Source organism: Poecilia mexicana, unplaced genomic scaffold, assembly GCF_051168715.1.
Source record: "Poecilia mexicana isolate PSO_F unplaced genomic scaffold, ASM5116871v1 scaffold_2, whole genome shotgun sequence".
Lineage (NCBI taxonomy): Eukaryota > Metazoa > Chordata > Actinopteri > Cyprinodontiformes > Poeciliidae > Poecilia > Poecilia mexicana.
This window is the reverse complement of record NW_028263371.1, coordinates 12,921,403-13,048,790: the sequence shown is the minus strand read 5'-3', so window position 1 is coordinate 13,048,790 and position 127,388 is coordinate 12,921,403. Positions and strand designations below refer to the sequence as shown.

At 40.9% G+C, this 127,388-nt stretch overlaps 3 protein-coding genes and 2 long non-coding RNA genes across 10 annotated transcripts; 3 read left to right on the top strand and 2 right to left on the bottom strand.

Annotated features, from left to right (window-relative positions):
* Window positions 1–10,206: 10,206 nt before the first annotated feature.
* LOC106926661 (mitogen-activated protein kinase kinase kinase kinase 4-like) lies at window positions 10,207–102,949 on the bottom strand. 6 transcript variants are annotated; one of them, XM_015001718.2, is made up of 32 exons: window positions 102,279–102,949; window positions 101,978–102,043; window positions 57,002–57,058; window positions 49,171–49,296; window positions 44,910–45,020; window positions 44,627–44,717; window positions 43,459–43,589; window positions 43,242–43,296; window positions 42,268–42,346; window positions 41,985–42,160; window positions 41,819–41,891; window positions 40,981–41,191; window positions 40,036–40,197; window positions 39,619–39,705; window positions 38,392–38,724; window positions 35,913–36,068; window positions 31,882–32,178; window positions 29,998–30,104; window positions 29,140–29,288; window positions 28,869–28,966; window positions 28,101–28,279; window positions 27,909–28,026; window positions 26,520–26,879; window positions 24,913–25,027; window positions 22,215–22,382; window positions 21,052–21,195; window positions 18,374–18,508; window positions 16,850–16,950; window positions 16,618–16,767; window positions 16,318–16,477; window positions 15,329–15,468; window positions 10,207–14,072 (listed from the first exon to the last, which is right to left on the bottom strand). In XM_015001718.2, the coding sequence occupies exons 1-32, from the start codon at window positions 102,333–102,335 to the stop codon at window positions 13,989–13,991; spliced, it is 4,476 nt and encodes a 1,491-aa protein (XP_014857204.2). In that variant the 5' UTR covers window positions 102,336–102,949; the 3' UTR covers window positions 10,207–13,988. The 6 variants fall into 6 exon arrangements, with proteins under 6 accessions (XP_014857204.2, XP_087867099.1, XP_014857207.2 ...); XM_088010973.1 differs by having other exon boundaries at window positions 38,401–38,724; XM_015001721.2 differs by lacking the exon at window positions 26,520–26,879.
* Window positions 102,950–104,479: 1,530 nt separating this feature from the next.
* Window positions 104,480–126,322, bottom strand: lonrf2 (LON peptidase N-terminal domain and ring finger 2). Its single transcript, XM_088010991.1, has 13 exons — window positions 124,766–126,322; window positions 120,112–120,230; window positions 119,432–119,554; window positions 119,185–119,340; window positions 118,813–119,038; window positions 118,214–118,313; window positions 117,966–118,080; window positions 117,247–117,368; window positions 116,636–116,822; window positions 116,389–116,523; window positions 116,023–116,172; window positions 114,247–115,896; window positions 104,480–105,758 (listed from the first exon to the last, which is right to left on the bottom strand). Exons 1-12 carry the CDS (start codon window positions 125,493–125,495, stop codon window positions 115,738–115,740), a joined length of 2,322 nt encoding a protein of 773 aa, XP_087867117.1. The 5' UTR covers window positions 125,496–126,322; the 3' UTR covers window positions 104,480–105,758; window positions 114,247–115,737.
* LOC148160446 (uncharacterized) lies at window positions 105,929–106,670 on the top strand. Its single transcript, XR_015764889.1, has 2 exons — window positions 105,929–106,182; window positions 106,350–106,670. It is a non-coding gene; the product is annotated as an uncharacterized LOC148160446 (long non-coding RNA).
* On the top strand, window positions 107,276–112,602 carry LOC148160445 (uncharacterized). The gene is made up of 5 exons (XM_088003852.1): window positions 107,276–107,928; window positions 108,795–108,887; window positions 111,165–111,301; window positions 112,235–112,346; window positions 112,438–112,602. The coding sequence occupies exons 1-5, from the start codon at window positions 107,323–107,325 to the stop codon at window positions 112,600–112,602; spliced, it is 1,113 nt and encodes a 370-aa protein (XP_087859978.1). The 5' UTR covers window positions 107,276–107,322.
* LOC148160444 (uncharacterized) lies at window positions 113,381–114,122 on the top strand. Its single transcript, XR_015764888.1, has 2 exons — window positions 113,381–113,634; window positions 113,802–114,122. It is a non-coding gene; the product is annotated as an uncharacterized LOC148160444 (long non-coding RNA).
* Window positions 126,323–127,388: the final 1,066 nt, after the last annotated feature.

Below are 127,388 nucleotides of genomic sequence, written 5' to 3'. Positions count from 1 at the left end.
CATGCATTTAAAATCATAAAGCTGATTCTTTTTTTTTTTTACAGCTTGGAAAGGCAAAAAAAAAAAATCTTTGGAATGACAGAAAAAAATGTTTTCAGGATATCCTATTATATTTAGTGGGCTAAAAGTTTAAAAACTAACAAGAAATTGACTCCTGACTAGAACGGATCAGTCAAATGCTTGATAGAAATCGATTGGAAAGTGAAAATCTTTTCTTTTTAAAGATTTTATAGTAGCGTTTATTTGTCAGCAGCTTGACAGGAAGACAAACTGAGACTGGGGTGAGGTGTACCAAATTGCTCAGTGTTGGAAATCCAACTCTGAAAAGCTGTGAAACACTGTCGGCCGTCTTTCACACAGTGTGACATCACCTCTGGTAATAACATAAAAAAATCAGCGGTCAACTGTGGGAAAAAGACTGCTTCGCATGACTGCATGAATTGAACAGTTTGACATACAGCAATAAATCTGTCCTTTTCCACTCAGTTATAAAGTTAGATAATTAAAAACAAAAGGTTTTCCAGGAGAAAGAAACACTAATTATGATATGCCTCACTTCGACATTTTAGTAGTGGATATAAAGGATTTTCAGGGACGCAGAGTGAGAGTGCTGCAATTTTGAGCGGATTTTCAGAAATAATTGATAATTTAATGCCACTTTTGGATCAATAAAGTATTTTTTAATTGTAACATAAAATATTGTGGTTAAGATCATTTTATTTTATTTATTCCACAGTGATGACATGTTTGCATTACTTACAAATCCTAAGGAAAAATCCTAGCTGGTTTTTACCTGACGCCAAAAGTTTTGCAAAATAGGCGACTGGAAATCGGCCACCACGTTTCAGACAAGCGCACCTCTAACAGTTACCTTTGATCTTTTACTTCATGAGGCCAATCATACGTCATGAAGTCTTAAAACAGCCCTGATGACTCGGGATTTTGCTTTAGTACTCCCAGCTGACTCATTTCAAGCAGGAATCTGAGGATTTGTTATGGTAAACCTGAACAATTGGCACAGCTCTGGCAGCCCCCGCTGATTTGTTGTGACTAACGCACAACAAATCAGCCAGGCTGTCATAAACTTTGACACTCCCCGTTTGCTTTGTTTTTTTTCCCTCTCTCTCTCTGCGTGCGTTGTTACACCTACACAAGGACAGGTATCTATCAGCCAGTCAGTCGCAGACGCTAAAAGCGTTGTAGTATGAAGTTTTTGGACATTTTGAACCGTCTTTTGTTGTGCAATGCTCACAGTGTTGTCAGTTTGTTGTTAAAGCTTTCCATGCCAACAGAGTTTTTTTTTTTTTTTATTTCAAACTGGGGTGATGATAGAAAGGAAATCTAATCCCAAATAAAAGCTTACTCACAATTTTTGTATACAAACCGGTGTATACAAACATCCATTGAACAGCATGACTCACTGCTCTGTCATCTCCCTGCAGAGCAAAAACGGTTTCCACCAAAATGCTCTGTGGTGTGCTTGTGTCTTGGAGTTACATAGGAAGTCCTGACTGGACATTCTCCTGTGTGGACATTCTCATGTTTGACACATTGGTGAAGCAAGCTGTGGGCTGCCATTATTGCTGTTTGAACAACTCTGTCTCGGCGCAGGGCTACATCTAAAGCAAGTTACGTGTGGTAATGTGACCTCGGTTTTCCTTTTTTTTGGAGTTCTATTTATGTTTTCTTTTATATTTGTTTTGATTGCTTATATTTTGAAGTTATGTATTTTCTTAGGTTTAGTTGAGTTAAACTTTTGAGTTATTGTTTTGCATGTTTTTCTGATTGGTTGTTTTTGAGGTCACGTGCCCGGATACCCAGAGAGGCCCACTGCACCGGCGCAGGTGTTATACATCTGCTTAATTAGCGTGGAGATTGTCATGACAATTAAAAAGGACACAAGCAGAGAGGACGCACGGAAAAGGAACGGAGGAGAAGACGGAGCGGCGGCGATTGCGTGGCAGGAGCGGGGAGGCGGTGTATCCAGACAGGCGGATTGTACGGAAAGACTGGTCGCCGTCGAGGAGCGGCGGCTGGGTCGCTGACGGGGTTCGCCAGGAACGGGAGGGCTGGATGTGGTGGAGGACCGCGCCCTTCCTTTGCTCAGATAAGGACAAACTATAGACTGGCTTATGGATTGATTGTCATGGACTGTCCGCACCTCCTTCGCTTCTGACATTGTTTTAAAATAAATGATTGTCATTTTTACGGATTTTGTTTCATAACTGTTCACAACTCCTGCAGTTATTTAGTTGGTACACCACTCGGGTGCCACAGAATCTGGCGTTGTTGGCAGGATAGAGCAGGATTGTGAGCAGTGTTTTAATAGATTTTCTTTTTCTTTTTTTTTTTTAGAAAAACGGGATTTTTAAATCTTTTTAAAAATGATGATGCCTATTTATCCTGGTGCCCCATGGATCCCTAAATTTGAAGGGCAAAATGACGATGCCAAGTATAGTGAATGGAAGGAGCAGATACAAGGTCTTTTAGATGCAAATGATTTGGCTGAATCGCACAAAGTAAAGATTTTGATTGGTGCCTTGTCTGGTTTACCCAGACGCCAAATTAATGTGCTCAGTGATGATGAACGTGATAGGGTGACAAAAATATTTTCCATCCTCGATGACTTGTATACAAAGAAGGTTCCTGTGTCTGTTTTACGGTCACAATTTTTTGGTTGTGTGCAGAAACCAGGCGAGTCTGTCCAGGCGTATGGGCTCCGGTTGAGAGAGCTGTACCAAAAATTACAAAAACATGATGAAACAGAAGCACCCACTGATACTCACCTTAGGGACCAATTCCTGCTTGGCCTGGAGGATGGTGCCATACTTCAGATGTTAAAGCGAGTTGTGCGCCTAGACCCTGACACAACCTTTAGAGCTGTGCAACAGGAGGCTCTTCTGTTGGAAGAAGAACAAAGTCCCAGACGGCCTGAAGTAACATGTGCTGCGGTAAGGAACCCTAATACTGTTCAATCTCACCAACAGAGTGACGTGTGGAAACAGGAGCTGAAAAGGGAACTCATGGAGGAGGTGAAGGCTCAGATGAAGGACCTTGCCTGTGAACTAATCAAAGACAAGAGATCGATGGGCCCCATGCGAACCTCAACACGCCCCAGGACCACCGCTCCACATCCCCAGGTGAAACCACACCAGAACCGCCACACCAGTTACCAATGGGATGAAGACGGTAGGCCCATTTGTAGGGTGTGCAAACAACTGGGTCATATCGCCCGATTTTGTACAGCGTCCTCAGTAAACCAGCCAGCTTTAAACTAGTGCACCCTACTGTAGAGGCCCATGCAGTGGGGTTAGGTCAACAAGACCAGAGGGCCACTACTAATTTAGTGGGGAACTGCCCCTATGTGGATGTGTTCGTGGGAGGAATTAAGTTAGAGGGACTTTTGGATACTGGCTCACAAGTGACTCTTATGCAACAGAGCCTTTTTCTCAAACACTTCCCTGACTGTCATGTTAATAATGCTCCTACTTACATCCAGCTTAAGGCAGCGAATGGCCTGAAGATCCCCTGCATAGGCTACGCCCTAATGGACTTTAAGATTGAGGGTGTTGATATTAACCAAAAAGGTGTTTTTGTCGTGACTGATGAATGCTCCACCAGTCCCCTCATCATCGGCATGAATATAATCAGACCATGTTGGCATGTGGTTTTTAATAACCCGGGGAAGCCTTTGTCCTTTTGCTGTCAGAGCCCGCGGTCCCAGCGGGTGTGGCGAGAAGCTTTTTCCCTTTGTCAGAGGACAGCTGTCACCATGGAGGATGAGTTTAAGGGATATGTCTGGCCAGCTCAGCGACGAGGGGTCAAGATCCCCGCAAGAAGTGAGGTGGTGATCTGGGGACGAGCTCGAGCAGGACCAGCAGGGACAAACTACTGCGGCCTGGTGGAAGCCCTGGAGGAGCTCAACACTGTCACAGTGGCCCGCACCCTTGCTATCGTCAGAAATGGTAGGCTCCCTGTTCGTCTAAAAAATTGTAATAATTTTCCAGTTACTCTAGGGCGCTACCAGAAGATTGGCCGCCTCTACCAAGTCGACGACGTGGATGTCCATGGAGGTCGAGATGTGGACCTGGCTGTTGATGACAGTGGCGTATTGCAGGTCGGCCTGGTGGAAGCTGTGGACACCTCAGGGGAGGGCAACGGCTTCAGCCTAGAAAGACTAGTGGAACGACCAGGTTTAACACCTGCTGAAGCTGGTAAGCTGACCACCTTACTGCAAAAATGGGGGAAAGTGTTTTCCAAGCACGACGAGGACTTTGGTCGGACGGATGCCGTCAAGCACACCATTCCAACGGGAGATGCATGCCCTACAAGGGAGAGATTCAGACCACTGCCGCCACTCTTGTATAAAGAAATGAGGTCCCTATTAGCGGATATGTTGGACAAAGGTGTGATAACTGAAAGTTCCAGCCCCTGGGCTGCACCCATTGTTATGGTCAAGAAAAAAGATGGGAGCTGGAGGTTCTGTGTCGATTACAGAAAACTGAACTCTGTTACTCACAAAGATGCTTTCCCTCTCCCTAGGATTGAAGAGACTCTAACCTCCCTTTCCAAGGCAGAGTGGTTTTCCACTTTGGACCTGGCCAGTGGATATTGGCAAGTTGAAGTGGATCCTAAGGATAGAGAAAAGACTGCCTTCACTACACCTTTGGGCCTTTTTGAATTCCAGCGCATGCCGTTTGGTCTTTGCAATGCACCTGCAACGTTTCAGAGACTAATGCAACAATGTCTGAGTGGTCATATTGCTGAGTCCCTGCTGGTATATTTGGATGACATAATTGTCTATTCACCTGATTTTGATACCCACCTGCAGCATCTGGAAGAAGTCTTCATGTGTCTGTGGAAGCATGGCCTGAAGCTGAGGCCCGACAAGTGCAACCTGTTCCAGAGAGAGGTGAGATTTCTGGGTCATGTGGTCAACCAGAGGGGAGTTATGCCTGATCCAGACAAGGTGGCTGCAGTTACAGAGTGGGCTGCTCCAAAGTGCATTAAAGAAGTGAGGGCATTCCTGGGCTTGGCAGGCTATTACAGACGTTTCATACAGGGGTTCTCCAAAATTGCACGGCCACTTAATTCTCTTTTAACAGGCATCCCTACTGACAAGAAGCATGGTGCCAAATTAATTGACTGGACATCAGACTGTCAAGCTGCATTTGACAAACTAAAGGAGGCATTAACTCAAGCGCCGATACTAGCTTATGCAGACTATACTCAGCCTTTCAGTCTGTACACTGATGCCAGTTATCATGGATTGGGTGCAGTCCTGGCTCAAAATCAAGAGGGAGAAGAGCGGGTAATCGCTTACGCCAGTCGCAGTCTACACCCTGCAGAGCGAAATGATGCAAACTACAGCTCATTTAAATTGGAGCTCTTGGCACTGAAATGGGCAATCACTGAAAAATTTAAGGATTATTTAACTGGCGCTAAGTTTACAGTGTTTACTGACAATAATCCAGTTGCCCATCTACAGACTGCTAAACTTGGGGCTGTGGAACAAAGGTGGGTTGCACAGTTGGCCTCATTTGATTTTGAGGTGAAGTATCGAGCTGGAAAAGAAAATGTGAATGCAGATGCATTGTCCAGATTCCCCAAGGTTACGACCAATATTGGCTGCGCTGTGGCAGCTGTAATGGATGCAGATGCAGAAGACACAGCTTCACTCGAACTGGGGGAGGACTGGCAGGCCCTACAGGGGGCAGATCCAGACGTACATCAAATACGAGTGTATGTGGAAAAGGGGAAAGCCCCGACTAAGACTGAGCAGGCAGCTCTAAGTGAACCAGCCAAAAAGCTGCTGAAACATTGGAAAAGACTCTGTATACACAAAGGGATTCTCTGCAGACATGTGTTTGATTCCTATGTATGTGAGCCCCGTTTCCAGATTGTGTGCCCAGATTCTAAGCGTCAGGAGGTCTGGAGGAAATGTTATGAAGCTACAGCCCACGCAGGAGTGGAGAGGACCCTCACTCACCTGAGGCGCCATTTCTTCTGGCCAGGCATGGAAAAGGGGGTACAGTGTTTTCAGAATGGGTGTGTTTGTAGTCTACAAAAAAATCGTGTAGAACAACGAGCACCTCTTAAGCCGATAGTGGTGTCTTACCCGTTAGAGGTAGTAGCCCTTGATTTTCTCTCGTTGCGCCGACCGAGTGACACTTATCAAAGTATTTTAGTAATGACTGATATGTTCACCCGTTACTCGTGGGCTGTCCCTACACGTGACCAAACTGCTCAAACTACGGTTCGTGCAATTTGGTCTCATGTCATCCAACCGTTTGGCTGCCCAGCGCGTTTCCATTCGGATCAGGGACCAAATTTTGAATCAGAACTTATGAAAGAGCTGTGCAGTTTGTATGGCGTCTCTAAAAGTCGTACCACCCCATATCACCCGGCAGGTAATGGGAGAGTAGAAAGGATGAATCAGACACTGTTAAACATGCTTCGTTCACTCGAAGTTGAAAAGCAGAGTAGGTGGCCAGAGCACTTACCAGAGTTGTTGCATGCTTATAACAATGTTGTACACAGTGCTACTGGTTTCGCTCCGTCTTACCTCATGTTTGGTCGTCATCTTAGACTCCCGGTTGATTTGAGTTTGGGTGTGTTGGATACACAACCCCGCAGGGACTTACAAGGATGGGTCTTGGAACACCATCAGAAGTTGTCTCATGCTTATGAGGTAGCCCGGAATAAGATGACTAGTGCAGCAAACAATGAAAAACAGTGTTATGACAAGAAAGCCAAAGCCAGTGCGCTTCTCCCTGGGGAACGCGTGTGGGTCCGTGACCGGAACAGACAGGGACAGGGTAAACTACACAGTTGGTGGGACCCAGAGCCATTTGTAGTTGTAGGTGTTGTTGGGGACACAGGTTTGGTCTACCGTGTTAGGCCAGAGAAGGGTGGGAAGGAACGAACGTTACACAGAAATGCTCTAAGGATCTGTATTGCTCCTTCCACAGAAGTGTTGAGAGAACAACCTCCTGTTGAAACACATGAACCGCCTTTAATGCTCTATTACCCTGTAATTAACCAAGAACCAGAACAAGTACTGCGCCGCTCTACACGCACTACGAGAGGACAATGTCCTTCTCGCTATAGAGAGTAAATATCGGCCGGGACTGGCCTTGTTAAAGTGTGGGGGGGTGTGGTAATGTGACCTCGGTTTTCCTTTTTTTTGGAGTTCTATTTATGTTTTCTTTTATATTTGTTTTGATTGCTTATATTTTGAAGTTATGTATTTTCTTAGGTTTAGTTGAGTTAAACTTTTGAGTTATTGTTTTGCATGTTTTTCTGATTGGTTGTTTTTGAGGTCACGTGCCCGGATACCCAGAGAGGCCCACTGCACCGGCGCAGGTGTTATACATCTGCTTAATTAGCGTGGAGATTGTCATGACAATTAAAAAGGACACAAGCAGAGAGGACGCACGGAAAAGGAACGGAGGAGAAGACGGAGCGGCGGCGATTGCGTGGCAGGAGCGGGGAGGCGGTGTATCCAGACAGGCGGATTGTACGGAAAGACTGGTCGCCGTCGAGGAGCGGCGGCTGGGTCGCTGACGGGGTTCGCCAGGAACGGGAGGGCTGGATGTGGTGGAGGACCGCGCCCTTCCTTTGCTCAGATAAGGACAAACTATAGACTGGCTTATGGATTGATTGTCATGGACTGTCCGCACCTCCTTCGCTTCTGACATTGTTTTAAAATAAATGATTGTCATTTTTACGGATTTTGTTTCATAACTGTTCACAACTCCTGCAGTTATTTAGTTGGTACACCACTCGGGTGCCACATACGTCTGTAGCTTCAATCTGATTTAATCTTAAAGCTTTCTACAGGATATCTGAATGTGAACATCTTAACTCAAAACAGTCTTTTTTTTTAAAAATTAGGTTAGATTAGGTTCTGGAGAGAATCTGGTAGCAACACTGTGATCTATACTGAAGATTTTAAGTAAATCATGTACCAACAGAATATTTTACAATAAGGTATATTTTTTAACAATTTGTTAGATAGGACAATGATGCAATTTTGTTATTGGTCTACTGAGCCAGACTTCATGACACCAAAACCTACAGCTGGACTTATTCAGGGCCTAAAGTATGATAACATCTACTTATATGTCATAAGTGATAAAAACATGTATGAAATGTATATTTTTGCTATATTTGGTCAGTTAGAAAAGGACCAGAGCCAGAAGTCTGTACACAGACCTTTGGTGCTCTGCAGAAGAGCAACAAAGAGCTTTAGCAGACGGCACGAAAGCTAGCTCGCTTTGTAATATTGTTTTTCTTTTTTTGTTACTTTGACCATCTATCTGCCATGGAGAATAACGCTTTAGGAAATGTTGGCAACCAGCTGGAAAACTGTACCACGCAGTAAGTTTATTTAAAATCTAGAAAATACACAGACTAATGTTACAGTTAGCCATGCTAGCTATGCTAACTGCTAAGAAAAAACGGATTAAACCACTTTAAGAGGTGACACCGGCACTAATTGAAATGAAACAATAGACTTACAAAGTTTTGTTGTTTGGTGGGACATTTCTCAGTCTCTCAAGGTTTTTTTTTTTTTTTCATTGAAATATTAGTACCTCACTGATAGCCTTAGTTCTCTGTCTCTTGTAAAGTAGTTAGCAGATCTGGTTTCTGCTTAAGCACCAGGTTTTTCTCAGTGTTTATAGGACATTATTTGTGCTGCATATTATTATATATAGCATATTATATATTATGTTATATATGGTATCCAGTTTAAAACTTGAGATGTGTAAAAAATGTCTGTGGTTCAGATTTTACAAATTTAAAACTGACAAGAATTTAAAGATAAACAATAATGCTGCTCATCCCAACTCATGTAATTATTGTTTTCTAAGTCTATGTGTAATTTCAGATGTGTACAATGACGGACCAGTATCACTGTCTGTATGTGCTGAGTTTAATCATAATAGGTTTTAGGACGTGGCCCAAAACAACACAAAACGCTTAAGTAAAACCCTTCTGGATTTAAAAAAAAGTGTTACTGGTAGATTAAATTAAATTCAGATATTGAAATTCCAATACCTGACGGATGCTGACCTTTAAAAAAAAACAAAAACATGTCATTTAACTAACATGTTTTTATGAGGATGCCAAAACACAAGGAAAAACTCAATGTCTCATTTGCAGCAGTAAACAAACGTTGCAACTTCTCTCTTTTTTTATATACATTTTTAACTTTTTCTTTTGTGGACACAGATTTGTTAATATTTTGTTTAAGTTAAATTTTCACTTGGAGGATTGAAAAATATAATTATTATCTTTCAAAGCTCTACAGACTGGGCCATACCACCTAAACTAGTGAAGGTACATCTGGAAATAAACAAGCTCATAGCAGGCCTTCCACAAGAACAAAGCGCCTGTATTGTTAGCACAGAGGTTAAAAGATCAGCACGTTCTTTCAACTCACGACCGGCCGTTGAGAAATCAGAAGATGTTGCATGTTTTGGGAATTATTCCAAGCACCTCTGCATCTGATGCCCTGATACTCGACAGCACAGGTCAGATGACTACAGAGTTTGACAAACCTGTTTTGTTTTTCCCCCCGCAAAGGAATTCATCCAAACAGTACAAACTAGATTTAACTTTTAACCTCCTTCCCTGTTGAGTCATTGTGTTGAAACCTTAAAACGAATCTTAATCCAAAGAATAAGATGAATTTATTGAAATATTTGTTTTTGTATTTCCCTTTGGAGATTAGGCCTTCCACATATTCCATTTCTTCTTTTTATTTTTGTTTCACCTTGGGAACCTTACATTTTAAAATTGCCCAGACCTATTTATATACCTTTGCACAAGATGCCTTTGAAAACTTTAATTTGCAAATACTTCTCCTTTTTAGTCGAGTCGAGACACACAGTCAACCTGAAATCAGACACAGTGGCACCGCACGCGACTTCTCCCAGAAGTTATCATTTACGATACGGTCGAGGTGTTTTTGGTTTTAAATCCGAGCAGCGTGCGTTGTGCAGGAAGTTGTTGTTATTGTTGTACTAAACTGTGTTGCAAGGGAATCTGTGTTGAGTCGTTAAGTCACTGATTTGAAAATGGTAGAACAAAGTGGGTCAAGTTGGCCAACATGTGACGCAAAATCTCTTGTTCTTCTCGTTTGTTTTTGGGGAACAAACAAGCAGCAAACCACCACCGACGGATGATACACTCTGAAAATTACTTTTAAAGTTTATTCAAAGAAAACAAAAAACAAAACAAAAATAATCAGGAAACTACACGACTTCCTGTCATACACAGAGAGGACATAAGTTAGAGAAGCATGGCAGAAACAGAGGAAAATACATTGCCTCACATCCAAGCCTGCAGGGAACGTTACTGCAAAGTTACCGCGGTCAAGTAGCGTTACGCGAATACCTGAAAAGAACAGCAATGTGTTCGTTATTGTTTCCGTTGTAGGTGGTTGAGTGGAGAGATGGTAGAAAACAATAAATATCCAATTAGAAAGAAAGAAAGAAAAAAAAAAACAGGCTCAAAAAGCAGAACCAAAGTGTAAGGAACCAAGATGCGTTAAACATAAATACCGTGATGCACACATTAGTGTAACGAAACATTGCCTCTGTAAACATTTTTTTCCACCTAAGGTGAGTGTAATAATATTCAACCACCGCAGTCGCATATTTACGTGTACATAGACTTACAGAAACAACAAAAAACTAGTAAGTTTCTTAACTACCTCTAAAACTTAGGAATACACAATGCTTCAAGTGAGTTTTTTTTTTGTGTGTTTGTTTTAATTTTTAAAAAGAATATCCAAGAAGTGGTTTTTAATAACAATAGTTTCACACGCTTTAAATGCTGCCCTCTTGGCACTTGTTCCAACTTTAACCCGCGAGCGGATCACTTTTTCTCACATCATTCTCCTTTTATTTAACCCATTATTAATAGTCATAATAATCACATTATTTTTCACAAAGTCAGCCACTCTCCGATGGCCTTTAATGCAGTAAAGCAAACATGGCGGATACTACTCTCCGTTAACTTTTGGAGCGAAGGGTTTGGGACATGAGCTACGTGACTGATAAGAGCCTGGAGGTGTGTGTGTGTGCGTGTGTGCGATTGTTGTCAGGAGGGGAGCGGGAAAACACACACAAGAGAACCTTGTTTGCATCCTGATAAAAACATGTTTGGACATGAAGTCTAAGCACAAATGGGATTCTCTTCTGTCCTCCCCTCTTTTTTTAAACAGAAATGTGCAACTTTTTAAAAAAAAATATGTCTGGAAATGGAGGAAAATCCAGCTGGACCGGATGAAGGAGATCAACGCTGCAGCTCGTTGAATGTACAGACGTCTGTAATCTAAGCAGGTTTAGGGTGAAAGAAAACAGGAGCATCTCTACGGATCAGAATATTTCCGGAAAAAATCATTTATTTCGATATTTACAGTGAATAGAGCAAAGTTTGTGTTGATTAAATCAGATTCATTCAGTAATTTTGATGGTGGCGCCTTGCAGCCAATGAAAACCCAGAATTCAGCCTCTCAGTAAAAGGTTCTCAACAAAAGGTTAAAGAAGATTTATCCAAGAATAACAACGGATTGAAAATGTGTGGTAGAAAGCAAAATGGACAAGAAGCATGAATAGAGGTTGGTGAACCAAAGCCCTTCAAGAGTTTGGGGCAGATTAAGGAGGAGAAGACTTGGATGTCATTTCAGAACCAGAGTCTTACCCGGATTAATGAGAAAAAGGACTGGACTGACAAAGTCTGCTTTTCAGATGAAATTAAGTTGTCCATTTCAAAAGAATCTGGTGGAGGAATGGAAAGGCACAGAATCTAATCTGCTTGAGGCCTAGTGAGACGTTTCCATGTTCAGTAGCTGCATTTCCGTTACAAATGTGCGCAAAACTTTGTTCATATCCCACAAAAGTCGAATAAAGACAATTTTGCAATTGCTGTGTTTTTATTGAATAAGAAGTGCAATTAAAATCACAAGTGTGTTAGTTTGTCAACACCATGAGTCAGCAAAAAACATCATCCTCCAACTACTTCCTGTCGGCTTCTTCGTGTTTTCCGTCAGAAGTAACATCCAGTTGTTGGATCACGAGATCCAACAACTGGATTGAAAAAAAAATGTGTAGGCATTACACTTTTCCAAAATACACTAATTTCAATACAGCGGGGGAAAAACCCCCGACCTGATCCTAATGCAAAAACTTTTTCAGCTAATTTATCTTCATACTGCCAATTTGTGCCATTTTAAGGTCATTGGAAACGTTTGGGGAGCCGTAATCAGCTGGCTGGTTTTAGGTTTTCATTTGCAGCAATGGTCCAAAATTAAAGAAATAAACACCTTAAAACATTACACTGCTGTATTATGAAAACGAATGAAAATTTGGATGATATCCTGATTCGTTGAGATACGAATGCATCGTCTGTTTTTGTCGAAATGAGGAGGGAAAAGAAGAAGCTCTGCTCCGTGTTGCCAGGTTGGGGATGGGAACACTTCATCACGATAATATTGAAGTCCAAAGTGTTAGTTTTAGAACGACAAAGTTTCAGTCCTCACGTTAAAGCAAGCAGGGCTCTCCGGACGCCAGAAGACGCTCCTTGACTCTGAAACACCGGGATGGGGGTGAAGGGGCGTTGCCATGGTTTCGGAAAACAAAAGCATCTCCACACCTGACGCAGAGGCTCTGCTGCAGCAGCTTTTATTCACTTAAAACTTGAAATTGAAACACCTAGAATCGACCACTTGTGACAAAGATACGAAGCGAAACATCATCTCATGCCTTGGACCACCACACAGTAAGAAGTCTCTCTACATTCTGGACACTTAGTGCATTGAGTACATACAAATAATAATAATAATCGATGGAAGGTGAAACGAGCCGAAAGAAGGGGGGGAAATGGAAGACAGAAGTCCGCCTCCCGCACCTGAAAAAACCTGCTGAATTATGCGTTCGCCTCTCTGCCGCGGGAATTCAACTCGCCGACAACACCGAACTCTCCGACCACACACACTTACACACACATGCTGAACGTTCTTCTAACATCATCAGTTCATAAACACCCCACATTTTTTCTTTCTTTTTTTAAAGTTACTCATGGAATAGCTATTCACAGCAGTTCAAGTTTCTCAAGTGGAGTTCAGACTGTCGGTTTCTATCGCCTTCTTCTCGCGGCTGAATGCGCATGAATGGAAAATAAAAGCTTAAAGACGCGTTTAACTCCACTCTGTTACACCTCTCTAGAAGAATTCATAAAATACTAATTTGAAACCCACCTGCCTGACTGGTCCTTTCTCTCTCCGTCATCCTCTGATTTTTTTTTTTCTTTCTTTAAAGCAACATCATCACACGCGCGCGCCCCCCGTTAAAAACACCTGGTCTCACCCGCGTGCTTGTCTGACTCAAAACCTGCTTCTAAAAACACACCGCCGTCGCGTAAATAAGACGAAATCCCTTCCAAGAGGCAGACCTTCAGAAAGTAGTAGCAGGAGAAGAAGAGAGTGGCGTTTGCTGAACTCCTAGTTTAAAAGACATCGATGTTACTGGACCGACTCGAGAGCACGGAAACGAAGCGGAAGTTCAACATCGATCCCATCGTAACATGACAAGCACCAAGACAGGCTGAGAGGAAAAACACACAACGTCGTCTGTCCTCTTTTATTAAATTCACATTTGTTTTAATTTCTACCTCCTTTAACATGTAAGCTATTGGTTTTACTTCTGTAAGATAGTCGTCACTTCCGGTATTTCCGAGGAAAGCGGCGGTCGTCGCCGCATCGCCAGGTTGAGGCCCCTCCCCGGAAGCACGGGGGAAGAAAACGGGGTGAGGTTGACGCCGTGGACCGCGCTGATGGGTCTCAAGCCGGCTGTTTTCGTTGTCCGAGGATTGACAGAAACATCAGAAGTGGGTTCTGAGATCCAGTGTTAGCGAGGTGTGAGGGGGGGACGATGCGAAGGATGAGGAGAAAAGACAGGAGGGCAGGGCGTGGACCTCTACCAGCTGAGAAGGTTGCTTCGGCCCAGAGTCATGAAGTAGACCTGGCTGGAGCCTCCGGGCCGAACGGAGGCGAAGAACACCTAGACAGGAAACAGGACGTGGGTGGGAATTTTATCTGGGGCTTTTGTTTGACAAATTACTGACATGCTTCCTGAAAGAAATAATTCCCCTAAGTTCAAGCCTGTCAAAACTTGGGGTGCACAAAGAGGGAGAAAAAAAAAATCCACCGACCAAAAACAAATCCAAGGTCTAATTTTCATTAGGCTTTTTTCTCTGGACCAACGGGAAGTAAATTCAGAAAAGAGAGAAGAGAAACTTGGGCAATTTGGACGCAGCTGAGCCAACAACACTGAAAATGTAGAAAATCATTTCAGTTTCACAGCTTGCACGTGTGATCCTCCGCAGAATGGATTCAATATTAGTATTTGTGTGTGACTTCTTGATTTATGATTTTTATACAGCAGGTTGAAATATGGAGCCAATTTCAGCAGCAGAAAGTTCCATTGAACAAATTTCGGTGCAACTCTGGAATGTCCTGCAGTCATGTCAGCACAGCCATGCAGCCAGAGCAAGGAAATGTGGTGTAATGTGGAGTTGGACCTATTCGCACCCCCCATTCAAACCTCATTAACTTTCTTACATTTGGTCACTTCACAACCACAAATTTCAAATGTACTAAATTGGGATTTTATTTGATAGATCAACACAAAGTAGTGCATAATTGTGAAATAGAGGGCAGATAATTCATGCTTTTGAATGTCTTTTACTCTGATGCCTCCTAAATAAAATTCACTCGTGTGTAATTTAATCCCAGTCTGATTTAGGCAATTAAATTAAAATGAGCTTGATCATTTCCATTCTGATGATTAATATTGTTTGAAGGGCAATTTTGTTTACAGAGACTTTTATTCATGGTTTTGGCTGTATGTGTTTTTATTGTTTTTGATTACTGTGTTTTATTTTGGATTGAATTATCTTCCAATTCCAGTGTTAAGCATGTGCAAAATTAAAGTTTTTTTGTCTTTTAGAGGGCAATCTTGAATTATTATGCCATATATTACTTTAAAATGATATTGCAGTAATTACTGGGACAATCTATCGCCTACTGTGACTGAGCTTGATATATTTTGCAAATGGAGGCTTAGCAATGAGCTTTACAATCTGTATTTGTAAAACATGAGTGAAGCATTTTCTTTCAAATTTCCAATCAACTTCAACTTTGTTTCAGTTTATCACATAAAATCTCAACATGGTGTGTTCAAGTTTGTGGTTGTAACAAAACAAAAGGTTTTGTAGCATATGAAGTTTTTGCTTTTTTTCCATCATTCGTTCTCACCTTATCGTTTCTTTCACAGAGGAACTTGAGTCTCTGGGCTCTCTTATGCATAAAGACTCCATCAAGGTGACCAGTTTCCACTGAGCGGATCTCTATGGCCTTCTCGCCCCAGCCCATGATCTGGTTGGAGCGAATGTAGGCTGAGGAGAGATTTACAAGTTAATACACTAAAGTTACTAGAAGTATAGGGTTAAAGTGAACACATACTTAGTAGATAAAAATGTAGAAGGGTGCAGATAAATGTACATACATGCTTGTTTGCTGTGTAGCAGTAGTGGGCAATGCTAACTAAAAAAAGTTAGCTGCGCTAACCCTGAAGCATTAGTAAACATTAGTTCTGCCAGCGATAAAGAGTTATACAAACATGGTACTTAGCAGAAGCTAATGCTAAGGTGCTAAATACAACCATGTGTCAATGACACAACATGTGTTACAACACACGTTGCAGGTTCAAATTTAGTATGGTTATGCGTCAGTAAGTCATACTTTTATAGCTTAATATAGTTTAATAGTTGTTGAGATTTGCTAACTCTGTTGCTGGTTTTGCCAAACTGACCACAACAGGGGTTTGGTCAGAAAGCACAAGGACATCAGTAGACTTTTAAACTGTTTACTCAAGGACAGACTGTAGTTCTACGTGTGAGTGAATAGAGTGACGTATTCTGGGTACAAAACAATAATAATAAACATCATTTATTGCACCACGTCATGGGTAGAGGGTCAGTCTTCATCCACTTCAAAATAAGAGTATAAATTCAAACGTCTAGCTACTTGAAGCATTCTCATCAGTCGATAACCAAGACTTCAACACAGACGTCAAACTTTATTCAACTGAAATTTTACAAAACAGCCAAATAAATTAGTGCTTTGAGAAGTTAATTCAGGGGAAACTAAATGTTAAAGCGCTGAATGAGAAGCTAGCTCAGTTGTTAGCGCCTAAGCGGAGGTGTGCCCACCACTGTTGTGGAGTCATTGCCGCAGCGACTCACCCACGGAGGTGGGCATCTCCCCCCACTGCAGCACCACGTCCTTGGTGATGCGCCCGTAGGTGTTGACGTAAACCCCCTCGTCCTCGTAGCACACCAGCAGCTCGATGCCGTCGGTGTTGGGGAGGATGATGATGGCGTGAGACTGTATGTTGTTCTGGATCTGAAGGCGCAGAAATCAGAAGATGTGCGTTTGACCACCGGTCTTGGCAACTTCATCATCCAGCATTAAGCAAAGAAGTGAGAAACAGCTGCTCTACAGCATGGTGGCTATGCCGTTCACCATGTCGGGAAGTTTCTTACGTGGGTTGGCAGGTAGATGTCATAGACCGCACCGGAGTCGACGTCGACGGCGTGGAAGCCTGAACAGGAGCCGTAGATGACCTTTAACCTTTGCCCTTCCTCCACAGTGAGGTCGACCAGCAGGGGCTTGTGCACCAGGTCACCGAAAGACTGTTGAAGACAGTAAACTGAGTTCAGACAAACAAGCTAGCGGCTCAGCTGTTAGCTATAGCTATCCCAGTCATTTCTGTACCTTGAAGGCCATGAACTTGTGGTAGGGTTTGGGTGCCCAGGCGTAGACCTCCACCGAGTTCTTCAGAGCCAGAACCAAGAACTTGATCCTCTCGTATTTTACTGTAAAAATAAATATTTAAATGAACCATCAGCATGACGCAAAGAGAGAAAAGGAGAATTAATTGGTCCAGTCATGTTGGTTGGATAAAGCTTACCTCCTCAGAAGATTCATAATCTTGTAAAACTAACAGACTTACAGGTCACCATTTTTAATGCATTGTTCCTTTTTTTTCTTGAATGCAATCAACTGAAAGTTTACAAAACTGTCTAGTAAAATAGTGCTTTAGTACTCAACATTTTGAAGCTAATTGAAGGTTTTCAAAGTTAGCTCATGCTCTTAAGTGCTAAGCAGCAAATTCTCGACAGTATTTGTTTTGTAAGATGTGTGCAAACCTAGTTTGCATGTCTTCCTAGCTCTTGACGCAAAAGTAAATCTGCTCCTGCCAAATCTCTGAGCAAATGCACTGATGCAGCCTGTGCAATGAGATTTAATAAAAGTGTTTATGGGAAAGTTTACACTCCATCCAGAGCAGGAGAAACACAGCATTCGTAAGACCAGACGTGTTTGAGTTTTGTAGACTGCATCCAAAACAAAGGTGTCTGCTGAATATATATTTTTTTGCAAATGAAAGATTTCTACCTTTTAGCAATTCAACAACACAACATATTGAAGCTAACAATCATCATTTTTGATCTGACCATCAAATCTTTAGTAAACTATGTAGGAGAAATGAAAAATAATTTGCGTGTTGTGAAATATCCAATAAATAGTCCCCTTCTTTCCACATGTGTTAATTCAAGAAATGTATAAACTGACATCAACTCGAGATCTTTGATGGGAAACATATTTGTCGACAGCTCCAGTAGAGAGAGTGGAGTTTCCAACAGGAAGTGCTCAGTGGCACTAAAATCACCAAGGACATTCTGCGTTTTAGACAGGACTTAGTGGCTGCATGCCCTCTCGGTTGCCACTGAAATAAAATTTCCTAATCGAGGTTTTTCCTCCTGTTATTTATCCGTGACATGCCTGTCTCGGACACACAAACCCGCTCTGTATCATAGGGTGAGTTTATAAAGCTGGAGTCTCCCATTTGAATCCACTGGTGGTCAGATCAACGTCAGATAATGAGACAGTATTTCATAAGGTAGGAGTGAGGATGAAACGTTACTAATATTTTGTCAGTGTCTTAGATCACTGTGTATATCTGGAAAAATGTGTTGGTGACACGGCGGCAAGTCGCACAGTTTAGGAATCTTAACCAAGTCGTGTGCATCACGAGCTTTAACCAAGGACTGAGTGAGTGTGTGTGCCTTAAAAGACTAAAACAGTGAACTTAATGCAACCTGTGAAGCATCTGAAATGAGCTTTGGCTGAAACTAAGCCACAGAGGGAAAACCATATAATCCCTGTTTAGAAGATAAGATTTATGGACACTCCTCCTAGAGATGAAACTCCTAACATTCCTTGTATAATCTTACGTACCAACTTTGTAGTGGACACAGCCCTCCAGATCCCCCACGGTGGTCCAGCCCTGTTTCTTCTCCACCTCAGGGTCGTTGTGAAGGATCTTGTTCCTCAGCCAGGATAGGTAGTAGACCCGGAGCTTGTTCTTTTTACCTGGCATGGTGCAAGAATGGAGGAAAAGATTTGTAATTTAAGGTAGCATTTACATGAGTATCAATGTGTGTAAAATCAGTACAGCAAAGAAATTGGTTGAGACAAACCGATCAAAGACTGTGTGGATAAAATCAACTGTTTCCCCCCTGATCATTCAATTCCGTAAAATGTCAGAGTCTAAGAAATATTTCTTTCTGTACATAAAACATATCAACAGTGTAAACATATCCACAGACAACACTTTGTGTTTTCACGTTAGCTAAAAATCAGACAAAGGTTGCTTCAATTACAAACTTAATCAAGATAATTAAGCTTTTAATTGCTTCAATTTCCATGGGATTTTAACGGTGTGTGACTCGTGGGATGCAAAAAAAACCAAACAAAACAAAACCAAGCATTTTCATTGCAGTTCAGCAAAATACACTAATTCTGATTCACCCAAACAGCCACCTCATCCTGTTCAAAAATGAGTTTTTAAAGAAAATTGGCTCGTTTCCATTAAGCAAATTTATTCTCGAAACATCAAACTGCACAGTTATATGGTCAATGGGAATAAAGCCACAGATGCAGTGGGTATTCAGGCAGTTTGCCAGTTTTATATCCTTGGATGAGATTGTTTAGGGTAGCAAACATTGTTCAAAAGAAGCACAAACAGTTGCAAAACTTTATTGCCATCACAGCTGCAAAACATAGTGAATCACATTTGTCATCACAAAGTGAATATATGCAAAACTGAAACCGCAAAGGACAAGTCTGATGCAATATTTGCTAGGCTGTGAATTCCATTGTCATGCATTAAAATTCTGCTTTCCAAAAATTTATTTGGCAACTTTAGCAGTTCACAGAAGTTGTTAGGATCTTCATCACCATGGAGCTGAAACTCAGAGAAAGTTGATGACACGAGGCATTTCCTGGCTTGCAGGTTGGATGGTCAAAGCATTTTATTGTGTGACTTCCTGGTATGACATTATATCTAAATGACTAACTGAAAAGAGAAATCAAAATGGATGCAAAATGCATAAAAATATGTGAAATGTACATAGCTTCTCTGTTTCGCTGTGTCTTTTGGACTCTCTAAAGACGTCATATGCCTCTCTTTTACTTTAAGAATGTTCTGGTGACGTTGCAGAATTACAGAATATCTGATTTTCGTGATCAGAAACATCCGAGTTGCATTAAATCATGTTCACTTAAATTGTATGGCCTTTATTTACGTTGTCTCCTGGCAATCTTCTTACATCAGTCTGTCAGGATGTGGTCTAACTCGCAGAAGTTCTTTCATACGTCCCGACGAGCTGAGAGGCGTCCATGACGTGTAGATTATTTTTACATGTCGGAAATGCAAACGAGTTTCACAGAAGAACATGGACGTGTGTGTCGTTTCCTTCCATCATGGAAAAGCTCGGCTGTATGTCAGAATCACAAAGCGTATACGCACACAACGTGCTCCTCACGCAACATCCGCTGAGCTCAAAATGTATGTTGTGACACCGCGTGTGGGCTATTGAGAAAGAGGAGAAGTAGGGATGCACAAGTAGTAGCTTGCACAAAGAGGAGAAGTGGGAATGCGGATGCACTTTCAGTCTGAGAAAATTGGGCTTTAATTGGTCCGAAACTTGCAGGCGTCTGTTTCATTTGCGAACGCTTTTGTCATGAAGGAGTACAGAATGCTGCACGTTTTGCTTGCACTTGCAGGATTGTGTGTTAAGGTGTGTGACAATAGTTCAAAGAGGGAAGCAGACTGGACAAAAGGAGACAGAAAAGGAAGTGAAACTAGTTTTATGTCTCAAAGTCAATTATAGCTTCTCGGTATTTTCAGTTTCCAAGCATCAGTCTGTGTCATTGTCCTGGTCTTCAACTTAACCCAGGGTTCCTGCGAGTTTCACATACTCAAATTTAAGATTCTTAAAACCCCTCTGAATTGGATGGAAGACCTGTATCTCGACAGAAATGTATAAAGTTCATCCAGTGCACTGCCGATAAATTTGCACTGACAAATGACAGACACAAACAAGCCAACTAGCTAGCTATCTAGCAAGGGTATATTAGCAACTCAGGCTTTCTGCAAGTTTCACCTACGCAAATTTAAGACTTTTAAGAACCTCTAAGAATGGAATTGAAGACCTACTATTACAGAAATGTACAAAGTTCATTCAGTCAACTGCACATAAATTTGCACTGACAAATAGACTCAAAAAAGCTAGCCTGCTAGCTAGCAAGGGGAAAACTAGCAGCTATTTGACAGTAGCCTCAACCATCTCAAGGCAATGAAGGAGTCTGAGTGACACAAACTTTCACCTGCCAGAAAAGACCCAGGAGAAACAGAAATAAAAAAAAACTGAATACATGATATTGAATAGTCTTAAATTTTGTCTTACGATATTACAGAGCAACTTCCTTTTTAAAACGAATATGAGACATTTTTAAGGCTTTAATTTTACACACTTCTTAAGTATGCATGGACACTCTGTACCTGCAAAGACTTTGCCGCCTAAAATGCAAAACCTTTGCGTTTTTTTGTACCTTCTGTGAAGGATGCTCACCTGATATAGTGACGAGGACGTTGAGTCCCTCAAGGACGTCCATCTGCTGGAAGCGCCGCCGGTTGATCAGAGGGTAAACCTTCCCCTGACCGCTGCGATCCAGCAGCATCAGGCCGCTCTCTGTTCCCACCAACAAGTTCACGCCTTGAGCACACAGACAGAAATGCATATCAAGGAGAACATCCCACCTGGTAATCCCAAATTGAATCACAGCATGTCGTCTGTGGCGTTGTTCCAATCTTTAATGCGGGTTTTGTGAATTTGCAGGCTTCGCTGCAGGGACGCAATACAAAACAATCTGCTTCTGAGCAAAAAATCTGCTATTCTTTATTCAACTTAAAGGCGACTTTTCCACATCGTCTTTTTATTTTAAATAAAATCTGAAATGCATGGATTGCATCTATTCACTTTAGTGATACATCTCTACCGGCCGGGTTTTAGGAAAATAAATCAGTATTTTGGTCTTGGTATAAATTCTGAATTGGATTACGATCAGGTGAGATAAAGCATCCACACAGCATGATGCTGCCACCACCATGTTTCACAGCCACAGCGGTGTGTCCAGGGTGGTGTGCAGAGGTAGATGTGGGCAAAAAGGTTACGCGCCTTTCACATTTTTACTGCGTCACCAATGACTTTATTTCTTCTCACCTGTCAGATGGGTGACATGTATAACTATTAGTTGTCTAAAATGGACAAGACACCTTTTAGAATGTTTTTATAATTAGATCTGAATAACATACATTATTTTTCTTCCAAATCTTAATAAAATACATTTAAGTTTGTTGGTAATGGGACCAAATTAATAAAAGTTCAAGGCATATGGATATTCTTGCAAAGTACAGAACATTTTTGTTATTTTATTCTTCCAAAATTCGAAATAATCCAAAATGACCTTACTGTTAGGGTGGAAAGTTATTGTTTTTTTTATCTTTAATGACAGTGAATTGTTTCCAAGCAACACATTGTCATGCAGCAGCAGTGATTACTGGACTGTCCATGTGGGAAACACAGCAGCTCTTCCCATCAGGGCATTGCTGACCCCCTGTGGTGAAGATGTAAACATGATCTCTGCATTTTTCCCTCACAACTCCCTCTGTTTCCTCTCTTCTGCAGAACTAACAGGAAACTCATCACCCCCATCCGAAACAGACGACCTTTACCCCAAAGTGCGGCACACAGGATCTCGGAGTTGAACCTCTTCTTGTACTTGCGGATCTCCGGCGTGTCGCTCTGAGGGCGGGTGTTGACCGGGTTGACGTTGACCACGGAGCCTTTCCGGGACGGGTCGGCCCTCAGCGCCTCCGCCAGCCGGGCGTCGTTCGCGTAGCCTAAAAGGTCAAAGGGAAGGGCTCAGGTGGGACGGTGAAGGAGTTTACCAGACGGGGTGAGGATCGCTTAGAAAAGCGTTTTCTTCAAGTGGAAAGTAATTGAGGACCACAAAATGTTGATCTTTTAAATTTTTTTTTGCTATTTTTGTTTAAAATAAAGTATTTTTATTTTTTCCTTTTCACCTGGACAATTGTACACAAAACCAATTTTTCTAATAAAACAAAGAAGTCTGATTTCTGTAGAAAAGGCTGCTGCAAATCGATGTACATCTGAAACATAAATCTCAAGAACACCAGTTGTTTTCTGTTTTCTGTGTGCATTCTCAGCAGATTTTCACCAACTCAAATTAAAGACTTTTAAAGACCACTGTGAACGCAACTTAAGACTTTTATCGCGACAGAAATCTTCAAAGGGAAATTGCAAATGAATTAATTGCAAGGGTTAAAATAAGAAATGAGCCATGACAAAGATGAAGATCATCTAGTCAACAGAAAGGCACTGACATACTTTGCAAGATTATTTCTCTTTTAAAACTCCGACCTTGAGCTGGAAAACCTAGTTTGTGCATTTCTCTTTGTGGTTAAGGATTGCACAAAATCATTTTAGGGTCGCAAATGTTCACAAATGGACGCCCTCGCTATATGGTGAACTAACGGCAGAAAATGTTTTCTTAAAACAGCATCTGGAAAACTGATATGATCAGAGGATCATCAGTTCGATATAGAAAATGTTTTCAGTGGTTACAGACGAGATCAACCATTGGGAGTGAGCGGCTCTCATCTGTTCCACCGCTGCTTTCTAGAAATGTTTAGAGATCACTGGCGGGTCACCAGGCGCATTAGAGGAGGCAGGGACTCGGCATACCGGTCCATAACAGTTGGCCTTGATTACAGCAGCATAATGGCGAAGGAAACATGAGGGCCGCTGCGATAAGAGTGTTTTGTTTGTAAACTGGATTTTAAACTCTATGAGTCCAAATTACCAAGGCAAGTCTGTACGGATTTTTTCTGGAAAGGCTTCACAAGCTCAGCTTCCAACCTCCAGAGCTCAAAGCGTCTGGTTCTGATTTTGGTTCCCAACCGGACATCATACGTGCAACTGGATGGAGCGAGTAACTCAGGAGAGGCTGACTGGTCAGAAACTAAATTAAGGAGGATCTGTTTGATCAAAGAACAGAGGAAACTCTCTGTTTGACCTCAGATAAAACTAAAGCAGAGGGACGGACCTCAGGGATCATAACGAGATCAAATTCTTCCCCGACGCTCATCAGTTCTCTCTTAGTTATGTAGCATCTTACTGAACATTATTATGGAAAACAAAAACACATTTTTTGAAGTAGCGTGCAGTGTATGTGTACATATTGCTTTAAGTTTATTTTATAAGGCACGTTTCTCTTTGGATACAATAGCAGAGCAAAATAAAGGTTTCCCCAGCAGAACTCTTAATAAATGTTCATATTAGCATATAATGTTTTAAAACCTGGTATCTGCAGGTTTCAGCATGTTTAAAGACCTTTTTAATGCCACCTTGAATGAAATTTAAGACAAAAAACTATAAATATCCAGAGATTGTTGGGGGAACTTTCTGCCTTACTATCAAGCATAATAAAAACTGTTAATCCGGCTTTATGTTTCTCCTCCATAGTACCAAGCATTATTATTATTTTTTTTTTTTTTTGCTCCTAGCCTCATACGGCAACAGAAGTGAGTAAAAATGAACACCGTCTGGCCATGACAGAAGTAAAAGAGCTAGCCAGCTAACTAGCAAGGGCATTTTAGCAGCTAGTTACTGGTTAGCCTCAACCGCCTTTAGTCAAAAAACACAATGAAGATGTTTCCATGCAACTCAAACTTTTGTCTGACAGAAAAGTCCCGCAGAGAAAAAAATCCTTAAGTACTCCTGGGATGACAAAATTTTAAATTTGTAGTTAATGCATTTAAGGCCACCTTAAATGAATTTAAGACATTTTAAGGCCTTATCTTAGACATGAGAATAAGACTTTTTAAAGTTGTGCAGACACCCTGTTAAACAGAGGTGGGTTGTGTCAGTCTGTAGGAGACCGTATCCATGGTCACAAAATCTTACCAAGTATTTTTGGTCTACTTTCTAGTGCAAATATCTTGGTACACTTGAAATCAGACAAATTAACTTAAAAGAAACTTTATAGCTAGATATAGAGGCTTGTTTTAAGTAAATAATTCCTTAATATTGACAAAAAGTCCTAGTTCCATCGGCAGATTATTTCACTTGTAACATGGGAAAAATATCTTGTTATATCTGCCGATGGAACTAGGACTTTTTGTCAATATTAAGGAATTATTTACTTAAAACAAGCCTCTATATCCTCCTGAAAAGTTACATCTGAGTTTGTTTTGTCTTATTTGCACTAGGAAGTCAACCAAAAGTACTTGGTAAGATTTTGTGTTTAAATAATTACCTCCTGAAGTGATCACTAAGCGATAGAGGAAACTGGTTTATTTAAATCAGTTTTTAATCAGCATGCCACGTGAAAATGATCCGGACACCTACCGACGTTGTTGAGGGCACTGCCAGTCGATGGAGACACTTGGAGGAGGCGAGGGTCAATGAACGGCGTGAAAGATGAAGAGGACTTGTGTTTCTGCATGTTGTTACTTGACTGGCTCTATTCGGGGAAAAGGAGGAGGTATCAATGACGATCAATCACTGATTAATCATGGATGGTTGAAGTTTTTTAAGGACCAACAGTAACAGTGCATTCATGAAGACTAGCTGACATGACACGTGTTTCTGTATGTTTCATGCAAACATAATGGGCAATGCAATCCAGGGGTACAAAAATAACACAATAAAAGGTTAAAAAAAAAAGAAGAAAGAAAACCATACAGATGTGGTTGACTAAGTGGAAAACACAAAAGGGAAACAAATGTAGATTTTTTCCGTGGATTGAACGCATACTTGCCGTTGTACTGTTTACTGGCCTGTGTGCTATGAGCTACTTGCTGAAAATAGGCAACATTAAGATAGATGATGAGACACACAGTAGAAGTTCCTTTTCATCAAAAGTACACACACTGTCTCAGGAGGAACTGTAATCAATAATCTATTGATGATAGATCTTTTCACCTGAATTAATAAAAAAAAAAAAAAAAAAACACAGCCTTCAATCATATTTCCAAATTTCCTCCAGAGGAGTGGTCCAGTAGTGTCCAGTAGAGGGCACTGTTCTGATAAACACGCTGTAATTAGTTTTTCTTGCTCTACTTGCAATCTAAAGTCCAAACATGTTGGCCTCCCGGCAAATATGTGTGAAAATGAATCCATCTTTTATTGCAGCAGCAAGAATCCAAACTTTAATCTCTGTCTTATTTGGTGGGAAAGAATGTAAACATTTGTTACAAAAAATTTAGCAAACGCATTGATGAGTGACACTTATTGGAAAACAATCAATATAATAATAATAATAATAATAATAATAATAATCTAGAACAAAAATAAATAAAAATCTAAGACTGAGACTCAGCAGCAAACACTCCAGGTGGATTTGGCATAAAATAACATGTATGACAGACAGCCACTTGTTAGGCACGGTGGAGGATCTGTGATGCTGCTGTGATTTTAAAAGCTTACTATATTTTGAAATAAGTCAAGATTTTAAAAAGAAATCAAGTTTATTTGTGTAGCATATTTCAGCAACAAAGCGGTTAAAAGTGCATTACATCAGGCAGGAAGTGCCAGAAAACGCAAAATGTTGTCACTGAGTCTTTCAACGGGATAATGATTAAAGAAATATGGTGCAATCAAGACAGAAATTGTTCATTTGTCCTGTCTCTGTGCTCCAACATTGTGAAGAGTGCACTAAGTGCTGTTGTATCAGTAAAGACAACGGTTGTACAAGGCTTTGACAGCAGGAGTATCAATAAATGTGCCAATAATTATTGCTTAATAGCATCTTTTTTTTTTTTTTCCACAAATGAGTTAATGTACTGACATTTAAGTTTGTTTTTTTCTAAATTTGTCTGTCAGATTATGCAGCTGCAATAAAAGCCAAATTTATCTGAAGGCTCTTCACACATCTTCACCAGGGGCCCCAACAAGCCGTTCATGTCTGGACTACGCCGCTGTCTGTCCGGCTCTGCTGGCGCTGGGTGACGTACCTCTGCCAGAATGCCGAGCTTCTCCAGCGGGCTCTGGGGGGACATGGTGGAGGGACTGGCAAGGCTGGAAGAAGAAGGGGAGCTGGATGCAGAGGAGGAAGGGGAGGAGTGGTGGCTCTGCTGGATCAGATCTGGGAGGTGATGGATGCGGCCGGCAAAACCGTTGCGGTCAGGGTGCTGCGTGGGGTGATGGTGGTGGTGGTGATGGTGGTGGTGGTGTTGGTGTGGGGGGCTGGGGGTGTGGAGGATGAGTCCCTGCGCCGGCGCCGAGCCGGGGCTCGGAGGGAAGCCCGCGAGCAGGCTAAGGGTCTGCGTTTGGCCCGACGCGGGGGCCGCGCGCTTTCTGTTGTCACCTGCGCTCTGGAAGTAGAAAGAGGGGTAGACAACTGTGGGTCTATGTGTGTTCCTGAGGAGCTCAGGGGACGGGAACGTGTTAGCTGGAGCGAAGGGCAAGCTACAGCGGCTAATCTACAGGTGAAAAGAAAAACTCTGGTTAGTAGCTGGTTATTGGGTCAGACTCTGAAGTTACTCTGCTCATCCTTGGAACCATTTGAAACTACAGCAGTCGACTTTTGTCGACCGACTGACATTTACGGTGCGTGAAAATGGTAAGTTGAACTTTTCCACATGTTGTCATGTTACAACCACAGACCTTAGAAGCTGCATTTCCATTACAAATGTGCGTAAATCTTTGTCTACACTCTGCTGATGTCGAAAAAAGACAATTTCACAATTGCAGTGTTTCCATTTAATGAGAAATTAAATTAAAAATCACGCATGAATACAGCTACTGACGAGACTCCAGACAATATGGTAGCTTAAATCAAAGCATGCTCATGCTAGAATAGTCCAGTTAAAGTCCAGACCACAGCCCACTTGAGAATTTGTGGCAAAACTTGAAGTTCTTATTTCTGACTTGCATTTTTAAAAAAGGGCAAAGAAAAAAAGTCTCTAGCTGGTTAAAACAGCATAGTTTTGACCTGAAACTGAATACAAATGAATCCCACAGTTTTAATTTGATTATTTAAGAAAAAAACAACAAAAACTACAATTTGTGGTTGTAACATGAAGAAATGTGAAAAATGTTTAAGGGATGTTTGCATCCCTTGAAAAGGTAATGTTAGCTAAATTACATAAAGAATTTATTACAAGATTTCCTGTTAGTTTCATTTGAAATAATAATAAAATCTGTAATTGGCTTTAAATGTTAGGCTTTTACTGTCCTCACAACTGCAATGTATGCAGGAACAGAAAATAATCAACAACATACAAACAAAATGAAAGAACACGGGGATATAAATAAAAAACAACAACAGCATGATGGTAAAAACAGAAGGCATGCAGTGAATAAATGTTTGTTTTTTCTTTCCCTCCTCTCTCGGTCGGTACCTGTCTGACAACCAGCGTACTGTCTTTGCATCGAGTCGTTCCTGCTTCGTTCTCGCCCTCGTCATGGACTATCATGGTTTTCACCGACTCCGTCTCGCCGTTGCTCAGCTTGGAGGAGCTGCGGGAGAGAAGGCAGCTGAAAAACCCCTTTCTGAGCAGATGTACACCTCGTCTGCCCTGCTAGCTACGTACACAGCTTTGGAGTCCTCCGGGCCAGACGTCGACTCTTCGCCTGCCTCCTGGTCCACCTCTTCGTCGTCATCTTCGTCAGTGGTGTCCGAGTCTTCGCTGGAGGACGAATAATCCGTCACCTTGTTCTGGGGACGAACATCGTCCACTGCACGCAGCTCCTTGGCCAGAGCGGTCAGGTCCTACAAGATCAGGAAGGTGGAAAAGTTCTTCATTTCAACATGTTTTCCTTTTGCTTATGCGAGTTTTGCCCCATTCTGACGCCGGTTGTTAGCAGAGATGACAGCATGTTGTATTACTGATTGTCTTTAAGTGAAGCAGGAAACAGAAAGCTGCTGGAGAGGAAGTAGTTACAGAGGTAAAACCAGCCAATGAGAAGCCAAACAGATGCGAGGAGAGAAATGATTGTACAGCTGATGCTCTCCGAGCTGCGGGAGGGAAGGTTAGTGGATTAATTTGAATGATTAAACCATAAAAAGAGCTGCAAAGATGGAAAAAGTGAATCTCTTTATCAATGTTACAGAAAGCGTGGGTTAAAATGGCAGCCAAGAGAGTCCGGCGGGGAAAGGGGTCAAACAAGAAGTGGAGCAAGGCAGCTCAGTCCAACAGCTAACATCAGATTGGATCGCTCAAGGATGGAGAGCAGGAAGAGTGGGAACAAAAACCCCAGAAACTACTCACACACACTTCAGATTTCAAGCAAACCCACAAAGCCCAAGGTTCTAGATCTAAGGCAGCTAGAGCGCCACACGGTTCTGGCTCTGCTCTCACCGCTGGTTTGTTCGGCCTGACCAAGTCCCTCCTCTCCTCCGGCTTTTTCCCAGCATTCTCTGGTCGCTGGAGGGGCGAGCCCTCCGATTTGGAGGAAGCTGAAGAGGGCGGAGGAGGCGGTAATGTCAGAATGAAAAAATAAATAAATGTATCTACAACTTTAAAATGTGCCTGTGCGGTTCTGGCGTAGCTTCTTCGGTAAAGCGGGATTATCTACGGCTTCTGCTCGGGCCTGCCGTGAATCTGGTGTTGAAGGTGCGTGGGAACTCACAGCGGGCCCTGAACCTCTCTCCAGAGTCGCACTGAGAGCTGGAGTTACTGGAGCTGCTGGAGGAACTGGAGCCTCCGCTGCCGCTACTACCGCTGGTTTTGGGAACCAGTTTCTCCACGCGTTCCCACAGGAGCCGCGGTTCTGCCGAACTGCAGAGGCAAGAGAGGCAGCGTGAAACGACCACACGGAGAGGAAGAGCCTTGAGCTGGGGAGACACTGTGGCTTGATGCTGAAAACTAAAAAAATTATAATTCTGTTTTTTTTTATGCACCTTTAAGTCTCTAATTACAAGAATTAGTCATAAAAGTAAGGCTCTTTAAGTGACATATTGCTTTATTTCTTGATGCAGAAAAGTATAAAATCTGCAGATAATCACTTTGAAATGATCAATAATGAGAAAAAATAATAATTAATTGGAGGGAATTTAGATTCCTGACATTAAAAAGTTAGTATTTGTATTTTTTTTTTCAGTTTCAATAAATAATTAATCCTTTTTAAAGGAACTTTTTAACTGCATTGCCAGAAAGAGAATCCTGCTGAACAACATCTAAACTCATTTCCTGGAAACGTTTCACAGGGAAACATCTTTAAAATCTCATTTTGTTTGCTTAATTCTACTAACGGGTATATTTTTTGCAAGTACTGATACTCCTGGTAAAGATGTGAAAAAAGAACGCCTTGAAATAAATGTTAAAGAGGAAAAAAAAAACACACCACTTCATTTTCCTGAAGTGCTACAGAGTAAGAAAAGGTGAGGGAATAAGAACAACACAAAAGCTAAAAAAAAATAAAAAACATTCCCACAGTGCTGAAAAACAAAACAAAAACAAACCCAGTCCTCCACCTCTCAGTGTTTACCTGCCAGCATTTCGGGGCACGTCCCTGCTCTGCGGGGCGTTGCTATGGTGATGAGGCGAGTCTCGCCTCGACAACACCGGAGACCTTGACGTTGTCCTGACAGGAACCTTTCGTGATAAAAACAGTGACCGGCTTACATATCAGCGCGTCATTCATTAGCATAACACAGTCTGTGGAGATCCTCGGGCGTGTGAATTTAAGATCTGGAGTCCTGATCACTGTCAGAGTTTATAAAAAAGAATATAGATCTGTCATCGGTAAACTACACACACCGGTTCTCATCACACAATCTGAGCCGTTCTTCACACTTCACACAAAAGCATGATCAGTGGGAAACAACAGCAGACATATGAGAGATGCTGATGTGCTTACGTCATTATGAAAAGAAAAATAAAACTTTGTAAACACAAGGATGAGTTTTTGATCCTCATCAAAAGTAGAGCTCACCGAACTGCTGCTAGATATTAAAATACCTAAGCTGACCTGAGAGGAGAAACACTGAGGAGTGATATTAAAAGCCAAAAGGCTGAAATGACTGAACTCTGCTAACTACAGGAACATGGCAGGGCGATGATTTTGTCTATGACAGGTTTTTATATCTGCGGGTGAAGAACTAACTTTGGCTCCGCAGGCTGGATTTAGGTCTTTGTGGGCTGAGCAGTAAGTGTTCTGCCTATTCTTAGCAGTCTGGGGTCACTGGTGGAGAAACGGGAACATTTTTCTACAGCGTAGCAAGGTAGGCGTCGATGTACAGATTGTATGTGCAGCTTTACCATGTCTTTGTGGTCAGGCAGCTAAGTATAGTCAGAAAGAAAGCGGTGAGACGGGCTGTCCAAACTTGTCTTGTGGTATTAACCGTTTTTAGGAGTCAACAGATTGTTATGGTTGACACTGCTAGCAAGTAGAGATGGATCAAGAAACACTTCCAGGCCACGCTGACCACAACAGTTTTTGGAGAGAAAGTTGTTACTGAAGGTAGAGAACACCACTTTGGCTAGCTTTAGGATCAGCAGCATATTGAAAGGCGACGTTAAAAGAAAAACAAACGTGAGAGGCTCCTGAAAAAGGACAGAATTTCCTACAGAGAGATGTCATCTGTTCGAACTGGTTAAAAAGAAAATTAAACTTTGGTTGATTCGGTTATTTCACCTTTGACTTTGAACTAAGAAGTTAGTGGTGCTAGTGAGTGAGATAGCATGACTAGCTAGTCAGCTAGCATGACCTGGTAAAAACAGGAGGTAAAAGAAGGAGCTGCCTGTCACAAAGCATCGATTCTTAAGAGCCGACTTTAGCTGATAACAAGAAGGCTGAACATATTCCAGCAAATTTGCTCTGTTAGGATTTGAAGCTGTCAACCTGTGTCAGTCGTGGAACATGATAGATTTAGAAATATTTGAAGCAGTTAAGAGATCTGAGAAGGACACATTGTCCAGGGAAGTCAGACAAAATCAACCTTTTCCAGTTAGCAATGCTAATAAGCTGTTTGCTAATATAAAAGCATCTGATAAAAGCATTTTAGACTGGAAACCATTTCAAATGTCAACTTTGTAATTAGACAAATTCAAATCTATCTGTTGGCAGCAACTCAAAGATAAAAACATCACATATCTCTGTCAGTAAACTAGCTTTCTTTAAGCTAATGCTAACTCAGATATAGTCTCCCTCTCGCCAAGAATATTTACATAAATAGGGGGAATGAAATTCCTCACATCTACTGAGGACATAGAAAAAGTCAAAAAAATTTTTTTTTCAATAAATAAGATGATGAAATAATGTTTGAGACCAGAACTGCCATCTCATTGGATCAAAAAAAAAACAAAACATAAAAGTTACAATCAAGTCCCCCAGCGACTCTCCTCCACGCTGCACGGGGGCTGGTCTTACCCTCGGCGGGCCGTCTTCTGACGGGACCTTTTCGTGGGGCATTGGTCTGGACTGGGGATGGGTTTGTGGCTCAGTGCGTGCAGGCGTTGATGATAAGAATGACGGTGATGACGAGGAGGATGCAGGATGATGGTGTTGGTGGGGTTCATGGCTTTTGTGCGGGTGGTGGTTTTCAAAGCTAGGTGTTAGCGGCTCGGTGAAGGAGTGCGACCGGGACATGACGGGTGGGGTTGAAGCAGATGAGTTTGGCGAGGTCACACTGATGCTGCTCTTGAGAGCAGCCAGATGGGAACGAACCTTTTAGACGACAAGACAGAACACAGCGGGGAGCACGGATCAGTCTGCATGCAGATAACTCAAACAAGGAAGGTTTATTCATTCATTCTACGGGGCCTGTAAGGTTGGAGCATCTTGTAGCCGAGGAGCTATGACATGAACCGCAAGTATAGTTCACAGGAAAAGCATCATTACCCTAATAGACACACACTAAATGGTTCCTAATCGTGAAAATAAAATATCTAAAAGCAAGGCACACATTGGTATTTGGACTTTCCTAGGTCCATCTGTCTCTCTTATCCATATTCTGACCAGCTTTCTCGTCTTTCCTGAAGAAAATCATCGCCACCACATGATGGTGTGTTTACAGTAATGGGGTAGTGTTCGATTTCTGAGACGCATAGCGTCACTGACTGCCCCTTGTTTGCCATGTCCCTACATAGATCCCTAACGGTGACTTATTCTGGACTTTTCTTTTTTCGTCCATAAAGACTGTGCTACGTCTTTGCTCAGTGCACGAAGGCCTGAGGTCTTCGAATTTTACTTAGGGTTACTAGAGTAAAGGGGCTAACCTAAAGGCATGGCACACTCATTGTGATTTGTAAATTAAATAATCATTTTCCTCCCATTTCACAATTATGTACTTCTTCTCAAGGTTTAATCTATTAGCTAAAATTTCCCAAAAATAAATTGTAGTTTTAAAATGATTTACTTCATGATTTACAGCCTCAGCACAGCAGAGAGGGACGCTTGTTTACCTTCAGCTTCCTGTCAAGGCTTTTCTGCCTCTTACAACACAGTTGCTATGGTTTCACTCTGACGCTATGAAAATGGTAGCAATAATAAAGAAGGATGTTGTGTAATTAATATTTAAATGAGCGTATAAAAGACATTACACTGGAGCTGTGATATTAGCTGCAATGCTTCATCTGACAGGCCTCACTTTATATTCATAAACTCCTTTGCAGCTGGTGAGGATTAAAATCTGATAGTATAATTAAATGACATAATGCAGAGGAAAAAGGAAAGCAGTGTAGTTAACCTTCTCACACACTGATTAAATCCAGGAAGGGCTACAAGGATGCTACATCGGACACTTTGAGCTGGGGTCAAATCTTCTTCTTCTTGTTAATCTTATCAGTGCGTCAGAAACCTTTTAAAACCAAAGAGTAAGCTGATGCAACTGGCAGTCTCACTTCCTAAACGTACGGGTGAAGATTAAGAATAACTGATGTTTCCCAGGGATCTGCTATATTTATAAAACGGAGTGAATATCTGTTGCAGACGTGTGTTATGTAACATTAACACCCAAAGATATAAATATGTTTTAGCACAGCGGTGACTAACAAAGCGCCCAACCTTCACAGAGCCCCTTCAACATGGAGAAGAAAAAATAAACTGGCAACAGATTTACATGCAAGACAAGTTTTGAGAGATGACCAGGAAAAATACTGAAGTTTAGAACCTCCAATCCCAGCCCACTATCTCTTGAGTACTACCTCAAACTTTCAGATTTGATTGCCAAAAAAAAACCTCCTCTAATGCCATCATTTCTTTCTTTGATCGACAGTGGAATTATAAAAATTAAAATTTAACCACATTATTAGACTCTTGCACATGACACAAAGTGTTGAAATATTGTCATGTGTGCAGTTTTGCAAACAGCTGAATAAAAAAAAAGTCTTCAAACTCCTGCTTGCTGCCGTCAGTAGCCACTCCTGCATCAACACTGCTGTGCAGAGCTACCAGAATGTGTTTTTAATCAATTTCTGTCGTGACTCTCGACACACGTTGACAGAAACGCTGCTTCACTTTGATAAACAGATAATTAGGCTTGCAGCTGTAATAAAGCTGAAGCTTCAGCTAAAGGACACTAATAGTATAGGAGCTCTCTCCACGGCTAATGTAAAAAAAAAAAAGAAAAAAGAAAAAAGATGAAGTTGTACTATTAAAAAAATAACACAGGCTGGCATGCAAACATGCATTTAAAGACAAACACTTTGCATGCACACAAACACTCCACAGGGCAGCAAAATCTCTAAAACCAACCTCTTGTTGCAAAGTTTGAATCCCATCTCTCACATAAATTGTGAGTTAAAACTACCGCCTCCATTTTCTAGTAACGTTATAAATGGGGGAAGTGAGGAAAAAAGTTTTAAAAAGGTTTTCTAATCAGATTAGATAAAAAAAAATTATTTCAATCAATTATCTTAAATATTTATATGAATGAAACGAGAGGCGATGATAACCACTGATAACCATCTAAGAGGAGAAAGCCGATTGCTCTGCTTTACATTGAAAATGAAAGTCTAATAACACGCCCGTGATTTATATAATTACCCTGATTTCACAAGGCGACGGCACCGCTTTCTCCGTTTTATTTAATCTGTGTGGCACGTTCATGCCGATCAACTTTAATGAGCCGCAGTTATTCATGCAAAGCTGCTTGAGTCCCTCGCTGGGAAGACACCGTTACAGCCTGATGCAAAATCTGGAGGCCTGTAAATTATAGATGCTGTTGAATACCAGCAGCGCGATGACGAGAAGCAGAACATGGAGCGGAGATGCCAAATACAGCGCCGAGATGTAAATGTTACAGATGACTTTACCCTGAAGCCTTCCACTCCCAGGACTTGTTCACAGCACAACCAGGACATTTCCGATAAAATGAAACTCTGATGTGAGTTTTTTCATTAAAAAGAAAAACACATGTATATATATATATATATATATATATATATATATATATATATCTTTTAATGAATCAGTTTAACAAGTTTAAATTCAATCGGGGGAAAAGAATTACAGTAAATATTCTTCTTTCATTGTTACAAAACCCGCTCTACCGTCATCTTCGCTAACAGTTCCCGGCACTGCTGGGTCATAAAACTCCCCGTCTGCAAATGAATAAATCATTAGTTTGGAGATTTAAAGACTTTCCTCGGTGCACTGCAGTCATTTTGAAGGGAAAACTGAAACGGAGGTGATGACAACGGGACTCAAAATGGAGACAAAAGAAAAGCTTTATATCAGTGGATCCAGATGAAGCAACCAAGACGTGGTTAGCTAAAACCCCCGATCAGCAAAGAGTAAATACTGAAGAAAAAAAGCGCTGTTAGTCAAAATGTTATTGAGAAATGTTTTACAGTGACAGGCAAACAATTGAAATCACCTGAAAAGGAGTGAAAAAAAAGGTTTCAAAGGTCAAATATAGTCATATTTTACAGGCAGAAAACCTAAAAATCTGTCAAGTGAGAAACACAAATAGGTGAACATTAGCATTTTAAAACTTTTCAAAGCATAAAGGTAAAATGTCTTATGAGTAGACTGACTGTCATGACTGGACTGATAATGTGCAAAAAAGTGAGACTTTTAGCTACCTCCATTCACTACTGTTATGTTTTACAAAACTAATAGAAAGTATTTTAGTGAATTTTGAAAACAGCTTTTAAATTACAGATTTTGTCAGAAAAGGTTTATCTTTAGAATGAACAATTACAGGCAGACTGAAATTACCACAGAGGGGTTTAAAATCCCCGGCAACGCTGCCGATAACTGACGAAATATAAGAGTATGTTCCAATGTACCGAATTATATGCAGATCAGATCCAGGAAACGTGCGATGCAAAATGTTAATATGCACAGAGTAAAATAAAAATAAACACTTTGGACTTTGCAGATGTTCACATTACAGGCAAACAATTATCTCTGCGCCTTTATGACCGTTTAAGCTGAGCGGGAGACGTTGTCGTTACCTGCGGCTCCACAGGCCGGTGCATCGCGGGCGCCTCCGATGCGGCGTTCCCGTTAGCGTGCGAAGACTCGGAGCGCGGCGGCACCGGGGGCTGCTGGGGTTTGGTCTGAGCCGACTGCGGGGAACCCTGAATGTTCTTCCTGTAGCGCTCGTCGGCCTGCGGAGCGACACACAAGAGGCTTCAGAAAACCCGCCGTCTGGACGAGACGGCGCTGCGACGAGGACGGAAGTCATCAGACGGCGTGGTTGGTTAGTTTATTTCCCACAGAGGAAAAAGGGTTATTCGTACGAGCAGTAGTCCAAGCACATCGGAAAACAAAAGACTCTCTACTAGTTGTTACCGTCGCTGCATTATTCCCACAAGTCAGCGATGAGGACGAGAGCAACATGCCCAGTAAAAGTGACATGCCGTTTTCTCAAAGGAAGACAGGAGAAGTTAAGACACGAACATCAGGCTCTAAAATCCCAGAAGTAGTAACAGAGATGAGTTATGAAAATATCAGAGCTGCTTTTCAGTGGCCAGAAGTTTAAGGCGAGATTTATTCTTTAAATGGAGAAACATAATCTTTACTCATCTGAGTCTTGATTTTTAAGCAAGTTCCTGTTTACAGTGCATAACATGTGGAGTGATTTAATTGTTTGGAACGATGACCGGCAATAGCAAAAGAGATCCCTTTAAGTTCGAGCTGAATACTTTTCAGAGCGGATTTTATTTAAAAAATGAAAACGGACATGTTTGTCATATAGCAATATTTTTAAATCAAATGCAAGAATCGGAGAATAAGCATTCAGGCTTGAATACACCAAGTTGATGATTGCTCCTTGTAAAAAAATAAAATACAATTCAAACACGGTTCTTTAAAAATTCAGTTTATTGTCTATCGTTTACCAGACTTTTGGACACTTTTGGATTAGATTTTAACGTCTGCACATTTTTTAAAGATGTCATCATGACAAAAAAGACATTCAGTTCTCCTGACCTTCCACACCTGATATGTAAAGAAGTTCCTCATTAGAGGAAGCTCAAACTGACTGCTTTCTTGCACACAGTGTGACATCACCCGTGTCTAACTTTATGACTGGAAAATGCTGAATGGTAATAAACATAGTTGTTAAAGATTTCGTTTTTTAAACTCATTTTACTTTTCTTTATTATAAGAGTTGACTAGTTGAATGTAATAAATGTTTTCCTAGTGTGTCAAAATAAACTGGTTTCAGCCTCCCAAAGATCTACCTATTTACAAGTCATTTTAAATGTCTGTCCTCTTATTACACAATGACCTTACAGTGAGTCTGAGGCAGTAATAGTCAGTGATTAAACTCCAAGTCCATTACCAATAGAGACAAATTATTGGAAGATGAATGGAAGGCGTTCAGATTACAGGCCTCCATAAACAGAGTATGACAATAACAAGCACTTCTGTGTCTGTAGTACCTATAAAGCACAATAACTTTAATTTTAACACCAAGTCATGACTGGGAATTAAACTAGACATTCAGGCGTTATCCTGGGATTGCTTTGGTTATGTAAACTGTTTGACTAAATCATTCAAGTCATGATCAGAAAACAAAATTATTTGTTTTCCGTTGACAGGGTTTCTGCAGGTTTCACCAACTCAAACTTTAGACCTTTCTAAGACCATTTTTAATTAAATTTAAGATGTGTATCGAGAGAAATGTGCAAAAAATAATAAATTTAAAAAATGCATGTTTTGTATTGAAGCAGTGCACAAAATGCAAAGTCGTCGCATGTGTTGGCAGCAGAAGTGAGCTGGTGGCGTCGATGAACCGTCGTCCAGCTAGCTGGCGATAAATCTACACTTTCCCACGATAGTTGCACAAAATGCGAAAGAACAGATTGAAAACGTGAACGTACAACTCAAAAGAAACATGAACTACGTAGAATATATGAGATAAAATTGTAAAACTGTCCCGACACGACAAAATGTAAGACCTGTGAGAAACGAATTAAAGCCAACTTACATTTTTTAAGCAAATTTAAGACAATTTAAGGCTTTAATATTACTTGGATGAATTCAAGACATTTTAAGGACGCGCAGACACCATGACTGAGGATCATCATTGATCCTGTCAATGATTCCATTGAGAATTGGAAATATTATTTATTTTGATTATTTAAGAACTGATACTTGAAATAAGCTGAGTACATTAGTCATTTCGCTAAAGGTGTTTACGTTTGGATTGAACCAAAAGGAAAGTCGACAGAGACGCTCGTGAACATAATGGTTGTCTTTTGTTGGTTCAGCTTCGCCGTTATTAAGTGTGTGAGAACCTAGTTTCATTGTGAGGGTTGTGAGTTGTAGGAAAGGACAACATCTACCAGGCACCCACCCACCATTCAGCAGCAGGAGTCAGCCACCACAGAGGAAGACACAACAGACCCAAAGCGGTAAGTTCACACAAGCAAAGCCGATATTTTTGCTGCAGTCGAAGGGAAGGTGTTCAGTTACGACGGTCACCTCTCTGACCGGCTCAGAGTCAGGTGCAGGGCCTTGTCGCTCAGCCGCAGGAAGCTTGGGTTCTGTCGTTTTCTCCGGGCCGGGCGGCGTCTTCTCATTGCTAACGCCCTGCGGTTGTTTGGCTGCATCCGGGTCGGGCGTCTGCGGGGGCTTTCCCCTGTCTGCTTCGAGGCTCTTCAGGGGTTTGGCGCTCTGCTGCTGGCTTGTTTTGCTACTGTCCGGGTTCTGGTTCTGGTTCTGCTGTAGTGACAGCAGGTAGGCCTGCTCCTGCTGCAGCTGCCTCTGGAGCTTCTGAGCCTGCCGCTGCTCCTCAAGCTCCCGCCATTTATACTCCTGAGTACAGGGAGGCCGGAGTTCAATTTAAAAAACAAATAAAAAACAAAAGAACAGTCACTGGAAGAGGCTGGGCGAACGGGCTTCACCGACTATTCTGCTGACTTTATAGATGACAATAAAACGCCTTTTACTTCCTCTGGGACCCCAAACATTCACCAACAATTTATGACTTGGGTTTATTAGCAAGTTATTCTTCTGAGCACCAACTCAGTCTCTCAATTTGAAAACCAAGGGAGGCTAAAATGCTAACTAGCATCCACCGTTTTGTGCCATTTTTAGTAATTCAAAAATATTTGACCTGTTAGAATAAGCTTATGAGGAAGCTTATTTTCATAATGGGCTCATAAACTGACTCTTAAGGAAGTGTTGGCCGCAGACAATGATGTAGAGGTGGTGACCGTCACATCCTTGCATTAAATGAGTATTTACTGTCAAACCCAAAGGGACTAAACCCTTAAAAGACAAAGCAAGACGACGAAGGGGGGCAGAGCGAGGGGGAAACCCTCTCTTCCTGCTGGATGACTGGTTTCCTGGTGACGGCATCTCCATCACTGAGGGCCCTGTAAACATCCCGACTTCCCCTTTCGATCCCTGAGAAAACTCATTATGTTTTGACCTCAGCTTTTAACGGCTCCCCGTGGATCTCTGAAACCCGGAAAACTAAAAAAAAAGATAAACTAAACATCGGCATTCAGTTGGCCGGGGAGGTAAATGGAAACAGAAACCATGTGCACAGATGGACTCCTGCCGTCCAACTTACCGGCCTAATGAAATGGAGGATTACACTCGGGATGCAAAAACACACGGAAGAGTGTGACTAATAAGACAACAGAGCAAATAAACAGTGGAGCCAGGAGGAGAAGGTGGCGCCACGATACGGCTGAAACTCACAAGAAGCATGGCCTGTTCGTGGAGCAGCTGCTGCTGCAGGATCTCCAGGTGCCTCTGCTCCTCCTCTAGCTGGCGCCGGATGTACTCCTGTCAATCAAACGCAACAGTTACACACCTGAGAAACTACAACACCACAGAAGAAGACATGCAGAGGTTCCTATGAGAGGTAAAGTTAGCTTAGGTTACTCATTGAGGCGGGTAGTAAGTAGGAGGTTGAAGTTTGTTCCTTCATTTGAAAGGAACGTAATGCTGCTAATGCTAACAGTTTAGAGCACAGTGAGTCTGTCGGGATTCATTTTCATTTTCCGATACATTTTTAAAGAGCTACTCACAACTGGTAAGTACAAGCCAGACTGAAACGTCATGTTCATACTTCTCGTTTAGAGGCTAAATATCTCTTAGCCTCTGTTCTGTTACCTGCTCTCGGTCGGCCCTCCTCTTCTCCTCCTCCACCCTCCTTCGCTCCTCCTCCTCCTTGCGACGGCGCTCCATCTCCTCGATGCGCCTCTTCTCCTCCTGCTCCCGTCGGCGCTGCTCGCGCTCCTGCTGCCTCCTCATCTCGCGCTCGCGCCGCTGTTGCTGTGGGGGAACACGACATAAAGCATGCAGGATTTCTAATCTATACGATCCACCGAGTCTTAAAACTTTCTTCTGGGACACAATCCTTGACACTCAGGCGGTGTGGGTTAACTCAGGTGATACTGTAAGTCTTCTTTTCGGATTAGGTTGCTTTTTCCCCCCCACTCTTTATTGCTCCAAAATGTTTTAATCAAACTATTTTCTTCCACTGCGTCACCTGGCTAGTTTTTCTTTGCCTATTTTGCAAAGACAAATCTGCAAACATTCAGTCTCTGGAGGTTTAAAGCTGATAGAAACAACATTTTTCTGAATTAAATAATAAAAACATACATTCTGTTTCAATATGATCTGCCCTTTGGTTTTCCTTGTGAAAATTCTTGGAAATCTATATATTTTACTAACTAGTTTGCATGTTTTGGGGAAATAGTTTTGAAGAACGTCACCGTAAAGGTTTACTGTGACATTTTCGTTAATCTTGAAGAAAACTCCTCATAATTATGTTTCGTTTGAAATGGATTTATGCAAATTTAAAGATCACCAAGAATCCGACATGTCAGCCAAGAGCAAACTTCACTTGCTGATTGAAAACTTTCTGCTGGTTTGACTTCTGTACAGTAAAATGTCTAAATGGAGCCTTTCTTGGATTTATTCCTCAATTTTTGTGACACTTACTGTTAAAGAAGAAGACTGGATGAACTGGGAGACAGAGAGCATTTGAACGTCTCCTTCCCAGTCTTAGTTTGCCTAAAGCACAATAAGACGTTTGGGTTTTTGACTCGTCACCTCCTCCAGCCGCCTGCGCTGCTCCTTCTGCTGTTCGATTCGCTTCTGCCTCTCGGCCAGCAGCTGGCGCTTGTACTCCTCCTGCTCGCGGAGCTGCTGCTCCTGGAGGAGCTGCTGGCGGCGCAGGGCCTCGGAGCGCTCCTTGTTCTCCTGCTGCAGCCGGATGAAGTCGCGGCGCAACGTCGACTCGCCCGGAACGTTGACTATGGAGCTGCACGGCAGCAGAAACGACGGGAAGAACAAGCGTTTAACACGGAAACAAATAGGACTGCTGTCTGAGAATGATGCACAGGACATGAACCCATGTTCTCCTACGACGGTGGGATACGGTGTGTGATGTTTAGCTCCCTACACCAAATATTAAAGCTTCAGTGAAAGTTCCTTCACATTTTCTTTTGGGATTTAGCAACTTGTGCCATCCTGGTGCTACATCAACCACTGAAATATCTAAAAATGACACTTTTTACTTCGGGACAGGACATCTATGTTTTATATTTTTAAAAGTGTGTCACTTGAATTGAACTAATGATGAACAGAGGAGGCTTTAAACCATTCAAACACATTAAACATTTGAAATTTAACCAGTCCCTCACACTTCCAGCTAGAAACACCAGTCAAATGTTAAACAGGTCACAGGATGTAGGGAAATTAACAAACTTCTCAGCTTTTCGTTACGTTTCATTGTTGTTGATGTAAACGTGATGTAAGCACACAATGTGTGTATGCAGTTTTGCACATTTTCTGTTCTTCGGGCCATAATTATTTAAGCACAAAAAGAGTATGAATTTACTACTTTTAACTTTTCATATCCTACTAAATCTTTTAGCATTTAGTTTACCTTGGCTCTCCTTCTTGCTCAGAAGCTTCTTCCTCCTCTTCTTCACTCCCACTGTATTCATACTCTGTCTCATCTGTGAATTGGAAAAAAAAAACCCCAAAACAAATGGTAAGGATCTAAAATTTTATCTCAGATCAGCTGCAAATGATAAAACTACTCGACTGACCTTTCTCGCCCCTCTTCTTCTTGGTTCTGTCGATGTGGTCCTTGAGCTGGATGCGGACCTGCCTCTCGTTGGGCTGGTCCCGGATGAAGGGGTGCTTCAGCAGCTGCTCAGTGGGGGGCCGCTGGGTGTAGTTCTTCACCAGGCAGCCCTCGATGAAGCTGAAGAACTTCTTCGACCTGCAACGCCGTTTAAACGTCAGAGTTTGGAATATTTTTATCTCCACGTATTTGTGAGAGAAATCGGTTGCGTCGACTGAGGAGGAAGGCGGAAGAAGTTAGCGCACCATTTTTTGGACTTCAGTCGAGGAGGGGGGTTCCTGGGGATGAGGAAGAGGGCCCTCATCGGATGCATGTCACACAGAGCTGCAGCGGAGGACACCGAAAAACACAGACGTTGTAAACAAAACCAGGTGTTACGATTAAAAAAAAAAGACGGAGAAAGTGTTTACTTTGACACCAATTGCTAGCCGCTTATTAGCATGACTGAACTGTCAGCAGCAGATAAATAAATCGAACATTTCAAAGTATTTTCACCAGGTCATCAGAAACAGACGAGTAGAAACTCACCAAATGTGTTTTAGCTGTGCGTTTTTCTTTTAATATAAATAAAATGATTACAATTTTTAACTGAATTAATTGCAGGGTCTGTAACTGATTAATCAAAACTAATCAAACCATAAACATTTTAAATTCAATAACCCTCTTTAATGCTAAATTATTGAATAAATAAACATATGAGCTCAACAACAAATATATTGATTGCTTCCAATTTGTTGATTAGGTTACTTAAGCATCAGCTTGGAGCAGAGTGACACTACACCAAGTATTTCAGGAACCTGATCATTCACAAAGCCTCCTTTAAAGATGTGGGAGCCAATATTAGCATTGGAGACGTATTGATTCGCATTGAGAGGCTAATTTAGCTTTGAACAGGCTAACTTCTATTAGCACAACGAGAGTCTTTTCCTGCAGCTCATCAGATCAAACTAAAATTAACTCCAAGTGGGCCTGGAGAAGCAGCTTGGTTTACAGAAACAGCTTGTGCAGCAGATTTACGGCCGTACCAGAAACACGCAACAAAGGTTCCATCTGGAGGCTTTATATGTAAAACAAAAAAATAAAAATAAATGCGATTATTTGCAAGAATACTTTTAAACACGTTAAGATTTATGTAGCTAATTAATGCATTAAAGTGCCACACCTTTAAAAAAAAAAAGAAACCCTGAATAAATCCCTGGCAAAACGTAGGTGTACTTACGGGGCGCTCCCTCCGCCATCTCTATGGCTGTGATGCCACAGGACCAAAGGTCGCTCTGGAAGACAGGGTCAGGGTCAGTGAGGCATTTCTACACACACGTTTTCTTTATAATAATAAAAGAAGATGTTGTTTCCTAAAGTCTGGATAATGCCACGTGTTGTAAATAGAAATAATGCACACAGGACCGTTATCTTCCGGCTCTTCTGCTCGTCCTTACCCTGTAGTCGTAGGTGGCGTCGGGGTTTTCGTCGCAGGCGATGACCTCCGGAGCCATCCAGTAGGGCGTCCCGATGAAGGTGTTCCTCCGGCCCACCGTCCGGTCCAGCTGAGCGCTCACACCAAAATCCACTGTGGAGAAAAAAACAACACACACAGATACAGTTGTAATCCATCATATTCCAGCCAAATGCTTTATCCTTCACACTGTGTGCTGACCTCAGATGCATTTATAAAAGGGCCATCATGGGTGGCAGTTTTCTTTTCTTTTTTTTGTGGGCTTCGACAAAGAAATGCTGTTCTTCTGAAAATCGACTTCGTAGTGCTTTCAAAAAAGAAAGACGTATTCTTAAAGGGAATAATGTTTTCTACTGACATTTCAGACTTATTTCACTTTCTCAAAACAGGTGAGAATTAAACACGTGGGAAAAAATCATGTAAGATCACTTAATTTTTTAATGATCACTTTTTTTTACTTTATTTCATAAAAAATAGGAATAAACAAGTTTATCCTCACAGTTTGGCTCAAAATGTCTAGGTGCTGAACTGTGAAAATAAAATAATTCAGTTTTAATGTGCAAACTGCACATAAAATTAGATTACAGTTACACTCAACACACAGCTGGAGTTTTATCTCTGTTTATGTCTATAAGACAAATACTGGATTCTTTATAACTTATATTTACGAAATCTTCTAAAAGTAGGCCAAAATGTGGAAGAGATCACAGAAATTATGGGTTTTTTTAACGCACAATGATTATTTTGAGGTTTGCTTTTCCCCTCATTTTAGTTTTGCTAAAGTCCAGTGTTGATGTTGCTCTCTCAAAATCTCCATGGTACCATTTCAAGATAAATCCCAGAGTGTTTCATCTGCGGCTGCAGTGGAAACACGTGGCCTCCACTTTGTGTCACAGGACAGCAATCAGAGAGTTCACAGAGAGTACCTCTGATCACAAACTGTAATCTTATTGAAAACAATTAGACAAATAAAGATAAGATGGACTGCTGGAAGATTTCCAACAATGTTAAAATAGCAAAGTAGGGTTCTTTTTTTTTTTTTTTAAATGAAATTTAACAAAGTCTAACAAAACCGATGAGCCAAAAACCATCATTTAGTGCCAGGTAAGATGCACACCGTCTTCCTGAGTCTGAAGGTTAAAGCTCTTTACCCAGTTTGACTTCAGCGTTTTCAGTCAGCAGCACGTTTTGTCCCTTGATGTCACGGTGGATCACATGATGAGCGTGTAAGTGAGCTAGTCCCTGCACAAACACAGAATTTACATGACAAAACATCAGCGAATCTCAAAGAACATTTTCCAATGGGTACTCACTATTTGTTCAAATGCAAATCTAGTTAAAAATCACAAAAGGAGATATATTTTTTGTTGTTTTTATGCAAATGATGATGTGCCAGAGTTTGAGAACAATGCAGTGAAAGTGTTGGTAACACACCCTGAGGATCTCTCTGGAGATGTAGGCGATCCAGTCCTCCTTCAGTGAGTTGCCTTTGGTGTTTTTCACCAGATCGGTGATTGAGCCGGCGCCACAGAACTCCATGACAAGCTGAAGGGCAGATAACAAGTTAGAGGTAATCCCTCATTATCTGACACTTCTCAAATGGCTTAACTCCAAATGTTGATTTTTTCCCCCCCCAAAACTTATACAAGCACGTCAAGAAATAAGACAAAACCACCCAACTTATTTGCCTTTCACAAAACAAATAACATAACCTAGTTCAGCTGAAAAACAACACAAATCTATAAATAAGTGCACTCGTTTCTCCACCTTTGGTGCATTTGACAACCTTCTGCTGCCACATAAAAATGTTGCATTTAAATAGAAACCAGCAGGTTTTAAAAAGCAAGCAAGCTGATTGAGGTGTGTGTTACCAGTAGCTGAGGTGCACCAAACGAGATTACTGTTTAAATGATGTCAACTGTACAAACCGCTAATTGATGCTAGCTAAAAACGTGAACTCCTTAAAATCATTTGTACGGTTAGGTGCTAGCCATGCTAACAGTACAAACTGCTAATAGAAGATGCTAAAGTTAACTAAAAAGGTGAACTCCTTAAAATCATTTGTACGGTTAGGTGCTAGCCATGCTAACCGTACAAACTGCTAATAGAGGATGCTAAAGTTAGCTAAAAACGTGAACTCCTTAAAATCATTTGTACGGTTAGGTGCTAGCCATGCTAACAGTACAAACTGCTAATAGAAGATGCTAAAGTTAACTAAAAAGGTGAACTCCTTAAAATCATTTGTACGGTTAGGTGCTAGCCATGCTAACCGTACAAACTGCTAATAGAAGATGCTAAAGTTAGCTAAAAACGTGAACTCCTTAAAATCATTTGTACGGTTAGGTGCTAGCCATGCTAACAGTACAAACTGCTAATAGAAGATGCTAAAGTTAACTAAAAAGGTGAACTCCTTAAAATCATTTGTACGGTTAGGTGCTAGCCATGCTAACAGTACAAACTGCTAATAGAAGATGCTAAAGTTAACTAAAAAGGTGAACTCCTTAAAATCATTTGTATGGTTAGGTGCTAGCCATGCTAACCGTACAAACTGCTAATAGAGGATGCTAAAGTTAGCTAAAAACGTGAACTTGATGATGATGTTGCCTCTGCTCCTAATCCCAGTTGGCCAAAATCTGAATCTTAAGGCCAAAGTTAGCAAAATTCACACTGGAGCACTTGTACTAATAAGAAAGCTAGCATGAAAGAAGGAGAAACAAATTTATCATTCTGCCACCCTGTTGAGTCTTAGAACAGAATATTTTATAGGGATTCCAGAAATGCCATGTTTATGTTTTGTTAGTATCTACAACTTTCCTAGAATTTGTCGACAGCCTAACACAGTCGCCTCAAATTGTTTTCTTCAAGCGCCGGTGTCCTGCAACCTTTAGATTTCTCTCCGCTTCAGCACACCTGGCTCCAATACTAGCTCATTAGCAGAGCTCTGTAGAGCCTGACTGGATGCTAGTGAGGCAGTTTAGTCATTTAATTCAAGTGTGTAGGATGAGATGAGATAAGACACATCTCCTCAAGTACTGGACTTTGAGACCACTGGTCTATAAAGATCCAACACTTTAAGGTTATTCTCTTCTTCTGATTCAGTTTTCTGGCAACAAGTCAAGGAGTCATTTTAATGTTTTTTCAAGATAGAGTTGATTTTTTTTGTAGCAGAGGAATAAAGCATGAAATACACAAATTAATAAAGAACAGCCAAACCTTCAGGTTTGAACCAGTCATGAGGTTTTACCCTCTCAGAACTGTTGTCACCTATAAACTGTAAAATACTAAAGAAACGCTGACGTTCCAGATGGTAACCTTTCTTATCTGGAGCACTCCGTTATGAATCCTAGCACAGTTCTCTTTTAATTGTCTCCTTTGTAAAATCTGGAGGTCAGCGTGTTAGACATTATGTAAACGCAGCAGCTCATTTTCCGGGTCGTTTACTGGAGTTGTTTGTCCTGGTGAGAGTTGCTGCTTCATACTTTTTAAATTTTTTTTTTAGTTTTCCTGCTGACCGGGATGCTGCCTTACACCCCTCAACCCTGGGGTTACTTTCAGATGCTTAGAGATTCACTTTACTCCTTGCTTTGTTTTTATCCTGCAACCTTCACACAATCACATTTCTAGCTGTGAGAGAACAAATCCAGCAAAAATGATATATTTCTGTTGAACATTTACGTTTGCAATCAGCTCACACGTACAGATGAAAAATGAGGAACTCGTCTTACTTGGATCTTTAAATATGACTGAAATACTTCTATTTGTTTTGTACTGTTTCCTGTTTCAGTTACTTCTTCTATATTTTTGCAGATAGACCCAAAGTTATGTGCGACTTAAAAGCCTGAGGTGCTTTCTGCATCCACACATGTCGACCTGATGATGCACACGATGCCTTTCAAGCACGCTAAGTGCTTCCACTCAGAAGAGGAAGCCGCATCTTCAGAGATGGTCATTTAAGAACATAATCATCATAAAACTCGGGCCTTTGTGCTTCCTATGCACACACAGTGGACAGCGTGATGATGTACGAGTGGAAACCGTTAAAAGAGGTTAAAGAAGCAGCTGTGAAAACAAACACATGGCTGTGCTGTGGGGTAACGGAAATATTTCCTCCACTGGTCGTAAAACAAATGACTCTGTTAATCGGTTTCCCTCGTTAGTATTCACACATGAGGGACACTAACTGATCTTAAATTCAGAAATGATCAAACCCAACGTCAGACCTGGATATTTAGCTGCTGTCACGGTTTGCTAACATATCAAAAAACACAACATGTGATTCACAAAAAGCGAAGGAGAATTTGCAGAGTGTTAAGTTGTGTCACGTCTTTTAAGTGTGCGTACTGTGTGTGTTTTTTTTTAAATATGCTCACTCTGAATAGAGCCTGTGCACAGGGATGGAGCATGTAAATTATGACACAGTGGCATTTTTGCTCTGTTTTCATAATGGTGCATTAGGGTTCCCAATCAGTCAGATAATTATTAGCCTAATTAGTATCGCATTATCAGTAACAAGTCCGCCGAAAACATGAACGACTAAGTTGGGACGACACTGTAAAGTATCAAGAATCTGTCTTGATTTATAAATTACTTCATGGCTGTGCTCCCTCTCTATTACAACAGTTTAATTTATATTAAAACCCTTTTTTTTAATAATCAAATCAGTTTTTTGGGGATTATTACTGTCATATAAACTGAGCTAACATTGTTTGGTTGCTGTCTGGTTTAACTGATTAGCTCATTAAAACTAGACATGAATGCAACCCTTTTTCCAGACGGGGGATTTCATCATTTCATTTTTAAAGGCTCCACCGATCTGTTCAAGCAACACTATTCAACTATTGAGCCATTGCTCATCTATTTCTCATTATTGTGAGGCTAATCTATCACTAGGGTTCAAACGACAACAGCTCTCTACATTACGACTAACAAAACACAGCATAAGTGAATAAAAGCAGCTGAAAACATCCCAACTGAGCATTTTGATGCTCATTATTCTTATTCAGCTGCTCCATAGAGCTCAGAAACTGTGCCACAATAACTATTTCAGTTCCTTTAGAGAAGCAGTTCTTTTCATAACAGCCTATTGTTTTACTGCAGTTATTCATTTCACCAGGTTCCCGTCAAATAGAGCATGCTGCTTTGTGCTAAAATGCAACTTCCTGAAAGATGCAGTGAACATGTTTTTAGGTAACTCAGGTGTTGTTGACTCACACCCTGCAAATAAATGACCCAGTAATGTTGTCACTGCTCATAAACTAAGAAAGGGGAAGAGTGATCTGACAACAGGGTGGTGTCATTTATTCACCTGGTTATGCAGCCTGAATTTACTGAACACCTGATCCGAAACCAGATTATCCAGAAACTGCCGCCTGTGTTTGCCAGCTCACATCGACTCCACCAGTTCCTACTTGTGGGCCCTCATAAAAAAATTTGATGTTTATGATAAACTTGGGCTTAACATGCATGATTTCCTTGTTACAGAGAATCTTCTCTCTATTTTCTCCTTTTTTTGCTCAACAGCGCAGACAGAGCGTCTGGACAGCACAGCATGAGATTTAATTATTTTATTACAGCATCAATGCTACAACATTTCTGGAGTATGCATGCAAATAAGCGTGACCCAGTACATGGCAGACATGGTGATATATGTGCTTATGGTACAGAAGTTTTAGTATTAATAACGAGATCAACTCACCCAGAGTTGGTCATCGTGGCCCGGTGGACTTTTCTTGATGAAAGCTCCATAGTATGTGGCTATATTTCTGTGGTGTGAATACTTCTTCAGCATGTTGATTTCCAGCTTAATTTCCTCCTCTTCATCCTATGGAGGAATAACAGATGCAGTCATGTCACGTTGAAAGTGCATCACTATAATTCCCTGTATCACGGGTCAATCTTATAAGTTATTTCCATTCTTGTGGTTAAAGTAACAAACTTTCTATGGGTACCAAAAAAAACCTAAAAACTGAACTGGGTGACATTTTTAACAATTGTTTCATTTGTCTTGTCTTTTGTCTGAAAATCTAATTTAACATTGTCTTGAGATTTGTCTTTTTCCAATTTTGGGGTAACAAAAAGGCATCAAACACTCCTTTTTACTCTGTCTCAGCTGGTTTTCTATCTTTAAAATAAATAAATGATAAATAAATGGTTATGTTATCCTTTACTGAAGCACACAAAGCCCAAATTTGAGAAAAAAGATTTTTTTTTTCTCTCAAATTCAGGCTTGTTCGTCATCGATCTGCAAAAAACCGTCATTTATACAGAAAAAGGTCTTCCTCCTCTTTACTGAAAGCTTGAAAAAAAAGAAAGTAAATTTTTTTCCCATAACTTGTTTTCCAGTGTGTTTATGGAAAACCGGTCCACGCAGGGAACCAAACTATGTCCTGCCATTCCAAACAAACAGCTGAAAATCATAACAGACCCAAACAGAACCACCGTCTCTCCCAGTCTCAGCCTCCGGGTTTTACATACAACATAATGAGATCAAGTGGTTATTTCTCCATCGCTCCCTCGTCACTGAAGCCCGGCGACAGCTCTCGGTGCTTCCCTGCGGCCGAGCTTGATCAACCGAACTGACAAACAAGACTTGACATTTTTACCGTGGCAACCGCAGGTCGATTTTCAGGAGCACTAGAAACATCAGTGCGTCCATCAGTACGTGCTTCAACATCCCGTGTCCACAAACCAAAAACTCAGAGGAGTTGAAAAAAAGAAAACATTTGTATTTTCACACCATGGCTTGGGACTTTTTGGCATTTATCCTGACTGATGTTCCTTCTCTACACCTCTCTGTTGAACTTGCAGGTTATTCAATACAAAGCAACTTTTCCCTATACAAGCAACAGCATAGTCAGCTCTGGACAGACCGCTAATCTGACCCCCATTAAACTGAAGAAACAATCACTTGAATTATTTGTACTGCATTATTTGATCAAGACATGGCAACATGGTAGACATAATCCAGCTATAACTAAAAAAAAAAGGTAGCATCGGTTTTAAGTTTTAAAATTGTTTGTTTTTCAAACTGATAGTAGGAAAAACTAATTTGCTAATTTCAGGAGCTATAATATCCTGTGCAAAAAGCACCTGAAAACTAACACTAAATTTAGAGGGTTCTTACTCTACATTTTGGATTAACTCTGTGTATCAATATCAAAATAATATATGAGCAACACATTAAAATATGCAAAAAGCAAGTAATCCAACTAATTTTTTGAATAAGAAAATAAAAATTTTATGGGCAGTATGTTGTATTTTTCACTCCAAGTAGTCTTTTTGTTTGACCCTGTATACTCCAGTTAACAAATAATCAATTACTAAATTAGTTGACGATTATTTCAAAAAAATCGATTAATCACAGCTAATCCGATTAATCAGGTGAATCCGATTAATTGTTTCATCCCCAGGATGTTGTAATTTAGCAAAATGATCGGTTGAAGCATTTTAGTCTTAAATGAATGCAGTTCGATCATTTCATATATTGTGATTTCAAACTATAGGTCTAAACACTGAGACTGGTATTTTTATAACAACTATAATAATTCATATGGTCATTTATTTCTGCAGTTTAATTTTCTGTTCATTAAAATTCGCTATATGTAAATTCTGTATACCAATAACATCTTCGTAAACACAAAGAACTTAAAATGGTAGATCTCACAAGGATTGACGAAGGGAAAGAGACAGTCAGGAAAATTACAGTAATTTGTAACCAGCATCATCACTGCAGTAGTTTTTACTCAAGCTTTCAATACCACGAGAATCCCATTCTTGCCATTGTGTATTAATTACCCAATCTCTGGCCTCTCTGTGTTGTTTGTGCCATGCAAAGATGCAGGAAGGAACCAAAGAAGAAGCACAAGCAGAGCTCTGTGTTAAATTAAGTAACATCAACACGTGCTTTGAGGTGTTTTTTTTTTTTTTTCAGAAACAAAGACTCCGTATCATCCAATGTGACTGAAAACTATTGCATAAGGTTGTTAACAACAACCTACTGTGGAGTCAAAACAACAACAACAAAACTGTTATCTGGCTGCTGAGTTACATTGGAGTAGTTTCTACCTGAAGGGGGTTAGGCTAGCCGCTGCATGCAAGTAAAGTTGGGTAATTTCTCCTGCAGGTTGCCATCTGTTGTAGGATGTGTGACGTTTTCTTTCCTTAGCAGGATTTTTATTGAAAAAAGCTGCGATGCCATTTCAGTACAAGGCCTACAGGCTAAAGGGCAATGCTGCCAAACTCCAGCGTTTAAAAAAAGAAAGTTTTCATATCTCTAAAATAAAGAGCATCCAGTAAACCTTATGCCAAGTCATCTGAAAGCTGTTTTTTTATATATCCTGGCTGTCATTTGCAGAGCATTGCTGCTTAAGTCTTCTTGTTTTATCAAACCACTCCCTATTTTTATACATCTTAAGCTGCTAATATGTTAAGCTGATCTAAAAATGCCATATTTCCAGCTCAGTTTTTGCAGCTAAAAATGAATCTAAGTTTACTGTTTCCCTGGATTTAAAAGTTCAACCACCTAAACAGCTTTCGGTGGATTTATTCTATAAATATTATTTTTATTAAGCCGCTGGCTGTGATAAGCAGACACTACAACATGTAAGCTTTTTGTTGTTGCTTTAACAGTCTGGAGAGAGTCAACTGTGACTCTCATAAAGATGACAGCGTCAGTCAGTCAGTTAGCCAATCCCTCGAGTCACTGTCAGGCAGCTGGTTCCTGCTTCAGAAATCCAACAGGCAGCCAGATATTTCAGTTGTCAACCAATCAGTCAGGGATCCAGCGGGACAGTCCTGCAGCCAGCTATTTCATCTGTTAATCCGCTCATCAGCAGCAGACCACCGGGAGTTATCCACCCGGCCGCCATCAGTCAACTGACTCATCAGATATGGGAAGATGAAAACAGTGGAGGACCCGGTAAAAAAAACAACTATCGTAGAAGCAAAAGACATAAATACAGTGAACAGACGTGGTTCACGGAGCATCCCAACGCCCTCAGAATAATTACAGCTGCTGCGGCCACAGCAATGGAGCATAAAAACAAACAAAACACAAGCTATGAATACCAAAAGACAGGGAATAATAAACAGTAACCAGTGCTAAAACAGAGGTTCCACTTGGTTCTCCTCTTAAAACATGATGCATATCAGGTAGGAACTAAAGATGAAACATGATTGACGCTTTACCCCAAACACGCTGAAAAAAAAAGAAAAAGAAATTACCAGTCACAACAGACAGCGGACTTAGCAGCCAGTCTGTGAGTGTTGTTTGTGAGCATAAAGTTACTCAGGTAAGAAAATTTGTTTTTTCAGTGTGCTTTATTATTTTTAGAGATCTTTTGTTGGATATCTATTGGAGTCCACAAATCGTCTCATTAAACTAAATAAGAAATCACCATGTTTAAGCAGGATAATGTAAACTAACTTCAACAGTGACTGATAAATATATTTTTTCACTGTCTGAGGTAAATACCTAATATATCACCGTAACATTAGCTTGTCATTTGGTTTTCATGGGTTCAGATGACATGTTAAACTGATCTGGATGGTGTCACAGACTTTGACCTCAGAATAACAATTTCAGACATATGTCACTGTAAAAAACATTGGGACTTTTTGCTACTTCCATTCACTTCTGTTATGCTTTAGAGAACAATAAAACAGATCCCCTAATATGAATGACCCTGCTAACACAGTTGGTAAGAGAAAATACCAGTAATAATGCTGGTCAGAAAAAGAGCATTTTCTACATTTTTTAACTGAAGACTGTCAAAATTTTGAAGTTTTTTGACACAGTTTTTGTTATTCACCAAGTACATTATGGTCATGATAGAGCTCCTTCAATTTCCTCGGCAGGGACAACATTTCCACTAACAGGGTAACTTAGAAACCAGAATCCGACTGAAACAGAAAAATTGGAAAGATTTTACCAGAACAATCGCAGTTATTGCAATATCAGCGTATACAATGCACAGCTTGGAATCATTGTAAATTACTTTGATATTTAATACTTATACTATGTTTCTCAATGGCAGACAAAGAAGATAGAAAAGCTTAAGCTTGATGAACAGTCAGACAGTAACCTGTGTGTCAGGATTTAACTGCTCTCTTTCATACGCCCTCTCTCTGAGTCTCTTCCTCATCTGCTTATTTGGAGCCTGCACCTTTATTTTGGGCATTCGTCTCTGTCCTTCTTGTCCTTGCAGCATCACTTTCCATTATTGCCTCCTATAATGACTTTAGTGCCACATGCATTTATTGAATCATTACAACGTATGCGCTTCCCTTTTCTCCTTCGGCATCCTCTTCCCCTCACTTTCCCTCAAGTGAAGTCATCCGTTCAAAACGAAGCGCCCTGAGGCCACTCATTATCATTCCTGGGTATGACAGATGCGGGGAGACTCGGTGGCGGCCATATTGTTGCTATAGTATTACAGCACACAATGGGAGCCGAGCTAACAGAACCACGACACCAGGGGAGCGGACGGCCGCAAAGCGGAAATATGATGGAGAGATCAAGGTTTTGGCCTCGAGGGACCAACAGGCGTTGACATGTCCAACAAACACCAAGTCGTCCTGAAGGAGTCGGCCAATCTTTTTAAATCCCAGTCCGTCTTCTTCATTTCTAAAAAAAAAAAAAAAAAAAAAAAAAAAGGACATGTGTGTTTGAAGACCCCTCCTTGTTGCTCAGCAACGCAAGGAACCGACAGCAGGAGGTTTGATCTGAACACGACGCACACAGGTATTCAGTCTTATTTGCTTTAGCAGAAAGTGTGTGGATACATGTAGATTTCGCTAACCGTCATTTTTACCCCCAAACATCTGTTGGTCTAAAATAGTCCAAGGCACAAAATTATACAATGATTGTCAGTTGTATGGATGAGAATGCCTGCTTGATGTCGGAGGTCAGAGATCATCAGAGGTGTATGTGTAGACTGTCTGGTGATCATAGAAAAGCAACAGAAGCTCAGATAACCAGGTAATAGCATCTTTGAACTTTGACATCTCTGCGCTACAGCAGCAGAGGACCGCACCAAGTGCCACGACATTTCCCACTTCAGGCTCATCAAAACTGGACAATATCAGCTTGCAAAAAAAAAGTTGCCTGGTATGATGAGTCGTGACATCAGCTGCAATATTCAGAATTAGCAATACAATCAGCTTTATTGACCGATTTCTTCCCGTCTATCATGGATAGCTAGCGAGCTATCTTTGGGAACAGGCTCCCTCAAACATTGGTTTTTGTTTCACCCTTCTGAAGCAAGTGGTGGGAAGTGGTGGGAGGTGACAGAGTGTCTGTTTCATCCTATGAGAAATATACTCCCAGAGAGACAAAAAGGTAAAGGAGAAAAAAAAACGTGAAGAAAAGCAGACAAATCGCCCAGAGGAGCTGAGAGAAATTCATCTTTTCTCACTAATCAAGATCAATGTCTTTCCACCTGAACCCTGGTTGTGAATTACATCAAGCCACCAGCTGTAGCTTGAGACGCAGCACACAGATGCTGCAGTCACATCTGTCTGCTGTCCTCCCGTGTTATTTCTACCACGTTCTCTCTCTCGTGAGCCCAACAAAGATGGCGGCTTGTAACAGAAATAACAAGCGGGGTTCAGGGCAAAAAGAGCAGAGAAGCACAAGATAAACTGTAATAATAATCACAAAAACCTTGAATGAATGGCCTTGACAGGGTGGAAGATAGTACAGAGATGTAAGCAGGAGAGCAGAGGAAAAAAATAAAAAATCAGGCAGGCAGCAGCAGTCGCCCCTCCTGCTATCCTAGTGCACTTCAGATGAACCTTCTTAGTGGAGCAAAGTGGAGGGGAAACTCGCCGATTTCTTCTCCTTATCTAGATCTCAGACTCTTTCTTACCATGATTTCTCTCACTCTGTTCCCTCCCTTCAATTTTGTCCTCTTACAACCCCTCAGCACTCACTGATTGGGAAAACATCCATTTAGACAAACTCCTGCTTTGGAGGAGCAATCACTTTGAAACAAAATGCATGATATTCAGAACATGCATGTGATGGGCTGGGCAGCTTTGAGGCAGTAGAGAGTTAGTAGTGCGTCTGAGTAATTTTCCAGCCACTTAAAACCTTGTGAAGATCAGAACATTCATATGTTACAAACCCACAACTTACAGAGTCTGTTTACCACGACTGCAAATATTTTATAAAACATAAACCGTGGGAACCTCATTTTAGTCTACATCCTCTCTCCTCTCCTAGCTGGTGATCTTTTGTCCAGCCCTGCTTCCTTCTGCTAAGCGATATGTAGAACAGGAAGCCGTATGTGGGTCAGACCACTTATGTATAATATACACAGGGAGTTGAAGGTGGAAACCTACGCTGCAGAAGAAATAAGTCATGGGATTTTGTGCATCCTTGACATTTGAACGCTCCTTTCTTTACATCCATAGAAATGTGGAACAGAAGTGCTTAGTGTCTCGGCAGAAGCGCCAATTCAAATCCGTCCCAGTGCCACCAACTTCCTCCGTCCAGCTGTCGTTCTTGGCGGGCGTCCAGAGTGGAACTGTACATTTATTTTAGATAACAGCTGGAGCGCGAGGAAAAGAGACTAATCCAAACATTCGACTGGAATAGAGTTAAAAAGGTCCTGCCAATCCTGGTTTCCCAACACTTGCATTTCTCCTCGCCGAAGCGGCTCGCATGAATGCAGAAACACATTCCCATCGCTGATCTATCCCCCTGCTTGCCGCTCTTTGATCTCAATAGTTGGAAATGCAGATTTGTTCGCTGAAGGCCACAGCGAGACTCTCGCTCCAAATGTCATGGCGGGATTTGGAAACATTTTCCCAGCAAGTGGATGTCTCGGCACGGCTTCAACAAATCTGCCGAGTAACTTTTCAGATTGGTCAAAGAAGCGGATTTTGGCCGACAGGAATGAATGGGAAGGAGACCCCGGACTGAAGCGGACCGCTCTATCCGGACAGACTGACTGGGGAAACTTCATCCTTTATTTCCATCTTGCATTTTGTTACGTCTTCAACTTTAAACAAAACCTATTTGTTTCATGTTGAGCTGAAGGCTGCTGTGTCAGATCTCTCTCTGGTGGTGTGTCAGGCTGCAGCTCGAGGAAAACCATGAAGGGTGTAAGGAAAATAATTAAAAAAAAAGCTCCAGAAGAAGCAAATATTCATGCTTTAATGATTAAAATTCTGCAGAGGAACACAAAACTGTAATATTTTTGCAATCTACAAGGAAAAAACCAGCCTACTGTACTCAGCTTTAGCAGATTATTCCAGTTTTTAAGAGCTCCACCTGGTCAAAAACTCAAAGTAAAAGCCAAGTTTTAACTTCATTAAGGACATCTGTTTATTTCGTTTATTAAAATAAATTGTTAAATTTTAATTTTACAGCTTTCAGTTGGAAAACTGTAAAATTAACGATGCAAATCTGCATAAATTATTTCACTCCCACCACCAGTATCCACCAGTATGGTTTGTATGCCAACTTGTTGAAATTTACAAACCCAACTGACGACAATAAGAGATGAGGCGACCTTACTGACCTCTGTGACGTCCATGACCTTGATGGCCGCCAGCTGTCCCGTCTTAACATGTCGACCCTGGAAAACAAACGGAAAGAGATGAGAAAACCGCAAACCAGTGATTCTGGGTAATTACTCAATATATGTGCCTATTTGTCGTGCGAACAGTTCTGCTGTAAGCCAATCCGTCGCACAAAGAGACAATGATGACGATCTGACTTCCTCCATTTTGTTTACAAAAGCACGAAAATGACCAATTTCCTCTGTGGACCAGCTTTGCAAAGTGATGCTAGGAATCAAAAAAGCCTCCGAAATGACAGTTTTATAGGCTGCGAAAGCATTTGGGGTGATTCATTCGGTCGTAAAACCAAAAACCGCATTGGAAGCCTGTCATTTTCCGCCACAATAGCACAGAGAATCACAGACGAACATCCAAACATTCAGCATTCTTTAACAGACTTAACTCAGTGTTTTCAGTGTGCATTCATGCAAGGAGAAAAAAAAACACAACCCTACACCAACAGAGCACAAACATACTCTTGTTATACCCAGTACAGTACAGACAGAAACACACTATGAGAGTTTTCACTGGACAGAAAGAGCCTCCAGTAAACGGAGAGTAAGAAAACCCCTTAAAAGACAGAAATGACGGACGCAACAACGGTTTACGACAACCAACCGTCACCACAGCTGGGAAAAACGGGGGAGAAATGCTGTTGGACCTCGTCATTTCACACACGTCTGCACTGCCACATGATCCCACTTTCTTTTTTGTGGGAAAACGGGAGCTTTGACACCCAAAACCTTCGGCCCTGCGGGGGCCGAAACGAACGGGTGAAGTCCGCAATCCCGACGACGAGAGATTAACCCATTTGAGCTCAGCCACTGGAGATGTGTGAGAGTGTGTGTAAGATATGCGTGAGGGCAGGGTTAGTGAAAAAAGGTCAGGGCTGGTTGAGAGTGACATGAGAACAAATGTGAGCTGGTGTTAACCCGAAAACGCCGCAGCGCCAGAGACACGTTGGCAACTTAACAAACACAAAGAAAGAGTCCTCTATGAAATGTTCACCGAGTCTTCTTGAAATATAAATATCAAACTTTCATTCATAATGCTGATCTTTCAGAATTTCATAGAAAAGTGGACAAAACTAAATATTTTTCTGACTAAAGCCAAAGCAAGTGGCATTGGAGAAAAGCATACAACAGGACAGTGAAATATTAAACCCCCAACTATGAAGAAAATTTAGTCGAAACTAACAGGGAGCCTCGTAACAAAAATCCCTTTTTCCAAGACGGCAACTTGTCTGTAACACAACCTTTGACGTTATAGAAGATCGTTGTAATTGCGAGACAATAATAAAATGACTAACTACTAAATGTGTTTAATGAATTCATGGTGTCTGAGTTGTGTCCCTCAGACATCAGTTTTATAACAAACCTAAAAAAATGTTGCGATTATTATCTATTAAACAATCCGATCAGCAACATGTGCTACACATACGGCAGAGTCAACGAATCTTTCTTTATGCACTTAAGGTGACAAAGAGGTGTTGAAGGTTTCCACTGACATCTATGCTGATGTTTTGATTGTTAAAAATACAACAAACTGGAAAAATGTTCAGCTTAATATTTGAAGAGTTTTTTTGTGATCATCTATGTACAAACTTAATTGTACATAGAGTATTAAGTATTGGAATGAACTGCGCAAGTCCGTACAGTGGAGCTCCGCCTTTCGCAGTTCAGTATTCGCGGATTTACCTATTTGTAGCTTTTTTTCTAGAACATATCTATAAAAATTGAAAAGAAAATGGAGTCAAATCCCCACCCGCCGCCATCCTCTTCTGTAAATGAAGCTAAAATACCGCCACTATTTGACATGCTACTTAATGGCGTTTGCAAAAAGGCAATCGAGGGCTGCCATTTTTTATCCTATTAGCAGTGATTAGCTGTACCTCCAAGAGCAGAAATAAGGAAGATTGTACACATTAGCTTCTGCAGCAGTGTTAAGATGGCTTCCACTGTGTGTTTTAATGCATATATCTGGAATTCAACTTTGAAAATAGGCACTTTTTTGCATTTTAAGAGTCTCAAGTATTCTCAGATTCACAGGTGATTGTTGTTCCTAACATTAGAAAAAATTAGGAGCTCTTTGGTATCGGGAACAAAAACGTAAATGTGTTCTATGAAGAAAGATCAAATTTGATTTTGGCTCCTAAATTCCAATCCTCGATTAACTCTTGCGTTCATCTCTTGGTTGTATCATCTCTTCCCAAATGACGACACACAGACACACTTCAATTCAAATCTCAACCAATCTTTTGTCCCCGTTTCGACAGACCAGCTGAATAGATCAGACTTTGTTCCAAGTCTCCACAAACTGCTCAGACCTCATTGGAAGCACCGCATGAAGAACATCACATGTGACCCCCGACGATCTGAGCACACTTTCACTCGCTGACAAACGAGCTCAGGTGGACACACACACACCACACATCAACACACACACCACACATCAACACACACACCACACATCAACACACACACCACACATCAACACACACACCACACATCAACACACACACCACACATCAACACACACACCACACATCAACACACACACCACACATCAACACACACTCCAGACAGACTCGTGAAGCAGCTGGTATCATGCAGATTACATCATGACAGACACTAATGAAGAAACGTGACTTTTTCCTTCCTGGGGTTGAGTTTCACCGAGTCTCTCAAGTGAAGAACTCCCCCCCCCCCCATATTTATAACTCCCCGCTGTTCACACACACACTGTGTGTGTGTCTGTGTGGGAAAATGTGATGCATCACTGAACTAATCACCCAAAAGATGTTGCTTCAACTGCTAACATGTTTCTGTGGCTGAGCCGTTCCTTTGTGTTTGAGAAAGGTGACCTCAGTACGGAGTCCCCCTCCCCACCCGCCGCCATCCCCTTCTGTAGTCCCGACGCACAAAACCAGACCCACAACGGCTAGAAGATGACATCACCCTCTCTGGTTCCTTTGTTCGACACCGAGACGCAGACCCACGCACACACCTGGCCAGCCCAGAGAGAGAAATCCCATCTGTCTGCCATTAAAACGGCTCTCAATCTGCTGATGACAGACGTAGACCTAATCAGATTTCTACAGAAACTTGGTGTCAGTGTAACGCTAAAAGAGAAATTGGCTCTCTGTCGTGTTACATCTGCGAAGGCGCTCACACGCAGATTTATTTCTAGGTCGGCTTTAGTCACGAACAGATATAGATGTTTCCTCAAAGGACGATTACTTGTCAGTTACAAATGAAAAGTAAAATAAAGAAATGAGGTAAGTGTTTTGATTGGGAGAGCTGAGGGAAAGGAAACCTGTTTCACCCGGAACCAATTAGGAAACAAAAATTGCTAAATTAAAAAAAAAAAAGAAAAAAAGGAGGGAGAGTTGGACCAGACGCAACTGGAGCCGGTTGTGGCTTCCTGATTAACAAAAATGAGTAGCAGACCTCATGAAGCAGACTACGACCATTTGTTTTGTTGCACTTAGCAAATGGAGACGTGGAGAACCAGAAATGATTGCCAAATAAATGTAATCACCTTCACATGACGCTTTCTTGTTAAAATGTTTATAGCCATCTGAAGCAAAGGGTTCAGTTCCTTGCTTCCTATTCTCGCTATGCTCATTTCCTGTCTGTACAGCGTCAAGCAGGAAGTTCAGATCATCTCTCCCAATGACCGTAAAAGGCAAAGATTACATCCCCTACTCCAACATCTCTCTGCTTGGCTTTCTAACCGTACGGCGAGAGAAGAGATTTAAAGAGGAGCAGTAGGGTGCTGTGGTGGCGCGGGGGCAAAGCACAACCCATGTATTGAGGCCTTAGTCCTCATGCTGGTGGTTGCAGGTTCAATTCCCGGTCTGGTGACATTTGCCACATGTCTTCCCCGTCTCTCACAACCCTCTTTCCTGTCAAACTACTTTCAAATAAAAGCCACTGGAGCCAACAAAATCTGAAAAAAAAGAGGACCAGTAAAAGCATTTGCAGCAAATTATGTCATCATCCAGGAGATGTTACTGTGAAATATCATCTTCACAGCCCAATAGCTGAGCAGGTGTCATGACTGTAATGATTCTGTCAGTCAGAAGCCTCTTCAGATTTCCTGAGATTCCATTACAAATGTGCGCAAAACTGTCAATATTCCAGCAATGCAAAAAAAGACACAATTTCACAGTTGCTGCATTTTCATTAAATTGGAAACAAAATCAAACGTGAATATACTTGTTAACGCAATAAGTCTTTAAAAATCATGCTGCACCATTGTCCTCCTACCACTTCCTGTCGTCTTTTTCGTCTTTTCCGCCAGTAGTAACATCCGATTGTTGATCACATGACTTGCAGTCATCGCAGTTTTTTTTTTTAATACACCAATTTCAATTCAGCTGAGAAACCATGTCAAATTAGCACAAAAACATTCAGTGAAAATTACGACTTTTTTTTCCAAATTGCTGCGTTTCCTTTAAGCAAATTTATTTTTGTAATTCCAACTTGCGTAAATTTACGGTCAATGGAAACTGCATCCACACAGTGGATAGACAGTCAGAACCAAGAAGGTCCAAAATAAAATGTACATCACTGAAAACAAAAGCCAAGCGACGTGGAAAGATGCAGACTGTGAAAGGAGGAGTAAAAGAATCTAAAGACATTTTGGCCAACTCTTTCATTTGACTTTGTTTGAGCTTTCGTAAGACAGCACATTAAAGATAAAGCACTCATTGAAGCTTCCCGTTAACACCTCCCAGCTGACTCCACGCTCCTTTCCAGTATGACATAATCCTCTGGTCATCTGCTCTCCCATGACTACAACCTTTATCGCCGTTCTTCCACAGTTCTCAGACGTCTGGATCACAGCTTCATCTTTCATGGAAAAATCCCGCAGGGCTCGGGGAAGTGAGAGGAAATCCCTGTTTGGATCCAGTTACTGAGATTTTCAAATAAATGGTGTGTCTTGTATTATTTTTTTTAAATAAAAAGAGAAAAGAGTTCGTAGGCATCTTTTTTACAAAGATGAAGTCATGGAGACGGTAACAGGTTGGCTTTGCTCAGGTGTAATAACTCAGAAGGTAGAAAGTAGGAGCTCGTTGGATCAGGTTGGCTCACGACGGTGAGTTCATGACCAGCAGCCTGTCTGTAGATGATTTCTTTTTTTGCATCCATTCTACATCGACTCACATCTACCATGTTGCAGATAGTTGACTTAAATATTGCTGATGTTCAACATTAATCTGCAGGCAAAGTTTAAGTTCTTGATGGCTCAAGCTAAAGAACTTATGTGTCAGTATTTCGCTTCAAGTCTGTTTTTCTACACCAGAACGGCAGTAAACTATGGGTCTACAACGTTCAACCATTAACTATTCACACCGAGTGCAAAGCAGCTGCTGTAAAGCGATGCCTCGTAGTAGAAATGCACTCGTAATGTACAATATGACGTAAGAAAATGTGTTTATACTTCTAGTATTCCCATAAGTATTCTATCAGCATAGCATTTTGGTTTGTTTGCTTTGTTCTGAATATTATTAGTATATTAGTAGGAGAAAGCAAGCGAAAACAGTTTGATGAAGTGACATTATTTAAAGCAGACTTTCTATTAAACTAACAAATGACAAAAACTATGAGGCATCACGGAGTTATTTTTCTAAACAACGAGGCATTTTATGGACAAAATGTCTATAAAATGTCTAAATTTTCTTGAAAGCAAACTCAATTATTTTTTATTTAAGACTTCTTTGAGAAATCTTTTAACATTAATTTCTCATGAAGTGCAACATGAACTGTCGTCTGTGATCATATGGTGTATTGATCTAATATACATCTCTTCATCTTCAAAAAAAAATCAAAGCCAAAATGCTTACAGAAACCTTTTTGATGCTTATACTTGGAAAAACAAACTTTAAATCTATTTCTATGCCTTTTTAGACTTTTTAAACAACCACAAGGACTTGGAAGAGAGGGAAGATTCACGTGTGAAGAGGAAGAAAGGAGGGGGTGGTGGTAAAGTGTCACACGGTTTAATAGAGGAAAAACAAAGAAGAAGAAGCTGGGATGGCAATGAGTTTGTGTGCGAGTGTGAATCAAGACCTTGAATCATTCCACACCAAAACGTACACACTTCAGGATAACTTGTCGTCTGTTTAGATGAAACCGGATCATACATCCGACTTTGCTGAGGCTCAACTCGTCCTGTTTTCAGTTTTTGAGGACAACGACCTCTTTATTTCATCTCTCGGTGCTCCGGGAGATGAGACGAGAAGGCCAGGTGCAAGCTTTGCAGCAGACACACAAACACTTTTACAAAAACATGCAGGAAAATCACACACTCACACACACACTTTTAATTTGTGCAGCTCAGCAAATGCGAAAGCCAACAAGTTCTTATTGATCAAACCACCGGTGCGTGTAGTGAGCTAAATGCTCGTCATCATTTTTAGATATTTCCAATAAGCGAGAAGTCAGAATAGTCCTTTTTCTTTCGTGAATGGTTCCACACAGCAGCTGCCGAAGGATTTCCAGTCTTTCATCTACAATGCTGTGATGATAATTATTTAAAAAAGTGTTTTAGCAGAGTAGAATGAAACTGCTTGGATCAAGGTAAAGTCAAGGCTCCTGGTTTTCTGTCTAGCTGCAGTTTTCACCAAGTTTCCTCAACTGGAGGTGTTAAAAACAAACTTCCAACACAAGATTTCAATTGAGATTCACTGTATTTTTTTATTGGATAGCTTTTAGGGAAAATGAGAGTGAATAAAAAGAGTGAAATACTTTTATGTGTAGTGGTCATATGATGAAACCTAAATATAGACAACAATAAGATGTGCCAAAGACAAACTAAAAGAATTCAGTGAATAAACAAAAGAATCAGACCTTTTACCTCGACTTTTCTCATTCTAATCAGGGAGTCTAACTCCAGCAGATAACAGGAAGGCTCAAAGTGGTACAGTGAAGTTGATCTGTTTTACCCTTTTGAACTGTGAACTGGTGTCTGGCTTTGGAAATGCTGGCAGCATTTTGAATTTGAATTTATTTCATTTAAATGGGACAAAGCATATGAACGTAGGTTACGTTCATATGCTTTTATACGCTGGAAGTTTTCTGCAGGTGAAAACGTCATGAAACCAGATACTGGAAATCAACAAACACTCCAGAAAATGCCTCTTTTGACCACCAACAACTACAAACAGTAATGTTTTTCAAATTTCATTTACATTTAAGGCCAGTTTATAAGAAGCTTATATTATGCTCTTACTGGAACTGATCATCCAGTGTTTGGATAAAGTTTATTTGAGTATATTCTGGATTTAATTAGATTTATTTCAGTCATGTAGACTCACAACGACAGAAGAGCCAGACAGGCTGGTCCCTTATAAGTTGTTTTACAGCAGACCTTTCACGGTTCAGTTTTTGAATTTACACCTAGTCATAGATTTTTTTTTCCTTTTGGAACATAAATCAAAAATATTAGTGGAAAATTTGCCTACTTTATATATATATATATATATATATATATATATATATATATATATATATATATATATATATATATATATATATATATATATATATATATATATACATACAGGGGTGAAAGTAGGGGGGTACGGTCGGGTACTGCGTACCCCTAAACGATTCAGCGAGGGTACGCAGTACCTACAAGAGAGAGGAGAGGCTGTCTGCTGTAAAGAATCATTGGGTTCACTGTGCAGCAGTGAGTGATTAGTTTTTCAAGAACAATCCAAAACATGACTTAATCAGTTAATAAATAACTTTTTTCTCATTTCATATTGTTTCTGAACTCTGCGTGCTTTACTAGAGCAGGGGTCCAATAATACGTCGATCGCGGAAGGTTTTGAGTCGATCTCGGCATTAGGTGACAAACTGAACGCCGCCAAGACGCTGAGACCACCACGTCCTCCTCTGACTCGCTTAAAACGTTTGTAACTTTATTAAATAACAACAAAAAAATTCAACAAAACGTGTTCAAATTAATGACCCAACAAAAATAATAATCTCAGTGATTGTTTCAACAAGGTGTTGCGCAATTCTGTGCGTTTCGGTTCCATTACCAAAATAACGAGCAGAGCAGGAGTTTAAAATTAACTAATCAATCACCGCTGTGTCCAGGGAGGCTTATTAATGATCGCAAAATAAATATCAAGCCTGAAAACCTGATATTGCAACGGACTGAATGTTTTAAACGTAATCTGTACTCGGCTCGAGGAGCACAGGTGGTTGCCACGGCAACGGGTGTGCTTAAATGACAGAGAGACGGAGAATAAAAAGGTGACAGTGGTTTAGACTTGATCACCTGTTCAGGTTAATTTACCTTCGTCTTGGCTCATCACAGCTGCTGTAGTTTCTGAACGTTCAATAAACGACAAACTTGGACTAATTACCTCGTTCTTTATGAGTATACGTCATTTACAACAAACATCAAACACGGTAAATATGTTTCATTAAGTATTCAACAAACCAATGAATTCTACCGTGATAATTATGTGAAATTAAATTGTCTAATTCAAAAATAATAGTTTTATTGCTCTGTGGCATCTCTCTTTGAGCTGAGAGTCTGAGATATTTTTCCTCTATCAAAAATGTTTTGCTTCTTATTTAGTGGAAATATTGATGTTGATGAGACTTAATGATAACCTTTCTCAACCTTTATAGCTCCATTGTTGAAAATGAGGCTCTAATATTCACAAATGGCACTGAAATAAAATCCAGAGGTGATTCCTCTGGAACCTGTTGGAGGAAAAATATCCCAACTTCAGAAGATGAGCTTTTAACCTAACAGAGCTCTGTGGTTCCTCCTATCAGTAGGAGAGTCAGGATGAGGAGGCGCCATGTTAGGAAGATGAAGTGGAAGCTGCAGGATCTTCAGAACAAACAGGTCATGATGCTGGGCTACTGATTATCTCTCTGTCTAGACACAGGATCAATAGAACCAGTTTAAAAGCTAAAATGAATGGTTATGTGCCAGACATGGAAAACTGGGATGACTCCATGCCAAGATGTTCAGAGTTTAGATCTCATGGCATCTCAAGGTGTCAACATTGCAGCCAGTGGGCTGAGGGAAATACAGCTTTATTTTGTAGCAATTCAAGAGCTACCCAGCTTTTATTGCTTCGCAAAAAAATTTATCAGCACAGATATATATATTGGAGTTGATTGGTCGCAACCCCCAGGATTGTAAGGAAAATCGTGGATAGTACCAGGTGATTTTCTCTGTGCATATTAATGTGTGTTTGACGTTTTAGTTATTTACATAGGCAAGTATGATCAATTTCAGAGGATCTAAATCCTACAAATTTTGGAGGACCACAGTAGTGAATCTTCTCATGGTTTAATGCTGGATAGAGTGATTTGTTTCTCACATTTATGATAATTACCGATGAAAACCTCATTCAGTTACTTTCTTGTGTTCTAATTCGCTCGATGTATTTACTCACTCCCACAGGAATGAGGACATAAAATTCAAGATATTTTTTCAGTTACCGATAGAGTTGATACGCTTGGACAGGATTTGACTTCTTGTTAAGGACGTCGAAGATGACTTCAGCGTCTAAAGAGTTTAAGTTTTCGTTGATCATTTAGTTCAGGTTCTGGAGCTGCTTTGCTGGATCTCAGTGTTCAAACAGGCAGTCCTGTTTAAGTAGGCCAAGAAAACAGTGTCTCTCTGGGGAACAGCCCAGAGCAGACAGAAAGAAAGAGGCTGGTCAGTTGGAAATCTCTACTGAAGGCTGCGGTGCAGATTAAAAAAAAAAAAAACTAGACTGACTCTTTGTTCCAAGAAAACCTTCAAGTGCCTGTATACAGCCGAGTTTACTTGAAAGTGTATTTTTCAGGGGAAATTTTGGGTTACATACAGTACAAACTGAAACTCAAACACACAAAGTGACACAGCAGATAAGTTCAGAGAGAAAGGAAGCAATAGAGAAGCATGTAGCACTAGACATAATTGGATCTCATTGTAGTAAAGTGGGTTAAATTCTGGGCACGGGGACAAATTTCCATAACGTAATGAGCGATCACCCCATTTTTAGACACACATGCAAGACCGACGTGTCATAGAAATGGATACGGCTCGTAACCAAGCCAGCAAACCGCAGCCTGAGGGCTTTTCCAGAGCTGAACATGGAAAGCTGGGAAAAAAAACAAAAAACAAACGCCGAGTCCAGCGATCCACTTAAAGTGAGTTCACACTGTAATTTACACCAAAACGCCAACACAGTGACTGAGATCAAAAAGAGCTTTGACTGTTTCTGATTATTGAGAAATTTTAACTTAATCACCAAAAACACCACAAGTAAGCTATGTTAAAACGATAACGGTTAATTGGACCTTCACTCGAGAGATTCATAAACATTTTTTTAAGGCAGCAGCAGGCCTCTTGTTAGTCACACAAGACTAAAGAAACTTCAGCAAAGTTAGCAGATAAAAGTTTAGGTTGATAGTAAAGTTAGTTTAGCTCACAGTTTCTACTAAATATACTTATTTTTTTAATCTGCCCTTTTCTAACCTGTAAAAACTTCAGTTGGAGACAAAGAGACCCTGCAGAGGCTAGTGAGGGGACATGAAGGGGCCACTGAAGTGACCCTAACTCCTCTGTGTCCTTGACCCTTTCCATGACCTTCCTGTACTGCTGCCTTGAGCCAAATGATACAACATCAAAAGCAGAAACCAATAACCCTTTAACCCAGGGGTCCCCAAACTATGGCCCGCGGGCCGGATCCGGCCCGCCTCCTCATTTGGTCCGGCCCCCTGAACAATACCAGAGAGCATTCAGTGTTTTTTTTCATATATATGTGGATTTTTCTTCAACCACCAGGGGGGCTCTTGAGCAGATATGAAACTTAGTTTCCCTCAATGGAATATATACTAGTCAGTACCAGTCACCGTTTCGCTCACGGTTTTTTTCCATTTGCATTCTGGGTAAAAATCTATCTACAAACGCTAATATGTCGTCGGCAGTAATCCAGCACCCCCCGGATAGTCGGTTAGACTATCATCTGTTTTTAAAGGAAGGATGGAGATATTCTGCAAGTTGTTTGAGCTGCGCTACATTGTAAGATCCTGTTCTCACACATCCTTTTTCATTATTTGTGGATTTTCAGTCAAGCAGATTGAGCTCAGCAACTTCCTGAATTGATTTATTTTACAATAAACATAAGTTATTCAGGACAGATCAATTTTCAGTGAATTCAGAAAGTAGAAATTTGTAGAACTTGAAGTTAAAATTGGAATCGTCAAATCAGAGCGACACAAAATCAGAACGATATTTCTGATTGGTGCATCTCTAGAGACTAAATCATTTTACCACTACTTTTTAAATATTCCTTGTCATTTAGAGACAAAATCACTGTTTTGTTTGAAGTTTTAAAAATAAGGAACATCAAGAGGAGGTGCTGCTGTACCGCTCTTGTAAAGTGAAGTGAAAAAAGAAAAAAACAAAGCGTCCTCCCACTGTTCCATTCATCATGACATTCCTCCATCACCCATCTGAGCCCGGAGGATCAGCAGAGAAAACACATCAATACGGCAGACAAAGGCAGGGAGAGAGGCGTGAAGGACAGGAGAGAGGCGGATTTGGAAAGAAAACATGGAAGACGGAAGAGATGAGTGGTTTAAAGCAGAATCCATGTGAAATTATTTTTTCAGGCTGTTTGCATGAAGGCAAAAAGAGAAAAGGAAAAAAACAACACCGAAACACGGAGTGATTACAAAAAAATGACTATATTTCAAAGTGCAAATTCAACCAAATAAAAAAGTTTATTGTGTTATACAGTGAAAAACCCCACATGTGTGCGCGTATCTGTAAAAATACAATCCTGGAGATTCCTCAGAAGAATAACTAAACGTGTTAGCCTCACTAAAAACTTCATCATCCAAGTCAAAATGCGATAGTACGAGTCCGGTTAAAGTGACTGAGTGCACTGGAGGAATTATCTCGCTGTCCGACGCTATTACCTCTGTTATTACTGAGACACGGCGTTGACTCCGCCCCAGCTCCCCGTTAGTTCAAAGAGAGCACAATGGACCAGAGAGCTCATTAGTGTTGATCTCGGCTGACTAGGGGTTGCACAGATATGAAAAGGGGAAATCGCACAAATCCGTTTATAGAGGCCCGGTGGCAGATTCAGGATCAGGTTTAATAAACTGACAAAACAATGCTGCTGAGGACGGAAGATAATCCGTCTTCCTGCTGGAAGGTAATTGAATTCTGCCTCGAGTCGGCCTTGCTGTGGGGTTTGGCTGAGCAACACGTTAGCAGTTTGGCTTCGATGCGTCCACTGCAGCAACGCAACCATTGACGCTCATCCCACAGAGGCCACATCCAAACATGCACGATGAACATCTTGAGGTTACACAATCAGCAGGAAAACAAGGCGGATAACACACCTGAACGCAGCTCTGCAGCATTCAAACAACAACAAACTGCTGTCATGATGCTGCCTCCATGACAATCTCACAAATCACTTTTTGTGATGCTGTTACTTGAATCTTCAAATTGGAAAAACCTTCAGAATGTGCTACTTTTGATCCTCTTATGTAATTCCTATGAGGAGGCAATCAGGCCGCGAGCTTTCTGCTAGTACTTAGCATGCAGGTTTCTCATTCCTGCAAATCCCATTTGTCCAAAGACAATATTACCGTTTTCACATCTGGACTAAGAGATTGCAAAATTTACGTAATTTACGTACGTCGGCGGTTTCTGCGACTCCACTGTCAGTTTCGATCTTGCTGTCCAGAAAGAAGGACCGTCAGGATGTGTTCTGCTTACCTGCAGCGTGGAATGATGCATTTCAACCTGGCATAGCACCTCAGATAAGGTACGCGTACCAAACATCTAAAATCTGTTTCCCCTGATGACGGCAACCTTTAAAAATGTTACTTTTTTGTTTTATAAATTAGTCATAAACCCTATGAGGACTCAACGTTTCTTACTATTCCAGGACTTTACTTTGAAAGCATTGCAACTACATTTTGCATTCAAACTGAGCAACCAGTCAATGTGCAATTTGGAGGTGTGTGCGCTTCTTCATACACATTCATCGGAAGTGCAAGGAATATACTCTTTTTTTGTTTTTTGTGCAAGACACCTGATATTTTATTGTACTTATTGGCTTGAGAATCGCAGACTATTCATTTGGTTTACAGCCACAGTTGTGGTGTCTTCCAGATGACCTCTGACCTCTAGAGACTATTGATGCTCTGCATGATTTTTAAATAATTGAGGAAAAAGAGAATAAAAGACTCTACCACATACTGAACATTTAAAAAAACAAAGCTAGACAAAACTACAAACTATTCATTGTTGGTGAGCGTTACTCCAGAGCCCTTACTCGTAAGTCGATCTTTTGTAGTAAGGAAAACAATAATCAGGGAAACTGGATCCATGCAACCAGGTTCATTAGTCTTTAAATATTAATTTCTGCATTTAGGAGTTTTTAATCCCCCTGTGTTCACCATCTACTCCCAGATTAATTTTTGAGAGCAAAAATGCAAAACGATCTGAGTTAAAAAAAAAAAATAAAAAAAAAGTAGCACTGAAGCATGAAGAAAAATAAGTCGACCGTGTTAAAGAGAGGCCAACTAATCCATGGGGGCCAGAAGCTGCTTAATTTCAACCAGGAAACCAGTGAGGAGCTTAATCAGAGCGGGGCCAAGCCAGACTAAAATGTTAACTTCATTTGCCTGATAGTCAAAGAACAGCGTGTTTTTAGCCCCTCTGACTGAAGAGGTGGCGGTAATGACATTGTTTAAATTTAGCTTTTTAACTCAAAATGTCATAAACAGGACACGTTACATTCTCTATCTGAACATGTCTAAAACAACAAGAACATCACAGCAAAGCAACAGGAACGACGATATCTGAAGAAACCTCATTCTTGTTAATTCGTTCTCCATGTGGAAACACACACACACATGCACGCACACGCATACACACACGCACACACATACACACAAAGGGAAAAAAAGTAAGCATTTGTGCAGAGCGGCACTCTCTGACTGTGCCTAAATCACGCAGCATGTGCCTGCTCACTCAGCCGGCTCCATCCGCTGGGGGAGGAAAAGAGTGCAAGTGGCAGTGCGGCGTGCGCGCGCGATCGGCCATGTCAGCCCAGGCTCGTTTGATGATGACACGCGTACAGTGCCGCGGTGATCAGCTGTGTCCCTGTTTGTCTGCGCCGGTGGCCTACTTCCAATCCAGTCCTGCATCACCATGGATACGCACCCAAAGAGTGGCTTTGACGAGGCCTGGCGCAATAAACACTAAAGCATTTAATCGCATGATAAATTAAAACAAGTTCAATCATTTCCACATGCTCGATTTATCGTTTTTCTCATTTCTCTCTCTCTTTCTACCAGCCTTTCTCAGCCTCTTTTTTTTTGAAGGGCAGTTTTGTTTATGAAGACTTCATAATTTGTTTATTTATTTTGAATATGTTCAATGCCTTCCAGTTCAAGTATGAAATGTTCATTAGCATTTAAAGTTATTGATATTTGAGAATGTGTCCTTGCATTATCATGTCATTACCTTTATGTTGCATGAAAATGGTCTCAAAACGATAATTTTCCTATTAACTTCTGGGACAATTTATCGCCCAGCAAAATGTGTAATTGTTTTTTTTTTTTTTTTTGTTAAATGAACTGCCTGGTTTCTTGTGAGGACTAAAAAATATTAACCTGGATATAAAATGATATGTTGGGTACTTTAGTGATTGATTCTTGAAGAACAGGAGGAAATCATGAGTCTTTCTCTGAAACCTGTTTGTGTTAATTAGAAAAAATGCTTCACGTCATTTTTAACACATCTGTTAAACTGTATATATGTATATATACACATATACTTGTGTGTTTTTGTGTGTGTATAAGTGTTTACTCATTCCCATGATGCATTACCGCCTCCAGCAAGCACAGTGTGGTGCATCACCATGGAAACAGAGCGACGTGTGAAAGCGAAGAGGGAAGAAAGTGATTTAAACAGATTTTGACCAATCCCTCCTTTTGTTGTTGTTGTTTGTTTATTAGCCTTTATCAGATTAATTTTTTGTTAAACTTTTTTTTTTTATCCATCAGAGAATATGCTGTTGGCTTGTGTGCTTAAAGACTAAAAAGTGGGAGTTCTGTGTTTTGGATGCATTCAAAGAACAAAAATAAAACCAGATGAAAGCAAATTTAACTGATTCTTGTCTCTGGCCAGTTGACTGGTGAATCTCCAGTAAGTGGATCTGGTTCAGGTCTCCTGCCAGACCAAACTGAGAAGGACACAATCTGGACCACCAGGCGAGATTACCAGCTTATCAGCCTGTGATAAGATCAGTAAAGATTCTTGCATGAATTGCAGCCCTTCTTTGTTAAATTGGATCCAAGCAGTGACCGACATGTCAAATGAAGAAAAATCTGTTTCCTTTATGTGTTAATTAAATGCACCAAAACTGAAAACTCCATATTTTGGGGGCTTGTAGACACATTCACAAGCATGCTTTTTGATTCGTTTCATACAGGACACGAGCATTTCAGCTGTAATATTTGAGTTTCTTAATTTTTTGTGTTTGTTTTAAAAAAAATAAAGAAGCTGTTATAGTCCTTAACTGAAGTCTATAATACCCAGTAAAAATTGATCGATGCTTTTCTCATATGTCAAGATCTCAAATAAATGACAAATATATATATATCTACCAGTAACCTAAATGTCAATTCAATGTTGACGTTCTATTCATGAAATACAGTCCAAGATGGATATTTTAATTGTAGTTTTATTTTCCTTTTTAATGCTGATGAACAAGCTGATTACCAGTTAAGCTAATAACAAATTTTTCTCATTTTACACTCGGCCTCCAATATGTTTTCCTGGGACTTTATGTAATACATCAATATGTTTTCCATCCACACAATAATTTATAGCACAATCAAGGGACTATGTTACCTAAAGTATGAAATTGGGCCTCTGTCTCTTTAAGAAACTCCTGCCCTTTCTGAAACTCCGTCTTCAGGAAGTCATCACTACATGTCTCCTCTATTAGACCTTTAACAACGTTTTACCAGCTCTGCGATGAAAAGTAGCTCCTATAATGAGCTCAACAGATGCTCAGCTCCACCAGGTGTTTGCTAATTGCTGCTGGCTAGTCTGAAGGAGCTGATGGGGGCTCCTCTGTGAGGCAGAAGCCTGGAAACTGCAGCTCTGAGGAGGAGCTGTGTCTCGAAGGCGGGGCTAGGTCCAACCAGGCGTTTTGCACTGCTGAATGGTTACCATGGAGATTCCAGGATTTCTCCAGCATGCACTGAAGAATCAAATGTAAAACTCTTGGTATGTTTTTGAAAAAGAAATAACATTATAACATGATGTAAAGCTCAAAAAAGTACATTTTACATGACACTTCCCCTTTAAAGTTTTAAAGTACAGCGGAAGGAAAAACACACATGGTTTCTATATTTTTTTAGCAAATAAAAACTCAGACAAATGAGCTGTGCTTTGTACTCAACCCCCTGAGTCAGCACTTTGTCGTTACAGCTTCATCATACCACAGCATGATTCTGCCACCTCCGTATTTCACAGTGGGTTTGGTGTCTAACGCAGTGCTAGGTAGATCAAAAGGCTCTATTTTGGTCTAATGTGCTGTCTTATACATGCTGGTTGCGTCCCCTATGCAGTTGGAGCTACTAATAACTTCTTTTAAACTTTGACTTCCTATGTAATTATTTCTATCTATATTACTTGAACTTTAACAAGCTAAATTTCTGCTCTAAACATTCAATTAGAATGGAGAGAGACTCAAAGACGGGTTAAGGACAGAAAGGCTGGGCTAAACCCCTGCAGTGGGAATTATATATAGATTCTTCTGACTGAGCAAAATTAAAGAGGAAAAAAAAACAGTCCCGTCCCAGTTTCCAGCCAAACCCGGAGCTCTCTTAATGATTCGGTCCTTTGATAGATGGTGCATTGGGCACTGCAGCGTGCTGGGAAACCTGGCAGACAAACAAAATCCTCCAAACGTACAAGCGGAAGGAAGGAAGAAAAAGAAAGGAGGCAGCGCGTCTTCAAAGGGCCGGACTCCGAGCCAAGAGTTTCAGAGAAGGGCCGAGGAAACTGATCGCTTTTCTTCATGAAGTCTCTTACTTCTCCTCCATCATTAAAAGTCAGGATCTGGACCGTGTGTCCCCCATCCCCCCAACCGCCCCGTTATGCAGCTTTCCAGCAGTGGCATGTTTGGCTTAGACAGGAAGCTGCTGCCAGATGAAGAGACACAAAAAAACAAGAAAAAAAAATCACAGGAAGGCAGCGGTTTGGTGTCTGATGCCGGCATGACAGGAATTTTCTTGTCCGCAGAGCAGAGATGTGGCGGGTCTTGAGATTATTTAGTCGAGATCACAGCCAATGATGTCTCAGGCACAGGGGCAGGGTGATATCCAAACCACTGGAACTATTTAAACTGGCATTTTTATCACCTCTTCAAAGGCCTGGGAGGGTAATGAAGGGGTTTCATTTGGGGGGTTTGGTTGGGGGTGGGCTCTTGCTCTGGTTTGGGTAAATATAGAAAGCTGCAACGGCGAGCGGCGAGGCCCGAAAAGAAGTAGGTTTCATATTCACAGAAGGCCGTGATAAAAGACGGTGACTCCTTTTTTTTCTAGCACGGCAAAGGGTGAGGCGCATTTAATTCAGACAGAGATGTTTTAAAGCGCCATCGAAAACATGCAGCGTTGGGAAAAAAAAATAGAAAAAAGAAAGAAAAGACAGGCTGGGTGTCGCGCGGCGTGGCTTGAAAAGGAAACTTTATACCTTGGGTTAGCTAACACTGGCTCTCTGTTACAGGACGGAGATGTTCCCTCCCTGATCGACGGCTATTCAGAATGAGACAAAATGCACAAAAACATAAAAAAGGGTTTGAAGAAGCAGCTCATTTTCCTCCCACGGCAGAAAAAGAGAAATTCGTCTGAAGACAGATAACAGCTATATACTTTTAAAAACAGTATTGTAGCAATTGTCAAGCAATATTTTTTTAGTGATAATTACAACAGTAAGAGAAAAAATAAAAACAGCTGGCAGGATATATTTTATGACATTTCTGAAAACAGAAAACACACACCAGTTTATTAGCATCAAGTCAGAGACAGATGCTGAAACTTTTTGGATTTTTTTTTGGAATCCTGCTTCGTTCAAAAGAGTCGATGCTTAAAACGAAGACCGTAGAGTGGATCCCGGTTCACTGTTTCCAGATTCACCAGACTTTTCTGTGGAACAGACTCCAAATTATTGAGAGAAAACCTGCCTGTTTTAATGTGAGACAAATGTTGATTAAAGTTGTTAGAAGAAAACGGAACTGGCTAAAACCAGTTCCGTTTTGGTCAGGGATCAGACTCTCAACATCATTTCAAACTGATTTAAACATTACTTTTCATCATCCGACTATGGCAACTTGCTTGAATTAAAAACAAATCACAATTCAAAACTGTACAAAGCAAGCTGTTCGGGGCTACAATAAAGTTAAGTACTCAGATTTGTGGGTAAAAAAACCCAAAAAAACCCCAACCTTCCTTTATATCACTATAGATGTGCGGAGAGAAGCGGGATAAAGAGCAATTCAGCCAAAGTCTAAAGTCAACAGTAAGTTTCCGAGCGCTGCCTGGCTCCTGGGTGATTTGTGAAGCTGACAGAGGGAAGTGGATTTGACTCAGACGAGGTGCTGGCATCGGACTCACGTAGGACCCAACATGTCAAAAACAACTGCCATACTTGGAGAGCGGCGGCACGTGCTGAAGACGACATGCAATCAGAAAACAGCCTCAGTCTACGTGAAATCAAAGTGGATGACGCTGGTAGAGTTGCTATAGAAACACAAGAGTCTGGACGCTGCAAAATGTACAGGACAGCCCATGTTTTCATGACTAAAACGTACCGGTTGGCTCTGCTAATATTACCACGTAGCCCTGCTGATCTCCACCCAATAATTTCCCTCTGACAGAACAAAACAGGCCAATGTTGACGGGGGGAAGTGAGTTACTGTTTAAATAGATTATAAAGCAAAAATGTTGAGACGCAAAGTCATGAGAAACACTTCAGGGCTGATTTTATTTCGTCTTTGAAGATGTTGAAGAATAAAGAAGACATTATTTTGATTCTCGGTCGTCTGAAGCTGTTAAAACGCCAGTATATATAATTTGGGGTTTTCAAAAACACTGATAAAAATCTGAATGCATTTTCATTGAACCCCTTTTATTCCAGTAAAACAAAATAAAACACAGTGTGACCAATTGCCTTGGGAAGTGACCTAATTAACAACCTAAACAGTAAATCTCTAGCTCATAATGTTGGTTTAATAAGAGCATCAAAAAATTGGAAAATCCGACTAAGGCAGTTACTTTGTGCATTATGAAGATAAAAAGCCTTTTCCTTGACGTAACTAGTTTTTGGAAGTAGCACATTTTCCAAACACTTATGATTTCTAAGAGCAGTGGTGCAGTCAGCTAAATCAAACTAAAAAAAATACAGCAAAGAAAAAATAATTTTATGTTTGTCGCAATAAACATCTCAACCTTTTGTGATATAATTTTAAGTGAAAATGTCAAAATGGTGTCAAAATGCTTTATGGACCTAAATTAAATTCAGAATCTGTGGACTTAAATAGATTTTATAGCTTATTTATTTTATTGTTTATTTGATAAGGAATTAAAACCAAAACATAGCTCTAATGCCTGAATCCCAGTGATTTAGTCGTAGCTAAAATTCACTACACCCGACTCTAGAACGACCTTTATCAGTTGAATGAAATGAAAAGATCAACAAATTATGAAAAGGAGATATAAATCAACATCAAACTACCGAATCAAAATAATTACAATATTTAAAATATTTAAAAGTAAAATGCTTTTTAATCAGTATTATAGATTGAGATGTTTAGCAAACAATGGGCAAAATGTCAAGAGTTTCTAGAGGCATAACGTTGATAGAAAAATACCCCAAAAGGCCTCAAGCTGTAATTACAGCGTTCAAAGAATTATTTATAGAGGCGGGTCGAATACAAATGCACGCCGCACGTTTCAGATTTTGTCAGTATCCTTTTCCTGCCACTTCCTGCACTATTTTGAGTTGGTCTGTCCCATAAAATTCCAATAAAAAGACATTGAAGTTTGTAGCTGTAACATGAAAAGGGGTGAACAGTTTTGAAAAATCACTGTATGTTTTTTTGTTTTGTTTTGTTTATTTTTTTCCTTTGGCATGTTTTTGAGCGTGATTTGATGTTTTTGCACGCCAGGGAAACGGGGCCCTTCCTCCCTCTCAACACACTGACCTACAATCCAGCTTCGCCGCCGCTCTCTAAAAATAGAGCGGGATTTAACCTACAGCGAGCCGAGGAGGGAGGGAGAGAATGAAGAGGTGCGATGGCAGACGAACACGGGCAGAGATTTTGTTCCTGTTGCTGATGTAACTCACTGCTGACAATTATATGAGGTGTAATGTTTTTTTTGTTGTTTTTTTTTAGCTTCTGAAATGTAGAGAAGTGCTGAAAAAACAAAGTGATTTATAAACTAAATATTACCACGAACTGAGGAGCAGCTTACACTCTAGATGGTGTCCATGAGCATTCAAGGACAGTTGTGGTAAGAGCAGCCAGGTTTAGGGGTAACATCGCATCCAGCCAGTGATGATCAGAACCCGTCCTTGGTTCTGCTCCGACAGATAATCCCCCCCTCAGCCTCGCTCCTTTCCTCTCCCAAGGCAAACCCGGCGCCACTCTGAAACTTCAAATGATTTGCACAAAAAGGTGAGAGTGGAGTTCAGGATTATGGCAAAAAGCGCCTGAATCCTCTGCTGAACAAGAAAAAAAAATTAAAATAATAATAATAATTTTCCTTCAGGTGTTTTCCTAGGAAGAGCTTGCTGCGGGGTTGCATCATCTTTTTTTTTGTTTCTGCCTCTGGTTTATTTTTAAATCTGAAAGTGTGAAGTCACAGGATTCAAACACGCTGCTGCTGCCGCGGCATCTGAGATGTTCGGCAAACGTGGTGAGTGTAAGAGCGCGTTCACATCAGCCCTGCTTAGTCCCACTTTAATCAAACTCCAGTACGTTTGTCTAGAAAGTATGGTTAGTCTAGGGAGGTGAACTCTGGTCCGAATGCAAGCAGACTGGAGACCGCTCCAGGAAGCAGACAAGAGCGCTGGGCATTGTGGGTAAACGCAACCAAAACAAGCATGTGAGTCTGGCGCTAGCGGGAGAAATGACTCGCTGTCAAAAGAGGAATCCTACAACTGCTAGAATCTGATGCCGCTCCATCTTTTGTTTACGTTTTGTGAAGAAGGAAGAGGAGCTCATGTCTTCTTCAGAGGTTTTCGTGCCGGTGCTTTTCAGTGCAGCGCCACAGACGAGGAGGGCAACAGGTTTTTCTAAGAGTTTGTTTTGATTGACAAACCGCACAAGAAGAAATGTAGCAAACGTTGAAATTTTGACCCCCAATCTAGCCGAGTCTACCGGCCTGTTATGTCAGAAACACCCTAAAATACCGGTTTAGTGGTTACGTCATAAAATTAAGGTTAAATTCCTGATCCGATCCTCACTGGAAGAGACATTACATTAGTAAAACGGCAGAAATTTGAACACAAAGAGAAATTAATCAAACGTTGCAGAGCCAAAAAAAAAAAAACTGAAACATCAAACAATTCAAGTTTTACAGACCCAAAGGTCAAGCGGTAAAGTGGAAGTTCATAACATGTGCCATGGTTTACACCCACTGACCCACAGCGTCGCTGCGCGTTCTTTCATCACCTCCAAAGTGTGGGCACTTCCTGTGTGAGGGGCCTGCGCAGCTCATCAGCTGAGGGGCCAAAAATAACCGTCAATCCCAGCCCGCCTCACAAGTTGCCATGGGATCAAACAATATGGGAGGCGGTGGGACACCGAGGGTTTTTTTAATCACCGGGTGGAGAACGCGGAGGAGGAGACATGACAAGCGACGGCAGGGGGAACAGAGCACGGTCGGGCGATTACAGAGCGGTTTCGCTGCAGAGCAAATGGCATGATGGGAAAAGATAAACAATGAGCCTTTCACTTGGCTTAAGAGAGACATATATCTTGTGAGAGATTTTTCTAATTAACCATGTCTACTATTTTTCGTCCTTTTTATATTTATACAAAGCAAGTCTCACTCCTGATGCAAGAAATACCGTCGCTCCACATGCAGGAAGCTGCCGCCTTAGCACCGGCAGATTGTTTCAGGCAGCGTTTATCTACCTTTTTATGTGTTAATGATCCCTGTAGTATGTGACAGAATCAGGTCAAGTAACACGGAGCAGCAGACTGCATGCGGCAGAGCCCATGACAGCAATCAGCACTTTGCACCAATGCCACTCTCCCCTGAGAGGGAGCTACAAGTGTGTGACACGGAGAGGAGAGGGGGGAAGAACATGGTGTGAGAAAGCAGAGGAAATGAATGGCTTGATGTGCTAATTATATCTCCGGCTGAAAGGGAAACCATGAGAGATTTAGTAGACAAAAGCTCAATGATATTACGGTGTGCTTAGTAATTACTATTTACAGTTTTTCCTCTTGATTTAACTTGAGGCAATTTTTAAGCATACGTTTCTGACGATCTCCTGTGTTGATTTAATGCAGTTTAGTTTTATAAGGCAATCCACACACCAGGGTTTTCCCCAGAAGAGCGGTGGTAGGGGCGCATGGGCAGTCGTTTGGCGGCTTACAGTGTTTTTGAGTTTAAAACAAAAGTTTCAAGTTGACAAGACATTTGAAAATATGTTAATGGAAGACATTATAAGCCTACACACCAACTACAAAGGGAAGGCAAGCATAAAACAAATACAATTGAAATAAATATAGATTTTTGTGTCCAAAATTTTCTGATCCTTTATCTGAGACTTGTCACTTTATTCGCTTAAGTTCTTAGTCTTAGTTGTTGGCAACTGATCTCCATCTCAGGTCCCAATACTATATTGCCATTGTTCTTCCAACCGTTTCACCAAAGAAACGCTTTAGCCCATCTTTGATATCGCTGTTACTGTTGTATAAAAAACCATATAATAAATGGAAAAACAACGCTTTGCTTCACCTGGTAGGGACGCAAGTAAAGTCTGGTGGCCCGCCAGGCTTATAATACACTGGGGGAAATACCCTGACGCACTATTTGCATGTGTTTGTTCGTAAATACAGCAACAACCGTGACAGTTGGTTTACGCTTTACTGTCTGTTTTTGCGAACCTCTACGAGAAGGAGCTCTTCCTCGTCCGCCACGTTTTTCTGCAATGATTTTTCCGCATAGTTACAAAATTTTAGAGCGCGTGATGCAGAAAATTTGGTCCACATTGACGCCGGTGCAGAAATTATGTAATTTGACCAAATTTTACGAACCGCAAACTTCTGAAATTTTGTAGCTACGCAAACTGTTTCATGCAGAAAAAACATGGCGGACGAGCAAGAGCTTCTCCTGGTGGAGGTTCGCAATGACAGACATCTTTATTAAATTCCACCCACAAAGACTACGAAACTCACAAGTGTCGTCACATTGCTACTACAAACTGTTCTTTTTTTTTTTCTTCACTTCTAAGCATGCTGTGTGGTACGGTTAACATAGGTGCTCTACACTGCCCCCTAGAGTCTAGCAGAAAATGGGCTACAATGCCAAACCATCTGCTCTTGAAGTTGCATATTCATGCACGTTGCTCTACTCTTTAGTAGAGGTAATATATAGGAGGTTATTTTAATAAAAAGGGATAAGCTAAATCTTTCACTCCAAAGTATAAATGCAGAGTGGACAGAAAACTATCACAACCCACCCACATTCACACACTCAGGTGTAGCAGCCAGAGTCGTCCACCGACATGTCCAGACTTGTTCCCAGGGGTAGGCAATAAGCCAGCGATGTTTAAAGAGACAGAAAATAGTTAGTAGTGGATCATGTGTAAGAATCTGAGGCCAATCCTGCACAGTTCACTGAACATCCAACACACACCTGCGGCTACACGGGTGATGGGAAAAAAAACAAAAAACAACAGCGTTCCCTGTCCCACTCAGGATCTTTGGAAGTAGTATCTGACAATGGATCATTGCAAGACACAACGGTACTTTCCTGCAGATAAGATCCTCTTTTTAACTCCGTGAATAGTAACAGGAAATACGAACTCCGTTTGCATTTTTACTCAGCACGTCCCTGCTGACATTGATATTTTGCAGATCTTTTCTTTGATTTATTTTTTTTTCTTGAAATCTGAGAATTTGGTGAAAGAACTTTCTATTTATTTAAAATAAAAAACACACATTTCACAAGCTTGTTGAATTGTTTTCAGCTGGATTCTTGTGGTCAACCAATGGCAAAACAATAAAGTCACAACCTTCTCATGTGGATCTGAACAAGATAAAAGGCTGAGAAGGCATACAAAAGGATGTCAAAAAGATAAAATCAGGTAAAACATTTATTATTCTGGATGAATTTCTAGTGGTGATTTGTCAGTTGTAAACGACCTAGTTCTAGGAGCCATTTGCAGCCCCTTAGCAACCGTCCAAAACGATGCTAGAAATGGCAAAAAAGATCATATCAAACCAGTGTTTTATGTTTCTCTGCTTCAGCACACCTAATCGCAGCTTATGGCTGATTAACATGACTTTGCTGACCAGCATTCATCTGAATCAGGTGTTTTAAAGCAGGGAAACATCTAAAACATTCGTCTCTCTCTCTCGGCATAAATCCTGTCGCTTAGCAACTGTGATGGAATTAAACAGTTGGTTCAAAATGGAGCTCAAAATTTTGCTGATTTTTTTATTTTATTTTATTTTTTTTATTTAATTTAAACTGAACTCATCCACTCTGGAACCTGGTTTCTAAAATTAGCATTTCTAGTTTCTCCAGGACTCCGAATTCGTGTGGACGCGCAGCCTGAACAGCAAAGAACCTTTAGCGAATACACCTAAAACCGTCACAAACATTTTTATTCTTCTACAATGAACGTAGTTTTCTTTCTTGTCTGCCATCTACTGGATTGGCATGGGTACTTCAAGCAACAGCAAAAGAATACTTTAAGAGTAGCGTAGTTTGGTTTGATACACTCCTTTAGCGTTAGATGCTAAATTACTACCACATGTATACTGTCATAAAAACATGCACATCCAGGATAACACACACCGGTAAAAATCAAGCTTTACAACATAAAACCCTTATTACTGCTTAATTGTATCCCCTTAAAACATTAGGGACTCCTACCTACTGCATCACCCACAGACTACACTTATTTTGAAGCTAAGCTTCTGCTTGCTAAGCACTTTCCAAATCAGACTCCACAGCAACCTGCTAAAGCCTGGGGAGAAGTGGCGGGGGTGGGGGGTCTGACCCTGCAGTGACCTGTCTACCAGCTGCTGTCAGCATGATCAGGACACAGCCAAACACATTCAAAAGCCACACGCACACACACATCCACAACCCAGAAATGTTTCTCCAAAGGTAAATCTGAACTAGAAGGTAACAGACACAAACACAGTTAGCTAGGATCTTCGTGATACTTACTTCATAGCAGTAAATAGCACTTTTAATCAAATAATTGCTTTCTAGACCCAAATACACATTTCCTGAGATTTGCAAAAGTATTTATTTGACATTTCTAACAAGACAACGCCACAGCTCCCCGTTTTATTAGTCGTGATGGTGTCAGGATGACTGATTTTTATTAGGCGCTGAAACAGCAGTATGTGCCCCTGCAAGCGCGGTGGGTGGGTCTCTCTGCTTCCTGCTCCTCTCATACGTTTTTCTCATGTCAAGACACGGCTGCAAAGCTCAAACGCTCTCATAACTGTGGTCCCACAAAACCAAATATAGATGTAATCATGGGGGAAAAATGTTAAAAACTTGACAGCTCCGAAGACAACTAATCATGGAAAAACAATACTTCACAGAGACGGTACTTACATGGAAATGTAACTTTCAACCGGTTACAGTGAGGCCTATCATCAACGAGCTGTCAGAAGAAGAATCATCAATAAGCATCTTTTTTTTTTTTTTTTTTTTAGCAAATATGAAGTCTATTTCAGAGTAATGAGTAGTGTTAGTTTTCTACCACGTATAGAATTTCAGTCTGGTCTCATTTGACCAGAAAACCTTCCTCCATGTTTGTTGCATCTCTTATATCACTTGTGCCAAACAGCAGTACTTTTTCAGCAAGTAATTTTCTTGGCTATTTAACATAAATGCCAGATTCTCCTGCCAGCAGGTGGTTTCACCTGAGCTGCGTCTCCTCTCCTGAGTTACCATAGATTAACATCTTTTTCTTTTTTATCCATTTTACCCCACAAGCTACACAAACAATATTTGAATGAAGCAAAGTAGTCAAAGAATTTTGCATCACAAATGCCATTCTTGAGTTGTGGTCAAGGGCCTCGCAAAATCCTTCCGAGGGCCACAAACAGCAACTGCGCCACACACTGGATATCCCTGGTCAAGGCTGATGGTCATATCTTGTTAAGTTTGTAGTCATGCCATACTCTTTTCATATTTATGACTGACTGAACAGAGCTTTTGACTAATTTTATTTAGTAGGGTTGTATCAGCCTGTCTGATGAAAAGGGAACTTAATGCAAATGCATTCCGCACTTGTTTTATTTTGAAAAAAAGAAAAAACATGAGTTGTATTCTGTCCACCTTCCACATAAAAATATCCACATTTATGAATGTGATTTGTAAAATGTGGAAAACTTTGAGAGCTACGAATACATTTGGCTGTGCATCCATGAGCTAGATAGATAATCACTAAAGAAAACAAAAATAAACTGATCAGATGCATTGCTGGAAGGTAAATAGAATCTAATATTTATTTCAAAAGGTGAAACTGATTCTTCAACTCCTTAAATTATTCTACATATCATCCTTTGTCCTTTAAATTTGCTGGATTAAAAAAAACAGTCACAACAACATCTGCTTCATTTATCCCATTATTGTTTTTTGTTTGTTTTTTTTCTACCCAGATTTAATGACAGTGAGGAGCAAAGTTAAGAATTTGCGGTATGTTTCAGAAAACCTCCTCTGTCATATAAAGAGTCCCTTCAACTAAACGACAACACCGATTAAGACATTATTTTCGACACACAATCACAAACGCAGATTGGTTCAACCTGTTCATGATTTTTTTAAAGTGTTTTTTGCCTGACAGAAATGGACCCTTATGTTTCTCCCACTGGGCTACAGTCTGCTTTTATAACAAAAACAGATGATTCCTGCGCAAAAATGCACTTCAGGCCACAACTCTCTCTATCTCTCTCTCACGATTTCATCCTATGCATGAGTGTGTGTGTGTGTGCGTGTGCGTGTTTCCAAACCCTCCTCGGTCCTCATGGGAGTGTGCGCAGTCTGCCCGGCTACAGGAGGAAGTGCTTTGAGGAACTCCCAGCCAATCGCAGCCGACGCTCGCGGTCAGCTGACTCAGCCGTCCAATCGAACGGCTAGGATTGCAGTCAGGTGACGGGCTCAGACCGGCTCAGTGTTTTTGAAGCAGATGAAAACAAAAAGCTAATGAGGCCGTCAGTTGGACCCGCCAGCTGCCTTCACCGCATGCAGGGCTGAACGAAGCCGCGGAGCTCCAGGACAACAAAATAGGATTTATTATGACCACGGCAACAAGTGTGTGTGTGGGGGGGGGGTAGAGAAAGAGACAGAGGACAGTCAGAAGGGGATGAAAGGAGACGCCATGACTGCTCTTTATGCCCTGAAAGGTGATCCCCGAGTGTGGAAAAATCTATTCATTCCCAAACAGTTAAAAAGGAAATTAAGGGAGTTTAAGGCGGCAGCTGGAAAGGCGCAGGTTTCAGACCATTAACACCGTGTGCTGACACACAAACAGAGACAATAATCCAACTAGATGGTCTCGTTTCACCTTAGCACCCATCAAATGCAGACCTCAGATGGTTGGTTTTGTTTTTTGTTTTTTTCTAACTTTAAACAAATTAAAGCGAATCCGAACCGAACTCCTGTCCCGAAAACAAAGATGCCGTCCAACCGTGACTTCTGCCTCAGCTGTCTGCTCCCTAAGACTTCCCTTAAGCTTGCACTCAGCACAAACAGACCCCCTCCCACCCCTTCTCCTCTCCAGATGGCCACCCATACAGTAACCCGCCCCACGAAGCAACTTCTCACACACTCACAGCAATCGTCCACCGTGTCCAGCCAACCCACAGGAGCTCAGACAGGCTGACAACCGTCATTAAGAGTCTTGGCCAGACACTCTGCAATAAGCCAAAACTTTGGACACCAGTCAGGCTTTTATCTTGTACAACACTTTTTTCTTTTAATCCAAGGCACAGAGGGGCCACCTTCAAACAAGAGCCACAAATGTAAAATTCAATTAGCTGCTCTTAAATTGAAAATAGAGAAAACATCCCTAACACCATGATGACACACTTAGTTTATAGTTAACTGCTTTAAATCACTGAAGTTTAAATGTGACCAAGCTCTTCATGGCAGTTTGTTTTTTAAAGTTCAAGAGATGACTCATCAATGGTAACTGCACTGAAGTCGCTTCATTATACGTTTATGGTGGAGAAGTACAGTAAAACTTAAAAATAGTATTGCACTAAGAAACCTAACCTAATCTATATCAGGTGGTGCCAACAGCAACACTCTTTGGTGTGGATCCCATTACTGAGAAAAGAAAACACAAGGCTAGCTATTTTCAAGCATCAGTGGGGCATTTTTTTAAATGAAGCCAGAGGAAGCTAAGCTGCCTGCTAATGGTTAAATAAAGAACAGGAAAGTTGCTCTTTCAAATTCTGTGTCTTTAAAGGTTGGAGGCCTTTTGTCTTTTGACACTCAATTGCCTACGTTCTCTCAGGAATACACAGACAGGCTGCATTTTTAGTAATGATGGCTACGCTAACTGTGCTAACCGGTAATAAGATACGCTAACCACAGGTTAAATGACCTTCTTAGGCCCCGCCTTTTTCTAAAATGTCTTTATCTGTTTAAAAAAAAATAAAAAATTGAGGGGATGGTGGAGGTAGCCTGAAAACCTATTTATAAACCCTTTTTTACAGTGACTCATCTCCTTTACACAGATTGATGTAGCCTCTGCCTCTCTCTCATAATATAAATATTTAATCATGAGAGAAAAGCCAAGAAAAACACTCTTGAATATTCCTCTTACAGTTCTGAAAGCAAGGTTGGTATCAAAGCTTTACAAAAACGCAGATCACCACCAAACTTCAGATCTTTGCATCTGTACTCACAAACCAACATTGAAAGGAACACGACGTTTTCAAAGTGATAAAATTCAATTTGCTTTCACTCAAAAAAGGGTAAGGAAATATTATGACTCAGCCATTATATAAGCTTCCAGTCTATAGAAATCCTTAAAATATGTTTTAGGCCATGTTGCATACACTACCCTTCAGCAAACCTCAAAGCTTTGGAGCATATTGGTATAGAGTAAGAGGATATTGTACAAATACTGTTATATAGTCTATTCATATAAAATATACAAGGCAGATAGAGTACATAAGCAAGTTTTTCAGTGAAAAAAACCTTCTGACTGCCACCCAGCCAAAGTGGCGGCCATGTTGGATCTAAACAGAGAGGCTTTTAGTTAGTTTATCAGGCAGCAGGAGGTCACAGATAAGAGCATGAAGAGGCTTTTATACGAGATGTGAGCGGCTGCTGTGGAAAATCAATACATGATGAGCGCTGGGAAGAAGCAGAAAGAGAGGCTTGAAACCCATCTAGAGCTGCTGGAAACACGTGACCGATAATCCAACCCTGGGAATACGAGTGTTAGCAAGAGTCTTCAGCAGTTATGCACATCCACACGGAAAAAGAAATTACAAGATTGCTGTGTTCATAAAAAAAATGACTGTTTTGAAAGTGCCCTGAAAAGAAACACTGACTCCGCAAAAAAAAAAAAAAAAGGCTCGGTAATGTTGTTAAGTGACATTGGGAGATTTAAATAATTCCTACTAGGGATGTAATGAGATTATGTGGCATGAGAGCTTGCAATATTAAATTGCCACGATATCTCTTGTCAAAGTGAAGCATGACTCAGTTGCTGTCAACACGAGTAAGATTAAAGAAGCCCAAGATATCAAGATGAATAATTTAACCATAGCTCTATAAATCTATTGCTTCACTGTAGTGGTCAAAGAAGTCAGATTTTGAATCTGGAAATGAAATTGGCCTTCAAATTTCATGACATTTTACACATGCAACAACGTTATTGCATCTGAAATTGGGGTTGGAGGAGCCTCCGACATTGCTATTCACAATTCTGACCTTAGGGGGCGCTGTGTTTCACGTGGCCAACTTAAAATTCAGACATTCCACTCGCCCAATGTAAAAAGAAATGGACAGAGATTATTATGTTGATGTAATACAGGAAGATGTTCTTGGGTCAGCTAATACGGAGCAACAACGTTTTCCCGCTAGCATCGGAGAAGCCACCACTATTAAACAGTTTAAATTGACTCATTTTGACGACTTAGTCAAGGAAAAAACAATTATAAAGACAGAAGAGATTCAAATTACTTGCAAACACGGATCAACTAAATTTAGTATTTAGGTATGACACTAAAACAAAGGGCTTTAGACAGTTTTTTAGCAAAGTCTGGCCTTCATTCGATCACCTGTAGTCACCTCAATATCTCCAGTCTATGTTTGTTATGATTGCGAAGGAGAAATAGATTAATACTTTTAAATTAAATGTGTATTGAAGTCAGACCATTGTTACAACATCTGTGTATATTTAGTGAAAGCGAGTATTTACTAGTCCATGCATGAAAAACAAAGTATGTGGATTAGTGAAATTGGACTGGAAGATTCTACACTGATTGCACTTTAAAAACATAAAATAAGGTTGTTGATTTGTGAAACATTTATTTGTGAAAAAACAAGGTTTTTACAGTTGTGCCAGAAATATTGTAAAAACTATATCTTGTCCTCATTCTAGTAAACAAATGATTATGCTTTTGGTTAACTATTCACACACAAATGTTGACATGGCGACATTTCCGCCGCTTCTGCTAAAGTTAATAGCTTTCAGGCAGAAAACAAGAAACATTTCTGATAATGCCACCCTGTACATCCGGTTTTCTGTTGACAGTAAGCAGAAGGAAGATGACAAATGATAGTAAAAAAGAACTAAGAAATCACTTGTTTAGCAGAGTGGTACATCAAACTGAAACTTAAAGCTAAACTGATTGCTGTGTGGGGGGAAAAAAAGAGGATATTGATAAAAGTTGATTCAGAATAGCTCAAGCAGTCATTGCTGCTTCGTCCACATTTTGTGAACCCTACCTAAATTCGTCTGCGTTCGTTCTGTGGCCATCCACTCTGCCTCGACTCACAGAGACGAAGCTAATACGCTCAACAAGCCATCTGGTCACACTGTCTGCAAGCGTCCATCCCTTCACCACGTTACCATTGCAGCACACTGTATTATATAACCATCTCTACACAGCCAGCAGGCACGAAACGAAAAGGAGCGACAGGTTTATGAACCGAGAGGCATGGATTCATATTCACATGTCAGCGGGGACAAAGACCGTCTTACATCTTACATCTGAAGCGTTTAACTGAAAATCTACAAACTTTAGCATGCGAGCGTTTCTGGAAAGACAGCGCGAACTCTTCAGATTGTTAGCATTAATAAAACATACAGCATACGTGTACTTTAAGTCCCTTTCAGATTAGATGTAATGTAGTTCTCCCTTAGATAGAAGCCTGATGTAAGATTTATAACTACAACTTAAAGAGAGTACTGACTGATTATTCCTAGCAGGTCCATTCATTAGTAAAAACCAATTATATAACCCCAACAACTAGCCCTACGTTGCTCATGTTTAAGAAGTCAATTTTTCAGCAAAACATAAACTTTAGGGAGATGTTTTAAAGATTAATGAGCTAAACATTTTGATGTGCAAACCTCGTAGAAAACCAGACCGAATCAGACTGGCTTCTTTTTTGAAAAATAAAAGGGAAAAAATAGAGTTGGGTTCTGCATTTCTTTTATTTCAATTATTGATTTTAAATACAAAAAAGCAAATCCTCACAAATCAGAACATGGAACTAGAAAAGCTTTTACACTGCCACTAATAAATGCTACTTTAGGCATTACTTCAGTATTAACGCTTCATTTAACTGCTTCCTCTTAAAAACTTTCATAAATAACTAATTGGCTTGAATACACAGATAAAATAAAAGATTTTGTTTGTAATATAAATAATAGTTGTGTAACAAGAGCCGGTAATAAAAGATGTTTGTTGCGATATTAAAACTTCACAATGTTTAAGAAGTCCGTTGAGATGACTGCTCTCTCGCGAGCGCTAGCTAGTGGCAGTTAGCATGGCTTCACGGTGTTGGAACAGAAGATGGCCGAACTACTTCTAAATGACTTGTGTGGCAACATTTTGGGTTTCCAGAAGGAATTGTAAAAGTTGACAAAGTGACAAAAAAGACTCAAATAATGTGGAAGCACTACAAGATGAGGCTGAAGGAGGCAGAAATCACAACCGATAGCTGGATGTCTAGGGGTACGCTAAGCTAATCACAGCGCACGGTATCAATGGCAACTAGGAAATTAAAGATCTTGTGCTGCTGACCTTAAATGGTATGAAGAAATTTGAGAAATCAGAAAAAAGACAACCATTTGTTGAGTTTGTGGGAAAATGAATAAAAATGTAGAATAGGGGCCTTTTTGCATCTTAAGTTTGATCTTTCAAGTTTTCTTAAAAGTAACATTAAAATGTCCCATTTTGTCCTTGTGAGCTCTGTGTTCTGTCTCATCTAGTGAGTTTTAGGTATCGCTACAAAAAAGAGCGTAAGCTAAAATAACTAGCATCTAGGGCTGCACAGTATATCGCAATTTTATTGTTGTCAAAGCATCGCTGCACATAATACGCATACTGTGAAGAAATGCCTTATTAAACACTGATTGCAGTCCATTTAAATGTTTTACAAGAGTAAGAAAAAAAACAGGCAACTTTTCAATAAAAATGTGAAACAAAAGTAATAATTTTTTTTTCTAGAAACTGGATAGACTACCCCATGTCTGGTATTTATGAACCCAAACCAGGAACGAAGCAACACTTTTCAGCTGTGTTGAAAAGCTTGGTGAAAGTCGTAATCGTGACTTTCACCAATATTATTTATTATAGCATGTTGTCCTTCCTGTTGTGCACCTCCATCAGCATCACTTCAGAGTTTAAAACTACTCCCACGCTAGCAACAATTCTTCACAAAGCCGCACACATGCAGATCAAAAAGTGAGAACACTCATTAACACGTAAAAAGAAAAATTGGTCACAGAAGTTCAGTCTTTTTTTTTTAACGTTTTTCTCTTGAACTGGATCCATCCTAACCCTAATTCCCTCCTTCTGCTTACAGAAAGTGCCATCTCATTCTGAAGGATTACAGTCACCATGGTGGACTGGCTTCCATCACAGCACTCCCTCCGACTTTCACCCTCCGTCCCTTTATCCTTATCCCAGCAACACACGACCAGGGCTGAGAGGGAAGGATGCTCCGACTCTAATGACCTTCCTCTGCGCTTCTCCTCTAATTCCTCCTCAACCCACCCCTAGTTTCAATTTCATCTTCCAGCCGTTGTTTAGTTCTGACATCTGTCTACTCGTAAATGCAGTCCTCTTGGCTATGAACCACTAATGGCTGAAAGTTTTCTTTTTTTTTGTTGCTTGAAGATTTAAAAGAAAAACATTTGCTCTTTTGCTCTTCAGCAAAACTTTTGTCGGACTAATCTTCTGCAGCTGAACAAGCTAAGCCCGTGTGACGTAAAATTTGTCATCTGTCGAGATGAGGGTCTCAGCAGATTCTTGAGATGATGTTGGCGGAACAACAAAGTCGATGTTTAGGATCGGCCGTCACACACGCAACAGCAGTTCAGGAGGAATGGGACGTTTTTACAGCAAACCGTTGTGAGGAGTTTCCTGGAAGGTTGGTTTAGTTTAAAAGGTAATTTCACCAAATACTAGATAGGCAGATGTGGGTAAACTTCTGACTCTAAAGACTGTTTCAAAGAATAAAACAATTGTTGTGATATTAAACAAATTAGGCCTGTTGTAATAAATCAATTAAAACAAGATCAATAATTTCCATTTGTGTGATTTATACTTTTTCTCTTTTCTCTCTCTTTATACCAAAAAGAAAAGTCTTCAGTCTGGTGCTTTGCTCTCAACAAGCCCCTGTTTCCAGAGGATAACTTTATTTACAGAGATTTCATAATTCAATATATTTGTCGTTTTGTTTATTTATTCTGAATATTTAAAAAGTCTTCCAGTTAAAGTTTTATTGATCTTTGAGAATGTGTTCTTCCATTATTATGCCATTACCATTATATTACTTGAAAATGGTCTCAAAACAACAATATTGTCATTTATCGCAATAACTTCTGGGACAATATGTTACCATGTCAGGCCTAAAGCAAATGGAAATAATTTTGATAATCCTGAAATGGAAAAATGTGATTTCCTGTCAGACAATGAGAGGAATAAAAGTACATTTTTGCAATACAGTGAATGTAAATATTTGGTTTCATCTGTATTTTCTTCCATTCATGAAGCTTGTTATATTTTGAAACAATTTTTGATATGAATCTTATTTATCTCCTTATATGGGGTTTTGTACATGAACTATTACAAACTGCAGTAATTGTGACATAACGTAGTTTTTCATTTCTGTAAATTCTGTCTCCATGTAGATAAGCTAACAGCTACGTGTGGCTAAACTGAGATTTTATAAAGCAACAGCTCAAACGCTTCATCTTTTATTATCCTAATAAGCAGTTTGACACTTCAAACAATGTGTACAACAATTACACATTGTTGTAATATGTGTAAAATCTTCAGCAATAACTTCCATATTAGCATTAAATTATATTTATTTGATAATGATGTCAATTATGACTTGAGTTAATAAGCAAGTTGCACAGCAATTCTTCTCAATTTTCAACAGATATCTCCTCTTTTTGACCGTTTATAACTGACCATAAACGCCTCCTGCATCTTATGAATCAAATAAAAAAATTTAAATAATGTGCTTAGAAAAGAACAAAAAAAAACAGCTTCCATGAAATACCATCTGTGAAGAAAACAAGAGAAAAAAATTGCAGAAGTCTTCCAGCTGATGTGCAAATACTTCCAGAGAGCAGCAGCAGCAGTCCATGCAGTGAGCATTATAGAACGTGACCCAGATAATGTCAGAGGCTCGCTCTTATTTTTAGATGAACTATAGCCAGCAGGCAGAATTGGTCATTCCAAATAAACTCATTAACAACAGTACAAAGATTTACCTTGTTAGAAAAAGAAAGAAAATCATGCAGTAGATCGCACTAAAATAAAAAAAATTGTCAATTTTAACAAAAGACAAGCGAGAGTCCAACTTTACACCAAATTCTGAATCAGCTCATAAACAACCTTCCAGTCACAAATCAATGCAGAGTTGACTTCCTGTAGCCGCTATCAGCTGCAGAGCTTCCTCTTCCTCCGTTTGGAAAGGTCACGGTAATAACTCCATGTCGGACCGTAAAGAAAAGTTTGGAGTGGTGACGCCGCTCACTTTACTGCTGCTGCTGTCACGGTCGGCCGTGGCCGTGCTTCACTTCCTGCGCCGCAAAAGGTCACGACAGGCAAGGCTAACATTCCAGTTTGAATAGCCGGAAGGCCGGTGAGCCAGCTTTGCATGAGTCCATTCCTCCTGACAAGTTTGTAGTTCCTCCGCGTTACGGAGCCGCGGCCACACTATTAATAGCCTCCGACTTAAAACTCAGAGAAAGAAAACGTGTTTCCGATAAGATTTCTCTTTTGTGCAACTAATTGACAACTGTGTAATTTTTTTTTTTTTTGCAAATTTACTTGATTAAATATTTTTTTTTAAAACTGACACAGCTGTAACAAGGTCAAACTGCTTCTATAGACAATGTTTCAGCTACTGTTACAAAAAAAAACAAACATTCTGAATACTTTGAACAAATGTTTACCAGAGATTAGTAGCAGGATATTTTAATCCATAATGAAAGATTTTTGCTGCTGAGGGAATTCCCAGTGATATTGTCTAATCTCTTCGAGTTTTGGCTAAGAATATCAAGCCATCCGATAAAAACCTAGATTTCAACTTTTACAGTCAAATTAAATATGAAGAACAATTTACAGCTGTCAGTTCTGTCTGGATACTTTCACTAAAAAAAAAACAAAAAAAAACAGCAAAACCATCTTCCGCTATCTTTTGAGGAGCTGGAAACTGGAGCAAACACGCCTTTGTTTTGACCTGCCTCCGTTTATTTCTGCCTAAGCCGTGGCTCAGCGTCCTGCCTACGACAGGTCCAGAACTCAGCTGTGAGACCGCTTTCCAAGACCCCATTTCCTGCTTACATTTCCCCGGTTCTCATGGACCTTCACCATCTTCCACTTAAAATCCAGACTCAGAGCTGTTTAACTGAACTAGGTGTAAGGGTTTGTTTCTCTCTTTTTATATCTATGTTGGTATATTTTATGTGATGTTCTTATTATCGCTGTATTTTGTCTTGGTTTTATTGCGGATTTTATGAAAACCATTCATTACAAAAGCAGGCATAATATAGATTAAAAAAAGAAGCATTAGCTGCCTGAGCAGATAGCCCAGCTAGCTGGCCATGCTGAAACTGGGTTCCTATACCTGTTTCCAAATGAAAAGCGGAAAATTTAAAATCTTTCACAAAAACCACCTAAAATCTTTGTGAATTTATGTTTATTCTATTTAATGACGGCATATTAAGGATATTGTAGTGAGAAAAAAGGAGTAAATTCCAGCCAAAAAAACTCATAAATCAAGAAAATGATCCCAGAAATGTTCCAGAAAAAAAACAGAAAAGTTCTGAGCTGCAAAAGTCAAAAACTTGCATAAAAAAACTCAGAAATTTAGCAATTAATAGCAGAAACTTTATTTAAAAAACAAAACAAAAAAAAACATGGAAATTAAAACAAAAAAATCCTAAATTAATCTTAAAAAACATGTTCACTTTTTGGAAATGTCCAAGTTTTTTCTAGAAAAATTCTGAGATTAATCTCAAAATTTAAGTTTTTTTCCCTCAATTCGTTTTGACTCATCCACGTTTTTATCTCAAAATTTCTATTTTTTGGCTAAAATCTACTCCTCCCTTTTCCTTCTATCCACAATCTCCCTGATACTTTCAAGAAAATGTGCTAACACAATATTTGAACATAAAGAGCTACAGCTACACACTGTATTCATTGCAACGACTGCTGCTTTAGATTCTGCATTTCAAGTGCCCCACATTCCCCCTCTGCATGCAGAAAGCCTTTTCAATCAGCTGGATGGATTTACCCTGATGTCAACACTTAGAATAGATTTTAGTGACCGATGTGCTTAAGCTGACGGCGACGGATGGGAGGATTGCGATAAAAGAGCAGAAAGAAAACCATGAGAAAATTGTGCTCAATGCAAATGTAAAAAATATTTCATGTTCAGTTAACATTACTATAAATTCAAGAGTTACCTTCTCAGTTTTCAACAAAGATAACGGCCTACGCTTATTGACCTTATGGGGCTTTTCTTCCTCACTCTGTTTTAAATGAAAGGAAATAATTACTATTTAGTGGCTTTGCTAGTTTTGTAGCCATGGCGACAGATGTAATCAACATTTATCTAGCTGGCCTATCTTAGATAAAGACAGGATAATAATACTTAAGATTACATTTATTTCTCTTTTTAAATACTGGAAATAACAGGCCTAATCTAGGGAGAATCCTATATGATTCATGAAGGTGGCATAAATCTGGCAACATATCGAGTGAAAGCATTTAACACATTAAAAATACAGAACAACTAAACTGCGTGTGTGGCTCTAAATGGAGTCCCTGGAGGCTAAAAACACCAAACCTCCGAGGATGAACACTCAGACCCATGATGTCTGTGTGCAGGATCTCCTGCGCATTAACGGGGCTCTGCTTGGCTGACGACCGGCTGGGGGAAAGCCACACCCAGACTCACTTCATCAGCGACGCGGAGAGCAAAAACAAGCATCTTTCCTGTGCGAAGGTCAGATAAAGAGGTGCAGAGGAAGTGAAACCGACTCGAGAGACCGCGCGTCATCTGTACCAAAACCGTAAATAAAATTCATACCTCCCTCTTCCAGTTGCCCCAATTGCTTTGTCATACCTAGTTTGACTCGTTTTGACGTCCTCAGCTTTAGTTGTAGCCTATGCGTGAATCGTTACATTAATGAGGCAACCGTTTCCTGTCTGCAGCTGTTGAAGAAAATCCTCCTGCCACCCACTCCATTCAACACAAATACGAACCTCAGAGCGCACGCTGGGGGCAATTACTGATGTTCAGCGCACATGGACCTTTCACCTACGATGCATAACGTCTGACAACGGAGTTTCCCTGATGTGGTGAAGCGCACCACATCAGGGGACGCTTGAGTTATGAATAACATAGTAGTACAGACTGCTTCATTGCAAATTACAGCCCTAATGTGGACAGTTTGTCCTAGTAATGACTAAAGTTAAAGAGTTTTATTGTACATTTCTGCAGATGAAATTTATTACGACGGACTTGTTCACGTGGCGGTTTTTAAATCATAACATCTGATGGACAAGCATCATCTTTTTTTTTTTTTAAAGATTGCCTTTAACATATTAGACATAAAATGGGATCTCGATATTTATCCATCAGGCTTTCAGCAGACAAACTGAGAAAGAATTGAATTTAAAGATTTTTTATTTTTGCACTTTTACCACCTGTATAACTCCTAATGAGTTACGCTGTTTATTTCATCTCTAAATTGCCTTTACTGTCAAATTTAAGTGTTTTAAAAAAAACAAAATGAAGCTCAGCAACTACACGACTGCACATAATATTACTGAACATAATCACTTGTATTAAGTGTTAATGTAACTACAGGGGGAAATAAGCTGTTTTTTAGTCTGTTGCTGCAGTAATGCCCATGTTTTCCTTATTATCTATTTATAAATAGGGTTATGATCCTTCCAGTCTACATCTACAAACCATTTCCATGTACTCTGACAAACATGTAAAGTGTATGTTTGAATAAAACCAAGCAAATGGAGAGGGAAAACTGACAAAAAGACTTCAAAATTGTTACTTTGTGCCTTTCGTGATGTCATCAGAGGTATGGGCGCTTTTGTAGATTTTGTATTGATTAAATAATAATCTACAGCTAAATCAGAAAAGGAATTGAAAATCTGACGACGAAATATCATTCTGTAGGTGATTAAATATATTGCAAGTGAGTTTGATCGATTTTACCAAAATGTCTGGCAAGTAGCTTTAATATAAGCAAACTATATAGTCCAGAAAGCTTACAACAGACTCTGTTTGTATATTTGTCTATGTTCATTAGTTCAAATGAAAACTTTGGGAGTTTTGTTGGACAAACTGATGGAGTGGATCTGTAACAACACCGAAACGTCTGAACATTCCCATCATCTTAACTCTGTTTTGTTTTTTTAAATCCCAAATCTCAGCTGGACTTCTCGAGGTTCTCACAAACGGAGCAGTTATTTATGCCACTACATGGCAGGGGCGACAGGAACAGGGCTGTGGTTTTCTAATCTAACCATCGCACCAAAGCCACCAGCTTCTCCTCGCTGCACTGATGACTTCCTCCGTTTCACTGCTTCCCCCACAGACATCCACACGCTCGCTGCATCAAGCGCCGGTCCTCTGGCCCACTTTTCATGGGGGAAGAAAAACAAAATAGTTGGAATCCGTTCGCGCTTCCTCGACCTTCCGTGAACTTAAAGGAAATATGTCCCCGCGAGCTTGAAGCGATTAGAGGAGAGGCGAAGTCGGGGTGGTGGGGGGGAAGAGGCAGAGTAAGTCTTTAATTCAGCCGGTTCTAAACGGGTTAAACCATTGCCTCAGAAAGGGGGATTTCCAGACTCACCAGCTGAGTGTGGTCTTACCCCCAGAGGCTTTTTAAAATCCAGTTTCTCTCTTTTTGGAGATTTAATTTTCCATTACTTCAAAACAAAAACATGAAATATCTAACTTCCTTACTTGCTTGTAATGCCATTTGAATCATCTGTTCTTGTTGGATTCCTGTTCTGTAACGGTAAAGTTCTCTACACTGTAGACAAACTCAGCACATTGTGCACACATTTACACTCAGTGCTTGTTTTTCTAAACACATTTCCCATCATACCTTCAGCATGTGTTTGTGGTGAGTGGGAGGATTTTACGGACAGACTGGAAGGAAGTATTTGCAAGAGATTCTCAGGTGGATTTAGATCTGGACTTTGACTAGGCCAGTCTAAACATATGAATATGCTTTTGTATGTTGTTTTTTGTCTTGCAGCAGATTCTCCTGAATTAAGCTCCATCTATCCTCCAATGAACTCTGCTGACCTGCTGGAGAACAGCTTCCCCACACCATGATGCTGCCACCATGCTGAGTTCAGAGGGACTCATTTGTTGCTTTTCCCCTGCAGCTATTGTTTGCAAATCAGAACAAAAAAACTTAACTTTTCACCAGGGCACCTTTTACAACATGTTTGCTGTGTCCAGTGCATTGCTTATAGTGATGTGCAAGCAGGATTTTTATTTTATTTTGTGTGTGTGTGTGGTTTTTAGTTCCTTTGTATTTATTGTTTTTAATTGTTGTGTTTTATTTTGGATATTTAATGTCTCCCAGTGTGGAGTTTTCAATTCAAGTTTACTAGTCTTGGAGAGGATTAACTTGCATCATTATAGTATTATCAGTTGAATAATGTCTAAAAACCACAATCTTATCGTTCATCGCAATAATTTCTGGGGCGATTTATCGTCCAGCACAATTTTGTTATTGTGACAGGGCTGAGTGTGAATATGTCTGCAAGGCACTGTATTTAATAACCAAATACCTCTTTGCAAGAGACCAATAAAAACAGTGCAATAACAAACTCATCAATGCTTTTTCCAGTCTTTATATTTTTTTCCACACAGCTAACTTGAGAGCTCCTTTTTCTGGTGTGCTGCTTCCTCCTCCCCTAACGTCACGTTCTGTGTTATTTTTCTATCCCAACAGCTGCTGCTGGCGCACACAGCTGCAACACCTCCGTCGGTCACCCTCCTTAGCCATTCGCTGGTCAAGAAGGCGCAGCAAATTGCCAAGTGTTGGGGATCAAGCTCACTTATGCGAACCAAAACACATAAAGACACGCACTCGCATGCAAGCTACTGGGTCAGATTCAGTCAGGACCCACGTGGCAGACGTGGGTATGATTCACTAAATCCTGGGGAACTAAACCCAAAATGTCACGTTTGGTTTGTGTTCCAGTGCGTCTGAGCATTTCCACAAACACTCGGTTTTAATGAAACGTTTACTGCCGCTGCCGGGCCCCCGCCCCCAGTCACAAGAAGAGGAAAACAACTCCATGGAGCAGGTCAACGTCTCGGGGAGGGCAAGAGAGAGGGGAGGGGGATGTTGGCTCTCAAAGCAGCAAAAAATTATAACCCAATGAATCCACAGTGCCTAATTAGGAAGAGGGCTTCATTGTTCAAATTATGGTGCAACAGCAGAGCGGGCAACCACAAGAACTCCCCTCTGGGGCCGGCTTCACCTTCCATAAAAGCACCAAATTGAAGTCGGACTCAAAGCGATTTCACTTACTGCTCGTGCTGTGTACCCCCTCAGAAGCGGAGACCCGATGGATCTCGGGATCCTTTCACGGCTCCCGACGCCATACGGTACGGGTGCTGGACCCGACGTGCGCGAGAGAGAGCTGCCCCACAGGCAGCAGTTTCAGAAAGGGTCCTGCATATTTATTCCGCTGAGTAACAGAAACAATTTTAATTGGGTTGGAAGATCCCACATTTTCCAACCCAGTTCTGCTGCAGCAGCTCCAGTTTTTCCACCAACAGACTGTGCTGTTTTGTAGAGTCAGGCAAGAGACACAGAGAGGTCCCCATGGCTGGGCAATGCAGACTTGAAGTTTTATCGCAATATTTATCACGATATTTTGTGGCAGTGTTGTGATAACGATAAAACCGTCTATAAGACGATTACTTAGTTTTTTTGTAACTGTATGGCTGTGACCACTTATATACGTATCTCCATACAAAATATTGCTCTTGAAAAACATTCCCATTAGTAAAACACTTCTTTAGGACACTAGTCACATAAAGATGCGTGATTTATATCAGTAAACTGCACAGAGCAACTGCATTCAATCATATTTTCAAATTCATAGCCATTTATTGAAGAAATAGTGAATCCAACAATCCCAACAATGCAGACAGTTTTAAGGGGGTTTAAACATTAATTGGAATTGATCATGATGGTGATGATAAATCGAAATTCTTATTATGATAAGACATTTATTACGATAAATGATAAACAAGACCGCAGCGTAAACAGAATCACACCCTAACCACACCCTAACCTATCCTATTCACTACTGATGCCAAAAATAGAGAAGAAAAAGTCAACATTGTCAAAATGTTACCATTATCTTATTTTCTTCTCCTTTTCTGGGACACGTCATTGACAGAGCCATTTCTGCCACTATCTTTTTGAACTCTGCCTGTTTTTCTTCCCAATAGGAAGTACCTTCATTGTTTTAATGTATCATTCCTGTTCCTTTCATCTCACAGACTGACTTCTCCCAGTTAAAGGGGAGCTTTTTCTGTCTGCTGTCACCACATGCTTGCTCAGGATGGGGAATTGCTGCAAAGTAAACAACTCACTGTAATCAAATGGGCTCTTTCTTTTGAACGTCACGTGATCAACTGGATGTTATAATTGAGTTGGACTGAACTTTATGGCACTGAATTGACATTTTATGATTGACTGATTGATTGATTTCAGTCGAGTTTGAACTGAAGTCTAAAATGTTGTACCTCATATAGACCAATCTCCTGTTGTTCTGAACTGGATTCATACAAATTAGGGATGTAACCATCTGGAAATTTGGACAGATTTCAATACGCAGTATTAATCTTGCTATACCAATAATCAATACTATACATATTTCACTACCACTACCACTGTCACACGTTCCAAGAAAACTACATGCCACTCCTCCTACCAAACACAAATGTCAACAAGATCAAAATAAATATCAGTTCATGATATTGGTCCAGTTATACGAATCGGACCGATACGGACAGGTTAAAAAAGAATTACTCACATCCTCTGATACCAATGTTAATGCACTGTCTGTTCATAATATAAATAAATACATTTTGTAACAATTTACTGAAAATTCCTTGCTGTTCATTCTGAATCATATGTCATTTTTTTACAAGACAATTACCATGTAGCTTGTACCACACCAAATATCGTGTGCTTTACAACATAATCAACCGAGTGATACATGAAGGCTGCAACATCGCTATCAAAAAGAACCATCTGGAGTGCAATATTTGTTGAATAAAGCATGCCAAATGTCATAGCTGACATTTACGCAGCAAACAAATATCCAACTTTTTCATGGCGGTCTGAAAGGACTCCAATCTTTTCACCCAAAAAAACATCAGCGTGTCCAATACTTTTCAAAGCATCTGCAGTCAGAACGGTCAGGTCGCATTTTATCCAACTTTTTCGTCTTTGACATGAGACATGCGCTAATGTGATGAATCCAAACAAAAAGTGGCTGAAGCAGGCGGTTCGACAGCTTTAAAAATCGATCTGTAGACGGCGGTATCCATTATTACTTCTGTAAACGGAGCGCTGTTGTGTGACGCCTATGTTTTTCTTTTGCGCATGCATGTCGTGGATGTTTGAACAGAACTATTATTTAAAAGTATTATAAACAACCACACAAAGCATAAAAATAAAAAAATCGGATTTCAAGAAAAAAAAAAGGGAACTGAACATCAAAACCTGCTGTGAGACCACAAAGTTCCACATTTTGCAAGCCTTGTGATCAAAGAAAAAGTGTTTATGCCAGCTGACCAGTTCCCCACAGAAACACCAGACACATACATATATAGTGACATAACTGGAAGCTGCTTAGATGATGACATCAGATGTGATAAATCCACAATTCTCCGACTTATTTGCCTTCTTTAATTCACAGAGCTCCGATGTACAGCCTATCAAATAAATCACAGGCTTGTTTTTCGTGAATGCTGTAGATATAATCTCCTGACATCTTTCCAGATGTTACAAAAAGCTAAACGATCCCTCCGTAGCTGTTATTGTTAAATAAAATACAGAAATCACTCAATCGCATTCAGAAGTGTAAAGCAGATTTCTTTAAGCACCCAGCTGTCCAACAGAAACTCAGTCAGATCTGACTTCCTTCCCCTCATTTCTATCAGCCAACATCAGAATCCAGAAGCTGCTCCTCCCTGATGGGAACCTGGGTTGCAGGAGAACCAGGTTCCCTCCATCGGATGCCTCCTCTGCTACATGGATGTGAGTGGATGGGTAGGCCTACATCCCCATTAATGCAGCACTGAGCCACTCCGGCGAATGGCCTGCTGGGCAATGGTGTGCACAAATGCGCAATGAAACACCGCCCACCCAATGGCGAACAAGTCGGTCAGCGTGGTAAAGGCCTGTCATGCACGGATGGGGTTGGCCCGATCAGCCCAACGCCAAGCATGGTCTGTGAAGGGGATATTTAACTGGGGCGTGGATGAGAGGAGCAGCGAGAGGGGTCGGGGGCGTCGGGAATGAGGAACTCCTAATGGAATAAAAATAAACTGTTTGCATCGCTGAATGCATAAAATAATACGGGATGGAAGAGAAGCAGCTGAGAGGCCAAAACGCTATCAGAGAGATAATCCAGGCCAGACCGCTCCGGTCCCAGAGGAAGGAGCGGGCGGGCGGGGGTGAAGGTGGGGGGCATGGTCGGCTATAATAAACGTTTTCCTGAGACTGAGAGAGGAAAAAATACATAGCTGCATGTTTGTGCTTCAGTTTCCGCCGGTTTGTTCTCAGCTGAGACACTGTGACACACATACACACACACACACACACACACACACACACTGATGGAGGCTTTCACCAACCTTATACACTTGTCCATAGGTGCCATTTCCCACTACTTCCACCAACTCGAAAATCCCAGCTGGATCCTGGACATTAAAACACACAAAAAGAGGGGGGCGTTTAATTGATCTCGTGCTCGTAATTGCATTCAGGTTCGTTTGGTGTATAAAGCCGGCAGCGCCCGGCTCGCCTCTCCTGCCAGCGGATATTAGACAAAGAAAAGCCACCGTGGGGCTGTGTCACTACGGTGCAGCACATTTATTTTCTTTATTTAAAAACACAACGACTGCGAAGAAAGATGCGAGCGCGAGGCAAACTCACCCTCAATGATGCCAGGTCTATATCCACCAGGCTCTTAGCCGGAGAGTCGTTCGCCATTTTCGCAAAAAGAAGAAAAGAAACGGTGATAAATCAGAGGAATAACGGCGTGTTTTGGTTTCCTTCAAGTGGACGAATTGTGTCTCATCCTCGTCACGTTTCGTATTAAATGCCACGGCAGTTTTAGTCTACTCAAAGCGTTTTCCTCTGCTTCTGTAGTCCCAGACAGCTCCCTCCGCTGCTACATACCGACCGTAGAGCCTGCGCTGCTGACGGCCTGCCGGACTCGGAGTCCTGCCTGTCCTGCCCTCCCTCTCTCTGTTTGTGTGCAGGTCTCTCTACCGGGATTCTCCGCCCTCTCTCCCTCCCATTCGGTCCATAAGTCTCTCTGTCCCTCTGTCTGCCATCGCCGCCCCAAACAGGGACAGTCCAAGATTTGTGGAAGCCCAGAGAGAGAGAGAGAGAGAAAATGATCTCTCTGCCAGAGCCGACCCAAAATTGTGTGGGAGCCGGAGCAAAATTTGATTTGGGGGCTCTGCAGCTACTGTAGATTAATTCATATCACCTTTAAATGAGCTATATCTAAACTACTATTATTATTATATTATTGTTAAATCTTTTCATTTTATATTAAATAATAATAATAATAATAATGATCATATTAATATTGATAACAATAATGGCTTTCTATTACTCTGCACTTCCTATTAATTATTATTTTCCATGTCGAACTTTAATTTATACCGAAAACTTTTATTGGTGATGTTGACCTACTATTATTTTAAACACAACTGTACATAGAGACAGTTTCACACATTTTCTTTTTATACCTGACAAGAAGTGCTTTAAATAGGCCTATCTCATGTTGAGAAGCAAGATAAATAAAGCTGCACTGCTGCCTGTCTTGCATCCCAGGTACACAAAGCGTCATTAAGGCAGATCCTTTCTCTCCCACCAGCTGTTACACTTTACAACCATCACTGCTCCTAAAAAACAAGTTATTTGTTACAGAACAATATTCACTTGTTAGTTTTATGGACAGGCTGCTAGATGTGTTGTGTTCTGTGCAGTGACTAACTGTCCTACTTTCCCACACCCACATCGCTAAAAGAAGAAGAAGGGGGCGGGGGGGAGACAGACAAACCTTTTTCCTGGCAGGATAAAAAGTTATTTCAGTCAAATTGCAGAAGAAGTAGTGCTGGTTAAAACAACAGAACTAAATGTGGACTCGTCTCACCAAAACAGATGTTTCAGCTGCCACAGTGATGCTATTGACATTACAGCACCTACATTTATGTACATATATAAAGCATTTGTATTCATCCCTTTTCACTTTGATAAATCTGTACTGGAGTGAAAATATGTTTTCCTTTCTTTTTTTGCATGTTTTTCACACGTTTTACAGAACATCAAACCATTTTGAATATTAGTCACATACAACACACAAAAAGCAGGTTTTAAATGACGATGTTTATCTTTATCGGAGAAAAAATCAACTACAACAATCAAACATCTGTGATAACTTCCGTTTTTTTTTTTTACAGCTCTGTGGAGGAATTTTGACCAGTTTTGTTGTCAAAATGAAGTATCTTGCCCGACAAAAGTTAATGGATTGTGTATGAAGACAAAAATTATTTTGCTACTTGTTTGGGTGAGGTCCTTGAAATGGTTGTAGCATAAAGACACCGTGTGCAGCTTGCTGCTTTTATGTGCTATCATTAGTTGGAATATGTTTAGGATTTCAGGCTGGACAGACGTCTTAATTACAGTGTGCTCCAAACCTATAAACTCACACACAGCTAATGTTAGCTGGCTCAGGCAGGAACAACATGTTGTAATGTTAGCATTTGAAAGTTAGCTTCAATGCTTTTTAACTTTTTCTAAATTTAGAACATTTCATTTCTTTTTGAATATAATAAGTGTTTTTTTCTAATAACAGCATGGCTCAGGCTCTAAAGTACTCACCGTCCACTCAAGTCGTGCCACCAGTTAGCAAACACTGCCCTCTTGCGTGGAAGACCGGAACAAGAGTAGCGGAAGTAAAGTCTAAAGGTTACCTAGCAACAGAGTCGCGGTACGGATTAGGTCAGCACTCATTTACCAGATAATCTCAGGAGAATTTGATTCAGAAATAATATTCCTATAATACTTTCTGAAATTGTTTGTCTGCTTTTCAGGAGCTAACATCCAAAACACAAACAGCATTTGATGGAGTTTCTTTTATTTGCAATAAAAAATAGGTACAAGAGCTCCCTTTACAAATATACTAGAGAATCACAGCACGCTGTGAAAACCGCAGGAGACTCAAACTTCTTGAACAGAATAACATAGAGAAATAATGCACACTAATAATGCAACTACCTCGCGAGCTGGATCAGCCTTAGCACATGCCACTTGATAGGTATATTGCAGTTTCTAAAGTTTCTTATTTAAAACCCCACCAGTCTGCAAATTTAACACCATATTGCTTACGTAAGCCAGGAACCTTCTCGTTTCTCCCAATTTACGAGTAAATATGCTACTGCTAATTTCTTATGAGTGGAAGAGTTTCAGACTGTTGGCACAAACCCCAATAGTATTTCTTGTGCGTGCAAATACAACTGGGGGCCAGCTCATGATGAATATGTCCACATGGTACCATTTATCAAAATGTCACGCAAACTCAATTAAAACGTCCCCAGCGGGATGTTTGGACGCGTTAATCCACGCAAATTCAACTTGGACCCCATTCTGCATATATACGGGCTTTTGCCGGCGAGTGAAAGTTTACAAAATCAGTTAAAATTAAGGTGCTGATGTATTTCGCAAAAAGATCTCTGCAGCTTTACTTTGAACTGAATCTTTATGCTTTTTTTGTTGTTGCTTTCATCAATGTGTAAGAGGCTGTGTAAATTGCATGACTGAAAAAAAGGAATAATCTCTGCTTCTTCAATTAAAAAAAAAAAAGATGCATTTTAGACTTACACATAAGATTAAAACTAAGGTAGTAGTTGGGCCATAATGGTGAGTTTTATTTATTTTTTGTTCAAAGCAAATGTCTGAAGAAGCAAAAAATTAAAATTATAAATTAAAAAAAAAAACAGTTTTCAAGGTTGCTTAAATATAAATAAGTCTTATTGTTTATAAGGAAACCCCCATGGGGTGGGAATTGCATTATTATTGTGTGCAAGGTAATATTACAGACGGTAAAAGAGAAAGAAGACAATGAAGTTGTTCCTTGAATACATTAAAAAGGCCTCTGAATTACATTGATATACATACAATTCACCCAAATTATACACACCGACACCCAGCTACAGGCAGAGCAGAGAGACACAAACAGAAGAGTACACTTACAACCTAAACCTACGTCTGTTTTGTCCCGGCGGTCTGCTACAATAGGACACAACGTGCCACATCGGCAACATCTGGATGAGTTTCTATCAGTCTGTCCATTAATGCAACCAGAGTTTGTGCGCTTCACCACAACGCAAGTTCTTCGATCTGTTTGTAACCAGGATAATTTTTCTATATTAGATGTAGTTTAGTTATTTTATTTTCTATTTTGTTAAATCTAATTTTATTTTGTTTTATTTAAAGATCTAATTTAAAAATCCTCCTTTGTTTTATTTTTATTTTTTCGACATTAACCGGGCGAGAGCAGGGTTGTTCTCGCGAGGGTTTAATGTCATGTGACAGCTGCACGTCAGTCCTAAATTGACAGCCACTGCTTATATTGCTGCTAAATCGCACCTTGGGTAGCAGACGCTGTGGGACTTTGACGTGCAGGTAGGCTTGGGTTTCTGTTCCCAAAGCGGTTTTGCTTTTGAATGTCGATCATACATCAATCGTATACCTCTGTTAAATTACAGACATATGGTCACTCATCTGTACGCTGAAACGATCTCTGTCTGTCAATGAGGAACTGGTAAGTGTTGCTCGAGAGCTAGAATGCTAGCGCTAGCCTCCCAGCCTGTGATTACGCACCTACGTAAAAACACATTGGATTGGAATTGCATGCAATTATGTAAGCACAGATTTGATTATTAAGAAATGCATGTACATGTACATTGAGTGTCGGGCCTGTTTGCGCAGGCCAGGTGTGTTCCAGATCCCACCCCCGCTCGGAGTAAACTGGAGGATCTAGGACACATTAAGAATTGTCTGGTTTATGTACACTGACCGGACTGGCGAGCTAACCATAGCGGATCCAGAAATCCACCCAAAATCTGAGGAACCGTCTCCAAACTGGTTGGAAATTCAACCAACCATTCACAGCTGGAACTAAATGACATTTTTTGTTTTTTCCCTTTCATCACCGAAAGAGACTTCCTTGGTTTAAGGAACTGGACTTCAAAGTTGTGAAACAATTTGTATATATTGTAAATATAAATACACTTCATTGATTGTGCACTCTCTAGTTGTATGTGTCTTGCAATTTGCCACTACCTCCAGTAGACGAACCTGGAACCTAGTTCGTCACTTACAGTGACGTTGATTTGGGTTTTTTTTAATAATCTTAAAATGTAACTCGGGTTACATAGCTTGGCGAGCTAGCCAGGAGGTTGTTGGCATTTTGTAAAACACAAATTTATTTATTTTTCTCTCTTTTTTTTTTCCTGTCATCAACAATATGGATGAATTTCAAAAACTTGACGTAAAAATTCCCAATTGTGTTTTGGTTGAAGGCATTTCAGATGAAGATAGTAAAGAGGAAGTATTTGACTTTTTGAAACAATATGGTAAGATAACAAAGACTGAAATCATTTCTGAAGCTGATTCTGAGTTTGAGGGCCAGCTTGTGGTTGAATTTGGCAGTGGTATAGCAGTAGCTGAATTGCGTTCCATTTTACCATATTCATTCAAATCCTCTGAAAAGTCAGACACATTTTTCATCTCTGAATTAGCTGTTGTATATGCAGAACATGTTTCACAGAGTAAAACTCATTCTTATTTACTTGAGTTACAGAAACTTGCAAAGCTCTCTGGCATGGATTTTGCAGAGGTGTTAAAATCCACGATGACTCAGATTGGACAATCAGTTGCTGAACTTCACTCAGCTGCTAAGATGGAGGATCCTGATGAGAAGTCTGAGGTTATGGCAGCAGCTGCAGATCCAACAATGAAGGAAGAGCCAACGTTGTCAACCGCCACTGATCCTACAGTTTCCAGACAGAGACTTGAGCAGCAACCTACCTCACGACAGAGACCTTCTCTTCATGATGATGACATCCAACCACCCGAAGTCCAGCGCTACGTGGTGGAACACATTATGAAAACTGAGGAAAGTGCTTACCATCTACAAAGGCTCCGAGTGTTTTCTGGACGGCTGCCTAGACCAGCACATGAAGCAGACTACGAGACCTGGCATTCAGGAGTGGATCTGCTACTAAAAGACCCATCAGTTTCTGAGCTGCAACGATCAAGGAGGATCGTGGAGAGTTTACTTCCCCCAGCCGCTGATATGCTGAAGCATCTAAGTTCAGATACTCCACCTACTGTATATCTGAACATATTGGATTCGGCTTATGGCACAGTGCAAGATGGAGAAGAACTCTTTGCAAAATTCATGGACACTTTCCAAGATGCAGGGGAGAAGCCATCTTCATACCTCCAGCGGCTGCAGGTAGCATTAAACTTAGCCCTGAAACGAGGTGGTGTGTTAGCCAAGGATGTAAACCGGCATCTCATAAGCCAGTTCTGTAGGGGTTGTTGGGACAATACTTTGATTGCTGAACTCCAATTAAAACAAAAGAAATTGGTCCCACCTAGTTTCTCTGAACTACTACTACTTCTACGTACTGAAGAGGACAGGGAGGCAGCTAAAACTTCCCGGATGAGACAATATTTGGGGTCCAACAAACAAAAAGTAGTCAATCATGCACAATTGGCTTCTGTTGACACAGGTGATGGTGGAGCAGTTGCTGCTTTAACCAAATTGACTCAGCAGTTGGCAGAACAACTGGCAGATGTACAGCGGCAGCTGGCTAAGCTAACATCCACCACCACCCAGCCCAGGACTACATCACAACCTAAGGTAACATACAGTAAGCAGGGTGAAAAAGGGGGCAATACAGTGACATCCAAACAGTCCCCACCAGTCCATGTTAAACCTGGTTATTGTTTCAGGTGTGGTGAAAATGGTCATATTAAGCCACAATGTAATAATGAACCAAACCCTGCTCTTGTTGCCAGAAAAAGGAAGCAGTTTGCTCAGCGACAGCAGAACGTCTTTCAGAAGAAGTTAAACTAGGCATGGTTCCTGTTGCGGGACAAACCGGAACCAGTCCCAGCCAAACCAGTCCCCTTATTAAAGAAAAGACTGTTAAATGTACAAAACTGCAAGCCCAAGCTAATAAAGTACCCACTCAGCTACCCAAAGGTTTGATTGGATCAAAGTGTGCTGCTGTTGTTGACATTTCTGGTCATGTGTGTAACTGCCTTTTAGACACTGGTTCACAGGTGACAACGATCCCAGTTTCTTTCTATAATGATAAGCTAAGCAACCAACCTGTACTGCCTCTGGATAATTTGTTACAGGTTGAAGGTGCTGCTGGACAGTCTGTTCCGTATCTGGGGTATGTGGAGCTGGTCATCACATTCCCTGAAGACTTCATAGGAGTAAACACAGAGGTACCAACTCTTGCTCTTGTGGTCCCAGATACTAGTCCTGACAGGCCATCTAATGTACTTATTGGCATGAACACACTGGAGCCACTGTATGAACAACATCTTAGCAGTAACCATGTACAATTTCAACCCATGGCCCAAGGATATCGAGCGGTCCTGAAACTGCTACAGTTAAGGCACCAACAAAATCAATCAGGAAATGCAGGGACTGTCAGGCTGTTAAGCACCACTCCAGTCCTTATTTCACCTGGACAAACTATTGTCTTGGAGGGTTCTGTTAAAAACACCTCTCCATCTGCCGATAAGTGGGCCATTGTTGAACACCCTAGCTCACCTTTACCAGGGGGTTTATGTGTTCAGAGTTGTCTAATTACACTGCCACAGCATCCACCATATAAAGTCCCAGTGATCATGAAGAATGAATCAGAGCAGGAGGTGTTCATATCACCATTAACCATTCTTGCAGACATTGGGTCAGCACCTACTGTTTTGTCACAACAAATCGCATCTCAAACCTCACAACAAACCACTTTGGAGTTTAACTTTGGAGACTCTCCCATTCCACCTGAGTGGAAGGAGCATATTATCAACAAAATGAACAGCATGCCTGAAGTATTCTCTCATCATGATATGGATTTTGGTTGTACAGATGCAGTTAAACATACCATTAAACTTAGTGATGAAACGTCTTTTAAGCACAGAGCAAGGCCAATCCATCCCCAAGATCTGGAGGCAGTCCGTGAACATCTTAAAGACCTGCTCGAAGCTGGCATCATAAGAGAGTCTAAATCACCATTTTCCTCTCCAATAGTTGTTGTTCGGAAACGTAATGGTTCCGTCCGGCTATGCATAGATTACAGGAAACTGAATCTTCAAACTATCAAAGATGCATATGCCCTTCCTAATTTGGAAGAATCTTTTTGTGCTTTGACAGGGTCCAAATGGTTTACTGTGTTGGATTTAAAATCTGGCTATTATCAAATAGAGATGGCAGAAGAAGATAAGGCTAAAACCGCTTTTGTAACTCCCCTTGGATTTTGGGAGTGGAACAGGATGCCGCAAGGAATTACAAATGCACCTAGCACGTTTCAGCGGCTAATGGAGAGATGCATGGGAGATCTGCATCTTAAAGAAGTCCTTGTCTTCCTCGATGACATCATCATCTTTTCTGCCACTCTGGAAGAACATGAGGAACGGCTGCTGCGTGTGCTCTCCCGGTTGAAGCAGTTTGGACTAAAGCTCTCTCCAGAGAAATGTAAGTTCTTTCAGTCTTCTGTACGTTATTTGGGACACATTGTCTCTGAAAAAGGAGTTGAAACTGATCCAGAAAAGATTGATTCTTTAAAATCCTGGCCAGTCCCCCGCAACCTTAAAGAGTTGCGATCTTTTCTGGGTTTTGCTGGATATTACCGAAGATTTATTAAAGACTATGCTGCTATTGTCAAACCACTTAATGAGTTAACCCGTGGTTATCCTCCTGCCCGCAGCCCTGCAAAACTGAAGAAACCAGAAGGAAAGTACTCGGATCCAAAGCAATCCTTTGGAGATAAATGGACTAGCCATCAGCAGATTGCCTTTGAAACAGTCATTTCCAAATTGACTACAGCACCTGTTCTTGGGTTTGCAAATCCACAGCTGCCATACATTTTACATACTGATGCCAGTACAAATGGGTTGGGAGCAGTATTGTACCAAGAGCAGGAGGGCAAGCTGCGTGTTATTGCTTATGCTAGTCGAGGCCTGTCTGTCAGTGAGTCAAAATATCCTGCTCATAAACTGGAGTTTTTGGCCCTGAAGTGGAGTGTTACTGAGAAGTTTCATGATTACCTCTATGGGACTAACTTTACAGTTGTCACAGATAGCAACCCTCTCACTTATGTTCTTTCTTCAGCCAAGCTGGATGCTACAGGTCACCGGTGGTTAGCAGCACTGTCCACCTACTCATTCAAACTGCAGTACCGTGCTGGAAAACAGAATTTTGATGCTGATGCTCTGTCCCGACGCTCACATGAAGATACTTCTAGTGATCAGCACTGCAGAGAGAGGGAGCTCATTCAACATCTGACCAGTCAGTTGGGTAATGGTAAAGCAACACATGACATTTCCCCTGAAATTGTGGATGCCATCTGTCAGAGTTGTATAATCCGAACCCAGAACCAAACTGAACTAAGTCGATCTGTCGCACTGGTTGAGTCTCTATCTGTCTCTGTTAACTCCATCCCTGATGGGTTCAGCAATGAAGAGTTGCATGGCTTGCCTCTAATCCCCTCTCTATCTCAGGTCGATCTCCAAGAAGAGCAACAAGCTGACCCTGCTATTCGTGAGGTCATTCATCAGCTGGAGACTGGTGAGAAGGTCCTTCCATCGGTTCGAGAGGAGCTACCTGACCTTCCTTTGCTCCTGAGAGAGTGGAACAGGTTAGAGTTGGTGGATGGAATCTTGTATCGGAGAAGACATGATGGAGATAAACTTATCTACCAGCTAATCCTACCGCCCAAGTTACGACCAGCTGTTTTAAAGAGCTTGCACCATGATATGGGGCATATGGGCATCGAAAGAACAATTGATCTGGTGCGCCAACGCTTCTTTTGGCCCAAAATGACACTAGAGGTGGAGACTTTTGTCAAAACCTGTGGTCGTTGCGTAAGGCGTAAAGCTCAAATGGAAAGAGCAGCTCCATTAATAAATATTCAGACAAGCCGACCACTTGAACTGCTATGTATGGACTTTTTAACCATTGAACCTGACAGCAGTAATACTAAGGACATTCTTGTTCTCACTGATCATTTTACCAAATTTGCAGTTGCCATTCCTACCCCCAACCAGAAGGCAAAGACGGTTGCAAAGTACCTCTGGAATGAATTTATGGTTTATTATGGAATTCCAGAGCGTATACATTCAGACCAGGGTACAGATTTCGAGTCCAAGCTCATTAAAGAGCTCTGTGAAGTTGTAGGCATGAAGAAAAGCCGAACTACCCCGTACCACCCACGAGGGAATCCAGTCGAGCGCTTCAACCGCACTCTGCTCAATATGCTTGGAACCCTGGAAATGAAACAAAAGTCAAAATGGCGAGAGTATGTCAAACCTTTAGTACATGCATATAACTGTACAAGAAATGAGGTAACAGGGTTCACACCTTATGAACTCATGTTTGGTCGTTGTCCTCGTCTTCCTGTGGATTTGGCTTTTGGTTTACCCGTCAGAGAGCAATCATCCATCTCTCATTCAGAGTATGTTAAGAATCTGCAATCCAGCCTGAAAGAAAGCTACAAACTAGCTTCTGAGAATGCCCTCAAATCAGCTGCAAAGAACAAGACCCGTTTTGATCAGAAAATTACACCATGCAGTTTGGAGATAGGAGATCGAGTACTGGTTCGCAACATCCGTCTGAGGGGTAAGCACAAGCTGGCAGATAGATGGGAACCAGGGGTGTACGAAGTTGTTGACAGAGCTGAAAATGTACCAGTTTACACTGTACAACCTGAACACAAAGAGGGACCAACTCGTACTTTACATAGAGACCTGTTGCTTCCTTGTGGTTTCCTGCCAGTTTGCTCCACAGAAGACCCTTCCATCTCCATGCCTGCCTCACAACGAAAGACTCGCAGCCAGGATGGTTGCCATCCAGATGTTCCTGATGCGATGCAGGAGGATGAGGATGCTGAGCCATATGTGCCAGAAGTTTCCATCCCATTCCCAACCAGATTCAGTGTGAAGGTGAGAAAATTCAAGTCATCACCGGAATCCATTACTTTGCAGCCTATTTCACCTTTGGCTCAAAGTGATGCTGAAGCACCAGAGCATCCTGTACCTCTAATTCAGAGCACAGACCTTGAGACTGCTAGTCCATCTGAAAATGAAGAATCCTGTTTAACAACTGATTCATCACTGTCTCACCATGAAGACAAGCTACCTGTGGAACAGATTGAGACAGAGGAACTTTCTGAACCACATGTAGCTGAGCCTGTGAAAGTACACATGGAGGGAGAAGTACCTGACGAACACTTACCTGAAGTTCAAGAACCTGACGCTGAGGGTCATCTGGTCGTTCAGTCTGAGTCATCCACAGGTCCTGCAAATGTCAGCTCACCCTATAACTCAGTTGAGGCTGAAATATTGCCCAGGCGATCAGATAGACAGCGTCAACCTCCTAGTCGTCTAACATATCCTGTGTTGGGTAAGCCACTCATTTCAGTAGTTCAGACTCTATTGCATAGTTTGGCAAATGTGTACACTGAGGCTCTCAGTCAAGTTTCTAATGTAAATATTCAGAAAAATTAATTCAAGTAACCGTGCAACGGGACGTGCAGGAATTAAAGAGGGGAGGATGTAACCAGGATAATTTTTCTATATTAGATGTAGTTTAGTTATTTTATTTTCTATTTTGTTAAATCTAATTTTATTTTGTTTTATTTAAAGATCTAATTTAAAAATCCTCCTTTGTTTTATTTTTATTTTTTCGACATTAACCGGGCGAGAGCAGGGTTGTTCTCGCGAGGGTTTAATGTCATGTGACAGCTGCACGTCAGTCCTAAATTGACAGCCACTGCTTATATTGCTGCTAAATCGCACCTTGGGTAGCAGACGCTGTGGGACTTTGACGTGCAGGTAGGCTTGGGTTTCTGTTCCCAAAGCGGTTTTGCTTTTGAATGTCGATCATACATCAATCGTATACCTCTGTTAAATTACAGACATATGGTCACTCATCTGTACGCTGAAACGATCTCTGTCTGTCAATGAGGAACTGGTAAGTGTTGCTCGAGAGCTAGAATGCTAGCGCTAGCCTCCCAGCCTGTGATTACGCACCTACGTAAAAACACATTGGATTGGAATTGCATGCAATTATGTAAGCACAGATTTGATTATTAAGAAATGCATGTACATGTACATTGAGTGTCGGGCCTGTTTGCGCAGGCCAGGTGTGTTCCAGATCCCACCCCCGCTCGGAGTAAACTGGAGGATCTAGGACACATTAAGAATTGTCTGGTTTATGTACACTGACCGGACTGGCGAGCTAACCATAGCGGATCCAGAAATCCACCCAAAATCTGAGGAACCGTCTCCAAACTGGTTGGAAATTCAACCAACCATTCACAGCTGGAACTAAATGACATTTTTTGTTTTTTCCCTTTCATCACCGAAAGAGACTTCCTTGGTTTAAGGAACTGGACTTCAAAGTTGTGAAACAATTTGTATATATTGTAAATATAAATACACTTCATTGATTGTGCACTCTCTAGTTGTATGTGTCTTGCAATTTGCCACTACCTCCAGTAGACGAACCTGGAACCTAGTTCGTCACTTACAGTGACGTTGATTTGGGTTTTTTTTAATAATCTTAAAATGTAACTCGGGTTACATGTTCAAGCCAGGATAAAACAAGCATTTGCACGCTGTAGTCTAAAGTTTGTACTTTAACATGAGCTGGATCACATCCTCGCCCACGACAGCTGCCATGATAAGAGACGCACCGAGGAATTGCCTGGTGAACGAATTGGTAGATTTTTATTATCATTTCTTTTTAATCTTATTGCTCCTGGCTGGCAGGAAACTCAGAAATCTGTTCTTTTTTTCCGATCTCTGAACGCACCTTGCATAAAGCCCTACATACCAGTTAGCGCTACTGTCAACGCTCTTTGGTGTGGACGTTGTCACAGAGGGAAGAAGTCTCAAGTAGTTAGCAGTAAAGTTAAAAAAAAGAAAAACTAAATTTAGTCAAATACGTCAGAAAATATTTAAGATTCTATGACACAGTCTCATCTTTGGTTCAATAATTTTCAATAAAATAAAATTGGAGCATTGAAAGGCGTATCGTGACCTCATAACACCTGACAGCATCAGTTAAATTTAAAAATAAAATTAAAAAAAATCGGTACTGGCCAAAATCATGATCGGTGCACCAATAGTTTCATTGTTCAGAGCGTTTACCCTCCGGCTTGAAACAGGCTGGATTTGGAATACATTTTGGAAATCTTGTTTCCAGGCAACTGCACACACTTTCTCTTCCTCACACTCAGTCACACACACACACACACACACACACACACACACACACACACACACACACACACACACACACACACACTGTAAAGCTGCCTCCTGCTCACATAGCAAGGCGAGAAAAAAGTATTTTTAATGCTGTTAGTTCTTTATCTGAGTCTGTAAAAATAGTATAGGAAGTTTTGCCAAAAGTGGAAATTGGGTACAAAATTTGGCTCGGTGCGTCTGTCGTCATGACATCGTCCTCAGCTACACATCAAACGCCTAGCCTGGTTGTGGCTCGGTCAGGAATACTTAAAGTGAGGCAGCAGTTGCTAGTTCTTCTACAAGGAAATTTGTTGAACGTATTTCGGTAAAGTTAGTAAGGCGAACGGGGTGAGGGGGAGGAGAAATGGAAAGGGAAGAAAACGTTCAGTACATTCATTATATACGTCGCTATGCAAAAAAAATCTTATGTTTTTGCACAATTTTTCAGCAGATTTCTGTAGTGGACCGTCTCCTGCTCCCCTCTCTGGTGAATACTGCTTAATGTGCGGCAGGAGGGGAGTTGTTATTCATCCTGACGCCGCTTTGCTTTCTGCAAGTTGTTCCTTCAATGAAAAAGTCTGCCACATCTTTACAAAACGATGTGATGATGACTCAAGTTTCTTTTGTTTCCCCTCAACCGACCTGATGCCATCAGCAGAGAGATGTGCTCTGAAGGGCTACATGTTCATCAACATCTCAGAGTGGACCGACACGGGACTAAAAGGAGCGAACCGAAACGTAAACGGGTGGAGTCAAGACGGCGTGAAGGGAAATCAGACTTCTGAACTGCATAGACGCCCGAGCTGGTCGACACGAGGCCGAATCACCGCGGCCTCTTGCGGGTGACGAAGATGAGGACCCTTCGGATGGCGATGAGGCGGTCCTTGAGGGAGTTCATGGCCAGGATGGTGAGCTGGGCTCGGTTCTCCAGCGGAAGGACGGCGAGCAGCCACCAGCACCAGGCCGGGCCTTCAGGAACCGCCTGCCAGGGGAACAAAGCCAAACACAGACACCGGTAAATGCCGGGGACGCACCGATCCGCTTCCGATACCGATAACTGAGGTTCAGTATCGGCCGATTCAAAACTGAAAACCAATGCTGCGCTGACCTGTGGGTCCAGATCTTTACTGGGAAGATGTCCAAAGTGGCTGAGGATCTGACTCTTCATGTTGTCCTTCAGCGACGTGAACCAGTTGTTGGCCTGATCGTACACGGAGTCGTGCAGCTTCAGCAGCTCCACCAGCTCCTCCCCCTCAACCTGATTATAAACAGTTTTTAATTTCATATAGAACAGAAGAAACATCACTTGGACAATTGCTGATTAAAAAAAAAGTGGATTTATTTAAACATAAACCGATCTACTGATCATCTAAAAAGGCTACAGTGCGCGTTTTGTTGACCTCAAAAAAAAAAAAATTCTATTGAGATTTTGAAGTGTGAGATCAGAACTACTGCAGAAATGATCAGAGCTCACCTTCCTGTCCTCCAGGTACTCTATCTTAGCGGTGTTGTAGCCGTCTCTCTGTCCGTGGCTGAGGACCTTGAACCGCGAAACTCCGATAGTGTCGACCACTGAGCGGCCGTCGGGAAAGAACTTGACATCACGCACCTGCAAAACAATCCAACTAATCAGGTCTGCGTCACGTGAAGTATGAGGAGAATCTGCAAAAATGAATGGGATTTTAAAGGTGGACTTTTCTGGAAAAGCTCTGGTCACCAACCTCCAGCATGCAGCCGTAGTCGGCAAAGCCTTTGAGCTCGTCGGCGATGCACATGCCAAACTGCTTGGTGCCCGTCTCCATGGAGCGGCGAATCATGAGGCGGTAGCGCGGCTCAAAGACGTGAAGCGGGCAGGGGATGGTGGGGAAGGCCATGGTGCACACGAAGATGGGCACTTCCTGGTTCAAACTGCAAAACACGGACAGGATAAATAATTACCACTGAATGCAGATTTTTTTTGTAGTTCCAAAAGGTTTAGAAATGTTGTAAAGGCTCCATTTAAAACCAAAGAGAGTTGCAGAGAATAGGCAACTATGCAAGTTTATTGTTAGGGAGCTCAAGTAGCTTGAAAAAGAAAATGAAGCTAATATTCTTCCTTTGTAATTTCTGGAAGGAGGAATGTTGTTTACTAATTGGAAAGTTTGCAACTGATAGCCAGTGTGTGCTTTGGTTACCAGGATACAATGCTTGGATCAATACCAACACAAAGACAAAGAATGATCATCTTTAAACTTTAACATTTTTTCCTCCAAACTATTGTTCTCAAATTGAATTAACTACATATATTAACCCTTTGATGCTTTCAGGTGTTTGTGATTTGTGGGAAACTAACTTTGACAGCTCCTTCATTTCTTCCTCATGGATTTTCTTCCGCTCAGCCAGTTCGTCTCCAAGGTAACGCTGTAGGACTTCCTCCATCAGAAAGGTCTTTTTGTAACCTCTGCTAGCGAGAAACTGTAACAAAATACAGAGAACGAGTTACTACTTTAGTTCGTTCCCTTAGACAGGACGGCTGCAAAGGTTTTATGAAAAAACGTCTTACAGAGTTCTGAATGTCAAACTCAAAATACTGAGGTTCACTAGAGATGTGTGAGTGAGAAGGAAGGAAGAAAAAGAGAAAAATAAAACAAAGAGAAAAAAGAAAAAACAAAAAAGAGGAAAGGAATGACAAATAAGCAAGAGTGAAAGAAGAGCGAAAAATATAAAAGAACAAAAAAAGTCAAAAGAAAAAAGATGGAAAGAAGAGAAAAAAGGGCAAAAAAGAGCAAAAGAAAAAAGCAAAAGACTGAAAGAACGAAAAGAGAAAAATAAAAAGTGAAAGAGCAAAAGAAAAAATGAGCAAAGAACAGAGCAAACAAAAACAGAGAAAAGAGCAAAAGAAAAAGAGCAAAACTATGAAAAAGTAAAAAAAGGAGGAAAGAAAGAAACAAAAAACAAAAAGTAAAAGAAATTAGTTCTGAAATTCCACATTTTCCCGAGCTGCACAGAACCGCATCTGTAGCTGATGCCAGTTTTCCGTTCAGCTCTCTGCAGCGTAGCTCAGCTGTGTACCTCAGACAGATTCTCCTTGCACAGAGGGCAGTTGGGGTTGTGGTCCAAACAGCGCTCCAGACATTTGAGGCAGAAGGTGTGACCACAGGGAGTAGCCACAGGCTCATAGAACAATCTGAAGCATAAAAAAAGAAAAGCAAACAGTTAACCTTCAACACTGTCCACTCTATTTGCCTGTTTGAAGCTATAAAATCTTTGCATCTTATTGTTAAATTTGAAGCATATGATGAAAAGTAAACTGCATTAACCTCATGCAGAGTGAGCACTCCAGGTCTCCACTGTCCAGTAAATCAACAGGAACCACTCTGCCTCCGCAAACTGAAGCCGTCTGAAACGCCTTTACATCATCTGGAGAAAAACAAAAATAATAGTTTTTAAAGACAACATGTCCTCTGGTGTTGAAGTGCACCATAATACATGTGCAACAGTTTTTCATAGCATTGCTCCTGCTTGGTTCTCTAAAATGTGAAGCGTTTTCTCCACTTATTTACATTCAAGCTTAAGCTGTTGGATCTGACAAAAGGAAACACGTTGCTGCACATTTAAAATGCAGCACGTTTTATCTGAAAATCCAATGAATGCAGTTCATGTAAGAAACCACAAGAGGGCGCTCCAACATAACAGTATCTCTGTTTTTTGGGGGGCTTGATAACAGCTTGAGATGACCAAGCTGTACAAAATGACACATCTAAAACCACCTACTTGCATCATTATGTCACTGTCAATATATTACTTGAAACTGGTCTCAAAACATAACCATTTATCAGAATAATAAAACAATTTATCACTCAGTAAAACTTGTATTGGCGACAGGCCTCTGTCAGATTGCTGTGGGATTTTCTCCTACCGGGTTTGGAGAGCTTGGATGGAGGGTTGAACGGCGCGGCGGCTCCGTCACCGCTGTGCTTCCTTTTCAGGCCACCGTGGGGCGCTGGCAGTGAAGCCAAAACATTGGCCAGACTTTTGGAGCTGCCTTCCCCTGCAGCCAGGTCCGACTTAGCGGGAGACATTGGAGAAAGCTCGGAAGATGGTCCGTCCATGGGGGGGCTTTTTGCTACACTGAACTCTGAATCCTGCAAATGAGACAGAATGAGAAGCTGCAGAGTGAGTTTAAGGGTCCTCGTGTCAAACTGAGATATAAATGTGCAGAATTTTAAAAGAAACTGCAGGGGGTGAAACGGAAACGTGTCGACTGCTGCTGCACTGTGTGCACATTTACCTGTGAGGAGCAGCCCGGTTTCTGCGTCAGCGGCCTCAGCGACTGGAGCAGGGCGGGGGGTTTGATCAGGCGGGTGGCCAGCCCGCCCTGCAGGGGGTGCAGCGGCGTGGGCATGTCCTCGCTCTCGAACACAGAGGAGAACACCGCGCTGAGCACCTGCGGACAAAACCGGAGACGCTCAATCGGTTACGTGGGATGAGGCGAACGGCGACCAGCTGCTTTGTTGCCATTGAGTCGTCTGTCTGACCTTCTGAGCCTCCAGCTTCACTTTGGTCCAGTCCGGCTTCAGCGCCAGACACAGGAAGTATTCCTGCAAGGCCTCGTCGTTCCGGTCGGCTTTACTCAGCGCCGTGGCTTTAAGGCAGTGAGCCTGAAACGCACAGGAAAAATTCAGCAACTGCAACACGGTATTCCCACCGAACTCATCATTTCAAACAATCAAAGGTCGACTGACCTCACTTCACTAAATCTACTGCGATTTCTAACTAGCCGTTAGCAAACGCTCTGTTAGACATGCAATTGTTCCTTTCATCTTAAAACAGGAAAACCCATATAAGGCATCTATTTGAAAAATAAAAACTGTTTGACCTGAATTAATTTGAAATATCTAAAGTTCCAGATATACAGATGAAACAAATAAATTATACATTATTAATCGATTACTGAAATAATGGTTATTTGAGATTTGACAGAACTTAACCGAAGCTGAGGAATATTGGCTCTAGTTAAAAAAAAAAAAAATGAAATAGATCTAGTAGCAAATTTGCTAAAATAAATATAATCTAAAAATCTGTGTACAATAACGTAACAAAGTCAGAAACTAACATTTTTCCTAATTTTGCCCTTTCCTACCTGTCCGCACCTGGAAAAAAAGCTCTTTATGCATCCAACTGAGTCATCTACATTAATTACAAAACGGAAACTCACCTTTGTCCATAGCGGTTTTAACCTGCACAGACTGTTGGCATCCTGCACCGCCTGGTTGAAGTTCCTCATCACCATGTGCAGTTCAGCTCGTTGACATAGCAGTCTGCCTGAAGAGGGCGCTGTAGACACAGAAATAAAAAAAAATAAACCCACAGAGCAATGTCAGACAGTCTTCCATGGGATAAACCTTTTTTTCTAGGTCAGACAAGTGAGGCAATAAAGCAACAAAGTGGAGCGTCACCAGCTTGGGACATTGTGTGCAGACCATTACAATATCTGAGTCAAAGGAAATAACAGTCGCCCTGGTTTAAAAAAAAAAAAAAAAATAGACAGAATAAAATCAACCTAATATTATGTAGGATCAAACAGATTATGGTACCACTTTAAGAGCTGAATTCAAAAGATTTAACATTTCTGTTGTTAACCACCTGTGACTGACAGGTGCTTCTAAAACCAGAATAGCTGGTGAACGACTGGCTCGGCCTGCAGTGACTCTGAGGAATTAGTTTATGACGCGTGCAGACGGAAGAATTCACGTGTCCCAAATAAAAAGTGGCTGCACGCGTTTTGGAACAACAAACAACATCTGACTGTACTTCCTCTTGTACACGGCTGAAAGCAGAGAGGCTACGTACCAGCACGCATAAAAGCTTCCTTCAAAGTCAGAAGCTCACACTCTTCTCTTTAGTGTTGGATTCATTCAGTTGTCCCAGTTTGAACTGTGTGACTCGTGTCAATGTTTTGGATGTTCTTTGGCAAACATCTCAATGATTTCCAGGAATTTTGGCCCTTTTTTTTTCCCTCCCCCAAACACAACTGGTGTGAGTGAGTCAGGCTTGGAGGCCGCCTTGCATTCAAACACCTTATTTTATCTCTGCCAATGAATTTGGGACAAAGGTCAAAGCTTTGGTGGGCTCTAGAAACCGCTGACTTGTTTTCCTTGTATTGGTCATTTTGTAGCCAATTAGCTAACCTTGTCAGCGTTTAGCTTTCCATCTGACGTCCTCAGATGTTGCTTCAAGATTTCCGCACAACAGACTTTCCGCATGAAGGTATTAATTATATGAAGCACACCAGTCCCTCGTGCAGCAAAACCCCTACAATAGAAGTGTAATAGCCAAATGGTCTTTTGCTCTGTGAGCAGCCTTTCATGTCGGTACAGGACTCCTTTCACAACATTTCTTAGATTCTTTCCAATATAATCTAAATGTATCATAATCCTAGTATACGTCTGGCTTTCCACAAGGTAATAAAAGGAAACTCTTATGACTCTTGAATTTAGCAAATATAAATAATTCTAGCCATCCTAACAGGAAAGTGTTTAATCTAATTTAGCATCAGAAAGCAAAGGAAATAAGTAAGAGTATTTTTGCATCGTACAGTTAAACTCCAAAATACTTTTAATAGTATTTTAGAACAGCCTAGCCAAAACTCTGCGAATCTTTTTGGAGGGAGCCGAAGATTAAATCTGCAACAAAGTAATTGGCTGAATAAAAAAAATTTAAAATCGAAATCTTACGAGGCTTATGAATGATTTTATACTGAAGAGTATGTTAAATTAGATTCTAGAATTACAATTTTAGTGAGTGTTTTTATCTGCGAAACCAAGTGTAGTGGTATGCCGAGGTCTGTTATTTTGTTCAATTTATAATTTTTATATAGAGATTTGCAGACTTATTATGGAGTCAAACGTTGGCATATCTAAAATGCATTTATTTTCTTCATAAAAATAAAAAAAAATCAGATTAACAGGAAAGTGTTGAACACATCCTTTTGTTACCATCCACTGAATGGAATCAAAATAGTGACAACTTCCCAAAAATAATTGTACAACATTGTTTTAGTGATGAAATTATCTTTTTTTTTTTAATGAAACTCAGCCTACGTTAAAAAGCCCATTTGGCATCTCACCAATTAGAGGAAGTATAAAACAATCATTTCTAGTCTTGGGTAAGATGTGTATTTGTATTTATGATGCAGTTCCAGCTGTGCTACATGAGAAGGCCTCCTGCTGTCTGTTCTGGGGAAAACAGAGGCTTGAGGTGACAACGCTTCCTTCTGTCATCCAAAGCAGACAGAAGGGAATTAGTCAATATTGATATGCAAACTAAAATATCTGCATCCCTGCCACCGGGATTCTCAAATAGCTCCGATTTTAGGCTTCAGCCAATCACTCTCCAACAACCGAGGCTAGCATAAGATGGCCGCCGCTGGAAACGCAGATCATGGATTCTAGTGTAACCTAGATATTCAGCCAAGAGTTGCTCAGAGCGGAACGCATCTCGTTACAATTGTGACCCAGAGTCAAGTTCAATGATCACATGGCACAGATCAGCAGAGTCCAGCCATACATTGGTGGTGTAAAAACAAACTTTATCTTGCCGACATGTCAAGTTCAGTTTGGTTTGCTTGTTGTTCTATTGTGCGATTCCTTTTTATTAATAGTTTTTAGGTTTCCTTAACATAGCAGCGGCTTGTAGGCTGTTCTCACAACACCTCCACATGACAATGCGGCGACGACACAATGGACTACGCTTCTAAACACAAACCTCCGTGTTGAGACAGCTAGAATTTTATTAGCATCAGGAACAAGGATTCAATTTATTTTTTTAAGCCATAAATTCTTTTTATGGCTCCCACCCTCTAAGTGATAAATCCTTATCTATGATTCAGAGTACATTACATTATCACCTTGTTCAGGGGGAAGTCCATTTCCTGTTGGCACAAACATCACTTTTTATGGATAAAATTACAGTCACATTTTTTTTATGCTATCTAGAGTGAAGAGAAGATCTGAAGCTTCTTAACAGCAATGTTTGGGGATAAAATTACACCTCGAAGGTCTATTATTACAAGAGGTCTGATGTCTTCGACTACAAGCAGCTGACTCACTGAGGCAGTCACAGGTTTAAAAGGCATTATTCAAAGAGAAGCGAGCGCAGCATGACGACGGAAATGTCAACAGTCTGTAAACATGGTCAGAAGGGTTGAAAAAGAACAACGTAGGAACACAGTGCTCTGTACGAAAGCCATCTTCTTCTGCACAATCTCTTATTAAGATTTTTGTGTCGAAAGTGATCTTTATTGATAGATACCAAACAAGAAATGGGAAGAGAGAGAAGAACTCTCTCTACCCACCAAGTCCAGTGGTTGGGTGCCAGGGCAGTCATTCATCCAGCAGCTTGTCGTGTTTTTGAGTTAAAAAATGTTTAAAGTTGACAGGAAATTTGAAAATATCACTTGATAATCATGTGTTATTGAAAGGATTGAAGATTAATACCAACTATAAAGTCTTAAAAATACAAACATTTTAAAAAGACTTAATAAATAAATTAAATAAATAAGCCATGCTTAGCCTGGTGAGGGTACAAGAAAAGCCTGGTGGCCCGCCAGGCTTATAATACACCTAATCGTCTCTCCTTTACATACAAGAAATGAGCCAATATATCTATTTAACATATCAAAGCTTTCACTTAAAACAAAAAAAAAACACAATGAGATCACTTTTGATATTTTTAGAATTTTGCACATTTTATTTGGGTTATCAAAGTGTGAGAATCACACACTGATCAACTCCTACTACCTCTCAAGTCCATTTCCTTTCCTAACTACATACAGTCTCTATTAAAGAGGCATAAATAGCCTAAATAAAAGGAATACTTTAGGCAAGAGGTGCATTTTTATTTATGGCACAGTTACACCCATGTTATACAAGACAGCAGAAGGCCTCCTGCTGTCTGTATTGGGAAAACAGAGGCTGGCAGTGACAACACTGTGAACGCACTCCATCCTTCTGTCACCCAGAGGTCTACACAACACAGAAGGCATGAATCAATATTGATACGGAGAGGAAAATATCTACAGTGGTGCCAACAGAGCGCTGGAAGACATTCATTTTGTGCTTCAACTCCAGGCACCAAGTGGGAAAACTGCTGGAAAAAAAATCAATAATTTTAACATGTAAATATATAAATATATAGGCCAGAAGTGGGGAGGGTTTCAGCTCAGATTTTCTCTGGCTATTCAAATTGTGCAACGTGAGCCCCGCCCGGGCCTGTGGTTACTGAGGCGTGCTGACACTCTTTATATAATGCCAGAACATAGGAGAACATTCTGCATTTTGGCTCAGCAGCTTTACAAATTATTAAAACAAAATAAAATGCTAAAAATTGAGCAGCATACACCACATATTTGTAAATTCATTTAAATAAGAAGGTGCAGCATTTACATGTTATGAAAGCTGCTTTCTGTTATCCAACACAGCTTGTGAAACACCCCTACAAGAGAGCAGTGAGGATGACTTTTATTTTGTCTCTCCAAAAAAAAAGTCACATTTGCTACAAGACAAAATAAAAAGTGGTATAATGACGTTTTGTAAAAGGTAAGTAGGATAACTAAGTAACTGGCATCAATGCAGTACCTTAATAAAAAGCCTATCTTCTAAAAATAGAAGATATGGTATGAATAAGGGCCTGACAAGCATTATGAGACGCGTGCTACTTAGGTAACGAAGGACAGTGCGTCACATAACGAACCAGCAGAAGGGCGCCAACTATCGTTGACACGATGAAGTTGCACTAAAAGTAGGTCACTTCAGCTTTTATTGCAAGGTATACAAGCGAAAAAAAAAAAAAAAAAGAAGTTCCACACTTACCTAAATCTACTGCTGCATTGTACCGCTCCAAAGCGTCCGCCAGGTTCTGTTTACTCCACAAAACTTCCCCCTCGATCCACATTTTCCTGGCTCTCCTCTCAGTTTCAAATAGTTTGTCCAGCAGGCCGCTGAGAACCACGTTAACTCTCCGGTCGCTTTTGCTCGGCTTCTGTTTACAGCTTATACAATCTTTGACGGCGTCGTCTTCCACGCATCGCTTACAGAAAGTGTGCCCGCACTCCAAAGTTGCGGGCTCTTGCAGCAGGCATTTGCAGAGGCGACAGGAAAACAAATCCAGGGCTTCATCTTCTTCGCATTCCCCGTCGTTATGAGCCCCGTCCTGCCCGCTGCCGCTTTTAGTCTGCCCGTTTAGGGTAACGGGAAGACCCAGTTCTTTCAAGCGGAGCGTCCGGGCGATGGTTTCCACCAGGACGGGCAGCTCCTCCGGGCGCAGCTTGCCCAGGTTGGCCGCTGTGCAGTACGCCTCCAGCGCTTCTGATATGCGCCCGGCGCGGGCGAGAGTGTCGCCCTTCCGCAGACACAAGCCCCGGTCCGGCTGCTGGAGGTCTGCGAGCTGGGAGCTGTAGATCTCTACGGCCAAGTTAAAGTCCCCAGCCCGGCTGGCCTCCTCGGCCACCTCCAGCATTTCGGGGCAGAGCCCCGCGGCTCCAGGGTTGGAGAGCGGGTGGAGGAGCAGGTCGCCCTGGTGAGGCAGAACTCCCGTCTCCATCTTCTCTCCTCACAGTGATTTAAAAATATATATACACGAGAAGCTCAATGTGTGTCTGACCAAAGCAGACAAAGTTCTCTACTATTATATTTCACCTTGCTCCCAAAATGTTCATTTAAAAGTTTTGATCCTAAAACAGACCACCTCTCTGGCTGCCCCGCAATGACGGCCATTGGAGCAATGTTGAGGCTTTTTCCAATCTATGTGACATAAAAAAAGAAAATCCCCAAAAATATAGCAATAAATTAGAGTACAGGCAAAGGTTTCTCAGGAATTGCATTCTTTAACCACTCCATGTCAATCATGCTACCCACTACTAAAAAAGGAGACGAACAAAAAACAGAAAAGTCGCACTTCTAAGGGGCATTAAATTGCCCCAGAGGTGTTTTGTTACACCAATACTAAATCCTTCCAGCTGAACCGAAGTGAAAAACTTATTCAGCACCTGGTCACGAGCACAAACTAATAGTTGAATATCAAACTCGTGTCCGATAATTAAGTTACCTGAACAAAATCAGTTTGAATTCAATAAACATTAGCTACAGATCTACGAGCCTGTTGTGTTTATATAAGACAGCCAGTGAGCTTTAGCTAACATAGATTAGCTAACACCGACTGCTCCTTTACCGCTCGCCGAACTCCTCAAACGAACTCTTTCAAACACAATATTCCCAAATCCTTGTCCGTTAACGACTCCGGTAATCATACCTCCCGGCGAAAAACCGAAAAAACACGAGTTAAACCAAAGGTTCCACCGAGGAGAAACATCTTATATGCTTGCTAACTGTGTCCGGCTGCTAAAGCTGCTTTGGATTTCATATACAATTCGCCGAAGCAGGCTCAAGACACCACGTGATGCGCGAAAAGAGTTTCTATTGGCTCGTTATGTGGCTCACTTATATAACTTAATAATATTGTATAACCCCCTCGCTGACAGCAGGGAATGGCTTGTTTTTTGGGTTTGGCAGAATAAGTTAACAGTTATTTGTTGTGGAGAGGTTCCACGCGTGATTTTACAGCACGACACTTCTGGGACAACCAGGAGAAAGCGTCGTTTTTGCTGTAGGTCACGCAGTTCGCCCCTTGAATTAGGGACACAGTTGTTCTGGTTGTGGGCTTGATTCATTGTTTTATGTAATGTTTTATGTAAGCACAGTGTCAGTTCTTGTTTTCCTGTGAAAAAGCTGAAGACATATCGTGGTTATAGCTTAAATTTTTTTTAATCAAAACCCTGAAAGTTTTCAAAACCACAGAAACTAGTTACCAAAACAGTCGTCACCCATGTATGGAGTACAAAAAGTGCCACAATTCAATACATGCCAAATTAATATTTGTTTAAATAACTATTACATTTATGCTTTAGATAGATAGATAGATAGATAGATAGATAGATAGATAGATAGATAGATAGATAGATAGATAGATAGATAGATAGATAGATAGATAGATAGATAGATAGATAGATAGATAGATAGATAGATAGATAAATAAATAAATGCTTCTATAATGTATTATTTGTCAGTTTATAAAATACAGTTAAATAATTTAATTTGGTCAAATATTTTACAGTACAATGCACATTGTGGATATATATTACCCATTAATGTAACACATCTATCAAACAAGTAGATAGATAGATAGATAGATAGATAGATAGATAGATAGATAGATAGATAGATAGATAGATAGATAGATAGATAGATAGATAGATAGATAGATAGATAGATAGATAGATAGATAGATAGACACTTTTTGACATTGCATATAACTGCTTGTACCTATTCTTTGGATACATATTTACTTTAAAATAATAAATTATTTTAATTTTTGTGTTATTTTCAGCTTGCGGTAAAATATCTGATTGGAAAGTCACTCATTGGTAAATATAATCTT

Coding starts and splice junctions, on each gene's coding strand:
- LOC106926661 (XM_015001718.2), bottom strand. CDS start 102,335: ATGGCGAACGACTCTCCGGCTAAGAGCCTGGTGGATATAGACCTGGCA. Junction 40,198..40,980: donor AGCGCAGGCGGCTGGAGGAG/GTGACGAGTCAA, acceptor GTTCCCCCACAG/CAACAGCGGCGCGAGCGCGA. Junction 14,073..15,328: donor TCTGTGAAAGAAACGATAAG/GTGAGAACGAAT, acceptor TTTCCTGTCTAG/GTGTTCTTCGCCTCCGTTCG.
- LOC148160445 (XM_088003852.1), top strand. CDS start 107,323: ATGGAGGATCCTGATGAGAAGTCTGAGGTTATGGCAGCAGCTGCAGAT. Junction 111,302..112,234: donor CTCCTGAGAGAGTGGAACAG/GTTAGAGTTGGT, acceptor TACACCATGCAG/TTTGGAGATAGGAGATCGAG. Junction 112,347..112,437: donor TTGTTGACAGAGCTGAAAAT/GTACCAGTTTAC, acceptor GTTTCCTGCCAG/TTTGCTCCACAGAAGACCCT.
- lonrf2 (XM_088010991.1), bottom strand. CDS start 125,495: ATGGAGACGGGAGTTCTGCCTCACCAGGGCGACCTGCTCCTCCACCCG. Junction 119,555..120,111: donor TAAAACCGCTATGGACAAAG/GTGAGTTTCCGT, acceptor TGTGCGTTTCAG/GCTCACTGCCTTAAAGCCAC. Junction 116,524..116,635: donor ACTACGGCTGCATGCTGGAG/GTTGGTGACCAG, acceptor ATTGTTTTGCAG/GTGCGTGATGTCAAGTTCTT.